The following is a 144,179-nucleotide window of genomic DNA, read 5'->3' as shown; positions in this document are numbered from 1 at the left end:
GATAGAGGACATGTTTTAGTTACTACCTATTAAGAATCACTGCATTGGATAACGGAAACGTTCCGTCCATGGTCTTGCAGACCAGTCAAGGACTACTGTATTAGATAGAGAGTACACTGGGTCCATGGACGGTCTTGCGGACCACCAGATAAGAACCACTGTATTGAATGGAGTGAGCGCTTATTCTATAGTCGGTTTTGCGGACTATCAGTTAAGAACCACTGTGGTACGTAGAGGGAAAACTGTGTCCGTGACGGTCTTGCGGCCCACCATTTAAGAAGCACTGTAGTAGGTAGAGACTCTTGCTACGGACTGGAAATTTATGATAGCTACAACTCTCATAGAGTGCGGTCTCAAACAATACCTACACTATTGGCCGCGCAAACCTCTAAAGATACCTCATCCAAACCCTTTAATAATTTAAGTGTAATTTTTATACCAGTGAAGTAGTAAGTTATAAATATGTACAACATTAAAAAAAAATACGAGCTGAGTTCTTGTCAGTTCTTCTCATCTCGAAACCATTCCGAACTGACGGTAGATTTGACATATCATAAGAGTCTGTAATAGACCTTCATGAATAAAGATATTTTGAATTTGAATTTGAATTTAAGCAGTTCATTTCATAGTAATCGCTATGGATGGCGGCATGAAAAACCCGAGAGGAGTAGCGTGTGTTACCAATCCTTAAGAAATTTTAATATTTTAATATAATTCATGAAAGCCCCCAAACCAAAGTAAAACTTATCTAAATATATAATTATTTAATTATTATTTATAAACGTATATAGATATTTCGATTCTACTGCTACACTCAAAATACAGATTTATGGAGGAATTTTTGACCAGGGGGTATCGCATGACGGTCTACTTGACATGGTATATTACTAACTATGTAACTCATTAATCCACATTACTAACAATCCCTTTGGCCTCATTAAGTGAGAGTATTGGACTGTAAATCCATAGATCGCATGTCCAGATCCGGCTCGAAGGACTAATGTTGACAGCTTGGACTGTGGGTTGCTGATGATAAAAACACCTTTGCTGGACCAAACTTATTACATTTAAATTATACAAGAACTTAATTACACTGAGCAACGTATGACGTATGTTAGACAAAATCGTGGAAGACAGTGAGTTAAAAAGCGTTCAATGGAGCATCTATGGTAATACCAATGCGAGAGAGTAGCGACTCTCTCGCATTGGTATTACCATAGACTTAAACATAAAATAATTATTTGTTGACAACAACAACCACTGTCTGCCAGGTGGGCCATCAAATAGTTTGCCAATCTAATTACATAAGAAAAGCCTCTTTACATTATAAGAATAATCCTCTAAAGAATAGTAATATTATTAATAAATTTCTCCTCACAAACATGAATGGCAACAATATACATATGTATTTTATATAAGATAATGCTTCATGAAAAGTAAATAAATCAAAATAGCAAATGCCTATAACTCTACTAAAAATGCCATTGCCATTCGAGTAAAGGTTTTATAATGTAATTTAGGCTTAGAAATTCCATCTAGTTATCTATCTCCACATATCTATAACTCTGTCTTCGAAAGAACAAATTGAATGTATTAAAGTGCTCTGTTATTTTATAAAACCGCACGATACCGAGTGCAATGCTGTTTACAAAATGGCTTGGCAAATTTTATTTACGAGATCTACGTACGTCTACTGTTTCTGTTGTACCATGTACATTTCTACTAATACAATATTATAAATGCGAAGTATTGTCAAGTATATTTTACTGGATGGATCAATGTTTATTAGACTGTTATGCAAAAACTACTGAACCGATTCGAATGAGATTGCGTATACATATATATGATGTTCTAGATTACAGATAAGATATTTAGGTGTTATTTTGTAGAAATACATTTCATTTTTAATAATAATATAATATAATAATATCTCAGGACACACAACACCATCTAGTCCTAAGCTAAGCAGAGCTTATGTTATGGGTACTAGACAAATGATATAAATACATGGATACATTTTTTTTGTAAATAAATACATATTATACATAGAAATAACCCAGACCGATAAAAACAATACTCATACAAATGTATGTACCGTGCGAGCATCGAACTCGCGAAAAACATTGCCCGACCCGACAACCCACGATCCTAATTCTTTTTTTAAATTAGGAAAGCTAATAAAGTGGGACAGCGCTAAGAAGAAGAAGAAGAAGCCTATACCGCCCCTTAATATATACATACATATTGGGTAAATAGATTTATAATTTTGTTTGATTTTGTTTTTGTACTTTATGTAAATATCTATATGAAAATCTATTACTATTACACTATTAAACTATATCGTTGTAACATCTGTACATATATGTTTATTCAATTTAAAATCATACATACAAACATCAGTGTTCTAATGAGTATGTTTTGTCTACGCTATCTAATTAAAAATAATTAACCAACGTTTCTTTACGTAACTGCTAACTCTTACGGTTCACAAACACGTGAATAAAATATATAATATTCGTCTTGTTGCTGTTACAATAAATTTATATTACTGAAGTTATTCCAATTATGGTTCCTTAAATTTTATAAAGCACTTATTAATCGTGGTATTATGTGGAAACCTTGAGTATCTTGTGGAAGTCAAAATTGTATCCTAATCTATTGACAAGTCTGCCAAGTGTTTAATATGACTGTTGAACTTTGAAATATTACTATTTTTTTTATTTAAAACTAACTTCGTTCGCGTGGTATTTAACTTTATGTTTCGTAAATATTTTTTCTTATATGAAGGTAGCCTTAGTTACTCCTTATTAAATTAGCTACATGCCAATAAAAGTCCCGTCAAAATCGGTTTAGCCATTGCAGAGATTAGCCGGAACAGACAGACAGACAAAAATGGTAATAAACGTTATTTTGGTATGTACCGTATTTATATTCATATGCACGTAGTAAAAAACGATTATTTCAATATTACAAACAAACACTCCAATTTTATTTATATGTGTAATGAAAGTAAAGACACATTGCATTTTTCAAGATAGATTTAAAGGACATAATCTCCTTGGTGCCAGATATGGGGGTGAGAATCAGGGTTTGTATGATGTGAGTTATAACTCACAGCCTATAGGCTGTATTATGTAAAGTTTTTATATTTTGTAAAATACACAAAACTTTATGCCGACCAACTTGCGTGTGTCTTAACTAACTGGTGGTGGGTTTGATTCCAGTGATTTCCACAAGATAATATTATTTATATATGTAAAATATATTCTTTAGATATACTCTAAACATCTATATATAGTGTCTGATTCAATTTTCATGTATTCTACGTCATTTTATTTAACTTTTTTTATAGTTCGCTGGTGAATAACTGGCATAAAACTGTAGTATGTACGAGACATTATCGTTCCATGTAAAAATGACCAGGCTGATGGAGTGAAAATTTCGCAGAATATTAATTACACTGTAAAACGGCCAAGAATATTTTATTAGACGGTATTGTACTTAATATAAGACGACTTTCTAAGTAAAATTTTATAGACAATATGCAATATGGTCTATATTGCATAGTAGTAATAAGTTTTAAATTGCCTCTTAAAGGTATAAAGTTATTACATATTCAATTTTCTTTTCAAGTAGTTCTTTGTGCTTTATGATCTTTACATCTATACATATAAAGAAGATTGGAGTGTCTTGCTGTAATATTGAAATAACCGTTTCATACTACATGCATCATTACATAGTATAAAACAAAGTCACTGTCGCTGTCTATATATGCTTAAATCTTTAACACTTTGCAACGGATTTTGAAGCGGTTATTTTTAATAGATAGAGTGATTCAAGAGGAAGGTTTATATAAGTAATACATGTACATCCGGGCGAAGCCGGGCGAGTGACTAGTATGAATATAAATACGGTATATATACCAAAATACAATTTTAGTCTGTCTGTCTGTTTGATCTGGCTTCTGTTTGATTTGTAGGTAGCTGATTTAATAAGGAGTAACTTAGGGTACTTTTATTTTAGAAAAATAAAAGTACCCCAAAAAAAGTCGAGTCATCAGATATTAGCCGGAACAAACAGACAGACAGACAAAAATTGTAAATTGTTATTTTGGTGTATGTACCTTATTTATATTCATATGCATGTAGTAAAAAACGGTTATTTCAATAATAAAACAGACACAAACAGACACTCGAATCTTATTTATTTGTATATTTTATGTTGCGTTCGTAATTGGTAACTAACGAATTTATTTATGTACGTAATTTAATATTTTTTCAAGTTTTTCACAAACAAGCGAAAGAGCGGACAATGTTTGTTTTATATATTAATATCAATTACCCCATTACCTGATTAATTATTATAAAATGTTATCAATCAGGGAGAAAAGTACACTTTTAAATGTCAACATTACCATCATATGGGTCAGGTAGTTTGCTATTTTCTCACTTCCCAATGATATAGATCTCAATGTATTAAACATTAGAGAAACTTATTATAAACTAGATACTCGCTTCGGCTGCGCCCGGGTGTACATATATTATATATATAAACCTTCCTCTAGAATCACCAATCATCAATACTTGCATACAACATTTCAATTCCCCTTTTGGGTCAAAAGGGGAGTTGAAATGTTATAACCCATTTTCGTTAATTATATTTAATCAATAGCCAAAAATAAGATTCAAGCTTCAACCTTGAAAAATTACGATACTTCTACATATATAACCTCCACTTTCAAATTCTTACAACCCTTTTTCAAGATATCTAAATCATATCCACGATAACAAATTAATAAACAAAAGACAGTTTCAATGTATTGTGTAAATAAAAATCTGTTTAAGAGCGTGCACTATCGCAGTCTCGCAACTTCTGCATTGTCTGTGGGTATATTTATTAATATACATCTTCCCACAATATAATTACTTCCTCACGATAAGAGAAGTAAAATGATAATAACAAACAAAACTATATGAAAATAATTAATTATATTAATTGGTATATTTATTTATGAATTTTTATATAAATCTTATTATTACCACTACAAAATCTAACAACAGTCTTCGCACGGTTGCACATGTTTTATACATATAAACCTTCGTCTAGAATCACTCTATGTATTAAAACAACCGCTTCAAAATCCGTTGCGGAGTTTTAAAGATTTAAGCATACGTAGAGAAGTACAGACAGCAACCGCGGTTTTGTTTTATACTATCTGATGGTGTATTAGTAATGACATGTTGTCATTTAAATAATATGTTGAGCGAAAACTGTGATTGCTACAGCTTATGCTGTAAATACTATATATATAGCTTGAAACAGTCATGCACGCTATAAAGTTCAAACTTGTGGCGACGTGGTGGGCCGGGTCGATGTGCTCCATCTAATATGGTTGAGTGCAATGATGGCTGGCTCATCCGTCATAATCGTGGGTTCTGCTTGTGGAGACTGGTCTGTTCGGGTTACGAACACTGATTAGACTATTAGCTTTTACAATAGCATATGGTGGTGGTCACTCTATTATACCAAATATGAATTATTGTAAACATGTACAACATTTATTTGAAAAGAACACCAGCCATGTTTCTTGTCAGTTCTTCTCATCTCGAAATCTTACCGAACTAACGGTAGATTTGACATATCATAAGAGTCTGTAATAGACCTACATGAATAAAATATGTTGAATTTAATATTTTTGCTATTGCAACATACATATAAAATTTAGTCGTACTTTTATTTGCAATATGTTCAATGATTTACGGTTTATTCGATATCGACACACTTTTTAAATAACCATTAGGAATTATTGTAAGTTGTTTTTGAAAATTAATATCCAGATGTTACGATATTTGAATTTTGACTTCGCAGCACAGTACTTGTTGGGATCATGCTTTTTTTAATTATTTAATGCTTATATTAAATAGTACATAATGGAGAAAGCATTTATAGTACCATTAAAAAAAAATTTTTTTATAAAGTATTACAAATAATATAAATTAAGGCTTGGTAGGCTAGCGGTTTAGCAGCGCACTTCACTTCCGATGGTGTTGAGTTCGATTCCTCGCACGGTACAAATATTTATATTCATAAGTATGATTGTTTTGTCTATCTAGGCGTGGTCTATGTAAATTATCTATGTAATTAAAAAAAAATATGTTTGCTCAGGACTACGTAGGGTTGTGTGAAATGTCCACGGATATAATTGTTATAAATGTAATCTTTGTACTCTATAATACAAATTTAAATCAAATTAGTACAAATAAACAACAAGGTTAGTCGACATCACAGAAGACCGAAGAGCTGGCAGCTACCTTGGACAAAGAATTAGTCTAGCTATTCAAAGAGGGTACGCTGCCAGTATCTTCGGAACTTTGTCTAAAGGGACCCCTTTTAATAATATATGTTAGTTATTGTATTATATTTTTTAAGCTTTTTAATTTTAGGTTGTTAGTTGTACAATAAAGTTATGTAAATGATATAATTTGTTAATAATTAAATAATATAATTAACTACTATTATAGATGCTAAAGTTAGTTAGTTTTTACTTTACACGTTTAAATAAACAACAGTAAATCAATATACTAATGATACTTGAAAGAAAGCGAAATTAAAGTGGACCCAATTAAAATATTAATAAGTATTGTATCAATACGCCTCATAAAAAAATAATAATAAAATAGCCTTGGACAGTACTCACAGACGAAATATAAAGTTAGTTAATTATAAAAATATATTAATGTATTTTTATTACCACAAGATTAACTTATAAATATGTAAATGAAATTCCCGAAACAAAATCTACATCTGCATTTTAAAAGACAGCGCTATTCTATGGAAAATATTTTAATAATAACAATACTAACTGTAAATAAACGAATGAATAATAATAATAACATATTTCACGGCCTCGGTGGTTTAGCGGTTTAGCACGCAGTCTTACCTCCGATGGTCGCGGGTTTGATTCCTCGGACTGTACGATATCTACTCATGAATATGTTTGTATGTATCGGTCAGGTACATGTGATATGGTAAATATATCTATGTATTTATATCAGTTGTCTATTACCCCTAACCTATTTGGGATAAGATGACACTGTGTGAATTGTCCTGATTATTATTATATTGAGAATTTTATTTTAAATTAAACAAATATATATATCTTCTTAGTTAATTCTTTAAACATATGTTTTTTAATAGTTCAATTAACTGTAATGGCGTCTTAAGAAACTAAAACAATCAAGCTCTTAAGTTTTATGTTTGCTTAAACAATGTAAATGTGTATATATTTATTTAAATTGTTAGTTCTGTAAGGAATAATACGGTATTGTTTTTCTAATAAAAAAGCAGCTGTAATCTCATATAGGGAAATATTGTTATTGTAATAATAATAACAAAAAAACCAGGCACACAATAAGTACACACACACTCATACACTGCACTTACTTGGTTTCAGCCCGTAAGTGTGGAAAAAACCAACAAAAGCTGGGAGGGCGAGACGATGCTAATAATAATAATAAAAAACCCGTACTTGTCTATAAAAAAACAGCTATGCTGAGAAATAATACATAATAATAATAATAAACTTATCTCCTACAGAAAGCCACAATATTAAATACCTGTCGCATAACTCGAAATTTCTTAACCTCCTCAACAATTTCTTCACCCAGCACAACCTCTCCCACACTTGGCTAAGGCCCGTGTAGATGAGTATTACCTTCTTTTAAATCTATAAAAGAAGAAAAAAGTAATAAAAGAAAAATAATAATAATACTAATAATATTGTGAAACTCAAAACAGTCAGTCATTTAAAAGAAAATGTTTACGAACAGTTTTAGAAATCAAACGATCAGTTCAACTTAAGTACGCTGTAAGTAAAAAAACCACGACACTTTTCAGTAGAAATGCTGCGGGCAAAGTTGGCTATGAGCACCACTCAGGTAGTTGTATACAGAAACTAGTAAGAACATTGAGTTACCGCAAACAACTCCAAGAAAGAATAAGTGACACTTATAAGTCCTCGCTCTATGGCATTTTTTATTTTACTGAAATAGCAAACTGCAAAACGGCCCCCCTGCATTAAAGTGGTGTATAACTGTCGTCTTTATGGTTTTCTTTTCTATACCTCACTATACAGTGAGACTAGAATAGGGTACTCATAAATAAACTTTTTCTTTACTTTTAGAGAACATTACAACGATTAAAAAGACTATTTTGTAAATGCATAAGATTATTTGAAAAGAAGAACAGACCAGTTTCTTGATAGTTCTTCTTGGCACTTAGTAGTAGTTCTAGATAAACGATTCTTTTTAAATTTAGAGAACATTAGTTTCTAAATATTACAAAGATAATTTTGTCATCATGCATAAGATTATTTGAAAAGAAAAAGTAACGAGTTTCGTGTTAATTCTTCTTGGCTTGAAAGTAAATTCTGAACTGATGGTAGATTCGATTTATAGTGAACATCTGTTATGACCTAAGTTAATAAACATATTGAAATTTTGATTGATTGCTAATCTGTACTGTAATTGATAAGAGAGAGACTGAATATAATAGAATTTACTAAGGATAGTAATTAAGGATGTAATAAGAAAATACCCATAAATATATATTTATTATCAAAAAAAGTATATAACTATTCTATCACTTATCTAGTCCCCATAAGACAAGTTCTACTTAGCTTGACACTAGATGGCTTGTGTGAATTGTCTATTAAACTTCGATGTGAGAAATGATTTCAATGTTTGAAAGATATTGTATATTCTTCCAGAGTATGTAGATTATATATTATGTTAATATATACAAACTTTTTAAAGTTATGAATACTCCGGAGGGTTTGAACACAAAAATACCACTAAATGGGTGTCAAAAATAATTATTAAAGGATTATTAGAGGAACATAGTCAGCTCAACAACTTCTAGTTCTGTTTATACTACAGCTATAGAAACATAGAGAAGCGATTATTCTGTATACAGAAGCAATAACATCGGTGGTCCAGCGGTTTACCATACGGATTGCTTCCGATGGTCGCGCATTCAATTCCTCTCATAGTACAAACTTCAGTTCAATCCAGTTCAGATTCAGTTGAGAAGAACTAGCAAAAACTCAATTGTTTTTCTTATTTTTTTCAAAAAGCCTGTTTATTTTTATTTATATAGTCTATGTCTAACATTAAATGAAAATCCCGTGCATGAACAACTATTGTCATGCACGCTCGTCATTTAAGTAATCGTTTAGTAATAGGTTTTGCTGACTAAATATGATTTTACAGATGTTTTGATTTATTTAAGAGTAATTCCAGTATATCCTTTGGTATCCTAGCTCTTAGTATTGGTTTCAGTGACTACCATTAAACTAGAAATCCAGTTCAATAATCATATTTTAATTTATATTGAATTCTTAAATAATTAAATTTTGATTTGTATCAAAACACAAGTAATGTATACATTATCAAAAGAACATTTCACTTGTGTACTTTTCCATTATACAATACATAATATATGAAGTTTTGTGCTGTTCAAGTTTTCCAAAGTAAACTTGATGTAAAGTTATTATCTTCGTAAGTATGGAAAATTTATAAGGAAATTACTAATCCGACTTATATAATACTAGCTATCCGCCTGCGGCTTCGCCTGCGTTGACATAGAATACGTAGGTTATCGGTCGTTTAAAGATCCGTGTTCAGTAGTGGGACGTTATATATCCTAAACCTTCCCTTGAGTCACTCTATCTATTTTGTCTTTTAAACAAAAACGCATCTAAATCCGCGTAGTTATTTAAGATCAATCCATACATAGGTCTATTACATAGAAGATATTTTAACCGGAAATTGAAGACATTTAAATGATATTGGCAGATCAGTTGGGATCATTGATATTCTTGGTATATGAGCTAGTTGCCCGGGTGCCGTGGTCCGTGCCGGTGGTAATGGTCGCTACAATTAAATTGTCCTTCAATTCCTCAGTAAGCAGTCTCTGATGGGTTTACATTTCACAAAATCATGATTGGATCATTCCTGTTGATAATGAACTGCGCTTTCGATATTAGTCACTCTGTAATTTTTTATTTGTCCGGGAACTTTTTGTAGATTATTTCGTAGATCATATTTCGAATCATATTTCGTAGATTTCGTCCTAGATCACATCCAATGAAAGCCTTTTTCGTACAAATTCTCTACGTCAGGATATGGAGCTTCTATCAAAATTTAAAGGTAGAAAATAAAGAGACTTTTCTAGCGACGGCGCTTCAATTAAATTTACAAACAAAAAAAAACACTTATTGTGACGTAACTGTGATAGATAGACACTGGCCGTAGCGACACTTTTTATAGATAATGATGTGCTCTGCAAAGTTGTAGTATATCATTTTGTTCTATCATCAATAGTTTTCGCAGCGCATGCGGTGTTAGGTATTTTATGTGTAATTTTTTCACACCTTGGTTATTGTTGGAGATTTCGTAAGGATCCCTAATTTTTTTGGAAATATAATATAGCCTGTGACACTCACGGATAGTGTAAGCTACACTATCCGTGAGTGTCACCTAATGGTTAAAGAATTTTTCAAATCGGTCCAGTAGTTTCGGAGCCTATTCAATACAAACAAACAAACAAACAAACAAACAAACTTTTCCTCTTTATAATATTAGTATGACTAGATCCTCCTGTATACCCCGGAGTATCTCAGACTACATTTTTATTAAAAAAAAGTTAATTTGTAAAAATAATATAATTTATTCCAAGTTATAAAAATATATCATTATAAAAATTCTCATTTTTGTAATTTAATATACTCATTCTAGAGTCTCATTCGTTACGTCGGAAAAGAAATTCAAACTACAAACTGATGAAATTACGTAGCGAGCGATATTACATATTATTTTCTTATTTTTTGTCCTAAAACACTAATTCTCTTTAAAAAAACCTTTTAAAATATATATACATATATCTATGTAATATTATATTTCAATATAAAGAAATAATGAAAACGTTATTTATAACAATATTTTTTTGTACTTTATTATTTGAAAGTAATATATTTCACATATTTTTTATCTATCTGGCTATGTGATTTAGAAATGTTTCTTTGTCAATAAAAAATATTGAATAAATTTATTAATTTAATTTATTAGATTACTAATTAGTCCATAACAATTATTTATCACTGTAACATTTTTTTTGTATATATAAAAAAACATGTGAATGTGAATAAAAAAATGTGTGAAATTTACTTTCTTCACATATTTTTTTATCTATCCGGAATTTAGAAAAAAAAATTGTAAATACAAAATATTGTGTAATATTTATTAATTTACATTATTACATTAATAATTAGACTAATAACAATTATAGTAAAATGTAACTATAATTCTTATTAATGTAGCTTAGATTAGATTCTTATAAATCCATCTTTGATGGACACCCAAGGTAAGCGCAGTTGGGAACTAAATTTATATCCGCATCTGTGACAGCATCTAATGCTCTTAGAAATATTATCGTCCACTGCAAAAGCATAATTTCTCCAATACCTAGCTTAGATGGCAGATTCTATCTTAACTTGCTGGCTACTGCTATCGGCTGGAGTTTAATTTACTTTATTGCTAGACTTGGTGGAACTATTACCTATAATGAGACCACACTGAACTATTCAGGAATAATGTATGAGACATATTACTCTTCATGAACACTAATTAAAGTGGAAGACTAACGAGCTTCACGTGCAAAATTTGTGGTTATATAATCAAAATGCTTAATATTTTTTGTTAGACAATGTTATAATCGAATACAATTACTCATTTAAATGATATTATACATTTAAAATGAGTTCAAGTCAAGATTAATTAAATAAAATGTTTTATGTGTATTAAAAATGGCCAAAATAAATATACTTAAAAGCAAACACTGAATGTATTATTTGAATAGACTTCGTTATATGTATTTATATATCTAAGTTAAACAACGTTTGTGTTTTTTTTTCGGACTACTCTAATGCTGTTGGCCGCAGCTGGCCTTTACAGCTTCGCGGACATTAGGGGGCGAGTGCAGATGGCACTCCAAACCCACGGAAGGACTTATAGAGCGGCTGAAGGCCAAGTCCTGCCTGACGGATACGACTTTAGTCTGAGGGCACCGCTAGGGGTTCGAACCTCGGCTCATGCCGTAACATCAGTCCTTGTTTGAATTGGACGGGGGTCGATCGGAGGGGCGCCCGGGGGCGACAACGTTTGTGTGTTCAGCAAGTATATATATAACTGATCCCGCAAACGTTGTTTTTCCCTATAATTTAAAATCGCTATTAAATAATAGGGGTTGGCGTTAGAAAGGTAAAAATTTAAGGTTGTATGTATTTTTAATGCTACATTATAAAAAAATGTTGTATAAATAATATAAAAAAATTCTAGCTATTGACAACCCTTATAACTGAGGCGTATGAAAAATAGACAGTAGCCGATTTTCAGACCTATAAGGTCACTATTCTACGCGGACATAGTCGCGAGCACAGCCAGTATAATATATTTATGCAAGTAAATGATCATATCAATTTAAGGATGACGATCTATTGAAGAATTGTGCTATTGTTTCCAAATCAAAGATATTGTTGTTATTTTTTTAATAAATAATACAAATCAATATAAACAGTTATCAAAATATAACCGCTCAAAACTAACAAATGCGATTACTTCAAGTCCATTTCTCTCACGAAGCTGCTTTGTACGTTCTCCAAAATTATATTTCATTGCACACAGTACAGGCGCTTACAAAAATCGGATGAGAGAATGAATAGAACTGAGTTCCATACACGGAGATTACTTGCGCCCCGTACTAGTGCAGTATTATGTAATCTATGGCCTCGGTCAGTAGGGGCATACAAAAGCTAAGCGGTTCAGTTAGAGCCAGTATTGCCAGCTATCAATGTGCAAGCTCACTAAATTGATCTCTTAAAACGATTATGCTTTGAAACGTGCTCTAATATACGTGTTATTCACAAGTGAAGTAAGATCTGACATAACCGAAAATTAGAGTGGCAGAAAATGTTCTGTATGATTCAATTTTGATTGGTATCAATCAATCTTGGAAATAAGACACTAGAATGACCAATAAAGTTTTAATTCTAAATCTATATAATAATTATATTTATTACATGAAAAATTTAGATTATTAATTGAGACTTTGTTAAATATAACGTCTCAATTAATAATCTAAATTACAGCAGTTATTTAGTTAGAAAACAATAAGCATTCTACAATAATACACTCAATTAAAAAGATGGCTCTAGAACGGCTATTCTATTTCACTTCAATATCTATTTTCTAATTAAATAATTGCAGCCATCTCTCTCACAGAACTGAAATTTAATATTAATATACAATAATAATATTTTATACATTTCAAATTTTCCAAAACCTTGTTCAAATTTTCCAAAGGGTTATTTTTATGGATGATAATGGAATGGTGCACCCGCCTGCGCTAACGGTTTACTCTATCGAGGCACCAGTCGAAGATGTTAAGATGAGCATGAGGTCAGGTCATTTAGCCCATTGTGACAAATTCACCAAGAACATTGCTATCAATAAGATCATAAATACACATTACCAACAATCCCCTTTTGCTCTTAAAAAGAGGGTTAACCCGTTACCCGTTAGGTTCTACCCGTTACAGTGGTGAAACCACTGAAGTGGCAACATTGGTTAGAGGCTCGACTGCTGGTAACTAGTACTTGCCGTACACCGCCGTCGTAATCCTGCACTTTTGCCTCTCGTGTAATCTAAAATCGATAAAATACTCTTCCCATAGGGTAGCGTCGATTTCAAATTATTCAACCATATAAAGCCGACTATAACGCGCATTTTCTATTTCATATACCCAATTGTTGGTTCAAAATATTGCACACATTAATCTTAAACTGTTATTTTAATATTCTTTATATTATGAAAATGATATTAAATTATTTGAGCATTCCAATATGGGATAGCATTTGAAAAATTAATTAAGTAAAATATCTTTTATAAACTAGTTTGTAATATAACTATTTACAATCACGAATTTCAATACATGAATATATTATAAAACTGAAGAACCTTTTTGATTGTTATTTAAATGCGTTTAGCTTTGAAACTACTGATTTGAATGGGAAAAATCTTTTAATGTCGATTAAGTTAATTTTCCGAGGAATGCTATATAATATTACTTTAACATATAGCATCGGACCGGTAATGAAAAGATATTAAATATGTCCAGCAGTAAACTGCAGTGGGCTGATGAACATGTTAGTGATGATAAATTTAAGCGTAAAGTAATCTTTGTATGGTCAAAATCTTTGTAATTTAAACACTCACTTCGTGTAATCCTAGCAGTATTTTATGGATGATAGTATTTCATGAAAAAGTTCGAAATGAAACCACACTGAAACTTTGAGAATGTCCTAAAAAGTTTCTCTCATTCTCGGAACAATAAATATTGAAGTGTTAGAATATTTGGACCGTTGTGTGCGGACTTGTAATTATTATCTTTGGATATTAGATTTCTATTAAAACCGGTGTCGTTCTATTAACAATGATCTATATTACTATAATAATGTGAATAATATAAGGAATTGTATTCAGTAATTAAATTAAATACTACAATTTCAAATACTATTAAATGTTTTGTGTAATTTAATAATTGTATAAGCATCATTGAAAATATTTGTTTTAATATAATTGTAATTGATTTATGACTATTCTCTGACTGAATGTACACTTACTTTATTGAAATATACAATTTATATCCTGTTAATATTAGCTTAAATTAACAATATCATTGTAAAGTAACCATAGAGAGAATTTATGCTTGATTATTATTTCATATGTACGTAATAAAGTATTTCTAATATGGACTATTTGTAGCCTGAATTAGACAAATGAATAAGAATAATAATATAGATATTATTAATTTTACTCTAATAATAATATGAAAATACTTTATAACAATTAATGTATAACAATTGTGAAATAAATATTTAATTAAAGAAATATTAATGGCATCAGTAGTCTATTGATTTAAGGCGGTATGCCTTACTTCCAATGACAGCAGGTTCAATTTCTCATACGATGTTAATCTTAGTATTTTGGATTTTATATTTAATAATTATATAATTTTGGTATATTTACAAAAGAAAAATATTTTATATCTATTAGTACTTATGTAATATTATATTATCTGTGGTACTACCTATAACACAAACTCTGCTTAGAATGGATCTTGGTGCAGTTGTGTGAATTATCATCGGATAATTATTATTGCAATATAATTATTTATAAATATACTGTATAAGATATTCTTACATTAAAAAATTATACTATTAAATACAAACAGAATATATCATATACGTATAGTGGGGATAAAATGTTGCATATGTCTTTCTTCATACCAAATGCCACGTATTTCTTTCACATTGATAGAGCAGTTGAATGAAAGAAGAATAAATATTATAAAATCGTACAATTTTAACTTAAAAGCAAACTGACTCAAATACTTTTTTATTCTGAAAATATATCATTATTCATTATTGTACAACGTTTATTTAACGTATAAACGGAATAGGCGGGCGAAGTTTGAGCATCGCTTCATTAACATTCCGCCCCTGGGATGGGTCTCAAACAAAAAGAAAACAGTTATGAAGTTTTCCAACACTCATAAGCACTAACAGTTTAGAGTCGGCGAAGTATCGAGTGTATGAGTCGTGATGCTGTGAGACGTGATCCGCATCCGGGCAGCTCCCCGCGGCCAGAGCTGCGATATTTGCTTTTTTTTATTACCGCATCCATATTTCAACGCGAACGGCCCCAGCAAAATTTGGAAGCAGGGATGCCAATCGTACTTTTTTTTCAAACTTCGAACGTTCTAATGCAACTGTTTGTTAGTAATATAGACCCCATTCACAGCCTCGGTGGTGTAGTGGTTTAGCACACCGCTTTACTATCCGATGGTCGTGGGTTCGATTCCTCGCACGGTACAAACATTTGTATTCATGAGTATGATTGTTTGTATCTATATACAAAAACATTTTTTTTTAATAATTTACAAAAAAATTGTGTATTCACGTATTTATATCAGTACTCATTTTACTGTCATCCACTGTGGCCCCGCCAGTATAAATCGTTAGCGCAGATGTATGTATTATTCCATTATCAATAAAAATAGACTTTACAGTTTCACCAGACAAAACACATGCGTATAATGTAGAAATACGAAATATTTGGCATTTTACTCGAGCGTCATCGGACAAATCTTTATTGTTTGTTGTTATTACTATTAATATTATTAGAATACTTTGATCCTTGTAGAAGTTTGTACGAGATATGTATATCTGCGTTATTTGCATTCTACAACCGAAACATAACTACCAAATTAAACGGCTGAAATATCGGAGATTTAGGTACAATAATTTTCATATACTACCTCACTTTTAACTATATTATAAGATTTTTTATGATTTTATAGGAGGGTAAATATATTAAAGTTGGCAACCCTGTTTGTAAGTACAGTGGGCGCTAATGCGTGCGTGGTAGGAAAGATGATACGGGCCCTCGATTCAATATTCCCAACGAAACTCAACATCCACAATTGAATTGTTAATAGTGGGAAAGCGATGATATATCAGAAACAATGATATCCCGTTTTGTTGTGTCTTATTTTCTATAGAAAGTATCGAAGGCTAGTCTACTATGTCGATATAAAAAGAGCCGTTGTGCGATCTGGCACAAAAAGGGCTGTTAGTTCGAATCTGATGCATACAAAAAACTGTTTTATAAATTATATTCATAACTGAAGCTCTCTAAGTCCAGTGTTATAAACATCAATAACAAAAAATATAATTACGAACTAATTAACGAAAAATGGCTATTTAGTTAATTTATATGCGAGCGAAGTGCAAGCGAATTTCTATCTAGAACTACAGTAGAACGTGTATATAAAGCTGTACTAGCAGACTCATAGCATATTTAGTTGGGGATGGAAAGAAACACGAGCGTGAAGGTGAGTGGTGACGTACGTCAGCAAGGGTCACTTGGACCTAGTAAGTTCTAAACCAGAACGTGTAAAGCATTAGCAGATTCCTACCAGATTTAGTTGGGCCAGCGATAGAAACACATGCGGTGAAGGTGAGTGTTGATGTATGTTGGTATGGAGATCCTCAAACCTACACCCGGGTCAGATGTCCCGGGAACTGCTCGCAGTTTCCTTCTCTGCCATACAATGAACCTGTCTCCCGCACGTTTAATACATGGAATGCCAAGAAGTCAGAGAAGGGGATTATTAGTAATGTGGATTAATAATCCTATTGCTAGTGAAATTCCTGTTGAATTTACCACGATGGGCTAACTGATCTCATGCTCATTTATCATCCTCCACTGGTGCCCCTCCAGCGTATACCGTTAGTGCAGGCAAATGCACCATTTCATTATTTTCCATAAAAAAATGGCAAGAAACTGGTCTCATATATATATATATATATATATATAAATATCCCCTTGGGCACTTTGTGGCTCAGACGTGCCGTATAGGTAGTTTTTTGTTGATCCTTTTTCACTTGTTGATCCGGAGGCCTTTTGTTGATCTAATGCCAGATGACCATATATAAATGTTGATCCGTTTTGAGCCACAACTGTCACGACGAGTAATAATAATAATTACGCGATTTATACACGATTTTATACAAATCCACCTTTTTGGCATACGAGCAGTTCTTGATCCAATTCAAACGGGCCAATCAGGGTGCAGCATTTGCCAAGGGCTTCCTCATTGGCACGTTTGGGCTACTACATTATGGCTACAGTAACTTAATAATGTCTAGCTAGTATTTCAAGAATAATAGTCTATCTAATCTAAATATTCATAGAAATCAGTCTGGAGTAACGTGACTCCAGATCAAACCTCAATACTTATTATTTTTTTGGACGGGAATCTTTTCTTTTGTAACAACGTTACTGAGCGAATAAAGAGAAGACGCAACGGCGGATCCAGGGGGGTCTTGGAGGTCATGGGAGTCATGGGGGCGTCATGACTCTCCCCCCCTTAGCCCAGGACTTAGGTAGACCACTAATTGAACTAAAAAATAATGAAACAGCAAATTTTTTTGCACGATCGGAGTGTTGGTGCAGTAGTATTAATTACAATTAAACATTGTTACTTAAAACATATCAGTTAAAGTACTATAACACTAAAAGCAAAATAGGTATTTTCAAAATACTTTTTCAAAATAACCCTTTGAGTTTTTGTCCAAACCTCAGATATTTTATTTATTTTAGGTATATCAATCATTACATAGTATAGTATAAAACAAAGTCGCTGTCGCATCTAACAAGTACATAAATAAAGAAACAAGACTTTTTGGCTCTGAATATATTTCAAAAATCAATTACTTGTGTTAATCAATTTATATACTCGTTCTTATTTCATAGTACTTGTTTTGATCCGAATATATACAGATACCGTAACGGTCTATTAATTATGAATTTATTATACCTAACCTAGATATTTTATTTTGACGAAACTCCGTGTAGTAGTAGTATCCGATAAGGGTATGCGAACCCTAAGTATTATTTCAAAATGACCAGTAATTTCGAAGAAATAAGCCTTTGAATTTCAAATCAACTTACCAAACGGACGCTCAAGGTTCGATTCCCGCCACCGATTTTTTTTTGTTATTTTTTTTTGTCTTTATTCTAATTTTAAATTAACTATTTTAATAATTAAATGAATTTAATCGAACAACACGTTGTTAAGTATTCAATTAATTTTAATTTACATTACCTATTGTACTTTCTAAATTGTAAAGCAGCTAACAATTATAGTAAGATCTTATAAATAACTAACACAACAAGTAAAACATTTTAAATGTATTTTCTTTATTATTACAAATATTTTTTATGCATAATATAATAGTTAATATCTAATAAATACATAATGATCTGATAATCAAATTATAAGTACAGTCTCAAATTGAAAGTAAGAAAAACAGAAAATATAGAGAGAACTATAGGGATATAACAGAAAGTTGTGAAAAATGGAGAAGGACAGTAAAAAAGTTACAAATTTAAATAATGTTGCCGCAATTTCTGTTTAAATGAATTTATTACATTATTATATATATTAGGCATACGACTAGCCTTATGACTGTTACTTTTTTTTTAATCTATACATCTATACATGTAAATAAAATTGGAGTGTCTGTTTGTAATATTGAAATAACCGTTTTTTACTACTTGCATATGAATATAAATCCGGTACATACACCAAAATAACATATTTTACAAGTTTTGTCTGTCTGTCTGTCTGTTTGTTCCGGCTAATCTCTGAAATAGCTGGACCGATTTTGACGGGACTTTTTTTGGCAAGTAGCTGATGTAATAAGGAGTAACTTACGCTACTGTTATTTTAGAAAAATAAAATAAAATTTCACGCGGACGAAGTCGCTGGGGCCAACTTGTCTATAGATATACCGAGATTTAATATTTAAGTTGCTATTATGTTGTTGACAAAATTTTACTGTAATGTTACTATTACGTTATCCTACACAATTTGTATTATTTTGGATGAATAAATAAATAAATAAATAATAATCTATACATCTATACATACAAATAAAATTGGAGTGTCTGTTTGTAATATTGAAATAACCGTTTTTTACTACATGCATATGAATATATATAAGGTACATATACCAAAATAACAATTTTTATAATTTTAGTCTGTCTGTCTGTCGGTCTGTTTGTTCCGGCTAATTTCTGAAATGGCTGGACCGATTTTGACGGTACTTCTTTTTGGCAGGTTACTTTTATTTTAGAAAAATAAAGTTTAATTCCACGCGGACGAAGTCGCGGGAACAGCTTGTTTTTAATAAAAACATCTTTTTTGTGGTACTTGAGAATGTTGAAGCCTGTTGTTTGTAATATTGCAATAACCGTTTTTTACTACTTGCATATGAATATAAATACGGTACATAATACACCAAAATAACATATTTTACAATTTTTGTCCGTCTGTCTGTTTGTTCCGGCTAATCTCTGAAATGGCTGGACCGATTTTGACGGGACTTTTTTTGGCAGGTAGCTGATGTAATAAGGCTACTACCTAGTAACTTAGGCTACTTTTATTTTAGAAAAATAAAGTTAAAAACCACGTGGACGAAGTCGCGGGAACAGCTACTGTATAATATATTAGAGATACCTATGTGTTTTTTTATTGATGACTAGCTGTACACGGGATTTCGTCCGTGTGGAATTTAACTTTATTTTTCTAAAATATAAGAAGTTAAATTCCACGCGGTACAGCTAGTTGTCGGTAGTCTAGCGATTTAGCTAGCACACTGCTTTGATTCCTGCTTGGTGGTCGAGGGTTCGATTCCTCGCACGCTGCAAACATTTGTATTCATGAGTATGATTGTTTGTAACGGTCTGGGTGTTTTCTATGTATAGATAATATATATGTATTTACGAAAAAAAATCTTTGTATTTATATCAGTTGTCTAGTACCCATAACATAATCTTCAGCTAGCTTAACTTGGGTCTAGATGAAGCTGTGTGAATTGTCCTGAGATTACTATTATTACTATAATAAATCTTTTCAAATCAGCCGATGTTTATTTTTGCCATAATACGTGCTGTTACCATGTGATAATATTACGTACGTACTTATTAAACTATTAACTTATTATTAAATTATTAACTATTTATACTGTTTTAAATGTGATGCGTTCATTATTTATATTTCCTTTGAATTAAAGACAAATGTATATATATATATATACATTTATATAAACTTGCACACTTAGTTGATCCAGCCACGATCCGTAGATATTGCTGATTCCACTGTCTCTCTCTTTCTATCACTATCTTTGTATTCTAATATGCGATGTTGCCGTTCCGGCATGGTCTCGGCCGGAACGGCAACATCGCATATGTTGCGCGTTGTTGCCAAATGTATTCGTCGATAGTAGTAGATACCTATACGCGATATATATTTTTTCAACAATTTCCTGCAATAGTGAATCCGTATCGGCAATTTTTTTTAAATGCACAAAGATTTTTTGGCTCTGAATATATTTAAAAATCATTTACTTGTGTGTTGATGAATTTATATACTAGTACATGAAGTACCTAATACTTGTTTTGATTTGAATAGGTAGCGATATTATGAATTTATTATACGTAATCTAAAGATTTTGACGAAATAAAAGTAATTAGTTATCTGTTAACCTTGACTTCATGCTGGCACCAGTATTATCAGATGATGAACATACTCTTCGAAAACTTACAGCAGAAATATCGTGTTTGGACTCATTAGATAGGTCTCGATGAATAGAGTTTAAAAAACTTAAAATAAATGGTACATTAGAAATAATGTATAAAAACCCCTTACGTAAAATTCAACCACTTTAAACTTAATAATAATAATAATTAGGAAAAGAGAAAAGCTATACTTGTACTGAAAGTAATTGATGTCTTCCACACAATATTTTCACTATTAAACAACTCTGTTTGTTCAGTAAAAGTGTAAATACTGGTACTGGTAACCTTTAATCATATTTTATATGCAAACATTACATATACAAACCCTAAAGTTTTATTTCAGAATAGCCAGTAGTTTTGAAGAAATAAGTCTTTGAAATTGTACGTGTAACTTATATATATACTAGTTTTTTCACCATAACAAACAACACCAATATGGCCTAGTTAGTAGTTTACCTGTGTACCAATTAATAATAATAGTAATCTCAGGACAATTCACACAGCTTCATCTAGACCCAAGTTAAGCTAGCTGAAGATTATGTTATGGGTACTAGACAACTGATATAAATACAAAGATTTTTTTCGTAAATACATATATATTATCTATACATAGAAAACACCCAGACCGTTACAAACAATCATACTCATGAATACAAATGTTTGCAGCGTGCGAGGAATCGAACCCTCGACCACCAAGCAGGAATCAAAGCAGTGTGCTAGCTAAATCGCTAGACTACCGACAACTAGCTGTACCGCGTGGAATTTAACTTCTTATATTTTAGAAAAATAAAGTTAAATTCCACACGGACGAAATCCCGTGTACAGCTAGTCATCAATAAAAAAACACATAGGTATCTCTAATATATTATACAGTAGCTCTTCCCGCGACTTCGTCCACGTGGTTTTTAACTTTATTTTTCTAAAATAAAAGTAGCCTAAGTTACTAGGTAGTAGCCTTATTACATCAGCTACCTGCTAAAAAAAGTCCCGTCAAAATCGGTCCAGCCATTTCAGAGATTAGCCGGAACAAACAGACAGACGGACAAAAATTGTAAAATATGTTATTTTGGTGTATTATGTACCGTATTTATATTCATATGCAAGTAGTAAAAAACGGTTATTTCAATATTACAAACAACAGGCTTCAACATTCTCAAGTACCACAAAAAAGATGTTTTTATTAAAAACAAGCTGTTCCCGCGACTTCGTCCGCGTGGAATTAAACTTTATTTTTCTAAAATAAAAGTAACCTAAGTTACTCCTTATAAATCAGCTACCTGCCAAAAAGAAGTACCGTCAAAATCGGTCCAGCCATTTCAGAGATTAGCCGGAACAAACAGACCGACAGACAGACAGACTAAAATTATAAAAATTGTTATTTTGGTATATGTACCTTATATATATTCATATGCATGTAGTAAAAAACGGTTATTTCAATATTACAAACAGACACTGCAATTTTATTTGTATGTATAGATGTATAGATTATTATTTATTTATTTATTTATTCATCCAAAATAATACAAATTGTGTAGGATAACGTAATAGTAACATTACAGTAAAATTTTGTCAACAACATAATAGCAACTTAAATATTAAATCTCGGTATATCTATAGACAAGCTGGCCCCAGCGACTTCGTCCGCGTGAAATTTTATTTTATTTTTCTAAAATAACAGTAGCGTAAGTTACTCCTTATTACATCAGCTACTTGCCAAAAAAAGTCCCGTCAAAATCGGTCCAGCTATTTCAGAGATTAGCCGGAACAAACAGACAGACAGACAGACAAAACTTGTAAAATATGTTATTTTGGTGTATGTACCGGATTTATATTCATATGCAAGTAGTAAAAACGGTTATTTCAATATTACAAACAGACACTCCAATTTTATTTACATGTATAGATGTATAGATTAAAAAAAAAGTAACAGTCATAAGGCTAGTCGTATGCCTAATATATATAATAATGTAATAAATTCATTTAAACAGAAATTGCGGGAATATTATTTAAATTTGTAACGTTTTTACTGTCCTTCTCCTTTTTTAACATCTTTCTGTTATATCCCTATAGTTCTCTCTATATTTTCTGTTTTTCTTACTTTCAATTTGAGACTGTACTTATAATTTGATTATCGGGTCATTATGTATTTATTTATACATTTATGGGTTATATATTTATGTATGTATATTGTTATTTTTTTATAGAAATGTATATTTTGCTTTGTATTTATATATCTTTTTTTGACATTTCTTATTTATATTAGTGCACCGCCAATAATCTTTCGCTGCACCACTCATGGTTGCCTGGTAAATAACGCGGCAAGATATTAAGTCCGCCACATGTACAAATTTTTTGGTGCATTAAAGTTAAATAAATAAAAAAAATACAATACTGTTTAATGAAAATGCGTATTGTCTAGTGCTTTGAGATGTATCAAAATAAGGTCAAGAAAAAAGTCCGTGATGGTATATGTCTATCTCTCAAGGATAACCAACAATAACCATTTTTTATCTTTTACATTTTACGGGAATTTTTTTTATCGTATGTTTCCCTTAAAATCATGTAAACTATGCTATTATGTCATAATCTAAAGAAATAATAATATTTTATAGTGAAATATCCACTATAAAATAGTAATGTAAGTAGCAATGTAATTCGTTACGCGCGAATCAGCTGTTATAAGGTCAAAGGTCGGTGCACCCCGCGTATTTGATAAATAGTGCTTCTCTGGATGTCTTTAAGAGAAAATGGCAGTATGTACGTGTATATGTACAAGTCCTTAAGTGTTAAGTTTTTCAAATGTACAATAAAGAATAAATATTTTTAAGTACTTACGTACATTAATATAATACCTACTTTTTACTTGTATCTATTGTCATCAAAATTAAATTATAAGTTCTTAACTTGACCACGACTATGTGACCCTCTCTTGGCGCCAAAACGAGTGAAAAAATGAACAGCATACGACGACGACGCATACCTATAGAGTGGAGCAACTGCTTATTCAGTTTTATTCAACTATTTAGTCCCTCCACCGTTACAATGAATGGAGGCGGATATTACAATGTATGTAGCATTGCGAATATAAAATATCTAGATTAGGTATAATAAATTCATAATTGATAGACCGTTACGGTATCAGAGCCAAAAAGTCTTCTTTCTTTATTTATGTACTGTTAGATGCGACATCGACTTTGTTTTATACTACACTATGTAATGATTGATATACCTATGTAAAATAAATAAAATATCTGAGGTTTGGACAAAAATTCAAAAGGTACTTTATTTTAGTATTTTGAAAATACCTATTTTGCATTTAGTATTTGAAATACAAAACTATTTTTGTTTTTAGAGTGACATTTCTATGAATTCACTGACGATAGCGAGCGGTGCGATGGAAAAAGATAACCGTTTATAAAAATATAATAAATAGCGCTGGACAATTAACACAGACTGATACTGAACTGATATAAATAGATATTTTTATCTTGTAAATACATATATAATATACATATAAAACACCCAGACCGATGAAATCAATCGATGACCGATGAGTACATATGTTTGCACCGTGCGAGAAATCGAACCCGCGACCATCGGATGTAAAGCGGTGTGACCACCGAGGCAGTCGAAATACATAAATAATCTTATGAATTTAATTTATTCTAATTTGTTTGTGTGCGCGGGGTGCGGTGTACGGTGCTCCCCCTGCCTCCACCGTTGCTGGAGCTTGCATGTATGGAGCATTGCGAATATAAAATATCTAGATTAGTAAATTAATAAATTCATAATTGATAGACCGTTACGGTATCTATATATATTCGGATTAAAATAAGTATCGCAGTAAGGACCAGTATATAAAGTGATCAACACAATTAATTGATTTTTGAAATATATATACGGAGCCAAATAGTCTTTGTGTATTCAAAAAATATCTAATTTGTTTGTGTGCGCGGGGTGCGGTGTACGGTGCTCCCCCCTGCAACGGTGGAGTTACTATGTATGGAGCATTGCGAATATAAAATATCTACATTAGTAAATTAATAAATTCATAATTGATAGACCGTTACGGTATCTATATATATTCGGATGAAAATAAGTATCGCAGTAAGGACGAGTATATAAAGTGATCAACATAATTAATTGATTTTTGAAATATATTCAGAGCCAAAAAGTCTTTGTGTATACCAAAAATTTAGCCGTTCGGAGCCAGTCATGCACGAATTATTAGTAAAAAATGTGTCGAGTATATCGTACTATCGACGAATATATATGGCCACATCGCAAAATAGAATGCGACGTTGCCATACCGCCTGAGATATACGCGATAGGAGTCAAGTTATTCAGTGCAAAAGGTGGAATCAGCAAGTGTGTAGGTTGTGGCGTGATCAACAAAGTGCCCAAAGAGGTGTTTATATATATATATATATATATATATATATACGAAACTAGTCAACTGAAATATGCCAAATAAACTGAACTGTAATTGAAAAATAATATAAAAACAGTCATAAATATTATATATGTGTACAAGTTCTGTTCAAATAAACTTTTTCACTTTTGAGTTTACCTAGTACAGATTTTCTTATTTAAATTTCTGCAACGCTAAAATATGGTTGATCGTTTGACATTTTTCCTATTTAATTTCCATTCGATTGCGTTTGTATTTTTGTTCTTATTTCTGCAATATTGCTATTTGAAATGCGCTACAATGTGTTGGAGTATTTTAGAAAACCTTAGGTTTGTTTATTTTATTGCCACGTTTTTATAAAGACATGTAGCATGTAGAAATAAAGAAAATATTTTAAAGAAAGTATTATATATGAATGAGGATAATTATAAGGGCAGAGGAAAGGCTGAGAAAGAGGTAGATCGACTGTATAAAAAATGATATAACAAGTAAGGAAAAGTAAATGAAGACATGACTGCGAACAGGAATGAATGGAAGGAAATTGAGGGATTATCAAATGCGAAAAAATAAAATATTTACTAGGATAAAAAACTCTATAAAAACAACTTTCGTAAATTTTGTTAACCAAACTGTTTTTTCAATGTAATGTTTACACTGTGCTAGAACGAATTTAAAAACGAATCTGATATTTTATAAATAATACGAAGTAAGTTTCTCCTCAGTTCTTTTTACCACAAAAGCACTCCAAACTGTCCGATTTAACATGTCATGAGAGTCTGTAATGGACCTATAGAAGTAAAGATATTTTAATTTACATTATCGATTTTTGAACCGAACTGGCGACCATTATAAGTTAGGCGGTGTCCTTAACCGCTAGATCACGGAGTATATTAGTAATCTGTGATAGTTTGGAAGCACCTCGTATAAATCATAAACGTTCCTCTAATAACAGTTTATTGTCTGTATCGGGGGAGTGTACAGCAGTGAATATTCAAGTTAGATTAGGTTGGCCAACAACAATTAAGAATTTTTCGGGACTTTTAAACACCTGTTGTGCCCTTATTAATTTTTTTTATTAATTGAAAATTTAAAAAAAAGGTAGATAAACAGTCCGACTTATTGTGATATGTATAAAAGGAGAGCAAGTTTAGATATGACGGCTGATCACACAGCACATCCCAAATAAAAAGATGTCCGTATTTTTTAATGAATTAAAAAACGACGATCTATATAAAATACCGAAAAAATTATGATAGTGTAAAATAATTGGTATTGAAGAAAAACTTTTTTAATATTTTCTAACATTACTGGCTGGAAATTTATGCTACTTGAATTAGGTTAGGTTCTAGCTACTCAGCACTTCCAGGTAACATTTTTTTTAATTCAATTGGAATAGGAAATAATAGGACTAAATACCTGATTCTATGCTGTTACTTTCGTTTAAATACGAATAGAATATACAAATGAATGCAAGTTCAATTGTATATTCTACGGATATTATGTTATTGTTTGATACTCATGATACTTCTTATGGGCTGCCATTCCAAATTCAAATTCAAATTCAAAAATCATTTATTCATGTAGGACATTTTAGCGGCTTATATGTAAACGTCAAATTTTTACATTCTAATTTTAATTTTTTCCAGATGACTAAGTATAAGTAACATCCAAAAATTTTATTACTTTACAATCAAAATACAACTTACAAACCAACTTACCAACTTGCTTGGCGGCTGAATGTGAGACTAGGTTACATTCTCATTTGAAAATTGGAACAATTGGCATCCCGCCAATCCCTTAGTTGGGACAAGGGACACTGTATTCTGATATCGGGACGTCCCGATTAAAACGGAATACTTGGGAACCCTGAGTCTAGTGTCGCTACATTAGTATGCCGCGTACTTGGGTGTAATAATACAAAACAACATTATAGTTGGTAATAATGTAGATACAAAAGATAAACGAATTTCCTAGCTACGAATAAACAACATGACAATGTATAAATAAAACCGGAAAATTGCGAGCCCGATTCTTACACTGAGGGTTCCGGACAAATGATTTCAATTAGAATCCATTATCAAATTACATCTACAAAATATAAAATAAATAAAGCGGTGATATCTAATGTGTCTGATGAGTAAGAGGTGCTGAGGGTTTTAATAAGGAAAATACGGAGATATAATAAAATGCGACTAATATGACAGCGATATATAATAGATATACAACAATAAAGAATAATATTATAAAAGAATATGTCAAAGCATACTATTAGAAAATTTATAAACAGTATAAAAACTTATCAAGGAGTTCGCTAAATAAATATTAATATCATTAAAGTTTTTACCATAATAATAATAATTACACTGGACAAACCACGTCAACTAATCTAAAGCTGAACAGAGCTTTTGTTATAGGTACTAGATAGCTGTAATAAATACTTAAATATTTTTTTTTAATATCGTACATATATAATATACATAGTAATTGAACTGCGTAACTTATTTAGTAATTTTTTTAAAACACTACCGCGTTTTGTTTTATTTTTTTTTCGTAACATTACCTATAAATGTTTTAATGAATGGAATTGTTTTAGACTTTTTCCTTCAGAAACTTTGTAAATAGGGTAACGATATTTAGATAAGTAACTGCTCAAAAACCCCAACGCGTTTATTTTTTTTTTTTCTAAAAGTGTACCTATAAATATTTTAATGAATGGAATCGTTTTAAACTTTATTCTTCAGAAACTTTGCGAGTAGGGAAACGATATATATTTAGATAAAAACAACGGAATGAGATACTCCACTTAGTTAGTAGAACTATTTTGAAACAAGCTCGCGCTTCGAAAACTTTCGCAAAGAATATGATTTTTAAATTTTTTTTATCTCTATTAAAGCTAATAGTTCATAAAACTATTGTAAACTACAAAATTATAGCATTAATAAACAACCATTTTTACGTTTTGCAATAATTTCTGAAATGTTTTATTTCAGAAATTTTCTTAAAACGCTTAAGGTTTTTAGCGGTTTTGGTACTGAACCCAAAAGGTAATATAATTACGGTTCTTTATCAGTACATATTAAAATTCTGCTGGCGTATGTTTGTACCGCAAATCTGGAAGAGACTTTAAAATTTTACACTACAGTGCATTTTCTTGATAGCCTCGTCTTTTTTGATTACCGCTGGAAATGTGGCACAAAAGACAGATGAAAGGTATTATTATTAGTAACCATACCGTTTCATCTACTTTTTGGTCGCATTATTAATTTTTGCGCAGTGTAAAAACATTTATTGATATGTGGATTACCATTAAATAAATATAATACGACCTCATATTTTCCTTAAAAGGGAAAATAAATAATGAAAAACTAATGTCTGCTGATACAAGGAAACTGATCTGATTATTCTGTACTCTTTACTTTTAAATTAGATTTAGTATTTTTTAACATATGGAACGGTTTCCTAATTATTTAGAACGAAAATATAACAACTTCTAATTTTATAATTATCTATTAAGAAGAGAAAGAAAACAAAATAGAACAAAAGGGAGATGTTCTTACATTATATTTCAGTAATTATTAAGAAAGATAATACATACACTAGTTATTTTTATTAAAATAATAATAATATATATGTATATATATATTTACTTAGTTTTTTTAAGAAAAAAAATGCTGTAAATTGTACCATATTTTGTGTTATAATTATACTTAAAAGAAAGTAAATAGACTTTTTCTGTAACAAGAAAATATTTAATTTATTAAAAAAAAATATGTTGTGGAATAACAACATGATTCAAAAAGGGAATATTAATGTTTCTTAAGGGTCGGCAACGCGAACACGACTCTCCTGGTGTTTCAAGGGTTTATACATAACCGTTGACAGCCCATATGGGCCACATGCCTGTTTGCGACCAATGTAGTATAAAAAAATACTAATGATACATTTTTGTTTCAGTATGCAACCAGTTCAGTCGTGGAGTGATCGCCATGATGAGTGCAGTGTCTCCGGACTCCTTTGATACCTTACATTCGTACACCAACACCTTCCAAATGCCATTTGTCACTCCGTGGTTTCCTGAAAAGGTTTGTAGTTTATAGTCCGTATTATCAATTAACTGTTAGTTTATATTATATGTATCTTTATATTGAAAGATTCAGTGGTCTAGCGGTTTAGCACACCGCTTTACTTCTGATGGTCGTGGGTTCGATTTCTCGCACGGTGCAAACGTTTGTATTCATAATTTTTTTTTTTGTCGGTCTGGGTATTTTCTATGTATATTATGTATGGATTTACAAAAAAAATACATATTGTAACATTGTTGAAAAGCACTGAATAAAATATTCTTCTTTCTTCTTCTTTAATTTCTATTAACGTCACAAGTTCTATTAAATGAATAAATATTTTTTTAAACTTATTACATGGTAGATGCAATTTTCTATTTACAATTTTGTGTGAGTGAATTTTACAAATCAAAGGCGAAACGGTTTTACTGAAACGCAGCTTTCAAAGCAATGTGATTGGCGAATGAAATAGGTGAGACTGAAGTACTCACTCAGATGACATTTACAAAATCTACTGCTTACATCTTAACTATAATCTAAATATATATAATTCAAAGGTGACTGACGTAGTGATCTATCAACGCACAGCCCAAACCACTGGACGGATCAAGCTGAAATTTGGCATGCGGGTATATCTTATGACGTAGGCATCCGCTAAGAAAGGATTTTGATTAATTCTACCCCCAAAGGGATAAAATAGGGGTTGTAAGTTTGTATGAAACTTTGTCAATTTTAACCCGATCTGGGTGAGACTTTGCACGCATAAAGCTACTATGACATAGGCATCCCCTAGGAAAGGATTTTGATAAATTCCACCCTTAAAGGGATAAATTAAGCGAGCGAAGCCGCGAGCAAAAATTAGTAGGATAATAAAAACGCTCGCACACACACACACACACACACACATACACTGCACTTACTTGGTATCGGCCCGTAAGTGTGAAAAAAAAACAAGAAAAGTCTCTCAGCTTTTGTGAGACGATAGAGAGAAGAAAAATAATAATAATAATAACCCTGGACAATTAACACAGAGCCGTCTAGTCTCACGATAAGCAGAACTTGTGTTATAGGTACTAGACAACTGATATGAATACTTAAATATATTTTTTTGTAAATACATACTTAATATACATAGGAAACACCCACATCGACACAACCATCATATTCATGAATACAAATATTACTGCCTTGCGAGGAATCGAACCCGCGACCATCATGATGTAATAAGGAATAACCTAGGCTACTTTTATATTTGAAAAATAAAGTTAATTTCCACACGTTATTCCATATATAAAATTATTAGTTACCACTAAATATTATTATTAAGTTCACTAGTTTACCATACAGTTTCAATTACTTACGATATTCCCGATAGCTTATAAGCGGATAAGTATTACCACAAGGTTTGTGGTATATTATTCTACGTATTATAATATACCACTTGTGGTCCACGTACAAACTATTGTTTGTCTACTCGTAGATATTAAGTTGTATCATAGGTGCTGTAACGGTTTAGTACTAGGGATGTTCAATATACATCGATATTTTTCAGAAACCAACGATATCTATTCTTCTATAATATAAAAAAAATAAAAGGTAATATAAAATAGGATTTATCAGAAAACAACGACATCAACTCGTCGATAATATCAACAAAGTAGAAGGTCATATAAAATAGGATTTAGCGTTTTTTGTTAAATCTGGTTCCTTCTAACCTAAAAGAAATAAAATGACTTGATTACAGATAGAACTCAATACTTTTTGGCCTATATAAGGGTCATTCAAACTCAAAATGACATGGTATCAGATTCGATACCAGATTATGTAAAAACAGTTATTCGAAATACAAATTCACTGACAATTTTAGAAGCCAAGAGGACTAGCTTATCTGTTCTTATATCTGTTTCTCATTGAATATTTGTCGATATAATATCGATCGATTTATAAGTATCGAGACATTGATGTAGATCATCCCTAGTAGTAATTCTCTGTTGTTGTAACTCCCTGCTACATGTACAGAATATATTAATTTTCGTCGGTGTTTCACTATATTCAGAAGTAATTAGAACGAAATCATGACTGAACACCATACAGAATGAATACCATTATTTAATTACATATAGATTCCAGTACGTAACGGTTTTTATGTTGATTATCGCATACCTAATCCTTATTAATGTACATTACAATAAAAAATCTTCTAAATTACCATTTGTATTTATGAGTACTATTGTTTGTATTGGCCTGATTATTTTTTATGTATTTACGATGTAAATGTATTTAAATATATATTTATATATTTTAAATCATATCAGATTAAAGAAAAACATTCAAGATGGAACAAATATTCTTTTTAATGTTTTTTTCAAATAATTGAAAACTTTATTTAAATTGACAGCAACATTACGTTATATATTATTTACACTGAAAATGTATTAAAAATACATCTATAATAATAATATACTTCTTGTATTGTTATTGAACAGTATAAACAACTACTGATTTCAATTTTAATATTTACTTAATAATTTTGGTTTTTGATTACAAATATGTTAAAAGAAAACCTACTTTTCAGGTGATCCCTCCGTCATCTGGATTAGTTGATTATGCTGTCAGCGTGAGACCCGACTACCACCGTGCGGTCATTGACACCATCACCTATTACGGCTGGAAGAACGTTATCTACATCTACGATTCTCATGATGGTAAGTACCAACAACCTTTTTATCTCTGATCAACGCGACGGTTGACTGGTAGAGAATGCCATCAGGCATCCGCAAAGTATACAATTTTATATGAAAAAAAATAACAAACACAGAGCAACGAAAAAGTCAAGCGGGAGAATGATGTATACAATGTGTAACACCAAAATTGTTTACAATAGAAATAAATTTTATTATCTTCTAACTGTTTTTTCAAACCATTATTTCGCGACCAAAAATATACATATCTTTCTGAATATTTGTATGGTGCAAAATACAATAATATGTATTTTAACGGATGTAATAAGTATCTCTGACAGTGATAAATATTAAACATAATTTATTAATTATTTTGTTCCGACACAACCCATTGGCTTTGCGGCAAGACAAAGTATCATCACCATCAGCCTGTGTCTGCCCACTGTTAGACATAGGCCTTTCCCAAAGACTTCCACCATGTGCGCTCTTTCGCCTTCTGCATCCATCCACTCCCGGCCACCTTTATAATTTCGTCGGACCATCTTGCAGGAAGGCACCCGACACTCCGTCGACCCATACGCGGCCTCCACTCCATAACCTTTCTTCCCCATCTATCATCGCTGACTCTGCTGATATGTCCAGCCTACTGCCACTTCAGCTGACATACTTTGAGAGCTATGTCGTCCACTTTGGTTCTCCGTCGAATTTCCTCGTTTCGGATCATGTCCCTTAGAGGATCTCCGAGCATAGCTCTCTCCATCGCCTGCTGTGCGACTTTTATTTTATGAAGTAGGCCTACAGTTGGTGTCCATGTTTCTGCACCGTAAGTCATTACAGTAGTAAGACAAAGTATAGTACCCGTGTATTTTCTACTGCAGTTATCACGGAGACTCTTCTAAGAAATTGTTCGGATTAATACCACCTGCTTTTACCATCATACTACCAGGCAGAAATGGAAACCTTAAACTTTTTGCCATGCACAACCACCAACCAACTTCCAGCAATACTATTTCCAAACCAATATGATATCGAAACCTTCAAGAAAAGAGCTTATTCCTTCTTAAATGCACTTGCAATTCTCCTGGTATTGCGTATTCTCATGGGCGGCGATAATCACTTACCATCAGGTGATTCGCAAGTTCATTGGCCCCCTATTCTATAAAAACGTCTATCCTGTCTATTTCCGTCTTAAACTTAACGAAATAATAGATATATGGCAACACTATTCAAATGCACATTTATTGATGGCAGCACTCATGCCTCTTTCTTCCCTCACGACTATTTTGTTGCTCTGAGTGTAACTAGCATACAATTCCGTTTAACCTTACAACCAGTGTAAATAAATCGTGTCCAGTACGATAAAACGTAACAAAACAGACTAAACGCCCAGCTATTGCGGGGCTTGTGCCAATCACTGCAAACTACGTATATGACTACGTTTACATGGTTATTGGCCATTTAATTTTGTTATATATTTGATCTTTGTCTACTTGAATATTCACATTTTTATGGATGACATCCATGCGCTATAAATGAATTTAGCTATTATAAGGTTGTATTGTAATGAATCATATAATTTAATACCAACAATTAACACAGCGCATACTAGTCCTAAGCTAAAAACAAAACATGTAGAATAGACATCATCTATTAAAATTCATATAAACATAAATTTAAGGACTTTTTAATAGTCGCCGTTATCTTTTTTTAATCTATCGCTCATTCGGAAAGCTGTCTCATCATAAGAGGAATAAGCCTGAAAATTGCGTGTAGCTTTTTTGAATAATTGTTGGAACTTTGCATTATTAAGTTGAAATGTGTGAATAAAAACGATCAGAGCTTGTATTGTGGGTTCTAAACAACTGAAGATATACTTAGATACTTTTTTTGTAAATGTTTATATAATATACATAGAAAATACCCAGAGCAATACACACAATCACAACTTTCCTCTTATAAAAGATTTTAACAAGATATAAATCATATCAAAAAAAGCGGCAGCAGATCATAACAAAATTAATTTTATTATGATCTGCTGCCGCTTTGAGTTCATGCTGATATCAATGTGTTTTGTATAAATTATCATAATTTTAAGTACAGGACTTTTTAAACAGTGAAGAAATTTTCAAATTAGTCTCCACTGTACCTAGACTTCCGGAGATTACTTTCCTAATAACGAAATCTCCTTTCTCTCTATAATATTAGCTTATTTTTTGCTACTATAAGGCTAGAGATTATTATCATATATTCTTTAGAGTAGTCCGCAAAAAAATTGTTTTTGCACATTCGTCTTGTGATGAGTCAGCGTACTCAATGAGTGGTAGAATAAAAAAAATATGACTATTCAAAAATGCTTATATTAAGTATATTTGAATAAATATTTGTATTCATACTTTTCTATCTGTTAAACTATACATTTCATATTATTAAATTAATTTATTCCCTTTTCAAAATAGACAATAACTATACAATTCAGATTATCCAGACGACTGTAACACAAATCATATCTTCTATTAAACAATTAACTTACTGTCTGACCTAATATATTAACAGACAAACATGTTGGTTTCTTATTCGAGCTCACCCACATACAAGGTAGCAACTACCAATCATCAATCAACACATGAACTTTTTCCTTAACCTTTTCTTACAAGAACAAACGTGCATGCGAGTTTTGTTGTAACATTTATTTATTTTTGAAACATACGAATAGTATTCAGTTGATTATACATTCAACAATGTACTTAGCTAACCTGTATCGCGGGAGTCCATAGAAGAATTAATAATATAATAATAATAATCGCAGGACAATTCACACAGCGCAATCTAGACGTAAGTTAAGCTAGCAAAAGCTTGTGTTATGGGTATTAGATAACTGATACAAATATATAGGTATTCCTTTTTCGTAAATACAAACATATTATACATAGATAACACCCAGATCGATATAAACAATCATCATATACTAATGCATCGACGACCACGTCTCTGTGCCATAAGTCATGATCAAAGAGTTAATACTGTACAAAAATTTTATTATTATCACTATATTCTGATTTCCTAGACGTGAGTTTTATATATTTTTTACTGTTATTGACTATTAACAACTATATATTTAAATACCTTGTTAGAAAAGTACAAACAACCGTACTACAATCAGAATATGTGTTTATCTTTTCACGATTGAACTACTGAATTCATGTTGATGAAATTCAACTTAATAAGGCAAACTGTATAAAGAGGCATATATAAGCTATCTATTATATTTAAAACTAGCTGTTCCCGCGACTTCGTCCGCGTAGAATGTAACTTTATTTTCCTAAAATAAAAGTAGCCTAAGTTACTCCTTATTACATCAGCTACCTGCCAAAAAAAGTCCCGTCAATTTCGGTCCAGCCATTTCAGAGAATAGCCGGAACAAACAGACCGACAGACAGACAGACAAAAATTGTAAAAAATGTTATTTTGGTGTATGTACCGTATTTATATTCATATGCAAGTAGTAAAAGACGGTTATTTCGATATTACAAACAGACATTTCAATTTTATTTATATGTATAGATGTATAGATGATTCTGGAATGGAGTATAATGTATGATCCCAACTGATCTGCCAATACCATTTAAATGGCTTCAATTTCCGGTTAAAATATTTTCTATGTAATAGTATGTTTTGATCTTAAAAAACTACGCAGCTTTTGATGCATTTTTATTTAAAAGCCAGAATAGATAGAGTGACTCAAGAGGAATATTTAGGATCAGGACCCACTGCTGAACACGGATCTTTAAACGAGCGATAACCTGTATATTCTATGTACCAGCGGGCCAAGCCACGGGTGGATAGCTAGTCGGATATAAATGTATGTATATATAATATCGCAGTTAAGAGCTGGTTCCAGATAAAATCGGTAAATAGTAGCATAAAAAAAACTACTGGATAGTGTATAGATACTCAATAGAGTATGCACTTAATTTTTTCCTTATTACCATACTCTGCTACGAGAGGTATTAAAACGAGTATACCTATCGTGACGGCTTCATTTCCAGGAGGGATGAGTTTTTCAAACATCGTCGCGTGCTGAATTTTAATTCTTAGAGCGTCTTCAATATTTTTAACTCCCCCCGTAATAAGTACAGTATTTACAATAATGAGTTTATTTTGTATTCATGACACACCGGCTGATTGAACCGTGAACTAATGAGATGGCTACATAGGTAGAGAGTTTGTTCGGGAACATTCGATCTTTGCAACGTATTTTTTACTTTTTCTGTTTTTGTGGTTATACCTTTTGCATCGTACCTTCTTTTATACAGGATGTAAGAGATAGATTCAATTCTAATTTGAAAACCAGGGGAAATACTTTACTCAAAAAATTATAATTTTAATATTCTTTTTTTAAATTATATAACATGTAATCTATGCTATTATGAATATAGAAACCATATGTGAAACCAAGTGAAAACTAGTAGAATTTATTTCCAAAAAAATTAAGTCGTTATTTTCTTTTTTTTTAATTTTAATTGCAAGTAATGTATGAAGTTGGCTAAATCGGTCCAGCCGTTCTCGAGTTTTAGCGAGACTAACGAACAGCAATTCATATATATATAATAATAATAAATATCTTTAATGTACAGGAAAAATAATTAAAAAGAATATTATTCCAAGGGCTCTCTCAAAGTTATAAATCCAAAATAATGACTATCAGAATGTATGCCTAATTGTTTTTTTCCTGTTTCTCTATTTATGCGCGTGTGTGTGTGCAAATTTCAGATACAATACAACCGATTTGGACATAACTTGTACTGATTATTCCAATTAGTATAACAACAAAGATATACGAGTACTTTATTTATCACATTAACATACGAAATCATGTATAACAAGGTAATATTGTATATAGAAATAAAAATAAAACATACCAATAAAAATGAACATATCAACATAAAATATATTTTCATACACCTGGTAATATTATAATATAAATAGAGCAGAATATGAACGGAAATATAATATTTGCGACATTAATTTCCCAACGTGGTATTGTATTCTATTTCATATATTATAGGAAAATAAATATAATAGAAATATATGTACATCCGCTGCATTTATTAATATACTACTGAAAAACTGTTGCAAAATTAATATCACCTGACATTGCTCATATATATATATGTGTACATACACCATAGAGATTATTTTTAACAAATAATAAATCAAATTTTCTACAAAGCAAATACGCAAAGTATCATCAGTAAATACCATTTTATTATTAACTAACTGAACCCACAAACTCCGTTCCGCATCAGATTTAAAGAATATGTCATTGGTTGTTTGAAATGTAATGAAGCAATAAATTTCTAACGAACCCTATTTGACAGGTACGAGCAGTTGTATGGGTAAATAAAATTGTTGTTTCTATCATTTTCTATGCAATTTCTTCATAGTTTATCACCGTTTAAATCTTCCCTGGACTTCCATGAATATTTTAAGACTAACATTAGCCAAATCGATTCAGCCGTTCACGAGTTTTAGCGAGACTAACGAACAGCAATTTATTTATATATATATATATATATATATATATAGATAGATAATATTAATAATACAAACAACTTAATAGTAAGTATAACATTATTGGCTGTTGACTGCTATTGAATTCATTTGTACCAAAATAGTTCATTGCTGAATGAAACAATAATATGTTATCGTCATGACATTATTAAGTAATATTTTTTTTAATAAGCGTGTCAAATTAAAAATTAATATATCATACGTTATCATTACATAGTATAAATCATAGTCGCTGTCTCTGTCCGTCCGTCCCTATCTATATGAATCTTTAAAACTAAACCCGTCCCTATGTATGCTTGAATCTTTAAAACTAAGCAACGGATTTTGAAGCGGTTTTTTTTTAAAGATAGAGTGATTCAGGAGGAAGGTTTATATATATAATACATGTACACCTGGGCGAAGTCGGATCGAGTAGCTAGTTAATACCATATAATATTTTATGATATTTAATTTGTACGTTTCAAATACATGAATTTTATATATTTAAATAGCAATCCTATACGTATTTTACTAGACGTTTTAATTTGAGCTTCAATAACAAGAGTTCGTATTCAAATTAGTGTCTCGCATAGATCGACTTTGATGTGACAGATAGCGTGAAGAGGGTGTTATTTGGGAATAATGTCGATCTGTGTGCCTTGGAACCCGATCTTCACTTTATTTCCGTTTTCCTATATCTCCCCGCTGCTTATGAACATAATCTTCTTTATTCTAGATATTTTTTTGTATGCCACATTCTTTTGTGCTTTTAATGCCTGCCTCTTTTATTTACCTCGGTTGAACATCTGCATTACATCCGGATCGCAGTCTAGTACGACGTCCGTACTTACTTTTTATATCATCTTTATTTTCTTACAGATAGCTTGCAAACTTGCGTGTTATTACGGTTTTATTTGGAAAACTGTGTTTGTTGGTAGTTGTTGTATGGGGAGTGATCGAACAAGTCCCTAAGCGTGAATATTAAATTGGCATTTTGCTCGCTTCTTTTTGGATTACAACTTGGCTCTTTGAACACAAACAGAAATATAAGTAAGTACATATATACGTTACTATTGTGTTAATATAAATATTAGAATATTTTTTGCGAGCAATACATACATCATACAATAAACTTCTCATATCTATTAAGGAAAAAGTATCCTATATTTACTTAATTTTAATATTAAAATAATAAACCTGGATAATTAGTACAACGCATTCTAGTCCCAAAATAAGCAGAGCTTGTGTTATGGGTACTGTACAACAAATATATTTTTTTGTAAACACATATTTAATACTCATAGAAAACACCCAGACCGACAGAAACAATGATACTGATAAATACAAATGTTTGCACCGTGCGAGGAATCGAACCCGCTACGGTCGGATGTAAAGCTGTGTGCTAAACCTATCAAAATGTAGTTTTTTCGCATGTTTTTGTAATATTGTATCTAATTCCTAAATAAAACATTTTCAGTACAAATATTATTTTTAAATTAATGTTAAGACTCATATTTTCATATATAACCCTTATTTTCTGTATATTTGAGCATAGGAATAAGTTCCTTTTAATATTTTAGATATACATCTATCTATATAGATATATATATATATATCTATCTATCTATATATCGTTTATTTGATTGCTACTAATTTGTTACTTTTTAACCTAACCAAATGGCATCCTCCTATCGCGTGGATGATATTATTTATTTATTTATTTATTTACATCGTACTGAGTGAGCTTTACAGTCTCCCAATATGCCCACTTAGGAAGATAATATACAAATACACACAATTATAAACACTAATTACACAAGGTAACAAAAGAGAAAAAAACAATAATAATAATAATACCTAATCTCCATTTAACATACTATCTAAATAATCTACTGCCATCCTACGAAACTCCAGCAAATTACAAGTAAATATGTCTAGATCTGGAAAGCGACTAACTACACCGTTGAGTAGACTCAATGCCAGAGAAATAGGCGCCTGTTTGGCCAGCTCTGTTCTTCTCCATGGAACATCAAACAAGTTTCGTCTTCTTGCTTGTACGTAATTATTGGGCGCTCTTATGGATACTGATGTTAATACCGCCTGGTTACATTTTTCACCTCTCATGACTTTGACTACATATTCCATTTATGCAATCTACCGTCTTACTTCAAGTGTGTTATATCCCACCATCCCCAACAAAAATATATTAGGATATATATTAGGTTATGTACAAAATAATCTGAAAGGGGCATCATTTTTCTTATTTATATCCAGACCCACACATATATAGTAGCAGCATCACATAGTCTACTTCTTACCTAGGTCAATTCATAGTCTATCCGGTCACAAAGGCGAAGTCGCGTTCACAGCTAGTATTTGTAGGTAAATAGCCTATTTTGTTTGGCAAAGTGCTTTTCAAAGGTGATACAGGGACAGGAAATGATTATTACGTCGCTAAGGGTAAGGAAAGGGTGCGAAAGCAATGGCTTATTTACGTCTATTCAAATTTCCTGACAAGCAGTAATTGGATACAGCTGTATATCAACTTATGTTATAACTTATGAAAGAAATCGTGATTTATTTATCTACTTACATTAGTTAGAAAACCAAGCCTATTTACAAACATAGTAATAAAGAAAATTAAAACAGAAAGACCACTTACAGGTTTCCACGAACAGAAACGTAGCAGAAAATAAATTTACAGTACTAAAACGAGAGGCAGGTAGTAGGTATCAAAAATATTAACAATCTACTAAAACATATACATATGCTGAAATCCTAAAAAAAACAAACATTTTTAAATAATATAGATGTAACGTTAAATTAAGATTAGGTACACATAAATTAAAGAATTGCCTGCTGATCATGTCCCTCTCTAAAGATATTCTATTCGAAAACAAATCAATCTATTACCCTATTTAATTCATTTCACATATAACTAGCCACATATAGCTGTTTTGCCTATAATTTAATGATACAGATGTTATAAAGATAGAAAAAGTAAATGTGGTAAGTTTAGCTGATACATTAAAATTAAGACTTGAAAGTAACTAAGGACAGTCTATGATACTGGAAGATACTTTAATCAAGTAATATATATATTTAAATAATAATAATATTTATAGCAGTCTTAATAATAATAATAAATTTATTTGTAGATTTTGGGATGACGTTATACAAAAACATGGCCCTTGCAAAATCTCCTTAGGTATATCAATTGTACAAATCTTAAAGTTAATAAAATTATCGATTTTTTATATAATTATTATTTGATATGTTAATTTATATCTATATAAATCTAAATGTCATAAGGTATAATTTATCATTTTAGGTTGTGTTACATAATTAAGTTGCACATGTAATTTAAACATACCACCTGAACTAGTATAGAATTATACTGTATCGCAGATGTCACATACCTTCCCAGGGTGCATTATGTAGTGGGATTGACAATTTGTGTTGGTTATATTTTTGGTAGAAAAACGTATTTGTGTCTGATGAATTGTGATTTAATTATAATAATAATAACATTGGACATTTCACACAGCGCCATCTAGTCCTGAGCTAAACAGAGCTTATCTTCAGTAGAGCTGTATTCATGAGTATGACTGTTTTTATGTATGGTAAATTAATTATGTATTTACTTAATAAAAAAATTAATAATAATAAATGTATTTAAGTAATTCTATTAGTTGTCTAGTACTAATATATATAAACATATTTTCTTGAGATACTATAGTATGGGGTTTTTCAAGGAGGGTATATAACGTTTCTTAAGAGTAGGCAACTCTACCATCAGATGGGCCGTATGCTTGTTTGTCACCTACGTGGTATATAAAAATAATATACTATATAACATGTGGATTGGTTACAAAATGATATAACATCTTACTATATATGTATAGTCATATATAGTAAAATATATCCAAATACCTCAAGATATTCTCAGAATTCACTTCCCTATTCGTATAAATATGTAATGTAATTTACTTTTCCATGATAATTCAAATTATTATTTCCTTTTATACATATATTTCGTAATTTTTTCTATTCTCGAATTTTTTTGATGTATGTAGTCCTGATTGGTAATACGACTTGATTACTGTCATTGACCGAACATACTGTTTGTACTAATACAATAAGAAATACGGTAGAGAAATCTGAACACACATTGCGTATTTGCACATTATAGAGTTAAACTAAATAATCCACTGAAATACTACTGATATTCATGTTAATATCGTCAATACCAAAATTATAAATGTGTAAATCAGTCTGTCTGTCCGTTACATAATTTTGATAACTAAACCTCTGTACACTATGTATTATGTTGAACTATATCAGTAGTTAAATATTACAACAAAATAGTAATAATTATGAGTTTATAATTTTTTTAAATATATACTTTTATATCATTTATAAAACCTATGTATGTATGTAATAGGTTTCAAGCTTCTACCTTTAAAAATGACAATACTTTCATAGAAACTTTAATTTCCCTTTTCAACGCTTTTTTTTCATTAAAAAGTAGCCTATATCCTTTCTCAGGGCCTAGACTATCTTTGTACCAAATTTCATACAAATTGGTTACGTAGTTTGCCGTGAAAGCAAGACACACAGACAAAGTTACTTTCGTATTTATAATATTAATAGGATATAAAGTATAATATATATGTATATACTATATACATACTAACCAAATATGAGTACAGTATCGATAAATTACGTGTAGGTACAACTTTACTTGTGTTATCCGTTTTATCTCAAACAAGAAACGTAATCTGTTTTGGTGCTCACATACATTTAAACATCAGATAATTTTTATAATCTACCCCTCGGCATTATTGCTTTGAAATCAAACAACTCGTTTGGAACACATCAAGGGTAGCTCCCAAAGCTCTCGATCCCCTAATGATATAATTTTACCCCCGCTTCCATAACGGTGTTCAAATTTAACAAGCATTACATACAACAGAGAAACAAGATTTGTGTCTTTCAAACGCGATGTTATATGTAATGACTTCGAACCAACCTCCACCTGAGGTGTACTCTACCTTAGCAAACTTTTTTAGTTTTTCCCAAAGTGTGATTGAGTCAAGCTGGCACATGAAAGACGTCTCGGACCGAACGTAAAATGAGACCTTTATACGGGAACCTTTTTGATTAGCAAAGCCTCTGTACATAGCCGACTCATTACTTCGTTATATTTTTAATAAATATACATAGAGAGGGTATAGTGGTTTAGTGGCTTACACCTCAATGCGGACTACAAACTCGGTTCGAATATGATAGACATTATTTTTTTTCATCAATTTGTATTTATTTATTCATTTCAGGCAACTAGGCCCGTATTAAAAATACCTAGTAGACTACTCGATGAATTTCCCATACTCCTTCTCCAGTGGTGATCAAAAGGTAGTAGCGCTGGTCAGGTTTCCACACCGAATATTCGTAGTCTCACAAATGTCATTTGTAGCGGAATTAAACAAAATAATATAAATCCATCGAGTAGTGAAATTAACTTCCGCAAAATAACACCTACTTTGATTAAAAAAAAACCTAGTAGACTAACATATATATGAATTAATATTATAAAACTAATATACATTTTGTTAGTCTGTATGGTCACGATATTGACGACGGCAATGTGCGACGGTAGCGCCGATACACTACACCTTACGGCCAGTAGTCCTCCTTAATGAAGTTGGGCAGCAAGTGGGACTAAAATTTATGATTGCCTCACCGGTGATGGCAACACCTGAAACAACTATAATAAACTAAATTAATCCGAATGGCGACCGTTATATCCATATATACCGATAGAAACGTGGGCATATCAAATATTGCATTCACCACGACACGATAACAGCAATATCTCTGCTTTCCCAATTTGAAATAATAGTCGTAATGTTATATTATCATTACATAGTATAAAACAAAGTCTCTGTCGCTGTCTGTTCGTTCCTATGTATGCTTAAATCTTTAAAACTACGCAACGGATTTTGAAACGTTTTTTTTTCATAGATATAGGAAGGATATTCAAGAGGAAGGTTTATATATATAATACATGTACACCCGTGCGAAGCCGGGGCGAGTACCTAGATATAATAAAACGTTTTAAATACTTATACAATTAAATGATGTAGAAACTTGTAATACTAAATCGTCTTTTCGTTTTAATATCCACTGGCGACAAGTTCGCGAGATCATCGTTTACGTTGACGTCATCATTATCGGCATCGATTACAGAAGCCCTGCTGAAAACCAGTCGTTAGCACTTTTAAATGTCTCTCCATTCATGGAACTACGTTTGCATTCGATTCTCTGTGTGATCCGCAAACTATTTCTTTTTCTTAGAACACAATTCTACCGTACTTTGTAAAAACTCTCTATGAGTACTGTTACTGGCAGTTTGTCTACCATTCTTTTTATAAACATTCTATTTTTTATATCTATTTTTTATACGTCACTTTTGACTAATTATATATTGTTTTGTTACTTCTAGCTGTGAGCTCTTTTGGGAAGAATACACATTTTTACTAGTATTTGGATTTTATTAAAATAGTAGTTGTGTTCCCGTTCCAGTAACAAGTACTATATTCAAACCCATCGAATTACCACAATGATGCTGCGTGGAGATCTCAATTCACCTGATTCCGCGGTTAAGCAACCAGATGATCACGCTTGTTTGACATTCCAAAAACATCATTTTGAACACACAACAGTTTTGGTGGTATAGTAGTTTTGCACGTCGCCTTACTTCCGATGGTCGCGGGTTCGATTTCTTGCTCAGCACAAATATTTGTATGCCTCATGCATGTATGCATTAGTATATGATGATTGTTTATATCGATCTGGGTATTTTCTATGTATAATATATATATATATATATTTATGAAAAAAAATCTGTATATTTATATCAGTTATCTAGTACCCATAAAACAAATTTTAACTAGCTTTACTTGGGTCTAAATGGCGCTGTATGAATTGTCCTGATATTATTATTAAAATAAAATATAACATGTAGACATAAAATATTGACATCATTGCAATATGAAACACAATATTTCATAATGATAGAGCTCTCTCTATCATTGTGAAATATTGGCGGCTTCAGTTAGAGAGCAGATTTTGTTATAATTAAAGTAAAACCGGATCCACTACACTGATTTTGTAAATTCTTGGAGAATGTGTCCCCGTACTAAAATTACGATATAGGCATTCTTTAGTATTTCTTCTGGCTCTATTCAGATACTTTACGTCACCTCTCGCCCAAACATAATAGCAATAATTTCAATCGCAATTTTGCTATAAATATTTATATTTATTTGTGTATGTTTACATAATAAATATGTAAACATACACAAAGTGAAAAAAATGTATAAATATCTCTAGTTTTGCCTTATTTAGTACTAGTAGTTACCGACTCTATTATTGTTTTAAATATTTAAAATCGCCTTTTTACAATTTTTCACATGTATAGATAGATCGTCCTGTCGTTACATGATCGTATTATAAAATGATTTTGTTGACCAACCCGTGCGAAGTCAGGGCGAATAGTTATATATACAAGAAGGTCTCATTTGAGTAGACTACCTTCGTTATCGCGTTGTCCCTTTAATCTTGAAATTTAGTACGATCGATGACGACCTCCCTGGAATCCCCGTTTACTGTGCGCGCTGTGTAATTAATTTGTCTATGTTTGTTGCACACAACGGAATACCACTTTAATTGCTCGCTTTGTTCTGAAATATTATAATTAGGCTAAATCACATTCAATGATTTGCGGTATTCAAATGCAAATGTCGTAAGTATGGAACCAACAAAGCTACTTGAGATAGCAATAGCGTCTCTCGCAGGCTGCGGCTGTTCGCCTATTTATCCCATGCTCTTTGCATTTCTCCCAACAGTAATGGTATAGGTGCTTAGCGTGATCATACATCTAGGTTTGGGCGGGACACTCCCGCTTTCACGCTGTATACCCTCCCTACCCAGTCAAAACATGTCACTTTTACAAAACGACTAACGATAAATTACACGCGTACCACCCTGTTATTTTTTTGTATAAAAATGTTATATAGAATACGAATATAAGAAATAAATTAATAAAAATTTTATGTTTACAAACTTCCATTCATGTAAATCCATTGAGTCATGAAGTAGACTTCCTCAAAATAACACCTACTGTAATAAAAAATATCTGTTTTAATTGACTTTGACGAAAAAAGTAGAATATTATAAGTTTGAATACATCTACGAAAATATTATGTATGCCAGGATAAAACATTAACAGTTTTAAAAAAGTAGTGTAATCACCTACTTTTTTAACAAATAAAACCTTACGTAATGTCAACAAACTAGTTTTACCTAAGCGCCGTTTGACGAAAGTTAGTAATTCATTTTATGGAAATTGCGTAAGGTTTTACAACAAACTCCCAGAGTCTGTACTCAATTTGCCAGAAAAAAAATTCAAATGTGTCATATATAAAAATATTTTCTTTGCAAAAAAGCTTATTATAAAATTGAAGAATTTATAAATGATAATAATCTTTTTGTAGAAAATATCAAACTTAAAACTCATAGCGCTGACAATGTAATCTGATTGAACAGAGATTAAATGCGTAGCGGTTTCTATGTTGATTGTCGCATGCCTAATCCTTGTTGTTCATTAAATATAAGTAAATCAATATTTATTTAAAAGAGCAACACACAAGTTTCTTGTTTCTTGCTTGTGGTGAATCTGCATTCCGAATAAGCGGTAGAATAAAAAAACTTGACTATTCAAAAGTGCTTATATTAAGTTTATTTGAATATAGATTATTTCTATTCTATTCTATTCTATTTTTTGACGTGACGATGCTGCTGCGGGTTTTAAAGAAGATGTGATCAAGATAGTTCTACAATTTGTTAGAGATGCTGATAATGATTATAATAATAATAAATTACAATTCATAAAAAGACAATCAAATAAGGTATTAACACAAGCTTATCATTATTTACTTGCAAAGTATACGTGTGTGTGTGAGTGAGAGAGAGAGAGAGGATAAGATAAGAAGAAGGAGAGATAAATATTAATATGATGCATTTACTATTTTTTCATTCTGAATTAAACAATAGACTAAAGCAAAATAACTTAACTATCGTCATATTCTTATTACATTGTACATCTCAAGCGCCCTAAAAATTCAAGTTAACATATCTATTTTTATTTCGCCAAAGAAATAGCTTCGCCGGTATTCCTTAGTCTGAAATAGCCGAGTTAAAACTGCTACTATTTTTTTATTGGTCTCCGCTGAGATTGTATGAATATTAAAAAAAACAATGGTTGAACTGGCAATTTGTATAATGTTTGTTCTTTCAACTTTACCATACATTCCACGAAACTATTTTGATCAATTTTATTATAATAGGCTCTCTACATATTTATTTAACTAATAACCGAATAACAGTCATATAGAACAGACAGCTATAGTAGCTGTCTTCAGACTTCTTTGACGGCCTCGGTGGTCTAGCGGTTTAGTACGACGCTCTACTTCCGATGGTCGCGGGTTCGATTCCTCACACGCCATAAACATTTGTATTCATTAGTATTATTGTTTGTATCGATCTGGTTATTTTCTATGTATAATATGTACGTATTTAGGAAAAAATCTTAGTAGTACTTGCATTTGTATTTGTGAGTATGGTTGTTTGTATTGTTGTGGGTATTTTTTATGTATATTATATAGGTATTTACAAAAAATATATATAATATATGCTTTTAAAATATAAATTCCTCTCTTTTACATATATATTAAATCTGTAATTTCTTAAAACTCCCTGTCGGTACTTTAAGCCGATAATTAACTGTAATCGTGAGAAAGCTTATAAGAATAATCTGGATTGAGAAATTAGTCAAATAATACCTACTCCGTGATATTATGAAATCTCCACACACAATGAAAGCAGAAAATTTTATATAAGAGTGACAATATTTATCAAGAACATTCCGTAATATAACAGAATTAAGAAGAATTATTATAATAGAGTACAACTTTTAAATAGTCACCTCTCTTTATTCTACTTCTTTTAATCAACTTCGAAACTATAACATAAACTTAACAAAATTATTGTGCAGTTCCTACTAATACCACAAATACAAAAGTGTATCTGCCTGCTTGTACCTTTTATAGCTGAATTCGTTTTAATGAACTTTACATCAACCTACAAAATATACCATAACGAATATTGAGTACTATTTATTTTGAAAAGGCGTACAAATCTACAACGCGCTCATTAAATAAAATAATCAAATCAATCTTATCACAGCAGAGGCAACCATAATATTATCGTCATCGCTTTGTTATAAATTACATAAAGTGATTCCGGCGAGTTAAGGATTTTATGACAGCAGTAGATTATGTGAGCACGGCGGCCTCTTATTGAAACTCCTAATCGTCTAACTCGATACAGGCAACAATGCCAAGATCCCGCAGTATTGTCGCTACAGAATAGGAAGGATTTACCGAAACTCTGAATAACACTACCCAGAGTCTCGACTCAGCCGAGTAAATGCCTTTGTAATCACATTGCAACCATTTGTGGGCCAAACGCGAAAGAAACTTCGCGTAACTTTCCAACTACGAACAGTTTATAAGTGTCTTCTCTGTTTTAGAAAAAGAGTATGAAATTGTGCTCTACTCTGCTATATCTGTTTGTTTGTTACCTTTGAACAAATAGGTACCGTGAGGTCAAAAAGCTGCTATTGAGGGTTCCAATTGAAACTACCATTCAATAGGGATGATAGGAATTTATTAAAAAATATTACTATAGGGAGGTCATTAAAACAAAAAAAACTTAATAGCGCCATCTACATTTACCTATGGCGCCATCTAGTTTGCACGGAGTTAACTAATATTATACATTCGTATCTATCTTAAACAACCTTTATATACCGATATATATAAAAATCTACTCAAAAGAGCAACACACGCACACACTCTTGCTCATTCTTCTTGTGTTGAATCTGCATTCCGAATGAGTGGTAGAATCAAAATGTGACTATTCAAAAGTGCTTGTAATGAGTTTATTTGAATAGAGATTATTTCTATTTATATTTCCTTTACACAACTATGGAATGAACGGATTTTAATTAATTTTGACAAAAACGGATATAGACTATCTTTAATCGTAATAACTAATCTGGAAAAGGTTGAAATAGGGGATGAAACATTGAGCAGATGAAAGTGCGGGTAGCTGCGGTGCTAGTAGTAAAAAATAGAGAAGAATACATTCATATAAAGAACTATATCTGATACCGTTATCATCGGCATAGCATAAACAGATACATGCTTTCAAATTCATAATATAATATAATAAAAAATATGTATTTAATAGGTATACTTAATTACTTCTCACGTAGAGGTCCAATGATTATTTAACTCGACTGTTGTAAGTTCCAATTTATTTTTATATCAGATTTTATATTATATTGACATCCATAAAATTGTTATATGGGGCCTGACCAAAATAGATTTACTTAAATAAATCAATTTAAGTCAAACAAAAATGTAAAATTTAACTTAATAAGAGCACGGACTTTGAGTCTGTGGCTAATAATAATAAGATCATAAAAAAAAAGTTCCAATTTGGCAATTTTCATACGCTCAGAGAGAGCTCAGAAGAGGTTACTGATAAAATAGCAAATCGAACAAATGAACATAACATATTGGTACCATATTTAGTGATCATTAAATATTCCTATGTTATAATCAATTCGCTTTTAATTTTTGCAAACGTATAACTTGAATAGTTTGATATTGAGATTAGATTCAAACTAGACCTGCATCTCATTGTTACCACACAGTATTGTCAGATTACATACGTATGCAAAATTCTGCGCGCTCGTACCCCGGTAAGTGTTTGAAAAATGAATTGCAATAAAGGCATTGGCGACCGGAAAGGCATAATTTACGGAGCAATTTTTCCTTAATCGACTGGAATATTAAACACGTTAATGGCCCACCTGATGGAAAATAATTATCGCCTTTATGCACAACTGGTAACCCCACGCCTTTCGCACGGTCGCAGGTTACAGTTGCTGTAAGGATATCTATTTTTTAATGACATACAAATATAACTATAATGATAATGCAGGTAAGTATTGATTAATAATAATAATCTTATATATAAAATTCTCGTGTCACAGTTTTCGTTCCCATACTCCTCCGAAACGGCTTGACCGTTTCTCATGAAATTTTGTGAGCGTATTGAGTAGATCTGAGAATCGGCCAACATCTATTTGTCATCCTAAATTTTGCGGGTAGTCCACCCCTAATTTTTTTTTTCATTTTAAGTCAAAACAATCATTGCCGGGACAGCTAGTAATATATAACCCTATAATCTCTAAACAATTCATACAGCGCCTATGTCTAGTCTATGCTAGGTATTTATCTAAAAAGCAATGAGGTTAGCAGATATATGTGAAAATATTTTAATTAGTCTACTAGTTCTTAGGTAGGTTCTAGTTATTAGGTATTCCTTAAAAGTTATTAAAACTAATTTAATAATACTAATCTATACTTATAATAAATCTGTTGAGAGGTCGATTCTATACATGAAATATAATTCCAATATAACTATCAAGGGGTTATTAGGGATCGATACTGATGCCAAAAAGGCAATCTGTAAAATTTTTGTCTGTCTGTATGTTCGTTATAGAATAAAAACTACTCGACGTATTTTAACGAAACTTGGTACAATTATTCTTCATACTCCTAAGCAGGTTATAGTACAATTTCATCACGCTACGATCAATAGGAGCAGAGCAGTGAAGGGAAATGTTAGGAGAATACATCAAAACCACTGAACCGTGAGAAATGACATAGGCTACTTATTTTACGAAAAACTACTGAAACGCAGACGAAGTCGCAGGCAACAGCTAGTTAATAATAATTCTATAATCCCTAAACAATTCACATACCATCATCTATGCTATCTGACTATCTAGTATATGATTACAAAGCAATAAGGCATTAGCAGATATATGATAAGATTTTAATTTGTGTACTGTTATTTCTTAAAAGTTATTAGAACTAATTTAATGACAGCCTAATTAGTATGGTATATGAGCAGTACAAATCAAAATCGTTTCTTTCGTTTGTTCATTTCTTGACAGATTTCTACTTAAAGTCGCAACAGATTTTAATATTCTTTCTATACCTATATATTTAAGATTTTCTTTCATTTTAGATTTTCTTTCGATATGAATTCCATCGCATACAAGTATATTGTACACTCCCCCTTCGATCGATCTCTTGTCCAATTCACGCGGGGATCGAAATTACGACGGCCTGAGCTGAGTTTTAAACTCCTTGGGGTGCCCTCAGACTAAAGTCGTTACTCGTCAGGCAAGACTCCATATATCCTTTCGTGGGTTTGGAGTACCTTCTGCGCTCGCTCCCTATAGTCTGGTGAAGCTGTAAAGTAGTCCAAAATAAATCTCATGCGAAGGTGGGGTCAGTTACTAGTGTATAATAAAAAAATATTTAGGCTCCAGCAATCCATTTATTTAATTTCTTTGACGGTAAGAACCTCTCTACGGGATTATTTTTCACCCCTTATTTTATTAAGTATAAAATCATAATATTATGAAAGATATATCTCTCGTAATTCCTCACTGAAAGCGCTGCAGGTTGTAATAAGTTTTATATTGCTTCAGTTCTAAACCTTTAACTCTTCTACTTATATAGACTTAACCTGTATACGTGCTTTAATAGATGTGTATATAATAAATAGGTGTATGACGTCATAAATTTGGTATTAAAATAGATTATATCAAGAAGTCGGACATCGGTTAGGAGATCCTGTCCCCTGTCCCATAGAGAAGGAGTAATGTACAAAAATTTGTGCAGAGAAGAAATAGAAGAGAAAACACCCAGAACAGTACAATAAATCATACTCATGAAAACAAAACATTTTCGAGGAATCGAACCCGCGATCATCAGAAGTAAGGCAGTGTGCTTAACCGCTATACCTCCGCGGATGTCGAGTAAATGAATACTATATATTTATATATATTATATTAATTGACTATTTTATCGCCTAATTTATCTGATATTCTACTGTACAACGAGATATTTATTTAGGAGCGCCTGTCCTTACAATGGACTTGAAAGAAATAATAATATTCTCATAATCCAACATATAATTTACATTTAAACAGTCTTACCTTAAATAAATGGCATTTTTAAGTTCTACGTAACCACAAAAAACTTTCAAACGAATCCATTAAAAACAACCTTACGACGAAATGGATTCCAAACTCAACTGACGAATGGCATCGCCAGAGCCGCGAAAGGAAAACAGAAAGATGTTTTTTTTCTTGCCATTTACTTGATTGGAAGAGACTTCTGATATTTCAGCTACCACGTCATACTACCCCGTCGATTTAGAATAATATTTTCAGCGAATAAAATTTTATGCATCGCAATTTTAGAATAGGTGGATTCAATGTGGATTCTGGATAGAAATGGTTTTATCGACTTCCAATTTATCCAGCCAGTTTAATGTAGAAAGCCCCGGATATTCTAACCGCTCACCGATATTCCTTGCTGGTTCTGTAATGAATATTATTGCTTCCATATTAAAGTTGGTGCGCACAATTTAATTTCATAGACAATGAGTTAATTACGTGTGACTATTACACTGCCAGAAGCGTCCATACGGCATTTCTACAAAAATATTATTATCGTTTATAAATTCTTTAATTTTATAATAAGCTTTTTTACGAAGAGAATATTTTATAACACATTTGATTTTTTTTTTGGCAAATTGAGTACAGACTCTGGGAGTTTGTTGTAAAACCTTACGCAATTTCCATAAAACGAATTACTAACTTTCGTCAAACGGCGCTTAGGTAAAACTAGTTTGTTGACATTACGTAAGCTTTTATTAGTGTAATCACCTACTTTTTTAAAACAGTCAATGTTTTTCCTGGCATACATAATATTTTCATAGATGTATTGAGAAGCAACGGTGAGTATATTTGATTCTTTAAAACATTCACGCAAAGACTCCTTGTAACCCATACCGTACATCGAGCGGATGGCCCTCTTTTGCAAAATAAATACTGTATTTATATCAGCTGCTTTGCCCATAATAAAATACCGTATAACATAATGCTATGAAAATAGCTAAAATAATAATAATAATAATAATCTCAGGACAATTCACACAGCGCCATCTAGACCCAAGTTAAGCTAGCTAAAGATTGTGTTATGGTACTAGATAACCGATACAAATACATAGATAATTTCTTTTTCGTAAATACATATTATACATAGAAAATACCCAGACCGATACAAACAATCATACTCATGAATACAAATGTTTGTGCCGTGCGTGGAATCGAACTCGCGACCACCGGACGTAAAGCGGTGTGCTAGACCGCTAGACCACCGAGGTCGTCAATAGTAAAATACACAGTTTAATGTATAATATATAGAGTTGGTATGCGCGCACAATTTAATTTCATAGACTTAATTACGTGTGGCTATTACACTGCCAGATGCGTCCATACGGTATTTCTACAAAAACATTATCGTTTATAAATTCTTCAATTTTATAATAAGCTTTTTGAAAGAAAATATTTTATAACACATTTGAATTTTTTTTCTGGCAAATTGAGTACAGACTCTGGGAGTTTGTTTTAAAACCTTACGCAATTTCCATAAAACGAATTACTCGCGTCCATACGGCATGGTTTTTATTTCAATAATACTAATAGTCCACCCCTGCTTCGTCCGGGTGCTCGTAATTTTCTTCGTTTCGTTTGAATTAACATAATATAATGTCTATGTTGTTCTGAAATAAAATGCCTTTATCGATTAAGTAATTTTCGTGTGACTTTCATACATACAAGCAACTGTTTATTTGAAAAAATCAGCTGGGAATATGAGTAAAATGTACGTACCTATTCCTATTTAATATTAATATTAATTGTATATTTATATTAAATATTTATAAGAACGATAATGGGTGAATGCAGATGGTTCGATACTAGGAAGGATTTATGGAGTGGCTGTAAACCAACTCCTGCTAACGGATACGACTTAAGTCTGAGAGCACTGCTCGGGGTTCGAACCTTGGGTCAGGCCGTCATAATTTCGATCCCCATTTGAATTAGTCAGAGGCGTCAATACTGAACAATCACTATACTTTGTGGTCGTTCACGTGTATGATAGGTGAATTAGCAATCATTGCCGTTCAACCATAGTTGGATTGCTCAGTAAATTTGCGTAATATTGAAATATTATGTACTAGCTTTTGTCCGCGGCTCCCCTCGCGTTAACTTATCCCCTTAGGGGTGGAACTTATCAAAATCCTTTCTTAGGGGATCGGGGATCGGGGAAAGTCTCCGATCGGTTTAAAATTGACAAAGTTTCATACAAACATTCATCCCCTATTTTATACCCTTGGGGGTAGAATTAATCAAAATCCTTTCTTAGTGGATGCCTACGTCATAACATCTACCTGCATTCCAAATTTCAGCCCAATCCATCTAGTGGTTTGGGTTGTGCGTTGATAGATCACTATGTCAGTCACCTTTGAGTTATATATATTTAGATATAATACTACTCATCCCAGCTGCGCACGGTTGTTCGTATATTATATATATATAAACCTTCCTCTAGAATCACTCTATCTATAAAAAGAACCGCTTCAAAATTCGTTGCGTTGTTTTAAAGATATAAGCATACATAGGGACAGTATGCGATAGCGACTTTCTTTTATACTATGTAATAAGGAACTTATACATATATGTATATTAATACTCAAAATATATAATAATAAGTTTATTGTGCAAAAAAAAAAAACAGTTACAAAAATGGACTTAGCTAAGGTTTTATATCTACTATATATACATATAACTTCACTTTTTATATATATTACCCATTTACAAAGCAATAAATTCTTAAATGTAAACAAGAGAGGAAAAAAGTATGATATGCTTTCTTAACGACCATTGGTTACTGAATCAGAAATTGTAACTGTAACAATCAGAATATCAGATATTGAGGCGTTTGAAACTAGTTTTCGGCAGATGAAACCGGATTCTTATTGAATCCGCTATCAAATCCGGACTAGGATCTAGTCTGGCCACAGAACTGGTATCTGATCCAGTATTCTGGTGAGAACTTCAGTGGGTGCACCGTCTGGCTAATTCAATTAGATGCATTAGATTAAACACATTGGAAGTTAGATTTTCTAACTTTGAAATCAACTGGAAATATTATTTGAGTAATTGCAACAAACATAGACTGTTCTATATCAAACAAAGTGTAAGTATTATTAAATTATTTACGTACGAACTCATACTTACTGAAAATGTGGGTATTTTGTAAATAATAATTTAATCAATTCTTTGAGTAATTCACACAGCGCCCTATAGTCCCAAATTAAGCTGATCTTGTGTTATAGATACTAAACTACTGATATAAATACGTAGATACTTTTTTTTGTAAATACATACAGAATATACCCAGAGTGATACAAATAATCATAATCGTGAATACAAATGTTTGTACCGTGCGAGGAATCGTATCTGCGACCATCGCACAGCGATATCAGTCCACCGGTGCCGTCATATACAAGCTATTCCTGACATCGTTTACGTTGTTTTAAACATAAGATAGCCTGGGTCTATCATACAATATATTAATATGTCAAAATTCATTAAGACAGTACGGTTTTGAAAAAGTAGCAAACAGATAAGCATCTCAGCGTATGTCCCTCAACACCTGAAAATAAGTGGTTTCCTGCCGTAACAAACATTACACTGAGGTGCTTTCTTGTTTGGTGATGCACCTATACTACGTTACTCCCACGTTTTTTTTTGTACCTTTTTTATTTTGTTAACTGACTGATGTAATTGTGTAGCTACTTTTTATTTTTGTTCTTTATCCATCTTTCTTATATATAATACTAGCTTTTCCCCCCGGCATCGCACGGGTGTACATGTATTAAATATATAAACCTTCCTCTTAAATTCCACTCTATCTATTAAAAAATCTGCTTTAAAATACATTGCGTAGTTCTAAAGTTTTAAGTATACATACGGACAGACAGCGACAGCGACTTTGTTTTATACTATGTAATTGTTTAGTATCGATTATGTGAAAATAGAAATATCTTAGCATATAATACTTAATTTTAACTTATACTTAAAAACTGTAATATAATTATTAGCTATCAACATTAAGATGATTCAATATAATTAATTATATTGCGTCGTAGTTAATTAAAATATTAATCGAACTAGAATTAATTATTACCGATCCTCAATTCAGTGAATGAATTATTATATAATTATTATAATAAAGTATTAATTATAATAAAGCGAGCAAATATATACGCGAACATCAATTATCTATAAGTACATATATTTTTCGAATGGCAAATAATCTTTACTGTTTTTTTACGTTACTTAAGTAACTATTTATTTATGTCAACTTTGCTTATCGGCAGTTATAATAACATAAAATTTCAAAAAAATATTCTGAACTACGCTTTATAGTGTATTATATATAATTGTATAATAATTATTTTATATCTTTACCTCTTTTTATAATGACTGTCGATAGTTCATCTATAAAATTACTTTATAGTAATTTAGTCCTCCATCACTCGCCATTAACCATAAAATATTTTTCTTTCTTTTTTTCTGTCCATATAATTTCTTCTACTATCGTATTACGTAATATACTTATTGTTTGTTTAGGCTCTATTTTATTTATACACTAGCTGTTCCCGCGACTTCGTCCGAGTGGAATTTAACTTTATTTATCTAAAATAAAAGAATTTTTGATAAACCTAAATATATACTAAATCAAACAATAAATACTACAAAGATATATATACAGTGATGACACTAATCACATAGCAGTAGAGAGGTAATATGATTTTAACTTTTTCTTAAAAGAACCACTAGATGGACTTTTTTGAATCTTCAAAGGGAGATTATTCCATAGCTGAGCAGCACGAAACGAAAAGGAGTTACCCATAAACTGAGTTCTACTGTTAGGAAGTTTAAGGATCCTCGAGTGGTTTTGGCAAAGGCGTTTGGGACGGGAAGAGGTGAGGTATTATTATACCATGATAGACGATTACTCTTCAACCTCTCTGACACCGGTGCCACTTTGATACACATATTCCTCTAATGTATTCAACTATTTACAACAATATATATATGTTGTTATTAATTAGTATAATAGGGGATCATGATAGGCTTAATTCAATAGAGCGTGTTGCGGTCGCGGACAGTTATCCGCCGCAGTCGTGATTAACACTAATAACTATAGTTTGAATTTGTGGTTAGATATTTTACTGCTCAAGTGGAATTGTTAACCACTAATCCTTAACTAATGTTTAAGGAGATAGCCTTTGTAAACGTTACGCAGCTGGCTATTTATAGCGATTGAAGAAGAAAATAAAATATTCTTAATTCGAATGGTCATATTTTTTTTATTCTACCACTCATTCGGAATATATTCATCACAAGAAGCATGAGAAAGAAACTTGCGTGTTGCTCTTTTAAATAAGCTACGACTCACAAATGAGGGATCGGTAGCAATTAATCTATACATATAAACAAAATTGTAGTGTCTGTTTGTAATATTGAAATAATCGTATTTTACTACATGCATGTAAAATTGTAAAAAGTAAATTACAATTTTTGTCTATCTGTCTGTCTGACAGTTTGTTCCGGCTAATCTATGAAATGGCTGGACCAATTTTGACGGTACTTTTTTTTGGCAGGTAGCTGATGTAAAAAGGAGTAACTTAGGCTACTTTTATTTTTGAAAGTAAAGTTAAATTCCACGCTAACGAAGTCGCGGGCACAGCTATTTTATAATAATATTAAAGTTGCAAAATAAATGTATGTCTGTTTTATGATCTTTTATCTCAAAGAAAGGCGCTACTAATAACCAGTAATTAATAAAATTAAAATGTTCAGATAAAGTTAAGTACTGCTGATCTTCTAGCTGGATAACTAGCAGTTATATCCTGACAAACATATAGAAAGTTGTTATTGTAAATTTCCTGAGTAGTGAAGTTCAAAAATAAACTTAACTTCATCGAGTATTCCGCGTTAAGTTACCTAATAGTATTTTCTGCATCCTGACTGGATTCCAGATAAAATCTATCTTAATTCTAATAGAAAACAAATTTAACAAGGAGTATAATGCATAAACAAATATCTAACTTTTCTTCTCGAGGAAGGTATCTTTTTTAAAGTAAAATTCAAAAGTCAAAGTCAAAGTTTGTAACATAATGTTACAAACTTTGACATATGACCTTTTGTGCACGTCATATATTTTATCACTATCCCTACCGTTTACTTCAGCTGAGAAGATCTGGCAAGACTCTCAACTTTTAATTTTTTGTTATTCTTACTTCATCTTTATATCTTCAATCATTTATATAATCCATCCCATATATAATAGTTTTCGAAATAAAATGCTAGGGGGTAAGAGAAATGACATCCAAGTCCGCTGGAATGGTAAGGTCATATCAATGTGATGATGATGACAGTGACATATATATGTCACTGTATACATATATATATATATTGAACCTACCTTTACTTTTATCCTTATTACCTTACCTTTATATTCTCTACTCTTAACATATAAAAAACGTGTTTCTTCTGTCTATGCCAGTAATTGTTACGGAGTATAAATGATGCCCATTCGATACTGTAACAATTACTGGACAACAAAACCAACAAAACAAGTGGCCAAACCATTTCAAATTAAGAAGAAGAAGTATTAATGTAATGTATGAGAATCAGCTAGCAAGCAGCAGAAATGTTGTTTCTAAAGAAAGTTTTTTTTTCATGTATGGGTAACAATGAATCTATGTACGACTATTATTTTTTTTAATCGTCGTGAGCATTCCCAGTACACAGACGCAGACATGAAGACTGTATAGTATTTCTAAATTTATTTTTAGAATTAGTCGAAAATGTTTTCTCTAAACAAATAAAATAGATCGTAAGACTGAGGAACTCTGTTATCTATTAACAAACAAGTGTCTGTCAAAGTGCTCTAAATATTGTATTATATTGTAAATACCGATATTATTTAGTATAGAAATTGGCCGGTTCGTTAGTTATATACAATAGCCATTATTATCAGACGACAAATGATATTGATGAGGGAACAATCAGAATTTAATGCTGACATTTGAAGGTGTTTGCAAATACATTTATATTATATTTATACAATATCTAATACCCCACACTTACATGATAAGTGGATTCTAGCAATAAAGATTACAGTCCAATACGTATTTATTGAGATTCAAATATTTGTAGAAAAAATATTTAATTGAGACCGCAGCTCAAAGTAAATAATAAATCAGAAGATTTATCTATCTCAAAATCCGGAGTCCAGTTTGGATTAGTCCAGTCTAAGGGCTTAAGAATGGAAATCGAGTATCCTCGAATTCGCGTAAAATGATGTAGTGTAAATTATTACTATATTTACATATTTATGCATAGATTTAATTAATACTCGAATCACTAGATGACGATGGTGTACAATTAAAACTATGATTTTTATTCCATGAACAGTATGGACATTGTCAAATAAAATTGCCAGAATCATTAGTAATCAACGTCTATGTGACAGACTCGACCCATTGGCTTTGCGGCGAGATATTGCATCTCTGTGCATTTTCTACCGCATATGTCACGGGGAGCGTTCTGAGGACTTGTTTGTCCACTGTGTTATAAAAAAAAATGTGCTGTCCTCTAGAACCATATATGTCTACGGCTAATTATATGATTATTTGAGTTTCATTTCCTATTTAAATCGAGACTAAAATTTAACAAAAAAGCGAGTCAGAAGTCCATAACAGATAGTAATAAATAATACCGTGAATTTTTCTTCCGATTAACCCGAGCGTGTTTAATTATTTATAATTCTAGAATACAAAATTAACCCTTCACTGATCTGACCATTATGAATATTTTATTAAATTAGCTGTCCAGATGGTTCCCATTGGCTATTCTCCATAACGTAAATAAAAAAAAATCTATCATTTATTTGATTCCTAACTTTTTGTATAACATCATAAATGTATGTGTATCTATTATAAATAAATTTATTATTATTATTATTTACACTACATTGTTTCAACCTTTTCTGGTTTTCTACGCTTTGTGGCGTATACCACACTTACGGGGCAAAACCAAGTAAGTGCAGTATGTTTGTGTACGTGTGTATGTGTGTGTGTGTATGAGTGCGTGTGTACGTTATTATTATTCGTATTTTTTATTTTCTCAGCTTTTATTGCGTGGTTTTTACGCTTTGCGGCGTATACCAAAGTGTAAAAACCTTACGGGTCAAAACCAAGTAAGTGCAGTGTGTGTGTGTGTGTACATGTGTGCGTGTGAGTTCGTGTGTGTGTATATATATAATAACCAATATATACCTTTTAATTCACGTTATAGATGTTTTGTTATTATTATTATTAGTGGTATATATTGTTTCTTCAGCTTTTGTTGCTGTGTTTTTACGTTTTGCGGCGTATACCACACTTACGGGTCAAAACCAAGTAAGTGCAGTGTGTGTGTGTGTATGTGTGCGTGTGAGTTTGCGTGTGTGTGTGTGTATATTGTGATTTTAATTCACGTGATAGGTGTTTTGTTATTATTATTATTATTGGTATGTTTTGTTTTCTCAGCTTTTTTGCTGGGTTTCCTTATAATTATTAACATTCGACTACATAATAACACTTACTTAGATAATATTCTATACTCGTGTTTGTTATTATCTAAATAATTATAATTTAAGCACCCTCGAGTAGTATATTTTTATTGTAGTACTTATTCGGAATAGAGATAAATCCAAGAATAATGAGCAGAGAGCTTGCCTGTTGCTCTTATAGACTCTTATAGAGATTTACCACTTCACATTTTGCAAGTTAATAATTGTATGAATTTCTTTTTTCTGCCATATATTATTCGTATTCTATCATAAAGTAGCCAGAATATCTATGTAAAATAAATACATAAACCTGGACAATTAAATTAAATGGCTCATAAATAAGTCTTATAATGAAACTTAAGAACTCATTGTACCCGTATGTTAGTATTTATTTATATTTGTGTTCATAATTAAAAATTGTATATATGTAAGTAGAATTAATTAGTACAGGTCAACAATTTATACTACATCTTGTGTGTCACGGTAGTGTTGTAGGGAATGAGCACTGCTTATCCTAAAATACAGGACTTTTCCTATTTCAGGAGCAGGGTTTCATCTTATATCATAAGGATCAATGTAACACTGTATTGTACAATAAATAACTAAAAAAAAAATTAATTAACACAGCCACATCTAGTTCCACGGTAAACAGAGCTTGTGTTGTGTGTACTAGACAACTGATATAATTTTTCCGATTTTTTTTATAAATACATACATAATATACTTATAAAACACCCAGACCGATACATACAAATATACTCATGAATTCAAATGTTGCGAGGAATCGAAGTCGCGACCATCGGAAGTAAACACATATATCTGATATATTCAAAATGAAAGTTCAGCCAAGAAGAATAAGCAGAACATTTACTACTTTATATATATATATATTTTAAGTTAAAATTTGTATGAATACATATTAGTAAATAGCACAAATTCATATCAAACCTAATCAGTCAGAACCAGTAAGGTCAATCCTTAGATTACGAGTATGATTGCTGTCATTCTCACTGTAGTATTTTTCAAGAGTCTGTATAAAAGTATATAGAATTTTTTCAATAATATACTAAGGTTTATTAAGAGACTGCAACGGCTACGTGACCCTCCCTTGGTGGTTCAGGCATCCATAGGTTACGGTAAACATTTACCATCAGATTGGCCCTATGGTTATTTGCCACCTTCGTGGTATAAAAAAATATATAATTCGCACATGTAGGAGAGAAGATTCCATCATAAATTAAGCCAGAACTTTCCAATAAAACAGCTACATATTTATAATTGACTATTTCCAGTCAAAATAATATGAACTATTAAATAATTTAATTCAATATTTACGAGGTGTCAAAACACTATCAGTAACAAAACGTTGTTTATTCCGTAATCCAGTTTGCAATATGGTCGTATCTCATTTTACATAAGGCTTATTTCTCTCTAGCATTGAATACAAGTTATAATAATTGTAATAATTCCAACGTCAAATTTGATATTTATTTACGTGACAATACCTGTGTCGGTTAATTTAACACGGTTGCGTTCTATTTAAACTATCGACGTACAAAAATGTTGACTCGTAGATTACAATGAATATGCTTATAGTGACGTAAAAAGAGTTTTTTATAGTATGATAATTGTACATTCGTGTAATATTATTAAATAGCTTTTGTCCCCGGCTTCGCTCGCGTTAATTTATCCTCATAGTGGTGGAATTTATCAAAATCCTTTCTTAGGGGATGCCTACGTCATAGTAGCTTTAAAAATAAGTAAATATAATACATGTATTATAGACTAGCTTTTGCCCGCGGTTTCGCTCGCGTTAACTTATCCCCTTAGTGGAATTAGTGGAATTTATCAAAATCCTTTCTTAGGGGATACCTACGTCATAGTAGCTTTATGCATGCAAAGTCTCAGCCCGATCGGTTTAAAATTGACAAAGTTCCATCCGATATTTTATTCCCTTGTGGGTAGAATTAATCAAAATCCTTTCGTAGCGGATGCCTACGTCATAACATCTACCTGCATGCCAAATTTCAGCACGATCCGTCCAGTGTTTTGAGCTGTACGTTGATAGATGACTATGTCAGTCAGCCAGTCACCTTTGAGTTATATATATTTAGATTTTATAGTAATTATTAATTTAATATTATTATACAAAATATAGATACTACATGCTCGATGATTTCATGAAAATTATTTTTAAGGGCAAATAGAAGGAAAGAGGGGGAGGGGAAGACCAAGGCATAGCTACATCAAACAAATTGAGGAACAAATGGGAGTCGTGTCGTATCAAGAATTAAAGAGCATGATGGAAGATCGCGGAAAGTGGCAAGAGCTCCACCGACAAGAGCGTAGCTCTTAAATTATGAATGAATGAATGAATGCTAATAATGACAGGATTGGGACGCCGATTTTTATAATCATTAAATGTATGAGTTTTCCAACTCAGTTAGAAAGTGTTAGAGTAAAAATAAATAATATTAATTAAAATTAAATAATAATATTCCTAAGGAATGTTTTATTGATGAATAAGTTCTTTCATAATATCTGACAGCAAGTGAAACTCCTCTTTAAATCCCACTAGCCATTTCAGAGATCAGCAAAAACAAGCAGACAGACAGACAAACATTTCTTTTTATTTCAGTACCATATATAATTTAATATCGTATATAAGTCAATTTAAATAACAAACAAACTCTTCAATTTCATTTATTTGTGCATGTATATGACAGAAGTGTCCACGAAGAATCTCCTCAGTATAATATCATCAAATAATAGGATATAGACAGTGCAATACTTGTGTATATCCTATTATGTAGGGTCGTTCTATTATAAAAAAAATATATTATTATGTATTTTTTGAGAATATAACGACACGTCCCAGTTTCGTACGGGTATTAATGTATTATACCCATAAAACTTCCTCTTAAATCACTCTATCTATTCCTTAAAACAGCATTGAAATCCGTTCTCTTGTTTAAGAGATATAAGCGAACAGACAGAGAAATGTTCGATTATCAATTCGAATATCAATGATTAACCTTGGCAGTGTTTAAAGAGCGAATGATAGACATCGACGCATTTCTCTCCTAAGTCACGAACGGTTAGCAATTGACTTGCCGGGTGTTCTATTCATCTCGCACAATATAAGAAAAGGCGTAATCATGTCTATAGGAATCACGTTCAACTACCGACAACGCCGGAATTCCGTCGAACCCGACATCCTCGCAGTCTCCAAGATAATTTTCTTTTCAATAAAGAAACTGAAATTTTGCTTACGTATTTTTTTTGTCGAAATTTTTAAGTACTCCTATATTAACAACAATAAGTTTTGTTATTCCATCAATAGTCATGTGGCTTAGTACTTAGTAGGCACTTTAATTTGGTCATGGATTTGAGTTTTCTAAACTACTCTTTTTAGATTTGTAATATATGCTTTTTTGAGATATAATATAATATAGTTCATGCTAGTTCTCGAGATATAATCAATCTTGTTCTCAAATTTTACTAAGATCTGTTCAGCTGTTCTGAAAAAGTAACAAACAAACAGATATACACTTTCGCATTTACCTATATATATAAATAAAATTGGAGTGTCTGTTTGTAATATTGAAATAACCGTTTTTGACTACATCCATATGAATATAAATACACCAAAATAATATTTGTCTGTCTGTTTGTACCGGCTAATCTCTGAAATGGCTGGACCGATTTTGACGGGACTTTTTTTGACAGGTAACTGATGTAATAAGGAGTTACTTAGGCTTTAGAAAAATGATTTTATTTCAGAAAAATATAGTTAAATTCCACACGGACGTAGTCGTGGGTACAGCTAGTTAGTTATAAATGTGTATTATAATATGCAAAAGAGTCAGACAATTATATAAATTGTACAGAGTTGACGTAATGTAATCTTATTAAACTCTAAATAGTATAAAGTTTATTAATTTCTCATCAGTATAACAATAGCATAATATGACTTGGCATTATAAAGTACATTGTTTACAAAGTAAAAAATAACAAGTTCAAAATAGTCACCGAGATACACAGTGCAAGTAAAAACTTTGAGTCGATCTCAGCAGATAAGCTTCCGAGTCGTTACCGAGCAGGACTTTAAGATAAAGGCGAACTTTTCTATCCGAATTTGGCAGATGCTACAAAAGGACGTTTGTGAGTTTGTGCACCGCGGATGAAAACGTACAAACTACTGCCAGTTCAACTTCAGTGTTGCCTTCTAAATTTTGCCAAAACCCTCTTAAAATTCTCTCCATAAAATGTATGTAATAGCAGTACATGTAGATCATAAACTCTTTTTCGATACTTAATATTGTTCTTAAATCGGCACGGATTTTTATCTAAATATAATTTACTGCACTTGTAACATTATTAGATAATTATACAAAAATATCAGCAAGGGTGAGCTTACCTAGAAATAGAAATAGAAATAGAAATAATCTTTATTCAAATAAACTCATTACAAGCACTTTTGAATAGTCATATTTTGATTCTACCACTCATTCGGAATGCAGATTCATCACAAGAAGAATGAGCAAGAAACTTGTGTGTTGCTCTTTTTAATAGATGTTTTTTATAGAAATAATTACAGTATAACAAGTAAGAGGCATGCGATAAATAACATTGCTACGCACTCATTATTAGTGTAATTAGATAATATTGTCAGTGCTATGGATTTAAAATTTTTCAACAGACCTCAAACAGAGATCTCTTCCAGCCAATTTAATGTTACGATAGAGGTGATATGATAATGCTCGCGTTTTAGTTTTAACAATATTCTAATGTATACTTAAAAAAATAAATAACAGTTTAAATAATCTTTCATCTTGGTGTGAGAACCTCATGAAGTTTTGTTAGGGGACGTGTTCTTGTGTTATAACGCATTTTTTATATCCCCATAAATATACCCACCCAACTCCAGTGTTACCAAATTTGAGGCGATTTTGTGACGCCTCAAATTGGTAAACACATAGTGTGGCAACACTGCTTCAATTCCAAATATCTGGAGACTTAGTCGAATGAATCCAGTCTTTTTAAACGAAGTAGCGAGTACGTCTCGTGTTATCTCATGTTGTTACGACCGTTCTTAGTTTCTCAACGAACTATAGTACCGAAATGTTCCTTACCGTCATTCTATGTTTTATTCATTATTTCTGTAAAAAGATAGACACGCCGCCATGTTTTATGCATCGTATAATTAGTTCTTTACATGCTTTGAACATAGGAAGTAATATGACGAAATTATCATTTTACTATAATGTCAAGCCTAAAAAAATTGCTACTTACAATTTACAAGCTGTGCCCGCGGTTTCACCCGCATAAAATGTTTGTGTAATGTCTAAGTTATATTACTGTAAAGTTTCATCAAAATCTGTTTAGAAGATTTTGCAAAATATTTTAATGTAATTTCTAAACTATATTATTGTAAAGTTTCATCAAAATCTGTTTAGTAGATTTTGCGTGAAAGTGTAACAGACTTCCATTCATCCATCAAGGACGTTTGTGAGTATAAATATACTCATTAACGTCCGCTTTTATAATAATAATAATAAGTTTAGTAAGATTAGCTGTATATTATGACGATGACTATCTGATTCTTCGATGTATTTGAAATGGCAAACAAACTAACGGCCTATTTGATGGTAAATGGTGACCGTCACATACATACTTGAACAGCAACACAACCATCACTATATTGTTTCGCATTTTACACCACTTACTCATTGCCATTCCGGACGACTGATAATATTATGCTACACATTATCCTGTAATTATTCTCCATGTTATAATATTATGCTACACATTATCCTGTAATTATTCTCCATGTAATAATATTATGCTACACATTATCCTGTAATTATTCTCCATGAAATGTAGTAAATATTATCCTGTAATATAAATTACTAGACTAGCTATTTGCCACGAGATAGAGCAGATAACAATTCAACGTTCAATTACAGTCAAGAATGTAATAAGTTTATTTGATACATGTAACAATAACAAAAATATTTTTTAAAACTACATGGTTTTTGATTATTTTGGTACCAAAGACGTTTCTGGTTATATGTCGTGACAAGGTGCCACGACGCTGGTATTCTGATGTACCTTCATTCATATAAATATAATAATAATATCTATACATATAAATAATTATGGTAAAATTGAAATAACCGTTTTTTACTACATGCATATGAATATAAATACGGTACATACAACAAAATAACATTTTTAACAATTTTTCTCTGTCTGTCTGTCGGTCAGTTTGTTCCAGCTAATCTCTATAATTAGTGGACCGATTTTGACGGGACTTTTTTTTGGCAGGTAGCTGATGTAATAAGGAGTAGCTTAGGCTACTATCATTTCAGAAAAATCCTTTTATTTTAGATAAATAAAGTTAAAATCCACGCGGACGAAGTCACGGGAACAGCTGGTATATATATAAATCTAGATGTATAACACTGAGTAAACATTTAATATCTATGCTATACTACATATATATATTATTATATCAATTATATATAACAGTCACTAGTACGCACTGAAATATAAAATAACACATTTCTACCTATATTAATTACATTGCTTATACTAACTCAATTGTTATCGTCTTAGCTGCTGTTAGGCGCATTACAAGGGCTGAACATATTAGGCTTAAGTTACAATGACTGCTGTAAACTACAAATTAGAGTTGTGCAGAAACTAAGTTTATAGCGCTGTCCGTTATTTTAAGTCTGACCGTTTTACTAATGCCGCAGCGTTAGTAAAACGGTCAGACGTGTTGACCACTCCCGTTTAATGCCCTAACAGATTAATGGTCAACTGAAAGTTTGTACATCTCAACAAGCCTCTACTGGACAAAAACGTTATGTACTTAATTGCTTTAGTTTGGGAAGATGGGCTAGAAAGGGATAGAGATATTTTTTCTTTATATCACGTACAAAATTATACCCTGGCCGGCGCCAGAATAGGATAGACATATCAGGTCCCTTCATGACTCTATCCCTTCATAATCATGATCATCATCAATCAACTTGAGAAAATCATCATGATTTCCTGAGAGAACTGTGTTGAGTTCTACCATATATTTTAGTGCATTGCTAACAATAGGATCATGAATCCTGATACTAACAAGCCCCTTTTAGAATATTGTATGTTTAAAGTGATGAGAGATCTAAACAGGACACAATGTTTTACCATTTTTTTATAACGCTATAACAGGACAATACGTTCAAAAATATTATAAAGAAAAATATGTATCTTTATTACTGTAGAAATAGATTTCAACAGAGATTTGTGTGTACAGAGTAAAATCATCAGGACTAAGTATCAAATGAAACAAATATATCCGTTTCTATCAATACGCAGACAACAATTATACGAGTTTTAACTATTTTTTTTAAATTATATTACTTAAAATGTAATAATAACCTCATGTCTATCAATTTATACATAACCTAATTGTACAACTAAGAACTTAAAATTAAAAAGCTTAAAAAATATAATATAATAACTAAAATATATTATTAAAAGGGGTCCCTTTAGACAACGTTCCGAAGATACTGGCAGCGTTTCCTCTTTGAATAGCTAGACTAATTCTGTCCAAGGTAGCTGCCAGCTCTTCGGTCTTCTGTGATGTTGAAATTGAAAGTAAACGTGATATAATAACGAAGTTCATATGAATATACCTATGTACCTACTTACTTTATAATGCACATAACACAAGCTCTACATAGCTGAGGATTAGATGGCGCTGTGATTTGTCCGGTGTTATAATTATTAATTTTCTTGATGAACAAAATTTTATATAAACAAACAATATATACATAATACATCACGTTTCTTAATAGGGATATGCCGGTATATTCAGTAAGGAAAGCGGCATTCTTTTGTCACAAAAACGTACGCCGTTTAATCTCGCTGCCATCGTAACATGCTTCCTTTTAACTACATTTTCAGATGTCTTCATATATGTACCTCAAGTTTTGAAGCGATGTATAATAATAATAATAACCGCGGATAATTTACGCAGCGCGATCTAGTCACATGTTAAACAAAGCTGGTGGTACTAAACAACCGATATTTATACACATTTTTAATTTGTAAATACTTACATAATGTACATAGAAAACACAATCAATACAAACAATCATACTCATTAATACAAATGTTTGTACGAATTGAACCCGCGACCATCGGAAGTAAGACGGTGTACTAAATCGCTAGACCACCGAGAACGTCAGGTATGCTTAGTCACACAGTCGTGGGTACATATGTTACGTTTGTATTAGCCGCCAAGCAGCTCACTTTGTTAGATGCGTTTTCGTTAAACGATGAAATAGGTAGTGAAGTACTGGGTACAGAGGAATGAGGTCTAAGTCTTCTGGAATAGCAGCGCATATATCACATGCATGATGATAGCATGATGGTCCTTAAAGCTCTTCATGTATTATACACATCACTTTACCACCAGACAGGCCGCAAGCTAGTTTGTCATTTATTTATTTATTGCACCATTATAACAAAAAAAAACATATAAACAAAAGAAAACAATATTTAGTATATGGGTACAAAAGGCGGTCTTATTGCTTATGCGATCTCTTCCAGACAACCTTTGTGAAGAATGACAGAAGGTGGTGGATGGCGGATGATGGAGTAGAAACATTAATAATATTAATATATAAAATAATACATATTATAAACATATACATTCTACATAATATATAAATACATAACTTATAAAATAAATCTACAATAATATAATACAAATAACATATAGTCATTGGTTACATGAAAAAGAAAGCGAATCAATATTTAAAGTATAATTATTTTTATTAAGTACATAGCGAATCATTAAGTATTTATTATTTTAACCACATAATAATTGTAAAAAAATATTGGTATATTAAGTATAATAATAAAAAATATTTCGCCTTAATATATAAAATAGCGGCAAAAAGTAAATTAAAAAGTTTTATAAATATTGTTCTTAGAATCCCTCAATTTAATTAGACTTACGTGGGTGATTCTATGATACTTGTTATTCTTATATATAGAAATTTCAATAAAATAAACCTATTTTAGTTAAAAATTATTCAGATCTTACCCACAACTTTTACCATTTTCAGATAAAAGATAAACTATATTCATTTTTATGTTTTAATCTATCTCCACACCGAATTAAGACCGGTATAGTAATTTAGAGGTATAGATCGGTACATTTTTACATTTATGATATTACTAGCTACCTGCCTCGGCTTCGCACGGGTGTACATGTATTATACATACACACCTACTTGAATCACTCTATTGCTAAAACTGTATTAAAATCCGTTGCGTATTTTAAAAGATCTAAGCGAACAGATAGCCAAAACAACTTCACTTATACTACATCAGCTGTACTCGCGACTTCGTTCGCGTGGAATTAAACTTTATTTTTCTAAAATAAAAGTAGCCTAAGTTGGAGTAACTTAGGCTACTTTTTATTACATCAGCTACCTTCCAATAAAAGTCCCGTCAAATTTGGTAGAGTCATTTCAGAGATAGTCGGAACAAACAAACAGACTGACAGACAAAAATTATTAAAAATGATTTTGGTGTATGTACCAATGTATATATGTATGTATGTATTTATATTACTACATGCATATGGCATGTAGTGAAAAACGGTTATTTAAGATAAAAGATAGTACGAATAAATTATTTAATTATTCCTGAAAAGAAGCGGTTACCGCGAGGTTACGAGACATCTGTAATGAACGCTACTTAGAACTTTTGGCATTTGACACAAAATGGTGTTCAAATTATGTGTATAATCAAAATAATTAAAGTAAGTTAATTCCTTAAGTAGCTAATTAAAAATGCCATACAATTGTTTGTCTGATGTAGAAGGTGTGAAAAATAGAAAAGGGCTGTAGTATGACGCGATATGAAATTGCAATGAGACGAGGCCGGCCTTCCGGGAGATGGTCGGATGGCGGACAAATCCTGCAAATGCCTTCATTACATACACGTCAACCCTCTTCTCGACGAGTCTTCGTCACGGCTTCAATCTTTTTGCGGATATTACACTTAAATTATGACAAAAGCGCCAAATCGGGTGCTGTATAATGAATCACTTAATATTAATGACTTATATTTTCTATATATGGTAACAATGTAATTATCGTCACTACAAAGTAACTTAAATCATTGTAAAAGTCAACTAGAAGGATTTACAATCAATATATTACTTGTTCTCTACTTTATTGGAATACATATTTTTAAAATAAAGATTCAAATTTTTAGTCCTGTGCACCGGGGTGATGTACTACCAATAAATGTAGGTATATGATATCTAACAGCTTGAGGCATTTTCGCAGATTCGTATAGGCTGTGCATTATAAAAGCTTCCAATAAAAATGTAAAAAAAGGTAACTTTCAAAATATCTATATATATAAATTCTAAAACTTATATATTTATAATTGAACTTTTAATTAATTTTAATTTTAAAGTACGGCAATTTTAAGCGGAGTTCAAAGCATAAACATTAAGCACTTTAACCATACAAAAAGTTTAACAATTAATTCACTTTTTTAGTATTTCAATATAATAACGCAAAGGCAATATATAATCCAGTCTCGTGAAATTATATTCTAAAAGAAAGGTGCGGTCAACGACCTCTACTACACTACTGGTACTGATCTATTCATTCGTTTTTTATATAGCACGCTGAATGTTGTTCCATAGCTTCGTGTATTTATATACTCGTACTTACGGGTAATAATAAATTCCAAATGGAAGATATACATTTAAAATTAAGGCGTTATAACAATATTTGAAAAGACAGTGAGCCATAAAAAGGTACGCTATCACAGGTTTATAACATCACCAAAATAAATCACATTTGATGTTTATGTTTACGACTAAAAGTATTTAGAATTATATTAGAGATTTACAGCAATGTCAAACCGAATGTAAAAGGGAATAAGAATCTGTAAAATAAAATCTGTTTTAAATATATTTTATCGAATTAGGTATTGTTTTGCGAAAAGTCATTTTATTACGTAATGGATTTATATGATTTTGTTTTATTCCGCTAATATTAACTTGTATGAGACCACAAATATTCAGTGCGAGAACCTAACCATCGTTACTGGTAGCGTTACGATCTTCTCTATTGGCGATGAAATTCCGATCGTTATGAAGTGTACACCCATATAGTATACCCATATCATTATATGGGTCTAATATTAATGCCTGATGATGTCTCTGAACAGACATTATCAGGCATTGAATAAAGCAACCATCGTTACTGCAAGAGTTACTATTGGCGTTCAAATTCCGATCATTATGGAGTCTACACTCATATAATATATCCATATAATGTTTGATGATGTCTCTGAACTAGACATTATCAGGCATTGAATAAAGTAACCATCGTTACTGGATGCGTTACGATCTTCTCTATTGGCGATCAAATTCCGATCGTCACGAAGTGTACACTCATATTGTGTACCCATATAATTAAATAGCTCTGATATTAATGCCTGATGATGTCTCTGAACAAGACATCATCAGGCATTGAATAAAGTTCAGATATATCAGAACTGGAAGCCTCGTCTTGACAGTCGCAGTTTGTCAAAAGAATTAACTGCAGAATTACACAAAATATTATAAATCCATTAAATAATGTTTTAAATAATTTACACGCAATATATTTATTTCCTTCCTATATGTTCGTGTTCTTTAAATTTTGAATAAACTCGCTTCATTGTTCTACTCCAAATGTCTCTCTTCTTGGAGCAATATATTTGCCATTGCCATGCTGGTCAAACTGTATTCTGTAGGATTCTGTTTGAGATATTGTTCTGTTGGGGTTAACATAATTACTTTTGTTCCACTAATCCCCTCTTATTTATACTTTACATTATTACTTTAGATGAAAAGGAACAATGACAAATTGTATTCTTACTCTATCACCACTTGAATCCAACATACCACATTAACTAATAATATTCTTCAATACATATTTTTTGTAACACTATATACAGCTATTACAATACTAAAAAAATATTATAATTGTTTACCGCATATAGTATTATACAGTATATGAAAAATTGATTAAATAATATACCTTAAAAAACAACATCTACTACCTTCAAACCAACATTACAGCCATCACAATACTAAATAAGCTTTTTAATTCACAGGTCTCCTTCGTCTGCAGCAGCTGTACCAGAGTCTTCAACCCGGCAACGCGACATTCAGAATTTCGAACGTGAAACGTGTAACCAACGCAACGGAGGTGGTGGCCTTCCTTATCGCAATTGAACGTCTCGACCGTTGGAGTAACAAATACGTTGTTCTCGATTCAACAACTAAACTCGCGAAAGATGCTCTAATTTTGCACGTACGTGACGTGCAACTTGGACGAAGAAACTACCATTACTTCCTCAGTGGACTAGTGAGTAATCCCTTAACTCGTTAGTGACGTAGCGTATTTTAAGTCTACTCGTAACGTTTTGTTGCTGTTACGTGTATAAATAAAGACATTTTCACAATAGTAATTCTAAATAGAGAAATCAGGAATGCTTTAACAATTAAAGCAACACTTTACATGCCCTTTTGCTGACTATTTCAATCACACCTAATGAAGGCAGTTAACTCGCTAGTGATGTAGCGTATTTTAAGTATACTATTAACGTTTTGTTGCTGTTCACGTGTATAAATAAAGATATTTTCACGATTGTAATTCCAAATAGAGTAATCAGCGTTGTCCACTGTTAACTGAAAACTTTACATGCCATTTTGCTGACTTTATTTCTATCACATACAACAGAGAGACTTAACTCTCTAGTGATGTACCGTATTTTAAGTCTATCTCGTATCTTTTGTTGCTGTTCACATGTATAAATATAGACATTTTCACGATTGTACTTCCAAATAGAATAATTAGCATTGTCAACTATTAACTGAACACTTTACATGCTCTTTTGCTGTTTTTACTTCAATGACACATAACAAAGAGAGTAAACTCGCTAGTGATGTAGCGTATTTTAAGTCTATCTCGTATTTTTTGTTGCTGTTCACGTGCATAAATAAAGACATTTTCACGATTGTACTTCCAAATAGAGTAATTAGCGTTGTCAACTCTTAACTGAACACTTTATATGCCCTTTTGCTGACTGTATTTCAATTACACACAACAAAGGGAGTTAACTAGTTCGTGACGTAGCGAGTTTTAAGTTCACTCGTATCGTTTTGTTTCTGTTTACGTGGTTAAATAAATGAATATATCTTCTCGGCTGTAAGTCCAGGCAGGTAGAGTACAAATCAAAATAAATAAAAATTTTTATTCATTTAGGTTGTTTTTGCCTCTTAAGTACTTCATAATTTTTATTACTATTCGAGCAGTAGTGTTAGCCAGAAATGTTGCCAACTGTCAAAGCTATGTTCTACATGCTCAAATACTGACTATATTTAAATCGCACATAGCAAGCATAGAAATAGTAAAGCTACGTCGTCCTTAAGATAAATTTGGATTAACATCGGTGTTTCTGTTACCAAAATGTCATAAAATAGCACCTAAGTTTTAGTGTCGGCCAGATTCGAACTCACTCACCTTTGACATCTATTACGGCTATCTATGACTGCCTGGATGTTTAAGCACACAACCTTACTTTAGATGGTCACAAGTTCGATTTGTGGAACGATACGAAAATTTGTATCAATGAATGGGACTGTTTGGGTATTTTCTATAAATATTATGTATATATTTAAAATAAAATATATCTTAGTATGTCTATCAATTGTCTTATAAACACAAGCTCTGCTTAGCTTGAAACTAAATAACATGGTTCCACGGCATTTATTAATATTTTATCATAATAAAAAAATCACTAGATTATAATTACGTGTTTACATTGGTCTGTTAACCTATAAATAATAAATTTCCTCTTTTGAACGGTGTTGCCAGTGTCACGTTATTTAACGTGAAATGTACAACCACTCTGTTCATGGTAATTTTAGGTAAAAACTTCGTAGAGCCGGGAGATTAATAATAAATAATACATTGTGATGCAACCTCAATATTGCCAATATCTTCTAATATATAAAATTCTCGTGTGTATTCCGAAGAATATACCACTCCCGTCGATGCAAAAATTCAAAATTTATAATACAAAATTAATAATTTTAGTCGCGTCTGTAGTTGAAGAAAGTTAATATTTAATGGCGATAGGTGTAATTTTTTAGTATTAAAATTTATAGTCAATCAGTTTATCTGCTTACTTCTAAACATAGCAAGCTATTTCATACGAAGTTTTTGGATATCTTTCGAATCTGATGATTTAAATGTTTTAGTCAATAATCAGTATTTTACAATATGTTGTATAAGCCGGAGTGGTGACATTATTTTTATATAATTAAAGAATTTTCATATTTTTTTCGTTAGCTTTTGTCTTATAGAATAAGAAAACCAATTTCTTTGTTGTGATATAAAGCCGTACCAGAAAGAACGCTGTTTTTTCTCAATTTTACGGTATTCATTGTTGTTTAATTAAAAGTTAATTAGAACATTGTTAGCGCAACTAAGTATTGTTTTCATGGGCACATTTTACTAGTGTATTCTGTAATATATAAATATACATATAGACATAGATAGATATAGATATAGATAGATATAGATATAGATATATATATATGTATATGTATATACATATATAGATATAAATATGTATTATAATTAAAATGACAAAAATCTGCCTGCCTGCTTTTTATAAGTGTTAAGCAATGCCATACCTGAACAGCACTACGGATATCACATTGTCATGTAATAGCTTTGATACCGTTCTTGCGTTAGACTAGACTAGATATGATACTGTAATTTGACTGCTTAACCCACTAACAATTTATATTTTATTAGATAAAATAAATGTTTCTGTAAGTACTGTGTGTTAGTCTCTTATCCTAATAAATGGCTTCGAATAGCGAAATGTGGGGATCAAATATCGGTAGCTAGATGTAACGGCACAACACGGTAGCAGATCCATTCAATTAATACAGTATAGTTTACGGCTTCCAATATATTTTATGTTCAAAGTAAGAAAACTACATCTGCTGTACTTGTAATTTATTAGGTCAATCTATTTGTTATAATACAACCTTCGTTTTCACTGATCGAGTATAGTTTAATATGAAATCATACTTTTGGAGCGTCGCTCAAACTATATAAATTTTATCTATATTCAGATTTCTGGTTATGGAAACACATATAACAATACATATTAATTCTAGAGGCAGCAGTAGATAGACTAGTAATACCAACTGAAGAGTTGTATTCACAAAAACGTTATCATTTATCACTATATTAGCCCTTTAGAGATAACAGCCGTGAAGGTACAGATGTGATTATTATTAAAATCGAAAATACTCTTTATTCCTTACGTTTTTATATATTTTTTTCTAGCTGTCCCGGTAAACGTTGTTTTGCCATATAAATTAATAACACTATAAAAAAATACGGGTTGGTGATAGTAGGTTGGAAATTTAGAGTTGTGTGTATTTTTTAATGACACATAATAAAAAAATATAAATAAAAACAATTACCCAAAAAATAAAAAAGTAATGTTACGAGTGGACAAACCTTATCACTTAAGGGTATGAAAAATAGATAGAAGCCGATTCTCAGACCTCCTGAATATGCATATAAAATTTCATAAAAATCGGTAAAGCCATTTCAGAGGTGTTTGTTCCAACATTGTGACACGAGAATTTTATATATAAGAAGACTATTAACTATCAGACCAGAATATCGTTTCAGCCCAGAAAATGAACTCACCCTATTTAACATTTAACAAATTTAACTCTATTGAAAAATACAAAACATTATTAAAATTTAGAAAGAATAAATTTATTACCTTCAAATATTATTTTATACATGATCATACAAATTGTAATATGAAATGTTGTTTCACTTTTCTTGTAATTTCCTTTACGTAATATCAATGCAAGATTAGAAGCGAGTTTCTAACTTTATAAATTAGATTCTAAAACTAATTTAATCTGCATTTCACAGCAGTAACACGTACGTGTAACATATATCCGTTTAATTTCGGTATGAAACTATAACAGAAATCTCAGCAATTTACTGGTAAATTCATTGGAGTGCAACGAAAGCATTGATTTTGTGTTTACTCTATTTAGAGTCAGCAATATACAGAATGCTCTGTTACGCATTAAGCTGGTACAGGATATTTCAATATCAATCAGAGTTACAAACATCTAGTTTACGTTGCGGTCTCAGTTTAAAACTTATAATTGAATGTAAATGTATAACATACATGTACCAAACATATGTATGTATTCACGAATATAATTATTTGTATCGGTCTGGATGTTTTCTATGTATTTACAAAAAAAAATTAAGTATTTATACCAGTTGTCTAGTACCCATAACACAAGCTCTGCTTACCATGGATGTAGATGGTGCTGTGTTAATTGTCTAGGGGTTATTTATATACCATAAAATTATTCATGGTAAGACCTGGTATAAGTAGATAAGTTATGTGTATTAAACAGAAAAGTATAAAAATATTTATTTGAATACCAGGTTATGGACGATCGTTGGGAGAAGGAGGTCACGGAATTTGGAGCTATTAACATAACTGGATTTAGAGTCCTGGACTTCTCTAGAAAAGTTGTGAGCGACTTTATAGGCCTGTGGAACAAGGGCACAATTTCAGTAAGTATTTTTTTATTTAATGTATTTTTTATCGTTGTAGACTTGTCTAGAAAGTCATCTGTATCTGCATCGTCTAAGCAGTTTGCTTTGTGAGCAGGTCAAGCTGCTTAATTCCAGCTGTCTCTGGTGTGGTGAAGTTGCAAATATGGCAGTGATAACCAGGATATATGACTGTAGTAAGATATGGCAACACAGGAGAGGTACTATATTTAGTATATGTATATAGTACCCTACTATATATGTATGTATAGGGGTACTATATTTAATACCCCTATACATATGTATATACGTATTCGTTTGACACCTTATTTGTTACCAATGGCAACATATTACAAATTAATGACCATGGTTCTGATAGGTATATTGGCGATGTAGGGTACTATCAGGTGGTCCTTCAGCATATATTTATTTTACAGTTACATTTATTTATTTATATGAGCGACCAAGAAGACATACACCTTGAGGTTACAATTTTTATAACTTGCAAAGAGTTCAGGTATATAGTGTTGACTTAATTACTGGTTGCCACGGCATGTGTAATATTTACAGAAGTTTATATATATATGTATACATATTTATCTTTTTAATTTATTTATTCTAGTTTATTATATTATATATATATATATTTATATATATACCGACAACAATATATAAAAATTCGCATATATTTTCTTTGTTCAAAGCCATAATACCTACAAGGCATGAAAAAATTCGAAATACAAATTTAGTATAAGAAAATTAGTGTGGTTTTCGTAACATTGCTCCGCTGAACCCCTGCAATTACGTTAAGGCGGATTTTTGCTGGATTTGTTCCTTAATTTAGATCAAATTAAGGCCGGTGTTGGAGCCGTACATATGTAGGTTTCTTTACAGCGTATATCAGCAACAATGTCAGAAAATTTTGACAATATTACATATATTAACTATAGCAAAGAAGGTCGTAAAATTATCTTATTTGTTATGTAAATTTAACTATAGTTCATACCTAAAACATTGTAAGTATGTATTTTAAATAGTTCTTGCTTCTAATTCGAATGTCTTATTTCTTACTCCAGATTACAATTCTAGCAAGAATTATTTAATGTATATACTTAATTTAATTAATTAAGTTTACGATAACAACAAACTCAATTAAAATGCCCGATATTAAAAAAAGTATCATTATGTCAAACATGCATTATTTACATTTATTTACATTTGTTTATAAAGTATAGTGTACGTAAACGTTGCTCGTTTGTAAAGGAGTTTTTTAGCGGTGACATATAATAACATCAAGTATTATATTTTATTTTATTAAAAAATTGAAGCTTAAAAAACATAGCACTGAGTAAATATATTTCTTATAGTAATAGAAAAATATCATTCCGTAGACGCATTTTTCGGGTGCTGGTACTACTTACTCTGTGAGATGAAGAAAAACTTCCCGAGACTTATGATAGGGGCGTAATTTAAAGGAGTCTCTTTCCGATAAAGAAAGAAATAAGCATACAAACAAACAATAAACAAAAAAAATAAACATTAGCTAATGTTGTCTTCTTATACAACCAAATCTAATAGTCATTCTAATATAGAATTTATTGCCTTACAGGCAAGGTCTTTTATTTATTTTCACTACTAGGTGACTCCGGAAACAATATTGTCACATGAATTAAAATCGCTATTAAAAAATAGGGGTTAGTGTCAGAAGAATGAAAATTTAGGGTTGTATGCGTTTTTAATCACCACTTTATTGAAAATTAAGAAAAAAAAGCCCATAAATTAAAAATAAACATTACAAATAACGCTTACCATTTAGAGGTATGAAAAATATATAGAAGCCAATTCTTAGACCTACTGAATATGCATATAAAATTTCCTAAATCAGTTAAACTGTTTCGTAGGAATATATATAACTAACATTGAGACACGAAAATCTTATTATTATTTTAAACGCGAAAGTTTGTGAGTATGGATGGATGTTTGTTACTCTTTCACGCAAAAACTACTGAACTGATTTTGATGAAACTTTACAGTAATATAGCTTATACATCAGAACAACATATAGTCTAAGCTAGAATAATTTCACGCGGACGAAACCGCGGGCCCAGCTAGTTTCATATATAAGAAGATTACGACAAATTTAAAATACAAAATCAATATTAATATACAACGATAGTAGAATAAAGAAAGGATGTAAGATTGTTCATTGAGATTTCTCAACGTGAGTTGTCTGTTAGTGGACGGGGCGACGTCGTAGGAAGGGTAGATATTACATACATACGTGAGAGTAATATAAAGTGGCCAGTGACGGAACTATTCTCCTGGGAAACTCCCCAATCATTATGAATTTGTATCCACAATTATACATTCAACGGGCGAAGTTATTTAACCCGCCCTTTTTAAACATCTTCCGGTAGCTTTGCGAATCGATTTGTGCTCGACTTATCCAATTTATAAACAGATCAGACTGTGCATTAACTTTTTTCTTCAGTGCTGGATAAATTTTATTTGATATAATGTTTTCCTTTAATCCGATTTCTATGTTTATTTAATAGCATTTATCAGGGACTTTAGCTGTTTTAGATTTTAGATAAATGTTAGTCTATGTATATAATAATAATCTATATTAATAATTTTGCTAAGGGGTACGGCAGACTCGAATGAAACCTTATGTGAATAACAAAACATAAAAAAATATTGATATCGAATCGACAACATATATCCGCAAAATTCGGATTATGGAGTATTTCGTTAAATTCTAATGACACTGACAAACAAACCGCAGTCGCCATCTTTTCATTTCACTAGCATTTTCTTCGGTCGTTGACGTTTCGCGAAAATATTGTTTTTGACACTTTTTTATGATAAAAGAGTATGTGTTTTTTCTTTAAACCTGAAATTGGCCGAGTGCAAGACAATATTGGCAATTTTTTTTTTATTAATTTGTTTTACGGCTCTGGATACAAGTTCTTTTTAGCCCAACTTAAAGTTTTACAAAAAAATAAAAATAATTTGTATAAAAACTTTTGCACTTTTTATTTACTATATTTATTAAACACAATGAACGAAACTTTACAAATCTATGTCTTGCTTACTTTTAATATTCCATGAGAACCGATGACTACAGAAATATCTACCCACATTTCACCCGAGCGAAGCCGGGTTTTCATCTAGTAATATTATAAACGCGAAAGTTTATGAGTATGGATGGATGTTTGTTACTCTTTCACGTAAAAAGTACTAAACGGATTTTAATGAAACTTTATAGTAATAGAGCTTATACATCAGAATAACATATAGACTATAAATTTCACGCAAGTGAAAACGCGGACACAGCTAGTAGTTAAAAAAACTGTCTCTCTTCACTTGAAATTTCTTTAAGATATTTTCAGCCGTTTCGTTATATATGTATAAATTAATGTATACCAATAGAAATGATATTAAAAACAAACTAGAGGTGGTAACTAACGTATTTACAATCACTTTGTTACACGAAAGATACTTATATATAATATATGTATATGTACTCTTAAACGCCTTTAAGGTCCAGCCAAAGGATAAAAGGTTCTAAGAAATTTGATTTCTGCGATGGAAAAGGGTGTTGAAATTGGGGTAGTCCGACACTCAATTCCATAATATAAATAGAAAGTAGGAAAATGGACTAGGCTACAGCTACCTAATTATATTTATACATATTACACAGATAACGTCGCCCCACATCTGTCTGTATGTTCATGATAATCTCAGTAACTACGGTACGGATTTTTCTGTGGATTTCCTTTATCTATATAATGATTTAAGGAGTATAATTCGATAAAGTTTTATGTAAATTAGTTCATATAAATTTGTATGTTTTTAAAGAGATAATAATTTAAATTATATTTTATTACCCTTGTAACTGGTAAAGAAATATTTGTTAATACTATACTTGACGCCCTCTATAGTCGATGTTTCGATTCCTAGCACAGCAAAAGTAGAAACATTCATGTGTGTGATTGTTCATGTTTGTGTTGTTATTTTCTATGTATATATATTCAGATTTTTAATTTTTAAATAGGTACATAACATACGAGATATTATGTACCTATTTAAAAGAATATCTATGTATTCATATCAGTTATTTAGTACTCATAACACAAGCTCTGCTTAGCTTGGAACTACATGGTGCTGTGTGAATACATATTATTATATTATATATTAAATTCTGGAATATAATTTATCTAATTATGGTTTTTTTTCAACAGTCTCAAGCGGCTCTCACGGCGGATGCTGTGCATGTTCTAGTCGACTCCATTTTACGTCTTCTACGGAAGAAACCGGACGTATTCAGAAATTTCATGAGACGCAATGCCATGGCCAATAATACCAACAAGACACTCGACTGTAACCCCAAGCAAGGCAAGATAATACCCTACGAGCACGGCGACAAGATATCCCGGCTGATTAAAAAGGTATCATAGGTTCACACTTAATCATTTAATATTGAGTATATTTCGTACGCGAAATTTTAAAGCAGCGATTTACGGCCACGTTTTTTGCGTCCAATATTAAATTCCGAACACTTGTTGCTGGCAAAATATATTTACATACAATTCAGTCGCACTGACAACAATTGTATTCATTTGCTCTTAATATTTTTCAGATGCAAAAAGTATTGGTTGTGATTTTTTTGGTCATTTGTAACAGAACAGACCTATTCCGTGGAGTCATTTTAAATTCCCTATTGCCCGTGCGAATGATTGATGCCAATTCATATATTCAATTACGAATGCGAGCGTATGCTTCGTTATTCATGCGTATAGAATACGTACAGTGGGCGATAACAATTTCGAATATGAAAATTTTCGAGGTAACCCGCTCGGTTGTTGTGGTCTCCACCGTCGCTGCGTGTCCTAACAATATGAGGTGCTATCGAAACTGACGTCTTAATCGTGCACTCAACGAAGTGCCTTCGAAATTGCGAGCACCACTAATAGAATTATAATATCGTGTTAATTATCAGAAACCCTTGTATTACGGCCTATATTATTGAAGAATCTGCGTCTCGCTTCCCGCCGCTCGAAAATCGAGCTACGAGGAAATTAACGGCTGGGAATATCGTTTTACATACCCAGAGTAAGGGGTTGCTTCCCAAGAAGGTATGCCTTATTAGATATATCACTAAAAATATTTTTTAATTAATGGTTAACTAACACAGTATAGGTCCGTTGAGTGGTTTCATGTTTAAGTAAATTTAAACTAAAATTCTCTATACAGTATATTTTTATTATTCACCTTTTATATCTACTACCTACAGAGGTTTGAAATCAAATGACGCGAGAAAAATTCACGGACGATATATAATAGAATGCATACAAGTAATCTATTGTATTTTCACTAGCTTGAACCACAATAAGGTTTACTCTACTAGTTAAGAAAAATATAAAAGGAGGCATAAAGCGAAAAAGCCATGCAGAATGACGTACCGCTTATGCGGGAAGTGTCCTCTCTTTGTGGAAATATAAGTTGTAAACGCCGACACAAGTTGCAAGGCTTTAGTGGCGGTGAGCTTTAGTTCACTCTAAATGTACGTTTTATATCTTTAAGTAAAAAAATATGGCATCTATAGTACTTACCCCATATCAAAAGTGACGTCACTATTGTTATCTTCTCCCAGTAAATTGATATTCCTCAACAAACAGCCACCCACCTGAATTTGTTTTACAAACATTAATAGACTAAACAACGTCAAGGGAGCAGTTAATTCAATTATAACAAAGCAGTTAAATATTAAGTGATTGTATTTATTTGCTCGTATTTAAAACTTGCTACTCGCGCCGGCTTCGCACGGGTGTACATGTATTATATACACAAATCTTCCTCTAAAATCACTCGATCTTTTCAAAATCCGTTGCGTAGTTTTAAAGATTTAAGCTTTGTCTGTCCCTGTGTATGTAGGGTTATTTTATACTATGTATGATAATTAACAGTTCCTAAGTACAAATGTATAATACGTTAAATTATTTTACTTAATAATTATCATTGCAGACACGCTAACGTTCAAATGATCAGTTTGATGACGTGTCAAATATATTTATTGCATTTTTTTTATATCTAGCAACATTTTTATTTAACGATTATTAAGTGTTATATTTATAGTAAATTTTAGTTAACGATACCTAATGTAATAAATCCTTTATTTTGATATTTGTTAATACTTATTTTTACATTTATATAACGTATGTATATACCTATACATATATATCTGCATCTGTTTCCTAACAAACATTGGCCTGGCCTCCTCCAACTGACTCTAAAGTCTCTATAGTTAGCAACGCTTGCCCAAGTACCATCTGCCACCTCTTTGTTATCATCTATCCATCTTTTGTACACTCTGCCTCTTCTCCTTTTCATATATTTTGTGTACCAATAAATAACACCTTTACTTCTTTTATCTCTCTTTTTTATTGTATGTTCCTCATCCGTCATACTCGTGAACGAGTGCTGCTTGTAGGCACTGGTCTGCTCTAATCACAATGACTGATTTCCTCCTATTTAGTTGTTTAACCAGTTGGTTGTATATTTAATATTTTTTCCATTTTAGTATTTAATTGAATTAGAGCTAATTGGTAGTTTGTATTCACACACTTCAACTTAAAATGTAAAGTAACAATAAAATTATTTAAAAGAGTAACACGCCAGTCCCTTCTAGTTCTTCTCGAAAAGAGAAAGCTTTCGGAATGAGCGGTAGAATAAAAAAAATGTGATGACTATTCAAAAGTGCTTCAATGTAAGTTTATTTGAATAAATGACTTTCTATTCTATTCTATTCTATGAATGTGCTTAAAATATCGATAAAAAAATGTATATTTTATAGTCACATTGGTATTTATCTAAAACATGTGCCATTTCTCAGAGAATTCATCATGTGGACGAATGAGAATTAACAAAATAGCTACCGTAAGTTCAAACGTTTACAGTTCAGAGGTCAAAGTTTTTATATAAAGACGAACAAAAGAATCTTTCACAAAGTTGAAGTAAAATTATTACTTAACTAATATATTATATATTTTACTATTATTATGTAAATGTATGTAAATCTCGTATACTCATCGATTTCTATTTCAGTATACATATATATGTATATTGTAATCATTACACTGTTCTGTACTACATTATATTTTTTATATGTAATTTCAGTTTTGTTTATCTTATTTATGTTTATGATATAATTTTATATTAAATGATATAGAAAATCGTTTATAAAATCATTAAATATTCATATATATTATATAGACTTCATATAACAGTACATAACAATCATAGTCATAATATATGTATAATTATATGTACTTAAATAATCATAATAATAATATACATATGTACGAGTACTTAAAACTTCGGAAATAACTTCTATTCTAAACTGTATCAAAATTGCGTGATATTTGAATAAATAAACGGCCTGATTGATAGATTTGAAGATAAAAATCATTTTGAGAGAGTGCATAGTGCAAATACTGTTAGAGTGCAAGCATTCGACAGCAGATTACGGCTTCAGGCGCATTCGGAATACTGAAAGTTCGTGAGTTTCGATTTGAAAACAAGTGTCAGAGTACGTGAAAAAGCGCATGCTATGTTAGTTCGGATATGCGGATAGAATGTCCGACAGATAGATACACAAAGTGGATGCAAGAAAACATTGAATATATGCTGGCTGATAAAATGGTCTTGCAGTGAGGGAAAATGTTATATGTTTGTTTAGCTGCCAGTAGCACTTTCTCTTTCGAGTTCAGTTTCGTCAAGATTCCAATAGACTTATGCTTTCTAAAATCCTAATTTATAATACCATCTTTACTTGAACATTTACAAACACTTGTATTCATGAATATGATTGTTTGTATCAGTCTGGCTTTTTTCTATATACACTATGTATGTATTTACAAAAAAATAATATCTAAGTAAATGTATCAGTTGTCTGACCTATAACTGAGCTCTACCTACCGTGGGACTAGATGGCGCTACTGCTCAATAATTGGAGTATCAAATGCAGAAATGAAATATTAAATCCATCTGATAGTTCCAGAATCGGTGGGTCTAAATATAGAAACAAATATTTTGCTTCTTATATTAGATTTAGATATTAATATACGTTTAGAGAATATTCGAGAAAACATTTCATACGGTATGTTGTAACGTTTTGCGAAGCATCAAAAAAGGTCCACTAGTTTATATGAATTCCCAACGAGTTTCTTTCGTGCAGGTACATATAATATACCCTTATACCTCTATTAAGAGACAGTCACTTTTCTATTTGAATCTACTCGAACCCAAATAACATGCTCCATTATCACTTCTGTTACCTTTAAAAACCCACAAAACCTCTGATCTTCAAATAGAACGGCGTGAAAATAATACCAATGCCACCGGGCGGGTTACCATGCAACACTTTTACAGAGTGATCCGATTTTGATGACTGTTATTTTAATAGGAGTATTATAAATGGGAAAGTGTATATTGCAGTCAGGAGACGGACATAAGTTATACAAAAAGTAGTTTTTATCTCTCAAAGAGTTAGGGTTTCAATGTGAAAACTGTTATTGTTACAGCCTATGCTGTAAAAAATATAAATGACGTAGTGAGTAACTTGAAACAGTCATGCTCGCTATAAAGTTCAAACTTGTGGCGGTGGCTCGTGTCAATGTGCTCCCTCTAATATGGTTGAGTACAATGATGACTAGCTCATCCGTCAAACTCGTGAACGGGTACTGCTTTTGGGAACTGGGTCTGGGTTACGAACACTGGTTACACTATTTGCTTTTGCAATCGCAAATGCTGGTCACTCTATTCTGCCAAATGTGAATTTCAAAAGGAATCTGTATTATTGTAAACATGTACAATATTAATTTGAAAATAATACGAGCTGATTTTTTTATAAGTTCCTCTCATCTCGAAATCTTTCCGAACTGACCGTAGATTTGACATATCGTAATAAGCTGTAATAGACTTACATGAAAAAAGATAATGGGATTTTTTTTAATATAAAAAATCCTAAAATTGGACCACACTACAAAAAGTTATGACTGGTTATCTATCAGTACCATGAACCTCGCAAATTAATAAAATGTCAGTATCCAGTGCCATATCATCGACTACGCAAAAAATGTACTAAAAGCACCAACACACGATCTTAAATATCACATGGATCAATCTCTTGTCCCATTCTAATAATACTCGAATATTAATGGTAATCGAAATTACTACAACCTGAAGTGTCAACCCTTCGTGGTGTTTTAAGACAAAAGTCGTATAGGTCAGACAGGAATTAACCTTCAGCCATACATATAAGTGCTTGCTCATATTTGAGGTGTCATCTGCACGCGCTCTCATTTAAAACTAACAGCATTACAAAAAGTCGAAAAAATGTTGGAGAGGGAAGTATCGTATTTGACCAGTGTTTCCCAACATGAGGCATACGCCCCCCACAACGCCCAATTTAATTGTTAAGGGGAGCATTTCGAAAATGGCCTTCATACATGTTTAACCCTTTCTCTATTGGCCATTTAAATGCAAGGCTAGATTGCGGAGCCAAATAAAAACATATAGAAAATTTCTAATTAAAGTTATTTCCTGTAACATATCATTTAAGTTTCTGAAGGAAACAATATATTTATTTGTTCTTAAAAAATATGTAACTTATATAAGAATTTTTAAAAGGCTAAAGTGGGGCATGACCCAAAAATGGTTGGGAAACACTACTCTAGACTATCTCGTGGTGACATAGAGGAATTTAGGAATCGCTAAATGAATTGAGGTTTCAAGTCTGAACCCTTTCTCATTGCTCTGAGCGAGTGAGACTCACGGTGCTCGCGAAATCAGTGGTACAGAATGTAGGCAAATCTTAGTTATTATTATTATCCGGAATAACAACAAGACTATCTAGAGTGCCAACCTCTACCCCGATTTCGTCACCAATTTCATGACCGTGTGTAGTCGCTTTAAAGCAAAGAGGTATCCCGTATCGTGATTAATAAAAATTGTTAATATCCGTATGTAGGTCAGTAATTTTAATCGTGAATATAAGAACACAGGTGGTGGATACGGGGTCACCCTCATCTCTTATTTTAGCGGCTACGGACTTTAGGCAGGGGCGATTAATTAGGTTTCACTGCTTGATGACTAATTATCCAAACTCTGTTAACTCTCGATACCTATGCCCTTTGAATTTTAATATTTCTGTTTTACACATCCGATATGAGTACCTACTTATCTTACATCACCACGCCCGTCTCTGTACGTACGACAACAACGTTGGAATTTGACTATCGACTTTTGTATCTGCTGTCGCTAGGCAGCTTGCTTTGTATATAGTATGTTGATTAAAGGTGAGTAGATCGATGAAACTATTAAAATTAAAAACTTTAAAACTGGTATTGCATGAAGCATACCACGGATGTTCCTGATACTCCTTCAACATACAGAACTCAATTTCATCAGGTGGGCTATCAGCGTCTCTGCCGTTTAACTATTCATAATGTTATTTTATTCTATTTTGTTCTTTCTAGTATATGTAATTGGTTTGTATTTATTAGTTTTAATTTTGTTTTAATCATTATCATTAATATTTTAAATAGTGCCTCTCTCTCTCCCCCTATTATATATATATTTTTTCCTCATTTTGGTGCCACTGAAAACCAGCTGTATGTTCACCTAGGACATACATTAAAGCTGAGTGGAGCCATTTCAGTGCATTTTTTGATGTAAAAAATAATTATTTTATGTTTATTTTTAATTACCTACACGGTAAATCAAGTTTAATTATATGTACATTTTATTTGCTCTTTTTTTTTAATTTGTTGTTTATATTGTATTTTTTACATTGCACTGAATAAAATATTTTCTTTCAAAAATACTTCTCTCACTTTGTCTGTATACATCGATTTATTCATACCTTTTCCGCGCTCGTACTTTTTATTCGGTTCTTTCGCAATACGTCCGAGATACTCGTATTAGATGCACAACATTATATGATACTATTCTCAGCTCTTTGCCGCCGCAGAATATTATAGAATTACAGAAATGCTCTTTCGTATACATTTCTCGGTACGACACGCGCGCCTCCTACTGTAAGCTAATTGTACTAAGCCTACTTTCGCGCATTGTGGCAATGGGATGAACAGTATGTTATATGTATGCGTATAAAATACGAACAAACAAATAAATATGGATATTTTGCATTTTAGTTACATAAATTAAATTATCCATAATGAACTAACTGAAAATATACTGTTTTAAATTTGACGCGGTCGTTACTTATACATATAATTAGTAAAAATCACGGGTCTTACCACGGTTTATATTTATTAACAGTTTACCCGTGATAATGGCGGTTGAAACACTGCCGAAATATCGGGAACTCAGCAAATAAATATAAAACGTGGTAAGACACCGAAAATTTTTACTAATTATACGTATAACTGAAAATAAACAAATTTGAAATAAAAATATTACGTCACTATTTTCATTTTTTTTTTGTCAGTTCTAGATTTATTTTGAATTTAGAAGTAACTAAACCTTCTCTGATAAATACTGTAGTATTCAAATTAGGTCAAAATTTTTATATTCGTTTAGGACTATTATAGTAAAGTAGAAATTAAAATTTATCGTTAGTTCCGAATATAGATTTGTTGTAGTTTATTCATGTAGTAATAAGAAAAAAGACTAGGTAAACGGAGAAAAATATATATTAATATAGATTACTGACATATAAGAATAGAAAGAAGGAAATTAAAGTAACAATACAAGAATCTACAAAAGGAACTATAAATTTTAAATACAAATTTAGAATATAAAACATTTCTTCATTAGCCAGTTACAACAAGATTCAGTCTAGAACTAACTGAAAACTTAAAAAAAACGAAAAATATATACAAAACAGTACTTAATTTATTTTATAAATATAAATGTGTATTAAAATAATGTTAGTCACGTTGTGTAACTCTATTATGCAAGTCAAATCTAGCTAATTAAATTTGAACAGAGCACACATTACTTCACTGAGCAAACTATTATAATGAACATGCAATCATTCGGATACGAATTTGAGGGATATTGGATACGTTAAGTCTAAAGCGGAACCTATTAACGAGGAACCAACCCACTCTCCTAATCTTCGAATCGTTTAGTGAAGTAGCTAGCTACTAAACTAGCAAGGTAGTCTTCGAAAAATCTTTTAACACTCCGTACCCTCTTGCGGAGAGTTTCGATAGCAACCGCTATAAATATGTAGTTATTCCCCGAAAATTTATATTTACGCCACTCGCCGACCATCGTAGATTTAACGGCTACTCCTCTCAGAAATGTATAATATTACTTATAAATTTACCAACTCTATATAAAATTAATGCTCCGCGAATTTTTTACTTGTATCTAGCATTTAATAAATTGTTATACTTCAGGTAACGAATTACTTAACATATAAATGTTTTTGTCAACATAGTAATGAATATTATTATTAACATACACCTAAAAATGATAGTTATAAAATAATATACTAAAATTTTCGTATTCCGCTGTATTTCTTAAAACTCACGTTACCCGTCTGTATTGCAATGTGGAATTTAGAACATAAATGAATAAGTAATATTTTGCTTTGGCAAAATTGTGAAATGTACGAAAGATTGAATATGATGCTCAATTCCGCGCCCTTTCTCCGTAACCCTATTACTGTATTATGAATTTAATGCTATTAAATTGAAAGACAAGAGCCGTTGTTTGCTTCAGACGGAGATAGATGGTTTGACTGGCACCATACGGTTCAATGAAGCAGGTCACAGGAAAAACTTCTCGCTACAAGTTATGGAGCTTACCGTCGATGGAGATATGGTTAAGGTAATGTACCTTATAAAAATAATATACACGAATATTTCTTTACCTGACATTTCTATGTATAGTATAGTATAATTTTTCAATTATATATTTTTATTACAATATTGACTTTCCTCCAAACTTTATATTTAATGATATCCATATGCATAATGTTTTATTAACTTAAAAAAAACAAAGAACTCATCCAGGATCATCTAACCCTAAAAAGCAAAAGCTAGAGACCTACAAGTAATTAGGATGATGAAGGTGAAGGAGAGTAAAAAGAAAAACTTACGTAAAACAGCTACAGGATCAACACAAATATTAAAATTCAAGTCCCGAAAATTTCGGTCCGACCTACATCCATAGATATAACAAAAACAAATTAACTATGGTTCCTGCCCAAGATGTTAATTAGTTGATATATAATTTAATAACTACGTAATAAGAAATGTAATGTAATTGTAATTTGTTATATTATTTTTTTCATTGTGCTAAATACAATGGTCTGATATACAGCCTAAAAATTTCTTGTGTAAACATCTCAATAATATCATATTTAATCTACTAAGAAAATATCACATATATAAGTTTTATTTTCTAATCTAATAACACTGTGGTTTTAGTTTTCCGATTAGTTCTTACTACTAAATTCGTACTGTGATAGTGTTAATTGAATAATACTCTTTGAAATTTATATTAAAAAGTATTTGAAGATTATATTCAATATTTAAATATAAGTTTTCTTTTCTTTGAACACTTAATTATTTTGTTTTATTTATGGTATCTATGTTAATAAGGAAGTATATTTCTAAAGCAAAACTTAATATTAATTTCATTGCTTATAAATGAATAATATTTACATCTATAATATTAATATACAAATAACGTACACATTTATTTTTGAATTGAGTTGCGTTTCATGAATAACACTGTTAATAATATTTATTTTTAAAAATTATAATCTGCCAATTGAATTGATTAAAAATACTATTTATTTAATTAAACTTAACTTAAGAATAGATATTTAGTAAATTTTAATTAATAAACTTAATTTGAGTTCTTATAGAACAAATTATTAAATATGATATACTCGAACATACTGAAACATAACGTATTATAAATTAGTATATCGATTAACTAATTATTGTTCTACATTATTTGTTTTTATATCCAATGATGATTATGCTAACACATTTTAGTATTTTTTTACATTTATTCGATAAAAATTGGCGAAAAACTTAGGTGGGCTAAAAAAAATTAATAATTTTGATATACGTACATAAAAATACCGTAATTCAAAATATTATATAAATTAATTATTTGTTGTTTGGTTATTCAATTCACTATTTGTTTTTGTATACAATGATGTAAATTCTAATAAAATGAAATGTTCTGCTAACAGATTGCAACATGGTACGATCACATGGGCTTAATCCCAGTAAAAGCCAAACTGTCGCCGATAGATGTTCCTGGCTTGTATAACCGCAACAAAACGTACATAGTGTCCACCATCGAGGAATCCCCTTACATTATGCGGCAGGGCCCTAACCCCGAAGGAACTAACGACCCTTACAAAGGGTTCTGTGTCGACCTCGCCGAAATGCTGTCACAGAAGCTGGAAATCAAATGTAAAGTCACACAGCTATATTATCTTTATAAATTCGAAATTGTTTCTATAACTTGTATTATAATTAACCGTATTTATTATTGTAGGGGAGGAACTTTGTTTAATTTCGACGGTAACAATATCATAGTTGTTTATTTTCATTAACAATAATAAACGTTAATAATACCGTTAAGTTAATCAAAACTTTGACTATTAATCATTAATTCATATATATAATTAATACAGGTAAAATACAGTGTTAATAACTACGTGAATATGTATATTTTGATCATATACTTTTTGGGTTATATAGGTGCATCGAAATACTTAAACAAATTTTACAATTTGTTTAAAAGTATAAATATATAATGTTTTTTTTTTTATTGTGTATGTATAATTAATTGAAATATGAAAATTTTTAGATCAAATACGCTTGGTTAAAGACGGTAAATACGGAAATGAGAATCCCAAAATAGTCGGTGGCTGGGACGGCATGATTGGAGAAATTCTGAGAAAGGTACGTGTCTAATTAATTAATCATATTTATACTATTATAATAGAATTCTTCAATACATATACGTTTAATGTCATTGTATTATCATACTTATTTTTTAACCAATATAATCTTATTTAAAATTTAAGTAAATCTTTTAATTATATCTTAAGTTATTGTAAGTTAATCAATTGACGTAAATGAATACAACCGTGTGATATTTCTTATAAATAATACTGAGGTAAATGATTAAAAATAATCATTATATTGTGGTAAAGTATAACAATGTATGTAAGTGTATGTAATAATCATTACAAAGTTGGCTGATTTCATCAAATAATAAAGAGAACGACATGGGTTCCTTTATAGTTGCCGCGCGTCGATATTTGCGATACGATAAAATAGTAAACTTATAAAAGTATCAAGACTTTCCTTTAATATAACCTCTCTAAATGGTTTCCCTTTTCATAGGAAGTTACGGCGTATAAATCTCAAACGTCGTCCCCTTATCCTACACATCTATAAATTATGTAGTTACCAATACTGAGAAAAAAGATTATAAATTGTACTATATACTGTTATTATTCCATTCCGAAATCACAGAAGTTTTCCTTGTAGATCTATTGGTAACATAGTAATCTTAAACCAATTTCTCCGTTCATAATTTTACTAGTCACCTGATACGGCTTCGCCCGAACACCCAGATCGTGAATATTATAAGTATTAATATAAAAAAATATCCAATGTCTCTGGAAATTAATATAATGCGTCTTTTAATGCGTCGATCAGTCTCTCGTAAATTACTCATTATTTTTACTGGAACTTTTAACTAAATCGTACATAAATCTTACCAAGTTAATTTCAACCATAATACCCGGACTAATAAACACCAATATTACAAAAACAAAAATGTGTTTTGTTCTGCCTGTTTGTTGTCTTTCACGAATAAACAGCTGAACAAATCTTAATGCAATTAGGAGTGATTGTACGATTTGGATTGAGGGCGGACATAGTCTGTCTTTTATTTTGTATATCGAAAATGCAGACAAATCAGCGCATAACAGTCGGTAGCTAATAAATATCAGTAAGAGTACTAATAAATTTATTAATGCTACATCGGAAAGTTCTTATATTTATGCATAAATTACTTAGTCGTGTATTGTATTTGTATTCATATAGTTACATACAAATAACATGCAAAAACCTCATTAGTATAATTACATACCTGCAAAATATATAAAAGTTATTGTTTAACGATGAGGAATAGGTGCCTGCCCGCGTATAATTATTACTTTCAAAGTTACTTAAAGAAAAGTACAATTTTCAACACTAATTATAGTTTTCTTTTATAAATCGTTTGAACAAAGTTTAAAAGTAATTACGATGAAATTTATTATGACGATGAAAATATATTTTGGCGCTTCGTGTACAAAATTTATTAATAATGCGTAGGAATAAAAATAATGTGAGATATAATCGTGTGTGGTGAAACATAAAATACCTGAATTATAGTATAATAACACTTTGAAATACAGGATGCAAGACACAGCTCACTGTGGGTTTCTAAGATACTTTAGGTTTTCGAATAATAAAGGTAATGGTCTAGCAGTTTAGCACATCGCCTAACGTCCGATAGCCGCAGGTTCGGTTCTGCCACAATATTTATATTCACATGCATTTTTTTTAATGGTATAGGTGTGTCTTGTGTATGTTATAACAATATGTATATGTGTTTGTTACTACGGGGCGCTGTATCGATTATTATTATTATTACTAAGGTTAGGTAGCAAAAACAATAATAGTTATAAGTATATTAATAATGACTGAACAATAATAATAGTAATAATAATATATTTATTGACAAAAGTTTGTACTCATTTTGCACTCTTCTGTTGGGTTATATTTTTTTTTTGTTCTTTACATAACATTTTGTATTTGGTATAGAGTAGAGAGTACAAGTTTTTTTTTAATTTTCAGGAAGTAGATATGGTCATAGCTCCGCTGACTGTGACTGTAGAGAGAGAGACGGTGGTAGACTTCAGCAAACCATTCCTGTCCTTTGACGTTAAACCGGATGGTAAAGACAAAGGCTCTATTTTCAGCTTCCTATTTCCACTATCGAAAGAAATATGGGTAAGTTTATAACACAATTAATATATTTTTATTTAAAAGAATTTTATTTATATTTTGTAGACTTTTTAGTGACATATGGCTTGTTACCTTTACGCTACTAAATGGCGGAAATGATCTTAGTCAATCTTGACATACAAATATATTGTATCACTAAAAATGGATGAAGCGGAGGTATCAAATGTGTCTGATTAGTTCTGAGGGTTTTAATGAGGAAAATACGGAGATTAAATAAAATGCGACTAGTATGACACCGATATATAATAAAAGCGAACAATAAATAATAAGTCAAAGAATATTATTATAAAATTTAAAAATAGTATAAAAACCTATCAAGGAATTCGCTACAATGGACTCAGGAGAAAGATTACACTTGTAACTTGTAATGATATAGTGTTATTAAGAAAACAAGAATGTGCGGAATTTCTTCATTACGTATGAATATAGGTATATCTTTAGTCCTGTTTTAAGCTCGCTCTGTTACTCGTTCTGTTACTCGGGACTACTCTAATGCTGTTAGCCGTAGCTGGCCTTTACAGCTTCACCGGGCGGTAAGGGGCGAGTGTAGATGGCACTCCTAACCCGCGGAAGGACTTATGGAGCGGCTGAAGGCCAACTCCCACCTGACGGATACGACTTTAGTCTGAGGGCACCGCTAAGGGTTCGAACCTCGTTTGAATTGGACGGGGTATCGATTGGAAGGAGCTCCACTAGTATATAAAATATTTTGTAAAGTAGCATATCCTAATATTACGTACATTTTCAGCTATGCATCCTGTGCAGTATATTCGCAGTTAGCGTGGTTTTATTCATCGTGTCGAGATTTTCGCCTTACGAATGGCGTGTTGTCTCTTTCACTGATACCCAGTCGTCTGAACACTCAGAAGTCGCGACTACGAAGGTACGCCAACATAGTTTTTATTACAAACTTGCTTTATAATAAAATAGTCACAAAAACATAATGCATTTGACCTGTTACTATTCTTATATGGCCTTTTAAGAAGTTCTTTCGGGTAGATCAATGTATTATTTAATATGTATATATGTATATTCAGTTGCAATAAAAAGGTTTATTTTCTTTTGACAAGACGCAAATATTGCCAATTATTCCAGAACAAATAAGTGAACGTATTATGTTTGGTATTGTTCGATTCGAAATTACTGGCTAGTAATAAACAGAAATCATTTTTTAAATTATATACATTTCCTTTTCAAAGTTATATATTATTTTATTTATTTATTCATTTAATTAACACAATATAAACTTACAGCTAATTGCCATCACGTTTATATTTTAAAACTATTTATACTACTTAAAATTATACGATTATAAAAATATTCTTATTTTATTTTATGAAAGGCTTCTGTATATACGTCAGCATCTTGGACCTTACCTAAAAATAAATTTAATAATTTAATTTTGTCTTTATTTGTATAATTCGTATTTTTACATACAGTGAAATTCCACAATATATAATTACGACATTCTATTAAAACGTTCCTACAATATATACTTTTAGTAATAATAAAATTTCTATCTAATTTCATTACTAAAATATCAAATAAACGTATTGATTTTAATATATAAAAAAAATCTTCTACGCTTCAAAGAAACAAAGTGATTAAATTACTTAAGATTGTTTTAATCAATATACAATTCATTTATTTAGTCAAGCATGCAATTAATTAAAGAGTTCATTAAAAAAACAAACTTTGCAAGATTTGCAAATTTTAGACTATAGATATTCTCTTACTAATAATTTTCTTCGTAACTGAGTTCATGTTAAACTTTCTCTTCTCTGCGCTATATGCCCAGATTTTTTTTCCAAAAATCATCTTAATTCCACACAACCAATGTTTGTTCGTCGCGTCTAGTTTAAATAGTAGTATTCTATTCTATTCTATTCTAAAAGATCTGATTGCAGTTGTAAGAATTGTTTATTGTTTAAGAAATGATTGTTAAAAAACACTGTTTAAAAAAATTGTATGTAGGTATGTATTAATAAATATTCAGCTCCTACTAAAACGACATGAGATCCATTTAATAAATAACTGTTAATTAAAAATGTTATTTTGCTAATAACATTTTTAATTAACAGTTATTTATATTATATTCAACTCACACAAAATCGACTTCATATAGATGATTGATAATATAATTAATTAATATTAATTGAATTGTTTCCGAGAATGTTGCATGCCAATATTATTGTGAAGTGTTCGACGCATTATATTAACAAATTATAATCTCCCTATTTCCAGTAAATACACATTAATATAATTATATTTCATATTAATATATTCGCTCGTTTGCGGTTTGTTGCTGAAATTATTATTTGATTTTATCATGATATTATGTATATTATTATTTTTTTATTTAATACTCTTTTAGAGTTAGGACATGCGTCATTCTTTGCCGACGCGAAAACTCATCTATGTTGAGATTGTGAATTGGACGTCAATAGCCAGACGGCAGAAAAACTCATAGTTATTTCCAATATATATTCATCAATCATACATTACAATCAGTCGTTCTTACGATAGTTAACATAGTAATTTTTCATCACCTTCTCAAACTATTACACCCTTCTGTCATTTTTTTGTGTCCCCTTTTCGCGGGAACCGAATGGCTATCAAACTGGCAGTGTTGCCACACTCTTTATCACACTAGAACGGTAATACAATTAAAATTATTATATATACCGAGTATATGTATATGTACAAGGGCGGTTTTATCGCTAAGACAGACAGTGACAGTGACTTTGTTTTATACTATGTAATGATAATTACCTTAGTGTTCCGTATTGTTTATGTAATATACAAATTTCTTGTATTAATAAAGTTTTGTTTCCACGACTCTCAATCATTGAAGAGTTTAATTTCTCTCTATAATGAGATAAGTTCGATATTATTCTCATTTCTTTACTAAGGACTTTGTATTCTTTAAAATAAAGTTTATATTATATAACTACCTATTCCCGCGACTTCGTCCGCGTGGAATTTAACTATATTTTTATAAAACAATAGAATTTTCTAATATAAAAGCAGCTTAAGTTATTCCTTATTATATTAGCTATCTGGCAAAAAAAGTCTCGTCTAAATCGGTCCAGCCATTTTTGAGATTAGCCGGAACAAACAGACCGACAGACAAAAATTATAAAAAATGTTATTTTTGTGTATGTACCGTATTTATATTAAAATGCATGTAGTAAAACACGGTTATTTCTATATTACAAACAGACACTCCAATTTTATTTATATGTATATATAGTGTGTGTACAATAACGAAAGTATAAATTACAATGTTGCAGACTACGGTTGTCAATGAGTTCAACTTCTGGAATGCCCTGTGGTTTTCACTGGGCTCATTCATGCAACAGGGTAGTGAGATTACTCCAAGGTTAGTGAATATATAAATATATTATTATCTAGTATATACTCGTACTATTTTTTTTTATATATGATAATGGAATGGTCCTCCCGCCTGCGCTAACGGTTTACGCTGGCGGGACACCAGCGGAGGATGATAAAATGAGCATGAGGTGAGGTCAGTTAGCCCATCGACACATTCAACAAGAATTTTTATCATGATGGTTTCCAGGGGGTACCGCGTGAAGGTCGACCTAACATGGTACATTGCTAGCAATGGAAGTTACTAGTTCCCATTACTAACAAACTCCTTCCCCCCCTAAACTCCTACTATTGGATTACGAATCCTTATAAACTAATGAATAAAATAGATAGTGGACTGTATATTTCAAAAAGAAAATAATTAATGAAAATGGACAGGAGAAATACGATTTCACCCAGGAAGAACGTCTTCCACATTCCGATCATCCAAGTAAGCAAAGTAACATCTAACATACTCACCTTTGCTCAGGAACGTTCGCGATGTGTAACACAGTTTAGTGGCCATGCACTGTAGAGTGTTTATTTTAATAAAAACAATTATAGTGAAATAATTAAATAAATATTTTTAATTTTATATAGTTAAAAATACGGAGCGTCCTTTTGTTATTCCATTCCAGTTGTTATTTTCAATTGTTTTTTTTATTCTATATTCGAAATTTAAGTGGCGACATGTTTTTATTTGTGGCCAGTATTACCAATCACCCTTTGCTCCAGTAAGCAAGCTGGTAATACAACCTGCATAGACTAAGGAAGTTCGTAGTACATTATGTCATTTTATAATAAAATAGCTAACATTTCATTTAAGTTAAACATGCTGATACTGTGTTTAAGGACATAAGTTCAATGTTTTGGTCCGTAAGATATATTATAACGTTTACTGAAATTTTACGGTTCTAAATGACCAATATTTTTTCTTGTTACTCTTAAACTCTTATAAAACTGTTGTCTAGTACTGGTAGCATAATAGCAGCTTGATGAGAGTATCATCATCATCAGCCCACTATACCGCTGGACATAGGTCTCTTCCAAGACACGTCACTGGGCACCATCTTCAGCTCTTCTTATCCACTTACTAACCCACTACTCTACACTACGTTTGCATACTATGAGAGCATTACTATTCATAATTGTGTTATTATTGTAATACAAATTGACAATTGCAATTACGCGATGCAATTGCAACACAACACGAAACTGTCAAACATAATAATAAAGCCTTTTTGTATCCATTTGTAGTTTTAACAAATAAAAGTAGAAATGTAGTTAGTTTGTATTTTTTTCCTTATGATCTACTTGTTATAATTGCAATTATGCTATTTGTTGATATGGTTGAAGGCCTAAAGATCAAACTTACATAATCGCAAACATGTTAAAATTGAGTATCATTCAAATTGAGTAAAATATCACCACGTAGTTAATATATTTATATTAAATATTTCTTACAGATCTGTGTCTGGAAGGATCGTTGGATCAGTGTGGTGGTTCTTTACGTTGGTAGTGATATCCTCGTACACCGCAAACATGGCGTCGTATTTAACACTCGCACGCATCTCCGAACCTATTCCATCTTATGAGAAAATAGCCATGTGCCCTGAGGTAATACACTCTTATAATATAAAATGAAACATTTACTATCACAGATTAAAAAAATATAACATATTATGTATTGAATATTAAAGTATCATATTTTATTTTTTAAGTTATATTTTTTTACAGTATATTATGCTTTATAATGCATTTGAAATAATAGTGGTACCTATATATTTTTTTATTCTTTTTAATATAATTAAGATATTATTCTATTCAAAATTAAGGTATATTGCGTTCACACCTTAATATAATTAATTGAATTTCAACGAAATGGGATCCTATAACGATGTCAATTTTTTTAAAAACAAATCGAATAGTTTTTTGCATACTATTCTTTAATATTAAACCTCAGAAGAAGGACCTTATATTATTTTTCATATTATGCTAATATTTTACATTATGCAATTTCTTTTCTAATTACTTCATGGTTAAAGTACAAAATTGTTTACTCTCTATATACGTGACTGTTACACTTTATGGTACAGCTACAAATAAGTATAAATTAGTGCCGTAAAAGCCATTCTCGTATATTCAGTTTGAATTTAAGCAGTTCAATAGTGGGTAATAAACGTTAATCGTTAACCCGCTCAGGAAAATCTAACTTTTTCAATATTCATTTAGTTAAGAAATAAATTTCTTTCAAATTGTTATCTAAAATTATATATCCTTATTACTATAATTGTAATGGAATATTCAGACGTATTGTTAACTGTTCTACATTAAACAATATTACTTATATTTCACTGAAAATATTCCAGATTCGACAGACGAATCGATCGTCGTTTCGTTGTCGTATGATTTAGTCCATAATCGATGTTTTTATATTAATAAAAAATATATATAATTAACATTTTTTATAATATTTTCAATACTTTAACTTTAACTTACTTTTCAATACTTACTGATAGACTATGGAGTTCCGAGTCACATTATTCAAGTTAGAGAGGTGTCATTAGGATATACTAAACTCTATGATATCCACAACATTGTTTAGTAAACAGTATTCACTACTTTCAATTAACTTGTCCATTAACTTATTTGTTAGTCTCAACAGAAATTTAATAAAAATTTACAACTTTTCCAGATAAACAAAAACACATGTCTGGCGAGATTTCTTAGTAATTATATAATATCAAAATACATTAGTATCATAATATAAAAAGAGTATCAAAATAAGATATATAATTGTATGTATTTAAAAAAAAATACCATCTTTTTTAAAATACTTATAAATCTTTCTAGTAGTCAATATTTTGTTCCAATTTTATCATCCTACATTTTTACATTACACTCGCATTGTAATTTCAATTCAAATTAAATGATAATTAGGGTTTAATTTACTTATCTTAAATGCATCATGTTTTAGGACACTTCAGATACACAAAGGAGTGTTGCAATCCATCAAGATATCGCAGCAGATGAGCATGGCTGGCTGGCTTTCCTTATCGACAAATCTGGTAAACCGGACTACAAACCTTGCGAGATGATAGTGACTATCACAAACACTGGTGTTAAGGACTTCGCCATTGCACTGCCCAAGGGATCCAAGCTTCGGTGCGCATCTTTGTTGAATGAGTAATCTTTGTTAAGCTACTGCGATGGTTGCTTTGCATTTTTTTAACTTATATTGCGAATTTTGCGCGTCACAAACTATTACAATCATTTCAGTTTCCCCGTAAGTTATATCTAATTCACTTAATATTTAGACATCCTGTCATTCATAACTTCATTCATTGCTAGGGTATATAGGAATTTACTATTAAAACTTAAAAGAAATATTGCGATTAATTTTAGCGATCTGATGACTATGTTTTAGAAATACCCAAATTTTTCATTGTATGTTTATTTTTAATTATAATTACATTAATTTTGATAGTATATTTAAGGTATTAACTATTTGAGATTTTTCGTAGGGATGGCATCAATTTGGCTCTGCAGTCGTTAAAGAATGATGGAGAAATACAAAAGCTCGTTCGTAAATGGTTCACGAAGAGTGAATGTGACCTTAACGAACCGGTAAGTTCATTTATTAATATTATAGGAGATGATACTTCTCTTCTTTCTTCTTCTTGTTTATATTTATATTGTTATTTTATTTATACTGGTAAGTCATTTTTTATTGTAAATATCAAAAATATATTTTTTATTACTAAAACAGTGTAATTGCATACTTTTAAATTAATATTTCAATTTTTACCATTGAAATTAGTATTTTATTTATTATTATTTTTATAAAACAGCCATAAAATATTAAATTTCTTTCATAACAATTTTATATTACATTTTACTATTGTAAAAACCAATGCATTTTTAGACTATTTAATATATTTCTGATCCTATAATAATTCAAGCTTCTTTTTGACAGTACATCCGTGGAACTGAGTTGTCGTTGAACCAAGTGGCCGGACTGTTCTATGTGCTTATGGTGGGTTTGGCAGTCGCTCTATGTGTGGCGCTTCTAGAATTCTGCCATCACGGCAGAACTGAGGCAGCACGTTCCAATATACCACTTGGGACAGCCCTGAAATCCAAAGCTCGCATGAATCAGCGGCCTGAAAGCAAAACTCCACCGCAACGTACCCCGCAGCGCGAACACGACCGTCTCGGATGGAATGGGGGCGCCTTCACTGGTGTAAGTAATGTTTGATAACGTATATATAAATGTTAAATCTAGAACGATATATTTAAGTAAACCTCTCTTTAGATTATTCACTAATAGTATATTTGCGTTTATTTATTCTTTTTTCGTAATTTCATTCAAACAGTGTCATTCAAAATTTTGAAAAAAGAATACCTAACATATCATAAAGTTATGCAGATTCAATTTTACTAAAGATAACGGCTGTATGGGCAATGAGTCTTTGCCTTTCCTATAAGGATAAATAAGACTAAAAAATATTTGCTAATACTCGCCTATAATATAAATTTGAGTAATAACTATATCATATTGTGTTCTTTTTACAAAAATAAAATGACATTTTAAAATAGAAACAGCTATTTCTCTTTTGAATTTCATACTTTCATCTCGACTGTTATCATAGAAAATACAATACAAACTATTTACGAAATGTCTAACAATATTTACATAGGTCTTATTCTCATCTATATATACTAAAGTAGCACTAAACCTATTATCACACTAATATTTCTAAGCCTTATCTAAATACGTGTGGGTTATCTCTCTAAATACCATTTCATTTATTAACTGTTATTGTATTAAAAAACATTGTTAACAACAATATTTTTGTATTTTTAAGTAAGTTTCAAAACACCATATAAGATACCGTATATATAAATAAGTAATAAGTAATTTTTCAAATGAAATCATATATATTTATTAATGTTAAATTGTAAACTGTCCAATAATTGTGAACTATATTATACTATCAAAACAAAACATACAAACCCGTTGGACTGTTATCTGGGATGGGTTAGTTAGAGGCATTATCAACTGTCAAAGTTGTGATGAACTTAACATTTGACAAGCACATTTCTTTAGATATATTTAAGCGTAACAGAAGGCGAGCTTACCGCCACTCGGATTAATTTTTGATTTCATATCAGTGTTTCAAGAGTCAGAAAAAGTCAGTCGAAAATGTGAATTACCCACTATTTTTTTGATATGATCAGATTTGTACTCACGATCTCTTAGATGTAATTCAGAATAGTAGATACTGGGCTATGACGCTATCGCTACTGTACTGTATTTACAATATAATAATTTGTATATAGTTTTATTCTACAGTGAAATAAACTTAACCTAAAGCACTTCTAAATAGTCACACTTAGCTACCGCTCATATAGAAATATTTATCTCACAAGAATATCCAGGAAACTTGAGTTTTGCTCATTTAAACAATTGTAACTTTACATTTTTAAATTGAAATGTGTGAATACAAACTACCAATGAACTAATTCATTAGATTCAAAATATTAAGCTATATTATTGTCAAGTTTCATTAGAATCCAGTCAGTAGTTTTTGCGTGAAAGAGTAACAAACATCCATCCACCTAACCACCCACACAGACAAACTTCCGTCTTTATAGTAGGTATTAATAAGATAAGTAATAATAATAATATTTTTTTAACAGTACTACTCGCCTGCCAACCAGATCGGTCAAGAGGAGACGGCGTTGCACGCTAGCTTTACGCAGGTTTGATCCTCAGCCAGGGACGCTGGTGTCGTACGCCGACCGTCCCACTCTAAGCAGCTTTCGAGCTCAGTCGACCTCTACCAGCTGTAAAGAAGATCGACTAGATGACAGCATACTATCTATCGGTACTACTGCACTATGAAAATATAATTTCTCTTTGAAACCATTGGAAATGTATTCCTAAATTGTCAGTTTTTAAATATTACGTACTGCTTTCGAATTGTATGGTAATTTTTATGAGTATATATGATTTCGTTTTCTCTTTCTTTACAGTGAAATGTTTGGTTATATACCAAATTGTTCGATTACGTTCAGAATGTTAGAAAAAATTGACGTCATTTATTAAAATACACGGTACCGATGGATAGTCTATTCAAAGTGACCGACTAATGCTATGATTTATGACTGTGTAACTTTGAGGAACTGCCTTTAAAAATCCTCTAATCAAAAATGTATGAAGTCTTAAATATCTTTTACGTATATCCCCGGGATAAGGACTTCCATTCTTGGTTACAGGATCTTTTTGATCCTGTACTATGTTAATATTTTTATCACTATAATGACGAACTCTTCAGTAATCAACTTATTTACAAGCTTATTTCTTACTTTTGTTGAGGTTTCGTCGGATAAATATTGCATTTAATCTTTATATTACATACTTGAATAGAAATAATCGAGCTGTGAATACTTTTTTTTTTAGCAATGGATGTCAAATGAGATTTGATAGTCATGCAAAATTGAACAGAAAATAAAAGAATTTAAGACTTATATTCGATCGTTATTGATTAGGATTGATATTGAGATGAGATTGTGTCAATACTGAAGGTGCTTATAAAGATAATGTTCTAGGAATGTCTGCTAGCAAAGCTGCTTGTATTCGTAATCACTATCTTCATTTTCTACACTTGTTTTATGTGTGTAATGCAAAATGTTTTTCAGTCTACACCAACAAGTTATCCGAAGAAACCTGAAACAAAATATAGATAAATTAGAAAACTAAAATTGAAAATGATTCTAATGAAATTTTAATCATTTATTATAATGATTCATTAAATAATTTCCATTTCAAATTGCTTTCCTTCTTGGCAAGTTTCTATCAACGGTCTACACAATTCTTTCAGCTGATAAATCCTTTACCACAACTTATGTGGAATGTATTTTGACTGATTGGGTACTTGGTTGTTGTATAAAACCAAACCCAACCTGCCTTCTTAGACAGGTAAACTAATCGTATACAATTCATAAAATACGATCTCCATTTAAAATCGATAATGTTATTCACTTTCATGAAGTCCTGGTTATTATTACCAAGTAGATAAATATCAGGGTCTTATACTACGAGTACGTGTTTAGTGTGTAAAAACTTTTTCAATTAGGCAACATAAATTAAACCTTAAATTCTAAAGTTATACCAAGTAGTTAGATAAAGGTTAATTATGGGCAAGCTACTGCCGCAAATGATGTTAACTCTTGTTACTATTCCAGTACCTAACAATTTAATGGATTCGCAGGATACGATCTTCAAATAATCGTAGTAGTTACCTTCTGTGCTTAAAAATAAGTTAATATTGTTCATCGATGTTGTTACAATAGGAACATAGTCATTAATCACGATGTATGCACTTGCAATCAATATGAATATTTATGTGTTTTTAATATTTAAATCAAACTACATAAAAAATAGTAATGTTAGTATAGTATTAGCAGCTTCGATATATACGAATATTGGATGTAATTCTCTGTTTGTATTGATGTCCCCCGTGTCCCAAAAATCCAATAGTAAAAATGGATTTCATTGTAGTTTTAAAACATATTACATGCTATAATATTCTAGTGTGAGGAACATTACAATTGGTATAACCTTATCAAATCTAAATGTAAAACTGTAATTGTTTAATCCATTTTAGTGATCAGTATATAGATTATAGTAGTAAGTAATTACATAATATTAAAGTACTTAATTCTAAAATAAATTTAATGTCATGTACTGGTAAATTTACTGTGTGATAATATATGAATTATTACAGTTCATTTTATCATTAGTTATTAGATAGGCCTTAATTGTAATTGCATGTAATCGTCAACTGAACTTCATTTCAATGATATTAATCGTATGTGAAACATAAGATTCAACTGTCTGCTCTTCAATATTAACTGGTATATTTAACATTTGTTTTATTACCGATGCATTGTATATAATCATTTCTTCCATCTTATTTAAGTGATGTTTCTAAGTATTGTTATTATTAAAATATGGCCAAAGGCACGGTATAAGTCATATCAACCAAAAGTCTAAGAATAAAATTCTTTTCGTTTTTAATAGATACTTACTAAAAGCTATAAGTTTTTCCTTATATTAACTTCTTAACTTATGCTTCCGTCCTACTATAATATAATTTATTATTGGGATTGAATCTTTAATAATATTCTTTTAAACTATTTCTAAAATTAATTTATTAACACAGTTAAATAATTAACTCCAATGTAAACCAAATTTACAACAATACATTGGTAAACTACGTCATATCTTAATGTTTTTCATATTAACTGTGTTACGACAGGATACTGTTACGATGTTACGATAGATACCCGTTTCATTCTTATCCCGTAACGGATCTAATGCAAAGACACATGAGAAGATAATTTTAGTGATAGTTTTAGAGGATGAGTTAAGAATTGATCTCATTGACTATATTCATCTTTTCAAAGTTAGCGTAACAGTGTGGCCTCATTTTAGTTTTATATTGTTGCTAATATGCCTAATTTACATTAGCTAAAAAAATTACTGCTGCCGCTAACATTTAAATATAGAATTCGTTTGACACTTATTAAGCTGTTAATTGCCAAAGTAATTATAAATCGACGCTATTGTTTGAATATAAAATTGAAAATCTTTCTTATGCGCGCAGTTATATAAGTTGTAGGTACATTTTGGTAAATTGTTGTGCCAATCGCTGAATATAATGTATTTTATAATATGAACAAAAGCGAACCAATACCAAATGGAATGGGAATAATTATATAGTGTATGCGGTTTACATCCGTCCGTTAGTGAAGGCTGATCTTTTCCCCTCGGCGCACTGTTAATATAATTTGAAGCGTATTTATTCTGTGGCACTGACCAGTAACTTATTAACAATTTCCATGGAAATGTTGCATTATAACTAATGTATACGGTTATAATACCGTATTAATATTTCCAATTGAATGTAATATTCACAGTTTGTTAGGTCCAAAATTACCTATTACTCTTTGTTGTTGAAAAGCCTGTATTTAATATTTTGGTATATTAATTTATTGAAGTTTAATTCAATGGGATATTTTACAGCAATATTTAACAGTTTTGTTTCACAAATACTAAATAAAATACATTCAAAATAAATAAAATAAAAACAAGGCAAACATTATACGTAAAAGAAATGTATAAAATAAATGATTTTTTATTTAACAGGCAAATAAAAGCTTATACGTTGAGTATAAATCATTTTTCAAATGTCATATTTGCTATGATAAACGATGCCTAAATTTTTAAAATACATAACGCGTTCGTTTCGCTCTGTGCACAATAAATCGTCAATCCATTACAGCTTTCATAATACATGCTCGAAGTAAAATGCAACACTTCTAACAGCGTCGGCTCTATTTTCATTATTTTCTATCGCGTTCCGTTATTAAATGTAACTATATATATATATATATAAATATATATATGTATACATTTCGCACACTTATTATAATACTGGCTTAACTCAAAAATTACAAATTTTGGAAATACCACTTTGTAACTGTGGTGTTAAGTCTAATTTCAAAAATTTTTAATATTGACTTACACCGGTATAGTACTAGATATGCGATATATATATCGAACATTTAATACAATACTGTCATAACTCAAAAGTTACAAACATTTGGAACTAGACTTTAAAATAACAATACTTAAGTCTATTATCCAATAAAATTGTAATTTGAAATAATGCAGTATTAAATTAAGGGTGCGTATGTTAAACTATTTATGTTTCGGTAGTATTAATATAAATGTATTGTTAAGTTAATATTATTCTTCAAATGACTGATTTACATAATCTTTTCATTGAATATAATATTTAGGTTTAGGACACATTTTAATATGTTAACGTTATAATAAATAGGTGTGTCAGTCATATTTGCCGATATCCTCGCAGTAATTACTGCGTACGATTTAGTATTAAAATAGTATTTCATGGGATACATATATAATTCAATGTCTGAACGTGTACTAACTACATATTACTATAATTACTCCATATGTCAAAACCTAATATGAATGTTTGTTGTAATGATCAAAAATAAAGTGATTAACACCCATAGGAGTGTTTTATTTAAAAATACACCATTTTTATTTAGACCTTTATTAATAAAAATGTAAATAGTTATTTTTCAGGTAGTAGTAATAATATCTCAAAACAAAGTACTCAATGTTAGCGGAATGATTAGTGGCTTTATTTGTATGTTTTGTTGTATATAAGTTGTTTATTAAAATTAGAGTAAATTTCAGACATATATAGTTATTTAGAAGAGTGTAAAATAATCAGCAATCAGAAGTACAATAGTTTATAAGAATGTCTGCAGAAGAAGTCATTTTGTAGTTTGTTTTCCCGCGCAAACGCAATGCGCCACAGATTCATAATATTTCACGGCGCGCAGCCGCAGTACAATGACTAGCGCGTCATGGCAGTATGTGCGATATTAATACTATGAGTAACACTCAGCTATATCTAGACAGAGCTTGCACCCACGCTAGATAGAGCTACTGTTATGAGTACCAGACAACTGATATAAAGAAATACATAATATACATAAACAACACTCAGACCAATACAAATAACATACTCCATAAAACAAATGTATGTTCCGTGCGAGGAATCGAACCCACGACCACCAGAATTCAGGCGTTGTACGAAACCTCCAGATCACCGACGACATCAATAAAACAATATTTTAAAATAGTGAAAATCAAGTGACTTTTTATATTATTATTATTATAGTATACTTAAAAATTATATATTAATAGGTAGTTCTTTTTATGTAAATACATACATAGACAAAACTCAGACCGATACAAACAAACATATTCATGAAAAAATCGAACCCGCGACTATCACAAGTCAGGTATTGTTTGAAACCACTAACTCACCGAGGCCATCAATAAAACAATACTAGAAAATAGTGGATATTAAGTGACTTTTAATATTATTATTAGCTTTTGCTCGCGGCTTCGCTCGCGTTAATTTATCCCCTTAGGGGTGGAATTTATCAAAATCCTTTACTTAGGAGGTGGCTACGTCATAGTAGCTTTATGCAAGCAAAGTCTCAGCCCGATCGGTTTAAAATTGATGAAGTTTCATATAAACTTTCGTCCCCTATTTTATTCCTTTAGGGATAGAATTAATCAAAATCCTTTCTTAGCGGATACCTACGTTATAACATCTACTTGCATGCCAAATTTCAGCCCGATCTGTCCAGTGGTTTGGGCTGTGCGTTGATAGATCACTACGTCAGTCACGTTTGACTTATATATATTTAGATTATAGTATATTAGAGTATACATAATAGACAGATAAAAATAGGAAATGTATATAATAATTTATACACATTTTCATAAAATTATTACCTAATAATTTTACGATGATGTGTTTATTTTTTGCTATAAATACGTAGATACATTTTTGTAAATACATACATAATATACATAGAAAACATCCAGTCCGATACATACAACTCTACTCATGAATAAAAATGTTTATACCGTGCGGAATCGAACCTACGACTATCGGAAGTGAAGCGGTGCTAAACCACTATACCACCGAGACCGTCATACTGTACAACCTCTAGTAAGTATATACAAAAATATCGAATACAAACTATGTATGTACATTCCGTAAAAAGGTGTAAAATTTTCGGTCAATTGATACCGGAAGTAGAATAGTTAATTCTATCATCTTTCCCTTACATACCTCAAAGCGTCAGAACATAATGTTTGGGATGGTCTACCGAGAATTCCACCCACATTACATAATGCAGTTAGAATAAAGCACAAAAAATCCGCTTTGATCCCGGAAACTGGCCGCGTTAAAGCCAAGTTCACGCATCTGTATTACAGGCGAGAAAACGACGTAAATGTTCGCGAAATATTCACAACTATTTACCTTATCGCCGAACTAGTTGAACTACACAATAAAACTTAAACAACTTTTCTCTTTATCTCCCTTTTGTTATATGTATACATAATGTAGCTTTACGACCGTACTGGCGTTTAACGTACACTCTCCCTGGTTCAATTCCCGTATAATACTAATATTTTAATAACATTATAAACGCAATAATTTGTAAGTATGTTTGTTTTTCTTTCACGCAAAAACTACTGAATGATAAAACTTTACAGTAATATAACTTATGCATCAGAACAACACATAGCTATACATTATTTATATTATTAACCGGGTCTTAACACGAACTAATTTCATGGCAAATAAAGGTATTTACCTCTCTCGACGTTTCGACTAGGTTGCACTAGCCGTGGTCACGTGACTGGAGTAACAGCGATGTCAATGTAGATAGGTGACAGCAGTTGTTTCATCTGCCGTCCTAGACACTAGGTAAAAACCTGAATTTGCCATTTTTAGTTTAGTTAAGAGATAGGTTATATTTGATATTGAAATTTAATGCAGGAGAACCTGTGGGTACAGTTAGTTTGTAATAATCGAGGTCATCTAATGATTATTATAATTTAATCTTAATTTGATATTCAAATGCATTTTTCAAGGAACTAACATTACCGCAGTATTATAACTATGGAGATGAATAATTTGGATCAGACTTTGTACACTTTTCTTTACGTAATTTTTAATAAATAAAATATAGTGACTTACAAATTTTATTATTTTCATTTAACGGGTATTGTATTGTCTATTAAACACGGTTTATTTTTTTAAGCTAGTATTCTTAGTTTTCGAGATTTATAGGTTACTTTTGATGACCCGCATTGATTGCTCTCGAATGTATTAATATAAAATTTTGCTTTTCAATTTATGAAAACCGCACGAAACATCGGCAGTTTTTGAGATTAACGTAAATATACAGACAGCTTTTGAGTGAGACTTTACTATAAAAATGGAAATACTGGAATTGCTGTTCAATGAAAAAATCTGTTAAATCGTATTTATTGAGCAAAGCCTTACTAAACCATTACTTAAATATCAAACGTGCATGACAGTAGTTCTAGTAGTATTGACGGGACTTTCAGTTAACATTAGACATAGATACCTATATAAGTAAACAATATAAATAAACTTATATAAAAAAAAAGAATTCAGTTCTGTATCTAGCCAGTTCTTTTCAATTAATTATGTATACTGAATTGGACGGTAGGGAAAAACAATTAAAACAAAAAAAAAATACGTTTCTAAGCAGCTAAAATGTCCTACATGAATAAGTGATTTTTGATTTGAATTATTTACTCCACACTATTACAGTAAATAATTATAAAAATGTTCACAAAGAAAAGTTAAAATGTTATCTTTAACGTACATAGAATGTTAATAAATAACTGACTTTAATAACAGAGGGAGAGATTACCTACCTATTTCGTAAAATCATGACTAATTCTGAAATACAAATGTATGTAGTTCCCAAAAATGTATCCCACATATCAGGGAAACTGCAAAATTGATTAACTTGAACACTAACTACGCCTGTTTTCACCTTTGAACGTAGGAAGCTGCAGATTTTAGGATAAGCTTCGAAATTTGTATGTTCAATTTGTAACATTTTGCGAGTGAATAACAGGGGTTATGTATGGAAAATTTAGTTCTAATAATATATGCAATATAGCTTTTAGACATACTCGTAAGTAGCAGATTTAACGTAACGACTTATGCACTTTAAGCCTATTACCAGCGTACATTATTCATACACTAGTAGTCGAATTATAATAGTTAATATTTGGTTTGTACGTTTATACAACTTGTGACCCAGGTGTGTATAAATTTATGATTTTTTAGTTTCTTTCGTTAGTTTATATATATGTTTATTTGACATGTGGTTTAGCAGTTTAGTATTCCGCTTTACCATTATTAGAAATAGATATTTACACGGGAATTGAACCAATGACTAGATGAGAGAATATATTAAATCACTGCGCTAGGATGATCGTCAAAAATACATTATGTTATACGCTTTACTGCCAATGGTCGCGGATTTGATTCCTTCTACTGCACAAAGTATTAACGAATATGATTGTTTTTATCGGTCTGGGTGTTTTTTATATATAATATGCATGTACTATAATTACAAAAAAAAATATCAATGCATTTGTATCAGTCATCTAGTATCCATAACACAAGCTTTAACTAGCTTAACTTGGAACTAGATGGCGATGTGTGAATTGCCCTGGTATTATTATTATTATATTAAGTATGCTTTAATTCGTTACAATATATGGAATTGTAGTATAAATTCCTGCATTTTATAGCCAGGTATGGTTTTGACGTATTAATAATTTTCAATTTCGACGTTTTCACATAACTGTTATGTTTTTGGCTGACGATTTCATTGCAAGTTGCGGCCAATTAATTCGACATTTAAAATGAGCCGTATTCATGCTAGTACGGATGTAAAATATTCTTAAATGACAAATTTTAATATTTTAAAATCAGATAGTTAACAATTTATGTATTGTATCATTTTTAACTGCATACCTTTAAAAATGTTGGTACTTATATATTGTATAATTACCAATATATGAAACGTTGCGTTACATGTATCATAATATGATATATGTATGAAGATGTATTTCTTATTGTTATTTTTTAAACTGAACACAGTTTACAAATTAAACAGAGCTAAATATGGATCAGACAACTATATCTTTCAGCTAATTTCTTTATATTATACATCATATTAATAACATTGCGTTACATACATTATTAATAAAGTAACTATATAAAGAAATTTACCTTTAATTTTTTTATAATATATATACAATATTTAATAAAATAATATGTAAACAAAATTATTCTAACTGTTATTCTTACAAATCAAACAGAGGTAATATGGATCAGACAGCAATGTCCATACAGATAAGTGGGTTGTAAAATCCACCTGGGCACACAAAATAATTATTATAAAATTCAAATATATTCCTATTGATTTTATTTAGTCAGAACCCTCAACGTGAAAATGTATCAAATTTTTTTCTTTATACTTAACGTCTACGGAAAAATAAGAGCTCCTTAATAGCTCCGTGGTATTAAGTTGAAAGAAAAGTTAGTGTATAAAATAAAAATATTGACTCGAGCATTAGCTACGTCATTGAACGGCAGTGCAGGGTGAATACAATAATCCTGTACCGACTATTGGCAACATGAAAAAGCAATACTTTTATTTAGGGTACATGTTGATCTTGTATAGGGTTCATTACTGAAAGGCTTTTAAGCGGACCTTAACAGTATATTTGGCTGTGTTCAGTACAGTCACCATTAACTTAATTGAATTCCTTTCGGTATGGTATGACCAAACCGAATCAATATTCGTGCCAAAATGTACGTTGTTTTTTGTCCCTATGCCTTTTTAGTACGAGAATGGTACTTTTGGAGACCGTTTCGTTTAATTGTTATGGCAGTGATTAAAATGTTATTAAGGGATAATGTTAGATGCAGGGTGTAAACGGAATTTTATGGTATTATTAAGGACCTTAAAAATGCTTTCACTTTAATTCGTACGTACTATATACCTACAATATATTACATATTACTCTTATTTATATATCTTTTGAACACAAAAATATATACACGGCGGACTGAACGCCTGATGGCATTCTCTACCAGGCAACCGTCGCGTCACTTTGATCAGTGGTAATAAGGCAGTGCATTTTAATAATTAATATTAAAAAAAAGAACAGATAAATACAGAAAAACAATATATATATATAAACATACTAATATACCCGTATAAAATGTATAATTACATAAATAAACTAAATATATAAGTTTATGGATTACATACAAATTAATTTCAATATAAATCTTTATCTTTAAGAACAGTATATGGTAAATATTTTGTAGATTATTGATGTCCATTATTTATAGTATATTATTTAAATTAGTGAATATTTAATATTATTTGACTTTAATGTTACTCACCCTTAATTTATATTAATCTAGCTGTTTTTTTAAAAAAAAAGATTTTTTGCTGAAATAAAAGTAGCCTTAACTCCTTATTACATCAGCTACCTGCTAAATAAAGTCCCGTCAAAATCGGTCCAGCCATTTCAAAGATTAGCCAGAACAAACAAACAGACAGACAAAAATTGTAAAACATGTTATTTTAGTGTATATACCGTATTTATATTCATATGCATGTAGTAAAACACGGTTATTTCAATATTACAAACAGACACTCCAATTTTATTTATATGTATAGATTAAACAATATTGCCATGCGATTCTTTAAAATAGTCATGAATGTTACTTACATTTTTCACAAGTACTTTTTGAACTATGCAGTGAGTTTAAGAGTTTAATGAACTTACTATGTGTTCATTTTGCGCGACAATTGTTGCAACTTCATTCAAAAGTCTTCTTAAAGTGTGAGTATTCACCGCATCTCGCTTCGCTTGGTTCATTAAAATTCTTATACATAATTATAAGCATAAATGTTTTATGTTTTATTATAATTAATTATTCATTGGCTTCATATAGATGTAGAGTGTCTCTTTTCTATAGCATAGCTCGCGGCTCACATGATGGTAAGTAAGTTACGGGTAATTCTTATATCAAGTAATTTTTATTATCTATACATCTATAGCTATATAGTTTGTAATATTGAAATAACCTTTTTTTGCTACATGCATATGAATATATATACGGTACATATAAAAAATTTTTTTTTTATAATTTTTGTCTATCTGTCTGTAGGTCTGTTTGTTCCGGCTAATCTCAGAAATGGCTAGACCGATTTTGACGGTAATTTTTTTGGCAGGTAGCTGATATAATAAGGAGTAACTTAGTCTACTTTTATTATAGATTTTTTTAAAAAAATCTCCAAAATAATATCCACGCGGACGAAGTCCGGGAACAGTTACTTATTATATACAGGTGACCGTTACCACCTACCATCAAGTCGGCCGTTACTTTACTATTCCAATTATGTTTCAAGGTCGCATATTAGAACCCAATCGATCAGACGGGTTAAGATTGACAGTTTACATCACCATCACTAACTTTGCGTTCAACTTTAAAGTTCAGCTCGTGGCAATCGTGTTAGGAGTAGTTCTTGTCGAACTTTATTGAGACGGGCGGAGTTAACCTTAACATGTCAGCTCTAACAGCTAATACAACTAGCTCTCTCACTCGTCGACTGTAGTTAATTCAGACGGTTTCAGCTACCGTTTTGTTGGAAGTATAATGCTGGCCATCGTAGAATTAGGTGTTTGTACATTTTTATAGAATATGTCACTTTAAATATCTCAGTAATGTTTGTAATGTCAACATATATTTTAATATTTAATCTGCTGCTGCTTTCTCTTATTTCCAAAACGTTTAAACACACAAGTCTAGTGTTCGCTGGTTAATTCTTCATGATATAAACATTCTATGAGTTTTGTTAATCTGATGTTTCCTATGTATATATATATATAGTAGTATAACTAGTTATATATATGTATGTATATATATAGACGACCTCGGTGGTCTAGTGGTCTAGCACACCGCTTTACGTTTGAAGGTCGCGGGTTCGATGCCTTGCACGGCACAAACATTTGTATTCATGAGTATGGTTGTTAGTATCGGTCTGGGTGTTTTCTATGTATAATATGTATGTAATTATGAAAAAAAAACTATGTATTTGTATCAGTTATCTAGTACCCGTAAAACAAGCTTTAGCTAGCTTAACTTGGGTCTAGATGGCGCTGTGTGAATTGTCAAAAAAAAAAACTGCAGTGCGTATTCTAGCTAACCCAGCAACCGTTGTTTTGCCATGTAAATTAATATTGCCATTAAAAAGGGATTGATGGTAGAAAACTGGAAATTTTGGGTTGTACGTGTTTTTAATGCCGAATTATAAAGAAATATGTCTAGAAATAAAGAAAAGTTTTTAAGTCGATATCATTTAGGAGTCTAAAAATTAGATTACAACCTATTTGCAGTCCTAAGGAGTATAGATATTGTTGTAGTATAAAATTTCATCAAAATCTGTTCTGTAGTTCAGGGCGTTCCATTGCGGACAAACAATGTGACACGAAACTTTTATATATTAAAATAATAATAATATTTACGAAAATTCACACATCTAGTCTTAAGTTTGTGTTATAGATACTATACTACTGAAACAAATGTTTACAATTTTTTTTTAAATAGATGCATATTGTACAGTTAAGTCACAATCATACTCATGATTACAAATTTACGTAATCTGCGAGTAATCGAATCCACGACCATCGATAGTTCGGCGGTATGATAAACCGCTAGACCACCGAAAAATAATCGTCCGTCCGTCGGTAAATATATATAGACACCTATCATAAAAACAACTACAGTCAGTTACATCGTTTTTATGATCTCTGATTCGGTAAACTTCTCTCCACTCCGAATAGTGGAATAATTATTAAAACTATCGGAAAATCAGGCCATGTGATGCGGTGGATCTTCGTGAAACCGTATAGCTTAGTTAATATAAAATAAACTTATATACCATATATTTTACGTTCAAAATGCTTACTACTAATGTTAACTTTCAAATCAACCTAATCAGACTTCATACAAAGTCGTCAATTAATCAATCAAAATGTCTTTATTGTAGATCCATTACAGACTCATATAATAAGTTAAATTTTCCGTCAGTTCAGAGTGCTTTCGAGCCGAGAAGACCTATAATATTTTTTTTAAAGTTATATCATCATCTGCTTCTTCCTTATCCCATTTATTTGGGGTCGGCGTAATATGTTTTTCGCTTCCATTCATCCCTGTTCGCAGTCATCGCGTTATTTACTTCCTTTCTTACCATATCATCTTTCACACAGTCCTTCCATCTTTTTTTCGGCCTTCCTCTGCCCTTATAACCATCCACATTCATATGTAACACCTTTCTTAAAATATTATCCTCGTTCCTACGCATTACATGTCCATACCATGATAGACGATTACTCTTCAACCTCTCTGACACCGGTGCCACTTTCATACTTCCTCTAAAGTATTCATTCTTTATCTTATCCATTCTTGTCACACCACACATCCACCTCAACATTCTCATTTCAGTTACATGCAGTCGTCTTTCATTCGTCGCCTTTACGGGCCAGCACTCTGATCCATACAAGACAGCAGGTCGGATCATGGTCTTGTAAATTTTCCCCTTAAGCTTAAGGGGAATACGCGAGTCACACGTCGTTGCCGTAACCTGCCGCCACTTCATCCATACTGCGTTTTTTTTTTAAAGTTATATTTTATATATAATATATATATATAAGATAATATTTTTTATTTATATATAAGATTATATATAATATATATATATATAAGATAATATATTTATCTTATATATATATATTATATATAATCACATAATAAATATATTTATTCTTATACTATCGCTTGATTATACCTCTGGAAAATTCCTTTACTCTCCTCCGGTAAGTTCTATACCGTAACAGGTAGAATTTCGAGATAAATCTAAGATTTATCCGTTGTGGAACTAATTAGGTTACATCAGGATGAGAAGCTGTATTTCGTAAGATAGTTACGTAGAGTTGAAATTACTTTAAATGTATTACAAGGAATTAATTAGTCAGTCTTAGGATTTATAAACAGAGTATAAAATATTGTACGGCTGTACCCATTCTATAAGTTATTCTAACCTAGTTTGTATACATCGTTAACGGAAGAGAGCTTTTTCTGTGGAATTATGTGTTTATTGAAGTCAGATATACTAGTTGTATGGCCCGGCTTTATCCAAGATCTTATAGCTTTCTATGTTTTATATATGATAGCTTATAGTCTCTGGAATAGTGTATGTATAAAATAATGAGAAATTTTCCAATCGGTTCATTCATACTGTTATCGATACCAGCAGCCCGAATGTAAGGAGTCCTGTACACTTTGTGCAAAGTGAAATGTATTATCTCTGTTTTAAGTAAATATTTGTGTTATCTGTAGCTTCTCTTTCCAACAGTGCCAGTCTAAAAGGTTATATATATCAGTAAAATAATAATATTAACAATTAATAATAATTTTCCATTAATTAAATTTCATCAAGTCTTCCATAAGTATACTTAAGTACATTTAACCTTCCGCAAATCCACTCAACTCGTAAATCTAACATAAGCAAAGAAAAATAGGACTTATTTGTTAAAACACAAAATCTAAATCCATATTATGGAATTAACATACTTTATCAAGAAGTTTGTAAGTTCAACAACGTGCCTTCTTAGCCGAAATCGCTTTTGGCCATTAACACTTTGTTATTCAAAGCACGACCTCGTTCTCGATAATCTGTTATTTTATTTGACATCGGCGACGTGACGAGACGCGCTACGGTGCAACATTTTACCTCCAATGTTCTGGCGACCTCAGTGTTGCCATTATTGTGATTTTACTACTAAAACTGGCGGATTTTATATGTTTTGGCGACGTCAGTGTAGCTATATTAATTATTTTAGTACTAAAACGGTATTTGTCGGTATATTATGAATTGGTGGGAATAACGTATGGTAACAAATGAATAGATTTCAATAAGTTACTAATTAATGACGAATAAACTATTTTATTCATAATATTTTAGAGCTGCCATAGACATATTCTCATATAGGAATAGGAAATTAATACTGTTTTAAAACCAATTTTATAACTAAACTTTTTCATTAAAATTATTAATTATTTTTCATATTAAATTCAACCTTTTTAGCGATCTCTAGTATATAATTGGTAAACAAAATTGGTAAATATAAGAGTTAGATATGGGCTCGCATAAACATTGCTGGCAACACTGAGCGACGTCAGCTAATACTAGAGATAAATATTTCCCACTTCCCGTCTCATACTTGGTGTTTTCTCTCAGAGTTGCAAGATATACAATCCCATCTACTCGCTCGGTTACTTATACAGAGAACACAATGGAGTGTCAATGACATTTATCCCTTTTTTGAGACGTCTTTAGCCTGTCATTATTTTTTCGTCTTATGTTCCTTTTAGTTGCCTCTTTATATGTTATAAGACGTATGCAATAATGTAAATTAAGGGCCTCGGTTCAGCGCACCGTTTTACTACTGTCCTGGGGTTCGATTCCTCGCACAATGCAAAAACTTGTATTAATGTGTGTTTTCTACATCAACTACGTCTGTATTTATAAAATAATATTATATCAATTATCTATTATCAAAAACTTAAGCTCTACTTAGTTTGGGATCGGATGGTGCAATGTAATAATAATAATAAAATTGTTATTTATAATTATTATTCTATAAAAAAAAACATAAATTATGAACTACGTTTTAAAATAAGAAGTTAACATAAAATTAAAAATTTAACGAACCCCAAGAAAAATATTAATAAAAACCCTTCATCAACCAAAAAATGAGTTATAGGTATTCATAAATTCCTGCAAAAAATACGACTCAAGCATGGCAACTTTCAAACATAATTGTAGTATTCGAGTTAGTGTACTTGTTAAGTTGAGCTAAAAAGGACTCGTATCCAGAGCCGTAAGACAAATTAATAAAAAAATACTAGAAAATAATTGGTCAGCTATTAGGGAGCTTTGATGCCACAAATAGATACATATACGGTTAGACACGTTAAACATATAACACCCTTCTTTTTTCGTTAGGGGTTAAGAACAATGCACAATGTAATTATCTTCAGCAAATAATTTATCAGCCATAATTGCTATCCAAGACAAGCAGATCACTTCATAACATGCAATCTTAATTAATAGGGTGGTATAGTGTAGAATAATTGATCAGTAATTATTATTAACTATATACACTACTGTCTATATTGTCTCTGATTAATTATTATCTATTTGAAATTATTTATGCAATAATTAGCTCTATAATTCTAGCAATAAATACCACTGTTTCGACGGTGACTACACTTTCATGAATATTTATTGATACTGTTATACGCATTATAACGTTAGCCGTTATGGTCCAGTGGTAAACTACCCGGATATATACCAAAAGATCGCCAATTTGAATCTGTTTGATACCAAAAAAAATCTCACCGATTAAACTAAACTCTGATAATAATTTAAAAAAAATGGCGACGATAAGTACACCCTGCTGTATGTCATTTGAATATACATATCAAAATGTGTTGTATTCACCATTACGAATTGAGATTTCCTGAGATAAACCCGACCGATAGGGAAACCAATTACTAGCAATGACTAAGTTAGGTTGACCTATACGCGGTTCATCTTGGAAACCATCGAATTTACAAAACGATGAGTTAACTGACTTGACTTAACTCTCAACTTATTCTCCACTGGTGCTCGGCCAGCGTAAACCGTTAATGAAGGCGGTCACACTATTCCATTATCATCCATAAAAAAAAACTCCCCATCCGGTATTTATTTATTTATTTTATATATATTACCAGTTTAGTTGCCCTTATGTTTTATGTAGTTTTAAGTGCACTTAAAACAAAGTAAAGGGCAAACTACACACTAAAGCAGGCCGATGCAGGCGGAGACGCTGCGGAGTCTGTTATTGCGATCTCGTGACTCCGGCAATAAGGGATTCTTACCTTACGGATACCTTGGATTTTCTGTGAGTCCATATTTATGGGTTCCAGGGTTTATGTCATTTATTTTATGTAGTCGGATTCTAACACAAATTTTACAAGAACTCCAGTAAATACCTGGATGAGCGCAATTTGAGAGGGAATTATCGGTCCCTAGAAATAAACCGTGTCAGGTCGACCTTCACCCGGTCTACCTTGAAAACATTCTAGTTAATTTTAAGACTAATTCGTCTCTAACGTTAGGCTAGCATAAGCTATTAGCGTAGGCAAATGCATTATTTCAACATCATCCAAAATAATACCGTTGAATTACATATTGTTTTACTTTTTTACAACTAAATTAAAAATAGCTGAACGCATGCCTCATTATCTCGTCATTATTTCCCATTTAATTACAGTTAATTACATGTAATTCCAGTACAATACTAATTAATTAATGGAAAAGTAAAATTACCTGTCTAAATATAACGACAGGTCGCGCCGCGTCAATGTGAACTGTTTTTATTCCAAAGCCATGGGCTTATAAAGGAATTTGCATATTGGAATACCCCGGTATCTATGATTGCGCGGTTTTGTTTGCCGTATCTACGTCGATAGTGTTTTGTTTACGGATACGTCAATTAGAATTTTTAATTAATATTGTTTTGTTATTGAGCGGAGTGCGAAGCACGGAATGATGTTAGAGATCAGATTTGCACTCTTGGTAACTTTACTCCGAAACGGTTTTATCGATCTTGACCAAAATTTCATCGAAAAACGGTCTCTACCTTTTACCACTCGAAAATTTTTAAAAAAGGTCAAGGCCGACTTTATAAGATTAAACCAGGACCTCCTTTGTAAACAACACACCGATATCAAACATAGTACGTTTACTTGTTTAGTCAGTCTTTTGATTATTGTAATTCTGTACTACGTTGGTAGGTCGTATGAGTGTACAACCTAAAATTCTTCGAGTTCTTGACTGCCTCGGCGGTCTAGCTGTTTAACACGCCGCGCCACCTTACTCACAATATTCGATAGTTCGATTTTTTCGCAATATACAAACATTTATTCATTAGTATGACTGTTTCTATTGGACTTCATGACATCTATATAGAAATATTATAAATACTTTTATGCTTTTAAAAATGTATTTAAGTAACTGTATCAGTAGTTTAGCATCCAATATAATATGCTTATATTATAATCTTAAAATGGTATTGCGCTGAAATATCCTTTGTTATTATTAATACATATTATTCTTTCGTTATGACCTATGGGCTGTATAACGAACAAAACGTACTATAGGAGTTCCATTTTACGTTTTAGGGTCGGAACCCTAAAAACGGCGACCTTCTTGGTCGAAAATTCAATTTTAAATTAACAAAAGAGGCTATGTTTCGTGAAACTTTGTGGACGCACAATTATTTGCTGTGGCTCAGGGTCTTAAAGCAAAAGTAATCATTTTAATTTAAATGAGACCACTCTGTCCACATTAATTATTATTAAGAGAAATGAGTTTGGAACTGTCAGGAAATTATTAGCAAATAATAAATCTATTGACGCATTTTTAATACAACTAGTCACTAACGTAATGGTGTAATAGATGTAGTTTTAAACAAAAACTGATTTAAACTTTTTGTCTAAAACTCTATTATTAGTAGTATAATCCATTAATACTAAATACATTTGTCTTTTTGGACAGCAATGGTCGCAAACAAGCGTACGGCCTATTTGATGGTAAACGGTTACTGTAGCTTATAGACGGCTGACTTAAGAACCTTTTTCTTGTTCCTTTCAACGGTTAAATTTGTTTAAAATAAATTTGATATTACTATATATCATGTACTGGACATAGGCTATCTATTAACTAAAAAAAAATTAACAGGCAAGAACTATTTATTACATACAAATAGGATTGCACATAGCTTGCAAAGAGTATATCAATTCAAAAATAGATAGAACACTTCTGAGACATAAAAATTAAGCAACACAATGAAAACTGAAAATAATTTTAATAATTTGTTTATTCATTAATTTGAATATTTTCACTTAGATAATATATTTATTATCTTAGTGAAAATAATGTTTTCCTTGAATTCTATCTTTGAATCTCGGCTTAACATGAAACTTCACTTCGATAGGGTCGGATAATTGAAGTGTGGAATTATTGATCAATACAATTTCGGTAAGTATTTTGATGGATAGTGAATATCTATAATTCAAAGAGTTTTAGTTCGAAGTATAAGAAATCTTAAACATGCTTAACAGTTTCCCTAGACCACACATATAGCACCTACTTGTTTTAAACTAAAGAGCTGTTACAATATGTACTCAATGTTCCCGGCTACCTTAGAGGTATCTCAACTAAAATACACCAAATCCAAAATGGTAAATTTGACCTCTTTTTAGGTGGGTTTAACTTCTTAGTGAGATATATTTATGGAGATAAACGTATGTTTTATGCATTTTCCTTCCATAAAAATTAAATAATGTTAATTAGAAATTAAAGAACATTGTATTAATTACTTATGACACTAAACTTTAGTGCATATTCGAAAGTAATAGTAGATATAAAAACAAGCTCTAAAGCTTTCCGACTTTATATTGATTATTGTATCTGTTTACCTATTTAATGAAACTCTAGTACATATTATTTATTTTGTCAAAAATTTTCATTCGCAAAATTATATGTAGTTGTTTCTCTAACGATTTCATTGAAATACGTTTAATAATTTGATAGTTTTCTAGTTTTTATTATTCTGGCTAGTATACTAGCTCATACATTATTAGTAACACTACACATGAACTAGATAACTAAAATATACACTGCAATACATTTGAGTTAAAAATACATATATGCTACTAAATTACAGGGATTTCTTAGTTCTTATACATTCAACGCATGAGCGATGGACAACGCTATAGGTGTCTCAATATTTTTTATACGATGACGAGTCTCTTTTTTTTTAATATTACTGTTGGCCCTAACAGCTTCACTGAATGGAGTCATTGCAGATGGTACTCCAAACCTGCGGAAGGACTTATGGCTAAAGGCCTACTCCTGCCTAACGGCTACAATTTAGTCTGAGGGCTAGGGTGTTTGAACCTCGACCTATCTTAATTTTGATCCCCGTTTACAACTCAGATAGGGGATCAATAATAGGGGAGCATCACGATACTGTTCATGTATGTAAGTGGTTACCACTTTTAATCAGTTAATAATAATAACTATTTATTGCGCAATAATATTAGGTACAATACAATAAAAATGTTTTACAAAAGTCAAATAATAGAAAACTAGAGATTATTATATAGTATGGATTTCTATTTTTCTGGTATACCCAATTATAATGTCATAAATTAGTATACCTTCATTTACTTACTATACGGTAATCAAAACTTAATATACAATTAAGGGCCTGAATTACAAAAGCCAAGTCCATTTCCCATTGAATATATACGAGACGATTGATATATTGGACGCGTGATAGACTGTACCCCAGGTCGAGATCGCGGCACCTCAACGCTACGTATAAATCACGGCCCACAAATGGCCCTCCCTTATCTACAAACTTATCTACGCTTCATGTAGAAACAGGCCCCTCTTCCCAACTGGGCACACTGGGCACGTATCCAGGGCCCCGCGATGCATTGGGCCCCCCAAATCTAGTCTAGTCCCAACTCCATTACCAAACGATAACCGATAGCTACTCTACTCTCGCCTGAAAATCAGCCTTAATAAATGCTTCAGACTATGGTCAATTTGTTCGTTTTTGTTAATTTTATTAAAAATGTCTAGCAAGAACTTGATTACTTCATCATATAACGGCTTTTTAAAAATATTTTTCCTGATTTGTTTTGAAGGTAGGTCCCCATATACATATCTAAAGAATCATGTTCAAAAATGACTTTGTTTAGTCTAACAAAATAGTACTTTATTACTATGGTGCCCAAGTGGCTATGGTGCTTAATGTGACCAGGGCCTCTAATAGGTGAAGGACGGCCCTGTGCAGAAACATAGGTTCCACGCACCAATTGACTCCCATATATTATCCATTACTATGATTGAACAAATGCTAGTCCGTTAATGTCCTGTAATCTACATATAGCTCACGAGATTACTTTATCTTTGTTTGTGATATATGTTTGTTAGCTGTATGGAATATGTAATTCAAGGAACGACATAAATATTAAGATTATTAACTTGTATAATTGTCGTGTTATAGAAATGTGTATCATTAATTTCTTGGAATCTTCTAGAAATGTGTATAATTTCTTGTAAGTATTTATATAAATACAGAATGTTCGATTTATAAAAATAATGATAAAACTTGTAATACGAAAATATAATATTTTTATAGGCTGCCAGTATCTTAGAAATATTCAGAGATTTTATATAAATGAATTGCCGTATTAATATTACTAGTTCTTAACTCATTTAATTCATTAAGTACTTTGTTCATTCTATGTGTATATAATTTAGAATATTTTGTACGTATATAATGTTATATTAAAGATAACAATGATTTTAAAAATTATGAATATTAGCCCGTTCCGGCTACGCAATTATATTATATAAGTACATTGTATATATAAACCTTTCTCTTGAATCACTCTATCTATTGTTAAAAACTACATTAAAATTCGTTGCATATTTTAAAAGACCTAAGCAAACAGACTGCGTAAGCGGCCTATTTAAAACTATGTAAAGATACAATGTTTGAAATATCAATTAATAAGAGCTGAATAATAAATATCATTATAGACTGCCAGTAGGCTAGCAATACATTTTGTTTGAAAAAATTCAAATATCGAATTAGGATGGAATAATGAGGTGAATATAAAATTTAATCCTACATGAATAAATATTATACTGCACGTTGGTTAGAAGTAAATTGGAATACGCTTCGCAGATTTGGAATCCTAGGTACAAAACCTACATACTACGTCTCGAAAATATTCAAAAGAAATTTATTCGTTTTTTAGCCTACAGATTACGAGATCCGTATGATTCATCTAGGTATCTTGAGTTTTGTAAAAAACACCACCTTCTGCCTCTTGAGTAGCGTAGGGAAATCGCGGATATTACATATCTCATGAGAATAGCCTCTGGTGCTGTCGACTGCCCAAATCTCCTGGGTAAATTTACCATTAATGTACCACGAGTATCAACAAGGCACAATCCTCTTCTATCTGTTCCCCTAGAGTCATCGAACTATAAGCAGAATTCATTTCTCTGGCGAGCTAGCAACAATTTTAATAAAACACTAAAACAGTTAATATAGATATATTTTGTAATAATATTAAATCAACGAGACACCAACTAAGTGAGCCCTTCTTTAAATAACAATTAATTATTATTGAAAATCATGTATATGTATATATTTCTATAAATTCACTATTTGTTACTGTACTCTTGTTAATTAATTTCATATTCTCTGTTAACTTTATAATGCCTTTATACGTAGTGATGTAATTTTTTTAAGAATTAGTCTATTGTTATTAGTGAAAGCCTGTCAGTGGCTTACTGTGACATATATATTGATTTTATTTAAGATGTACTTGAATAGCTTTGGTTTTCCTTTAATAAATAAATAAATAAATAAATAAATGATGTTTGACTTGATACAGAATCATATTCGATATACAAATAGAGTGTCAAAAGTCATAGCATCTTAGGGGCTATGGCAAAATTATTAAGTGGAAAGAAAATGAAATCAGACAAAGGATTTAGTGTCCAAGCCCCGTAGTCACGTGAGATCTGTGGAGGATAAACGGAAGGCCGGTCAGAACAAATGTACGCTATAGTATCATTATTGAGCGCGAGCAAACGGCCTGTGCCTTTGATTAACATCTAATTTATTGCCACATTCTGAGTACAGTTCAACCTAATCAAGATAGATTATTTCTTTATACGCATTATATGAAACTGGTGTATTATTTTACATTATCGATTTATTTAAAAATAAGCATGTTTTTATATGAAAAATTAAAAGTAGCTAGTGGTCGCACAATCACAGAAATTCTACCATAATTAATCTATACATATAAATAAAATTAGAGGGTCTGTTTGTAATATTGAAATAACCCTTTTTTACCGTATTTACATTCATACGCATATAATATTAATATACTAGTAAATACGGTATACATCGTAATAACATTTTTTACACTTTTCTGTATGTCTGCTTGTTCCGGCTGATCTCTGAAATCTGAATATCTGAAATGGCTGGACCGATTTTAACGGGACTATTTTCTGTGACTAGCTGATGTAATAAGGAGTAACTTAGGCTTCTTTTATTTTAGAAAAACAAAATTAAATTCCACGCGGGCGAAGTCGCGGGAAGAGTTAGTTTAAAATAAAGTAGAACTATAGACAAATATGATTAAAGACAAACAATATTAATCTATTCTCTATTTGAGTACAGACTAAAGAGACTTAACAATAAACAACAGAGTATATATGCGAAAGTGTCAAATACAAGGTAAAGTATGTAACAACTAATTATTAAAAAATATTATAATGTTCTGTACATTAAAATATTTTTACCACTATGTACTCGAGTGTATTCTTTCTATATGGTGGCACTTAAAAAAATAACATCACCTAATTTCATGATTTTATTGCAATCCACCATACCAATTCTATCATAATTGATTGATGTTGACCTTTTCGTGAAATCTAATCGTCAATTAGCCCTGCTATCAAGTACTATTGTTTACTGTTTGTACCGTTATACCGAACAATACGATCCGAAATTTTAATGAAGTCACTAATACATTTTATTGTTTATTTTGTTACTTCTATTTACCTAATTCTCGCAAATTCATTAAACGGTAGGTTTGTATTTTCCCATGTCTATTTGTAATATTTACTTGTACATCTATGTATCGAGCAAAAACTGTGAACTAAGCATACAAATGTTCCCATACCACTGGCACGCTATGGTAATGAAGCAAATAAGATACCGAAGGATATACTGGAAACACTTTTAAAAAAAAATTTAATTTCTGTTGTGTATGTATAGAGTGACCAACAGCTTGGCAAACGTGCATGGCAGTATCGTTCAAGCACAGGATGTTTACTGCTAGATATAGAGACCTACAAAAGGAAATTGGATTGGAAAAAAACTAGCTTTAGAAAAAAAAGAAATCCGGATGAGTCTGACAAAAGACTCATCTCAATTGAATCTGTATGGAACTGGACAGTAGGGGAAACTATGTTAACACAAAAACTTGACGCTCATAAGCGACTACAATGTCCTACATGAATAAATTATTTTTATATATAATCTAATAATAATAATAATCTCAGGACAGTTCACACAGCGCCATCTAGACCCAAGTTAAGCTAGCTAAAGCTTATGTTATGGGTACTAGATAACTGATACAAATACATAGATATTTTTTTGTAAATACATACATATTATACATAGAAAACACCCAGCCCGATACAATCATACTCATGAATACAAATGTTTGTGCCGTGCGAGGAATCGAACCCGCGACCATCGGTCGTAAAGCGGTGTGCTAGACCGCAAGACCACCGAGGTCGTCATATAATATCGATTTGATCTGTTGGCTTATGTTGAACACCGGCCAATACCTCCAAGATACAGATACTGAAATATATAATGTAGATATGTCAAGACGAATATATAGATATAACCATGTTGTGTAATACATAATTTTGAGATACTTAAATAAAGCTAAAATGAAAAGGTTGCTTATTTGTTCGTTTGAAAGCGTAATTGCTGCAACTGGTCTAATTAGAAAAATCATTTTGTAGTGGTGAGTATTGTCGACTAAAATGTTACGCCTCGACTTTGTTATACTCAGTTTGAGACTAGTAGTTGTTAATATTATAAATATTAAAATTCCCATCCAAAATATGATAAATGAATTATTAATATTTAAAACAGTTATCCGCAATGGACGCAACATCTACCGCATGGCCGAATTCTAAAGAATTATTGGAGTACGAAGTCCGAAACGAGAGCAATAATAATTCTCAGCTAGAAACATGGCTATAATGGTGCAGGTCAACACCATCTGCCGCCTTCTGATTTATGACATCTCGGGAAAAAACACTCTCGAACAGTCGGCTCGGTGCCTTTCTTGCGTTTCGATGACGAAAAAAGATTTCAGCACATTTCGGCTAAACTTGGTGACCGCTGGGTAGAACAGCCTCCGCATAATATACACCTTCGGTTTACGATATAAGTATATTTCAGTTACAGACATAGCAGCTGCTTTGTTGGACTTTTTATATTTTCGTGTTCAGGTTTTAATAAATAATTTAAGGATCGGTCTGCTTTGATGACAATAACTGCTTTATTTTGTTACTCAAGTAACTATTTATTTACTAATGTGTTTGCTAATTGACTGTTTTATTCACAAAATCTTAAAAATGTATTGCTGGTCACCGTCTATTTAAGTGTCATCTATATAAATATAAATATATATAATAAACACCTAGTGAAACACAAGTAGCCCTACGAAAACTTCTGCTGTATCAAATCGCAGCTGAAGTCAATGTGTTAATAAAAACGAATAATGTCAGTGAAACAAATAAAATAATAAAAAAAAAACGTCTATTTAAAAGAGCAATAAATTTCTGTACAAGAACATACTTATTGTGATTATTCTGCCCTCCGAGGTGTATAATAAAAAGTATGACGATTCGAAAGTGCTTGTTTTAAGTTCATTTGAATAAGGATTATCTCCATTTCTGCAATCATTATTAGATAGTATAAAACAAAGTCGCTATAGCTGTCTGTCCGTCCCTATGTATGCTTAAATTTTTAAAACTATTTTGTTTAATTCTGAATTTAACAAAATAATATAAATTCATCAAGTAGTGAAATAGACTTCCGCAAAATAACATCTAATTCGATTAAATATCTTTACAATAACGCAATGGATTTTGAAGCGATTTTATTTTAACTATTACTACTATTACATCTGTTAATAATAATCATTTAATTTGAATGATACTAATACTCATAACATAGTAAAAAACAAAGTCGCTGTCGCTGTCTGTCCGTCCCTATGTATGCTTAAATCTTTAAAACTACGCAACGGATTTTGAAGCGGTTTTTTACTCTATATATTATACATAAATGTATAATACATGTACACCCGTGCCTAGCCGGGGCTAGTAGCCAGTTATTTTATATATTTGTAATTACAAATGTGCTAACCTGATGGTAAATAGATACAGTTATATATAGACATATATTTGAACAAAAACACATGACACATACTCTCTTTCTTTCACTTTTTCTCGCTCTCTCCTAATAAGATTACGTCGTGCATTACCATTCCGAAAGACTAAGTTACTATATTTCTATATCCTCTAATTTCACAGTCCTATCTAAATCTATAACCAAAACATTACATATTAAAACATTCTAAGATACACACAACTTTTTACAAAATTAACTTCACTAAAGAAACTACAATATTACACTAATCTTATCCCGCGACATATATATCTTAATAGATATAATGTAGCTTTTTATCTATATTATTATGTAGCTTTCTATATGAAAAAACAGATTCTAAATACACCATAAAAATATCTTTCTTCTTATCTATACATATAAATAAAATTGGAAAGTCTGTTTGTAATATTGAAATAACCTTTTTTTACTACATGCATATAAATATAAATATGCACCAAAATAATATGTTTTACAATTTTTGTCTGTCTGTCTGTCTGTTTGTTCCGAATTATCTCTGAAATGGCTGGACCGATTTTGACGGGACTTTTATTGGCAGGTAGCTGATGTAATAAAGAGTAACTTAGACTACTGTTATTTCAGAAAAAATCTTTAATTTTGGGAAAATAAAGTTAAATTCCACACGGCCGAAGTCGCATGTACAGCTAGTAATATTATATAAGCATTCGCGAGCATAGTATGTCAATGTAGTAAAACTTACTGTAGACGAAATGGAATTAAGACTAGCAGTCACCACCACTACCGGACCGACGCAACGTCCTTTTGTTTCGTACGCACTCAGCGTGTATCCGGGATAAGTTTTTCAACATATTTCTCCCAAGAGTCGATGTGTCAAAAAACAATAGAGCAATTCAAGCAAAAACTGTCCTAATGACTGCTCGAGATTTGACGAGTGGCTCCTCTGTTATTTTTTCGCGCCATAAGTATTGATTTTGATAGAAACGTTCCGGAAATGTGTGGCAGATGAACTATCTCATATTCACATTTTTCCTTTTCTAGTAAATGGTTGATAACATAATATTGTATTTATTTTATAACATTTCAATGAAAATCAATCAAGATATGATATAATCATTGTTCACCTTTAAAAAACTATGCACGAATTATCTATGTACTATTTAACCTACATACAAATCTTACGACAAAGTATATATATATATATATATATTTAATGTTTATATTTATTAAAGTTATTTTATTCTATTTTGTTCTTTCTAGTATATGTTTTTTGGTTTGTATTTATTAGTTGTATTTTTGTTTTAATTATTATTTTATTTCATTATTTTAAATAGTGCCTCTCTCTCCCCCCTATTATATATATATTTTTTCCTCATTTTCGTGCCACTGAAAACCAGCTGTATATTCACCTAGGTCATACATTAAAGGTGAATGGAGCCATTTCAGTGCATTTTTAGATGTAAAAATAATTATTTTATGTTTATTTTTAATTATCTACACGGTAAATTAAGTTTAATTATATGTACATTTTATTTGCTCTTTTTTTCGTTTGTTGTTTATATTGTATTTTTACATTGCACTGAATAAAATATTTTTCTTTCTTCGTTCTTTCTATATGTTTATTTATGTAGGTCTATTACAAACTCTTATAATATGTCAAATCAGTTTGGTGTGCTTTTAACGTTATACGTTCATACGTTAGTAAAGATATTACACTCAAAATGTATAAATATATCTGCATGTATACTGTCTCCACTATTTCAGGGTGAAATATTGCAATAAAATTACAGAGAACTGAGGCACGTTATCCTCTGGATACCATCAAAGGGGTATTCAGGGATTGTCAGCGTTGCGATTGGCTTGAAGAAGATTATGAAAACGTGCTGTTCATGAAATTTATTCTGTGTGAATTCGCGATTCACTAAGAGCAAAATTTTAAGTAGCAATTATTATCACTTTTAAAATTATCCTTGTTATTCACAATATTATACAGATATAATAAATAAAATACGCGATACGCTTCTCACTGAAAAGAATTTTATATATCTCAAAAAGAAAGTAATTTACGTTAATACTAAGTACAAAATTAAATCTCCATTTTTTATTTAGATAAAGTTAATATTGATGTTTTATGGGAATGGACACTAAATTCTTTATTATGAAATCGAAAGATATTTTGGAACTACCTTTTAATAAATTCATGCTTTCTTATTACCTTTTCTTATGCCCGCACTTTTACTTGCATGAAATTTAATTAGCTGTTTGTAAATTTGTAGAAATTTACAAATAGCTACAAATTTCATATATTATTTAAATTTAAATTTGTAGAAATTTGTATTTGTAGTTGCATGAAACATTCCAGCAATACAGCTGAAATCCACATGATTTTCAGCTGTATTGCTGGAATGTTTCATTTAAAGCCGTTCAGTAGTTTTTGTGTGAAAGAGTAACAAACACACATCGATACTCACAAACTTTTGCGTTTATAATATTAATAGGATGTCTTCTGTTTTTTTTTTATTTTTAATTCTAAAATTTAATTTTTTTTTGCTATCATTCGTATGTTGATCTTGTAAACGTTAGTTGTTCAGTCTAGTGCATTTGGAATATGTTAGACGTATATACATATGTATATTTCAACGCTGAGTTATTTTTATTCAAGATTTAAACTGATTAAAAAACTACCAGTTGAGTATCCTAACAATTTCAGCTGAAGCCTTTATATGTGGCTGAAATAATAATAATAAAATCTTTTACCGTGTTAGGAATCGAACCCGCGATCATAGAAGTAGAGTGGTGTGCTAAACCGCTAGACCACAGAGGTCGAAATGGCTACATAATACATAAATGACTTTTACTTTATCTTTGCAGAAAAGTGCATACCTTTTAAGACAGGGTTTTAAGTCAGGAACAAACCCGCGCGCTAAATCTAGTTATGTATGATTTATAAAGAGTACTTATCAAATTACGTAACGGATTTTTAACGCAACGCAATACAGTAAATTTAATTTGCGTAAGTGTTCCTTTTACATTTACTCGTAATCAACGTCAATCGCAATAAGTACCTACTTGAGAACCGTGAGCTCAGGTGTTTTATTTTCTACTGTTGCTGCTGTTGATGCTCTCTATCGATATATGTATAAATAGTACGTATTATACATTATATTTATTTCTATCATTTTTTTCTTGTCTATAAAATACAGCCATTGATTTTTCTTATTATATTACACAGCACAAATTCGTCTGCGTTTCATTTCCTCACCTTTTGCAATATTTTTCATTGCAGCTCCGCTCCTATTGGCCGTAGCGTAATGTTATATAGCTTAAAGCTTTCCTCGACAAATGGACTATTCATCGCAAAATTTTTTTCAATTCGAACCAGTAGTTCCTGAGATTAGCGCGTTCAAACAAACGAACAAACAAACTCCTCAGCTTTGTAATATTAGTATAGATTAATTTTATTATCACATCCGTAACTATTTCAGTCGCCAAACATTTTCTTTTGTAAACTGTGTTAAATAGGACATATATTATTTTTAAATTTTGTAATCATATATTTTTTACCTACTCTTTTACATGTATTTTGCTTTTGCATTTCAATTACCTTCGTATTTTTTCCTCAAAAACCATGCATTTCTCTTATAAATTTTGATAATGCACCGCCCACATGATCTCTGTTTGGTCAATGGTTGACTGGAAGAAATGCCTTAAAATGTTAAGTCCACACTGTGCACCTTTATTTGTGTATTTATAATTGAAGTTTTAATAAATAAATAATATTCTATTCTTCTAACGACCATATTGTTTATTAACCATACATATGATCTCATCGCAAAAGAACTCAACCACATTACCATCAGTTACTCCGCCATTACAATTGCAGAAAAAAAAGAAATTTAAATCAACCTACATAATGTGATAATGTATATAATACACACATAACATTAATATTAGTTAGAGATGCGAATTAATTATTCTAAGACGACTTTGCTAAAACTTCATCCTGTTTAAACCTGAGGACTCCTCAACGGAAACATGGAACAAAAAGTGAATTAACTTCTGCGAACTTTGTACGAACACAAGTTGATATGAATCTACGGGACCACTAAAGAACTTTCTTTGTATGTTGCTGGCATTTAATCTAGAAAAGTGACTGGTGTGAAACATTTTCAGCGAGGTTTAAACCGAGGTAATCTTTGTAAAAAGACGTAACCTTCGTCTCACCTATTTCAGTCACCAAGTAGTTTGCTTTATAAACTTTGTTCCTATTGAAGGCTACGATAAAGCAGTATAATTGCATTATAATAGAAACAGCTGACCCGCAGAACTTCGTCTGCATCTCACTTACTTGATATTTTGCCTCTAGATAGATTCATCTGCATTATTCTGATGTATAAGCTACATGACTGTAAAGTTTTACCAAAATCCGTTCAATAGTTTTTGCGTGAAAGAGTAACAAACATCCATCCTTACTCACAAAGTTTCGCGTTTATAATTAGAATGATATATTAGTTCTACAAAATTGCAACGAGAGTAATATCACGTATGATAACGTGATATGCTATAAATATACATCGATGAAAGCTATCACTTCATCAGGTGGTCTTTCCAAATACATAAAAAAGAAGATAAATTACATCGACTTTTAGTATTACATTCTTATTATATACAACTGAATTTTAAATCAATTTAAAGAATTTTTCTGATGAAATTATATATACAATTGATGAATTTATGACGTGAGTGACGTATTATAAGTACCTAATTATTATTCATAGTTATAAATTAACATTTCCCAAACATTATATAACTTAAAAATGTATGGCATTTTAATTATTAAATTGTAATAAAGGTAATGATAATTAAATTCAACACAATGTAAATTGTTAAGTATGAATAATATTAAATGAATCCGTGACTCTACGATGATGCGCTCACTTATCGATTCTCAACGTTCACGGTTTATAAGTTCTGTACTACCCTATCTGGCATAACAGCCGTGATGTTTTTTTTTAATTTTTTTTTATTTAGGGACTTTTATCATAACATGATAATGGCAGTCCCATCGTATCTTATTACTAATCTTATCTTCTACTGCACAATGAAAATAAAAATTTTGCTGGCGATGATACAGGATCAGATAGTATACCGTGGTACATACCAACATCAAGCCGATTCAGTCCAAATTTTTTTAAAAACATGCCTTTTAACAGTGTCTCGGACACACTCCATTAATATGTGATGCAGATCTTCTATAGTATTGCATGTTTCGCAGTTGGGGGAATTCGATTTATGCATTAAAAAGGAAAATGAATTTAATTGATAGTGTCCGGAACGCGGCCTTAATGCTGTGACAATTAATTTTCTATTGTACTTAATGAAATGAAACCAGGGACATGAGGAGGCTCACATTGTAAACTTTTATACCAAATACCCTTACTTTTTGACCTTTCATCAAAATAAGTTTTCCATTTATAATGACTAATGCGCTTATACTTTATAAAAATTTCATAGAGACTAGGTAAACAGCCGTGATGTTAATATCATTTATACATTTCACTTCAATTTCATTATACTTCGTTAATCAGCTTCTCGATACACGAGGAATAAATGTAGAGGAATATTTTTTAGACATAGAAATAGAAATAGCAAATCATTTATTCAAATAAACTTACATTGAAGCACTTTTGAACAGTCATTACATTTTTTTAATCTACCGCTCATTCGGAAAGCTATCTCATCACAAGAAGAACGAGCAAGAAACTTGCATGTTGCTCTTTTAAATAATTTTATTATTACTTTACATTTTTAAGTTTAAGTGTGTGAATACAAACCACCAGTTAGCACTAATTCAATTAAAAACTCAAATAGAAAAAATATTGAATATATAACCAACTGGTTAAACAATTAATAAGAGGAAATCAGTCATAGTGATTAGAGCAGGCCAGTCCCTACAAGCAGCACCCGTTCACGAGTATGACGGATGAGCCATCACTGCGCTCGACCATATTCGTATAATCATATAACTGATGAGTCATCGAGTGAAATCAGTTTCTATCCCAATCAAGCTTCGACAACAGTACTCATTGGCCATGCTGTCGTCACAATTAACAGAGTGTGATTCAACAAAGCCTAGATTAAGTTATTGAGATTACAAAGGATATATAGCTATGTACATAACAATCATATGGATGAGGTAAGTGGCATTTCTCGCCTCCATACATTAAATTACTAACTTTCGTCTATCACGGCCTTAATCAATACAAAAGGAAAAAACTTTTTGTATTTTTCACTAATTTCACTGTCATTTTCTATACATATAAATAAAATTGTAGTGTCTGTTTGTAATATTGAAATTACCATTTTTTACTACATGCATATGAATATATATACGGTACATACATAAAAAAAAAACATTTTTGACAATTTTTGTCTATCTGTCTGTTTATTCCGCCTAAACTCTGAAATTGCTGTACCGATTTTGACGGGACTTTTTTTGGCAAGTAGCTGATGTAATAAGGAGTAACTTAGACTACTTTTATTTTAGAAAAAAAAAGGTAAATTCCACGCGAAAAAGTCGCGGAAACAGCTATATATAATTTGTCTATCTACATAGTTCTTTTTATAGATGTGAATAGAGGCACCCGAGTAGACAGCAGATATTGTGTAGAGCCTAATTCTTGTAAATTTGTAAAATCATGGTAAATATCCTGTCTATATAATGTATACAATCGTATAACCCACCGCAAATTAAAATTCCTACACGACCCTCTGTGGTTTTCTACCGAACGTTCCTACATAAATTTTCTGTTACGCTCGAAAACACTATGGAATCAACCCGCAGCAGAGGCATTTCCGAACGATATTGAAACATTCAAGAGAAAAGCATGTACCTTCCTAAAAAGGCCGCATCGAACCGCAAATCGCCTTGTGTTGTAGTGCACAAGCAATTGATAATCGGCAGCCCGATCGTATGCGCTAGAAAAAAAATCTTTATTTAAATGAACTCAATGCAAGCACTTGTTAATGTGACTAACATTATTTATTGTACAACTCATTCGAAACGTAGACTCAACACAAGAAAGATGAGCAAGAAACTTGTGTGTTGCTCTTTTGAATAGATGTTGCACTCTGTGCTGTATAGAAGAATAAAATTAGGAACTTTGTTCTACAATAGTAGTAGTATAGTAGTAGTAAGTATAAAAGTACAAATTCAAATTAAAAATATCTTTATTCATGTACATAGGTATATCACAGACTCTTATGATATCTCAAATCTATCGTCAGTTCGGAATGATTTCGAGATGAGCAAAACTGACGAGAAACTCAGCTCGTATTTTTTTTAAATCTTGAACATATTTTCAATAATACTATTTCATTTAAATCCAAATTTGAATTATGAATTGAATTACTATGCTATATAAAAAAAATCAAAAAATCTAATCAGTGTTCGCAACCTGAACAGACCAGTTTCCACAAACAGCACCCGTTCACGAGTATGACGGATGAGCCAGCCATCATTGCACTCAACCATATTAGAGGGAGCACATCGACCCGGCCCACCACGCCGCCATAAGTTTGAACTTTATAGCGAGCATGACTGTTTCAAGTTACTCCACTACGTCATTTATATTATTTATAGCATAAACTGCAATAATATACAGCGCAGTGTCATTAAATCCATAAACAGGTATACTTTAAACTCTATGTTACCAAACATAAATATGATTAAACTCATATCATACAGTATACAATAGTATACATACAACGTAACCAGAGCATATTCATAATATTAATACTAGATTTAAAGACAAACTTACTGTCCCCAAGTATCGTTTAGAAAAAGTCAATAGGTCTTTTATGGGAATAGGTATAAAAATTTACAATAAGATACTAAAGGATATACTGGAATTACCCTTAAATAAATTCAAAACATCTGTTAAATCATATTTACTGAGCAAGGCCTATTACTCACTAAACGATTACTTGAATGACGAGCGTGCATGGCAATAGTTTTCATGTTCGGGATTTTCATTTAATGTTAGACATAGACACCTATATAAATACCTATGCATTGTAAATAAACTGGCTTTTAAAAAAATGTAATTTAATGGAGTTTCTTGCCAGTTCTTCTCAATTTGATCTATATACCGAACTGGACGGTAGGGAAAAAAAATGTAATGTTAAAACTTGACGTTCATAAGCGGCTAAAATGTCCTACATGAATAAATGATTTTTGAATTTGAATTTGAATTTGATCAAAACAACAATCGTACTCATGAATACAAAATGTCTATATTGTCATTCCCATATCTAGGGGCCACAATTCCTTAAATACTCAATTGTGATATGGTCGTATTATTAGAATGTTATTTTTTATACCAGGAAGGTAATAAGCAATTAATAAGGGCAATAATTTTACCAGCAAAATAAGTATTGTCTATTAAGCACTGCACTAAACCGAGTGACCTTACATTTCACTATCGTTGTTTAATATATACTAGCTACTGGCCCCGGCTTCTCCTGGGTGTACATGTATCTATACATATAAATAAAATTGGAGTGTCTGTTTTTTACTACATACATATGAATATATATACGGTACACATACCAAAATAACATTTTTTATAATTTTTGTCTGTCTGTCTGTCGGTCTGTTTGTTCCGGCTAATCTCTGAAATGGCTGGACCGATTTTGACGGGACTTTTTTTGATAAGTAGCTGATAACTAAGGAGTAACTTAGGCTACTTTTATTTTAGATTTTTTTTTATTTTAGAAAAAGAAGTATGAAAATAAATTCCACGCGGACGAAGTCGCGGGAACAGCTAATTATACATATAAACCTTCCTCTAGAATCACTATATCTTTTATAGAAACCAGTTTCAAAATCCGTTGCGTAGTTTTAAAGATTTAAACATACATAGGGACGGAGAGACAGCAACAGCGACTTTGTTTTATACTATACTAGCTACCCAACCCGGCTTCGCCCGGGTGGACATGTATTATACGTATAAACATTCCTCTGGAATCACTCTATCTTTTGAAAAACCAGCTTTAATATCAGTTGCGTAGTTTTAAAGATTTAAGTATACATAGGGACGGACAGACAGCCAAAGCGACTTTGTTTTGTACTATGTAATGAAGATCGAACAAAGTATAGTTTGTTTGCAATCATCCATTAATATATATCGTATAAACCTGCAACATCGTATTACTAAATAATATCTTAACTGTGGTATTACTGTCTCGCAGCTTCCAAGAATTGAACCGCAACCATCTAAGGGTAAGCTAATGCGCTAGACCACCGCTAGAGCTAGAGCACTTGATATATAGATTTAATTTAATTTGAGATATATGAATACTATAAATAGGAATGAAAATGTGTAAAAATAATAATAATTACAACTGTTATATATTTAAGCTTATATATATTTTAATAATTATTATTATTTTTATATTTATTTATATATCTCACATGACTATAATATAATCATGTGGGAACTGAAAAGTGTGTAAATGTTTTCAGTAAAAGGAAAACATTTACAATACTACTGCGCTCTGTCATCGGAACATCTTAGTTCTTGTTGCTGTGAGATGTGTGTTTTTATATATTTTTTAAATGTATATTGAGATGTATACATTTTTTTTTCTTTCTTGCATAATTTTCCACTTCAGTCTAGCTGTGGCGTGTCTTGTCCAGGTCGGTGCTGCCGTCTTCCTGATGTCATCCGACCATCTAGCAGTTGGTCTGCCTACGCCCCTCCCTAATGTGGCGACCTAGGATGGGAAGCAGCATCCTAGGTCGCCACATTAGGGATCTGTATGTCCATCTGTCGTCTTTACTTCGGCATACATGACCAGCACAACGCCACTTTATCTGCGCGATTCTTTGGATGATGTCAGTAACTCCAGTGCGCCTTCTGATCTCAGAGTTCCGCAGTCTGTCTCGTAGGGAGATACTCGTAGATCGCTCCATCGCTCTTTGGGTGACTTGCAGCGTGTTGACCCTTTCGGCGGTTAGCGTCCACGTTTCGTTGCGTATGTTATCACTGGGAGAATTGTTATCGCATTGGTTATACAGTTTTATTTTTAATGTTTGCGGGATGTTGTATTTACATAAAAACATCTTTTAGTTTCCCAAAAGCGCCCCATCCTAGCTGAATTCGCCTATCTAACTCTGCATCCAAGGACTCTGTATCTAGTCGGATTTTCTTACCTAGATAGATGTATTCTTCCACGTATTCTAAGGTGGTTCCCTGAATTGAAACCGATATCATGTTTAAGGGCCCCATCCACTTAGTCTTCTGCAGATACATCTTTAGGCCTACTCGACCAGATACTGGACTTAGGCTGCCAAGCATTTTAACTAAGTCTTCTGGGTTTTCAGCCAACAGCACAATATCGTCGGCGAAACAGAGGTGGTTTAGGTATTGACCATCGATGTTTAGGCCCATATCTGTCCAATCCAGTGACTTGAAAAGGTCTTCCAGTACGTTAGTGAAGAGTTTGGGTAAAATCATATCACCTTGTCTCACGCCTCTCTTTAATTCGACCTTGGCTTCATGGTCTTTTAATCGCACAGTCATGGTTACTGATTTGTACAGATTGTGTGATATGACAATAAAATTCAATACATACATTTAAAAAATAATGAATGTATTGAATTTTATTGTCATAACTTAATTGTACAACTAAGTACATAAAATTAAAAAGCTTACTTTAAAAAATATATATAAATATATATAATCATATTCATAAAAAACATGACCCTGCATACTCATGTTTTCCCGAAATGAAATTATGAGACTTTTCAGCTCGAGGTTTTCCGATTGCGTTGGCCCTCTGTGGCTGCAACATTGTGGTTATCATATTGCTTAGTTTCTCAATATACGTACTGAATGATATTCCCATGAATAAATATGAATATATTTTCCCGCATCACGTGAGCGATGAAATTCTCTAGTTACTATTATAAAATCACACGTCGGAAAATATTTCAAACAAATATAAGAATTTCATCGAATATGCGTTGTACTATGTGAATATAACATTTATAACGTTCACATGTAATGCAATCATAAAATCTTGACAAAGAAAAGAGTGTTTGTTTGTATTTAGCCGATTTTTCTGAATACACAGAAAAAAACGGCTGGGTGAATTAGGATGAAATTTTCACAGAAACATGTTAAAAATCGATGAGAAATTAAATCTTACTATCTGAAAGAATTAATATTGTAATTATTTTCAATACGCCACTTATTTTTATATTCAATAATAAATACAGAAAATAAAGTACAGCGTCGTAGAGTGGTTTTATTCACATAATAGTTATACAACGTTATTTACTTTACAAAAGATGTTCCACTTGTCTTATGTAGGTAACAAGTTGTTAATTAAAATAACGTAGGGAAATTTTTTGCAATATGAGTACTAAGCAACTTATGGCAATATGTATATATATTTTACATATATATATATATACAAAAGCATCCAGACAGACAATCAACTATATTCACGCACATAATTGTCTGTATTCTAATAGATTCAAGCATCGGAAGTAAGTATACGAAAGCATGCAAAGCATGTAAGTATACAAGCACTCTTGAATTGTCATTTATATATTTTACTAGCTGTGCCCGCGACTTCGTCTGCGTGTTATAGTGACCTTAACTAAACAAAAAAAAAAGTTTCATTATTGTAGCTTCCAAAATTACGAATTTTCATACAAACTTCCATACCCTAGTTTATAATACCCCCATAATTAAGGGTAACATTTTTACAATTTTTAATGTCATATTTATTTGTATTTAATCCACAGCTTACAGCTTTCATCTTATATTTCAACCCTTTTTCGCATTAAAAAATAGCCTACGTCCTAAAAGGTCTAGGCTATATATGTATCCAATTTCATTTCGGTTCAGTAGTTTTGGTGTAAAAAGCAAGACAGACAGAGTTATTCCCGCATTTATATATTACTAAGGATTATCTGCTCATTCGGAAAGCAGATTCATCACAAGAAGAATGAACAAGAAACTTGCGTATGCTTATTTAAATAAATGTTGTTAAGCATTACATTTTGAAGATTTTGTGTGTGAATACAAACAACAAATAGCAAAGTCGATATAATTAAATAAATAGTTATGAGTAACAAAAGGAGTCAGTCAGTTATCAGAGACCAGTCCCTACAAGCAGCACCCGTTCACATTTATAACATACTAGTTGCTCGCGACTTCGTCTCCGTGGAATTTAACTTTATTTTTCTGAAATAAAATAATTATTCAAAAATAAAAGCAGCCTAAGTTACTCCTTATTACATTACCTAAATGCCAAAAATAGTCCCGTCAAACTCGGTTCAGCCATTTCAGAGATCAGCCGGAACAAACAGACAGACAGATAAAAATTATAAAAACTTTTATTTTGGTGTAAGTACCGTATTTATATTCATATGCATGTAGTAAAAAATGGTTAATTCAATATTACAAGCAGACACTCCAATTTTATTTATATGTATAGATGAGCCAGCCATCACTGCGCTCAACCATGAGACTACGAGAGCCCTCAATTCACTCAATCATTTGGAATGGCAAACGAGCTGTCGACCCACATGATGGATTATAGCTGTCAACTATAAACTTTATCAGCACCACGGATAACACAAAATGCATTGTGACGTCCGTAATACGATTCATGTGTTGCCATTACCACCAAGAAGTTTTGCTTTCTTATCCTGCAGTTTTACTGCTATGTCTCATCATTCAACCTATACACAGAAAGCAATATGCATGGCGAACATATATTTGTAAGATAGAGGTGTTCGCTTACGATTATGTACCTCTTTAAAAAGAGGAGATTATTTTATAGGGTATAGTGAACCAATAGACAATGCCATCATTACGATATCTACAAGGTCTTCAAACCATAGTCATTATATCCTGGTACCTTGGCACTATAGATTCCTTGACCTGCCTTCATCCTCATCCCGTCTTCATCCATTGGTACTTCCAGCTACCATTAACGCAGTCTATAGCCATTCCATCGATATCCATAAAAATAATCTATACTATAATTATAAAAAGGTAAAGTTTGTATGTTTGTTTGTTCGCGGTAATTTCAGTTTCTTCTGATCTGATTAAAAAAAATTCTCAGAAAGTTATATTATCCCTGAGTGTTATAGGTTATAACATCTACGCTATGACCAATAGGAGCGAAGCTGCAATGTGGCGAAAATATATTCATTTTGAGTGCTACCGCTGCTAAACGGTTAAAGTTATGCAAAAAATATATATCACGGAGTTCTTTTCCTTTAAAAGTTCTAAAAAAATGTCAAAAACAATATATAGAGATATAATAAAAACTGTTGCGAATATACCTGATTGTCCGCTCCAGAGGCACTGGATAACGTTGCATTGTGGACCCAGTGCTTCTGGACGTGGACACAGATATATGAATTAAATATATCTACGTATATGTATATTATAAGTTACTAACATAGTTTTATAAGTTTTTTACTAACACAATATGGATGTAATCCGAATTAAAATTAAAATAAAATAAAATATATTTCTATCTTTTAAAGTTAACTATAACCTTTAATATGGTAATGAAATTTCTTCTAAAATAATGCTTTATATGTCAATGTATTTTTATTCAAAATTCAAAATAATATTATTCATGTAGATCTATTACAGACTCTTATGTTATGTCAAACCTACCGTCAGTTCGGAATGATTTCGAGATGAGAAGAACTGACAAGAAACTCATGATATAAACATGATATTAATCATTATTCAAATAAATACCTTATTTATTATAAGTAGGTATTTAATTTTGAACCAAATTGTCCTGTACATCATTTGATTTCAACGAATACTTTAGGAGAAATCTTAGTTTTAATAAAAAAAGAACTTCAAATGTTGTATCCATGCGAAACCGGAGCGGGGTCTTAGTACTGAATAAAATTATACTGTTCATTGTACGCAAAAATCTAAGAGTATTCGCAAACCTGTGCCTGTAACTTTCATAGTCTAAGCAGGTTATATAACTGGCTTCCTTACTGGAGCAGCAAAAACATACGGCCACTTAAAATTTGAATGTAGAAGAAGAAAAAAACAGTTGAAAATAAGAACTGGAATAAAAAGGACGCTCTGTGTTTTTAACTATGTAAAACAAGAAAATTATTGATTTAATTATTATAATATAATTGGTTTTATGAAAATGTACACTCTTCAATGCATGGCCACTAAACAGTACTACACATCGACGTTCGAAGACGTTCCTGAGCTAAGGTGAGTATGTTTGGTGTTACATTGCTTACTTTAGGATGTTCAGAGTACGGAAGTTCTTCCGGGCGAAATCGTATTTCTCCGGCCTATTCCATTTTTCTTTCTTTTTTTTTAAAATACAGTCCACTCTCTATTTTTGTTTATTCTTTATACGGATTTATTAGCATGCAACGTTATAATTTATTTATCTCATTTTCTTTCTTTCTTTCATTTTCTTGATTTCATTATTTTAGAAATATGAAAGCGTAGCGTTTTGATTGCTGTACGCATTCTTATGTAAAAT

The 144,179-nt window shown here is 31.3% G+C and overlaps 1 protein-coding gene across 1 annotated transcript; it reads left to right on the top strand.

The window, feature by feature from the left end:
• The first annotated feature begins 28,859 nt into the window (after positions 1 to 28,859).
• LOC131851205 (glutamate receptor 1-like) lies at positions 28,860 to 104,689 on the top strand. The gene is made up of 17 exons (XM_059201663.1): positions 28,860 to 28,884; positions 29,629 to 29,756; positions 32,311 to 32,440; positions 72,919 to 73,172; positions 77,319 to 77,450; positions 81,674 to 81,880; positions 90,189 to 90,296; positions 91,678 to 91,903; positions 92,304 to 92,398; positions 94,352 to 94,507; positions 95,271 to 95,405; positions 97,816 to 97,904; positions 99,361 to 99,511; positions 100,872 to 101,059; positions 101,419 to 101,521; positions 101,871 to 102,137; positions 103,598 to 104,689. Exons 1-17 carry the CDS (start codon positions 28,860 to 28,862, stop codon positions 103,664 to 103,666), a joined length of 2,463 nt encoding a protein of 820 aa, XP_059057646.1. The 3' UTR covers positions 103,667 to 104,689.
• Positions 104,690 to 144,179: the final 39,490 nt, after the last annotated feature.

The sequence above is a fragment of the Achroia grisella genome, unplaced genomic scaffold (genome assembly GCF_030625045.1).
Source record: "Achroia grisella isolate CSIRO2021 unplaced genomic scaffold, CSIRO_AGI_Agris_v1 utg1173, whole genome shotgun sequence".
Taxonomy (NCBI): Eukaryota; Metazoa; Arthropoda; class Insecta; order Lepidoptera; family Pyralidae; genus Achroia; species Achroia grisella.
Note: the sequence above shows the minus strand (reverse complement) of the source record. Positions and strands in the feature narration are given on the sequence as shown.

Coding starts and splice junctions, on each gene's coding strand:
- LOC131851205 (XM_059201663.1), top strand. CDS start 28,860: ATGTGGCACAAAAGACAGATGAAAG. Junction 73,173..77,318: donor ATTACTTCCTCAGTGGACTA/GTGAGTAATCCC, acceptor TTTGAATACCAG/GTTATGGACGATCGTTGGGA. Junction 101,060..101,418: donor CCCAAGGGATCCAAGCTTCG/GTGCGCATCTTT, acceptor GATTTTTCGTAG/GGATGGCATCAATTTGGCTC.